The sequence below is a fragment of the Camellia sinensis genome, chromosome 10 (assembly GCF_055761805.1).
Source record: "Camellia sinensis isolate YWXY chromosome 10, ASM5576180v1, whole genome shotgun sequence".
Classification (NCBI taxonomy): domain Eukaryota; kingdom Viridiplantae; phylum Streptophyta; class Magnoliopsida; order Ericales; family Theaceae; genus Camellia; species Camellia sinensis.
Window position 1 is genome coordinate 165,413,513 of NC_138970.1, and position 144,179 is coordinate 165,557,691.

The 144,179-nt window shown below is 36.8% G+C and overlaps 6 protein-coding genes and 3 pseudogenes across 16 annotated transcripts; 4 read left to right on the forward strand and 5 right to left on the reverse strand.

Moving 5' to 3' along the window:
- Window positions 1-11,300: 11,300 nt before the first annotated feature.
- Window positions 11,301-14,358, reverse strand: LOC114295697 (disease resistance protein RPM1-like). 2 transcript variants are annotated; one of them, XM_028240005.2, is made up of 2 exons: window positions 13,426-14,357; window positions 11,301-13,338 (listed from the first exon to the last, which is right to left on the reverse strand). In XM_028240005.2, the coding sequence occupies exons 1-2, from the start codon at window positions 14,247-14,249 to the stop codon at window positions 11,508-11,510; spliced, it is 2,655 nt and encodes an 884-aa protein (XP_028095806.2). In that variant the 5' UTR covers window positions 14,250-14,357; the 3' UTR covers window positions 11,301-11,507. The 2 variants fall into 2 exon arrangements, with proteins under 2 accessions (XP_028095806.2, XP_028095805.2); XM_028240004.2 differs by having other exon boundaries at window positions 11,301-14,358.
- Window positions 14,359-16,677: 2,319 nt separating this feature from the next.
- Window positions 16,678-30,113, forward strand: LOC114295711 (disease resistance protein RPM1-like; annotated as a pseudogene). The gene is made up of 4 exons (XR_014342858.1): window positions 16,678-17,278; window positions 19,771-19,896; window positions 22,018-23,653; window positions 29,517-30,113. The product of XR_014342858.1 is annotated as a disease resistance protein RPM1-like (transcript).
- Window positions 30,114-30,492: 379 nt separating this feature from the next.
- LOC145788731 (WAT1-related protein At3g28050-like) lies at window positions 30,493-34,226 on the reverse strand. Its single transcript, XM_082892760.1, has 7 exons — window positions 33,898-34,226; window positions 33,762-33,824; window positions 32,534-32,647; window positions 31,672-31,870; window positions 31,414-31,572; window positions 31,094-31,245; window positions 30,493-30,881 (listed from the first exon to the last, which is right to left on the reverse strand). The coding sequence occupies exons 1-7, from the start codon at window positions 34,074-34,076 to the stop codon at window positions 30,725-30,727; spliced, it is 1,023 nt and encodes a 340-aa protein (XP_082748886.1). The 5' UTR covers window positions 34,077-34,226; the 3' UTR covers window positions 30,493-30,724.
- Window positions 34,227-41,772: 7,546 nt separating this feature from the next.
- LOC114260928 (disease resistance protein RPM1-like) lies at window positions 41,773-49,203 on the forward strand. 6 transcript variants are annotated; one of them, XM_082892765.1, is made up of 6 exons: window positions 41,779-44,749; window positions 46,834-46,889; window positions 47,138-47,187; window positions 47,301-47,406; window positions 48,758-48,865; window positions 48,971-49,203. In XM_082892765.1, exon 1 carries the CDS (start codon window positions 41,978-41,980, stop codon window positions 44,723-44,725), a length of 2,748 nt encoding a protein of 915 aa, XP_082748891.1. In that variant the 5' UTR covers window positions 41,779-41,977; the 3' UTR covers window positions 44,726-44,749; window positions 46,834-46,889; window positions 47,138-47,187; window positions 47,301-47,406; window positions 48,758-48,865; window positions 48,971-49,203. The 6 variants fall into 6 exon arrangements, with proteins under 6 accessions (XP_082748887.1, XP_082748891.1, XP_082748892.1 ...); XM_082892766.1 differs by having other exon boundaries at window positions 48,758-48,830; XM_082892764.1 differs by lacking the exon at window positions 47,138-47,187 and adding an exon at window positions 47,737-47,781.
- A 1,198-nt stretch (window positions 49,204-50,401) lies between these two features.
- Window positions 50,402-54,936, reverse strand: LOC114295714 (WAT1-related protein At3g28050). 3 transcript variants are annotated; one of them, XM_028240021.2, is made up of 7 exons: window positions 54,525-54,936; window positions 54,400-54,462; window positions 52,371-52,484; window positions 51,563-51,761; window positions 51,305-51,463; window positions 50,992-51,143; window positions 50,402-50,784 (listed from the first exon to the last, which is right to left on the reverse strand). In XM_028240021.2, the coding sequence occupies exons 1-7, from the start codon at window positions 54,701-54,703 to the stop codon at window positions 50,628-50,630; spliced, it is 1,023 nt and encodes a 340-aa protein (XP_028095822.2). In that variant the 5' UTR covers window positions 54,704-54,936; the 3' UTR covers window positions 50,402-50,627. The 3 variants fall into 3 exon arrangements, with proteins under 3 accessions (XP_028095822.2, XP_082748894.1, XP_028095828.2); XM_082892768.1 differs by having other exon boundaries at window positions 52,371-52,471; window positions 54,668-54,809; XM_028240027.2 differs by lacking the exon at window positions 54,400-54,462 and having other exon boundaries at window positions 54,525-54,860.
- A 4,813-nt stretch (window positions 54,937-59,749) lies between these two features.
- LOC114282195 (ras-like GTP-binding protein YPT1) lies at window positions 59,750-70,875 on the forward strand. The gene is made up of 8 exons (XM_082890582.1): window positions 59,750-59,848; window positions 60,684-60,893; window positions 61,004-61,065; window positions 66,496-66,568; window positions 69,716-69,763; window positions 70,243-70,322; window positions 70,452-70,551; window positions 70,655-70,875. Exons 1-8 carry the CDS (start codon window positions 59,750-59,752, stop codon window positions 70,739-70,741), a joined length of 759 nt encoding a protein of 252 aa, XP_082746708.1. The 3' UTR covers window positions 70,742-70,875.
- A 3,700-nt stretch (window positions 70,876-74,575) lies between these two features.
- On the forward strand, window positions 74,576-105,657 carry LOC145801419 (disease resistance protein RPM1-like; annotated as a pseudogene).
- A 328-nt stretch (window positions 105,658-105,985) lies between these two features.
- LOC114282196 (WAT1-related protein At3g28050) lies at window positions 105,986-109,871 on the reverse strand. Of its 2 annotated transcripts, XM_028224848.2 has the most exons (7): window positions 109,460-109,871; window positions 109,320-109,382; window positions 107,964-108,077; window positions 107,134-107,332; window positions 106,881-107,039; window positions 106,561-106,712; window positions 105,986-106,353 (listed from the first exon to the last, which is right to left on the reverse strand). In XM_028224848.2, the coding sequence occupies exons 1-7, from the start codon at window positions 109,636-109,638 to the stop codon at window positions 106,197-106,199; spliced, it is 1,023 nt and encodes a 340-aa protein (XP_028080649.2). In that variant the 5' UTR covers window positions 109,639-109,871; the 3' UTR covers window positions 105,986-106,196. The 2 variants fall into 2 exon arrangements, with proteins under 2 accessions (XP_028080649.2, XP_028080650.2); XM_028224849.2 differs by lacking the exon at window positions 109,320-109,382.
- Window positions 109,872-115,559: 5,688 nt separating this feature from the next.
- LOC114282174 (WAT1-related protein At1g70260-like) lies at window positions 115,560-122,137 on the reverse strand (annotated as a pseudogene).
- Between the last annotated feature and the right edge of the window lie 22,042 nt (window positions 122,138-144,179).

A 144,179-nucleotide genomic window follows, 5' to 3' on the forward strand; every position in this document is an offset into this window, starting at 1 on the left:
TATTACATGTTTTGATTAACTAGGTTTGGCTACCTCTAATTTTTTTTTCCTTTGGTTTCTGCTCTCCCTTTTTTATTTTTTTTTTATTTTTCCGACGAGAATTAGTTATTAGTTGTTAAATTAGCATTTATGGAAGTTGACCTCCCTATCGTTGTAAAGCACCAAGTGCTCGTCTCCTAATTCAATTTCTTTAAAGAGAATTAAACCATGATCTTCCTCTTGGTACTAAACTCTTAAAAGAGTCATGATAACCAACCAAGCTAGGTTTAGTTAGTTTGGTTTCGACTCCCCTTGCGGTTGGTCCCACAACTTATTGGTGTCGTACTAACAGATGATTGAGTTTGTTTATTGGTACTAGCCTAATTATGATTGATTAAATTTTAGCATGATAATTTTTTACACTTCCCCTCTTCTTATGTTGTTTATTATTGTTCTCTTTGTACTATGATATTTTCATTAATAATGATTCCTTTTCTATAACATACATAAAAAGAAGAAATCAGCATGAATCTAACACAAGATGACAAACGTGTCTGAAGCCTATTTGCCTTCCATATTGTGGTTTATTACCCTTCCTGTCATTTTGTTAGTTGCTCATTATTTATTATTTACTTATAGATAAATTATTTTAAAGGTATCTATAGTTTGATTCTTATATCACTTTGATTCTTAAATTTTTAATTGTGACACATTTGATCTTAAATTTTGAATTTTATTTTAAATAAGGACAATTGAAGATACCATTGCTCAATTTCAAAGGCAAAGTCGTCAATATAATAAAATATAAACTAATTTGATAAAAATAAATATCAAAAAATATTTTTGAATTTTTTAAAATTATTTCTACCCACTAAAGATAAAATTATGTAAAATTGATAATTTTTTTGTACATTTATTTATTTATTTATTTTACCAAATTAATGTTTATTATGTGTTTGGATGATAATCATATAATGGGTAGTTGTTTTTATTTTCATTAAATTAGTTTCTATTTTTCCCAAAGTCAAATATGATGATAACTTTGATATCATTATTAAACTAATCCATTAAATTAAAAAATTCAAAACTAAAAACATTTTTCAAATAAGGACAATTGAAGATATCATTGCTCAAAGTCATCAATGTAATAAAATATAAACTAATTTGATAAAAATAAATGCTAAAAAATATTTTTAAATTTTTAAAAATTATTTCTACCCACTAAAGATAAAATTATATAAAATTGATAATTTTTTTAGACATTTATTTATTTATTTTACCAAATTAATGTTTATTATGTGTTTGGATGATGATCATGCAATAGGTAGTTGTTTTTATTTTCATTAAATTAGTTTCTATTTTTTCCAAAGTCAAATATAGCGACAACTTTAATATCATTATTGAACCAATTCATTAAATTAAAAAATTCAAAGCTAAAAATATTTCATATATTAAATATATCGATTACACATTAAAAGCCTAACAATCACTCATTACATGATTATCATCTAAACACATAATAAAGACTAATTTGGTAAAAATAAAATAAAATAACAATCTAAAAGATTTATCAATTTTACGTAATTTTATCTTCTGTGGGTAAAAATTATTTTTAAAAATTCAAAAATATCTTTTTGATTTGTCAATTTAGTTTACATTTTATCAAATTGACGACTTTACCTTTGAAATTGAGCGATGGCATCTTCAGTTATCCTTATTTGGAACAAGATTCAAAATTTAGGATCAAATGTGTCACAATCGCAAAGTCAGGGATTAAAGTGACACAAGTCTCAAATTATAGGAACTGTTGGTGTAATTCGTCATTTATTTATTTTTAACTGGTTGATAGCTTATCATGACTTTTGAATAATTTTTCTTTGTTGGTGGAGGAAGGCTAACAAAGCTCACAACGAGGGGTCAATATGGTCTAGTTGGGATCGATTTAGGATGAAATCAAGATTAAGTTATTGGCTACAATTCTCAAAAAATTAAAATATAATTAACTCATTAAAATTATGAAATTGATTTGAACCAAACTATTTAAATACAATCTGGTTTAATTTGAAACCACAGTTTCACATAATCTATTCGTAAAAAAAAATCATTTAACATTTTCAAAAAAATTTAACTTATTATAAATTTTAAAAATAAAAATAACATACCCATTAAACAAGCTACTCTCAATATATCAATTTTATTGAGTATTTTATTTATGCAAGAGGTATATGTCATTTTTTTGAAAAAAATTAAAAATTAAATGTTATATATATTTTGAAAAAAAAAATACTTACTAGATTAATTTATTTTTCTTGTAAAATAATTTTTTCACAATGTTTATAGATGAAATTATGTTTAATTATTAATGTACTCAAATTAACTCAATATTTTTATACACATACTTTCATTCCACCAATAAAATTTTAAATTCTGGCTTTGGTGACAAGACCCCCCACGCGTTTCCAACTAATATGTATAAAAAGTGACAAAACATTAAGTTGAGTCTCAAGCTCCAATTAGAAAAAATGTAATTTCTACAAATAATATTACAGCTTACCATTGTTGATGGGTCATTTGGTATAAAAATGATGACGTATAGCTTTACTACATCTCAAGCCACGTCGCCTCGGTATAGAGGTGGTCACTTCAATTTTTCTACAAAAATATTTCATATAACTAGATACTTATAAATCAAGAATTTATCGATAAAAAAAATTTGATGAATAAATTATGGATTCATAAGTTTGGATTTATAGTATTTTTGTTCCTATAATATATAATAAATTTTTCAAAAATGTTAGAAATCTACAGTTTGGTATAATGATATAATCAGTGCTCGTTTGCAATGACTTTTTTAGTTGACTTTTTGACTTTTTTGATTTTTTTAGCCCAGGACTTTTTTAGTCGTTTGGTATTCTTGTTTGGCTTTTTTTGCTTTTTGGCTTTGGAATGGTGTATTTTTTTTTTTTTTTTTTTTTTTGTCTTTTTGCTTATTTTGTCCTTCTGTGATTTTTTGACTTTTTTTTGTCCTTTTATGCTTTTTTAGTCCAAAATGTTTACCAAACATCACATAAGAGTTGAACTTTTTATCATTGGATGTGTAATAAATTAAAAGTTGGCACCTATTATATCACATCATTGTCGGTCAGAGTTTGGACGACAATGTTGGTTTTTAATTTCCTCTTTCAAACAGTGTTCACCATCAAAATGGTCTTCTTCAAGTGAGTAAAAAATTCTATTTTGTGATTAGCTCCATTTCTAATGCCTATGAAGTTGAAGAAGAACCTTAGACAATGTTAGTGAATTTTTTATGGAAAGAAGAACCTTATGAAGTTAAAGAAGAACCTTAGACTATGTCCAGTGGATAGTGGATAGGTTGGGGGATACCTATGTATAATATTACAGGTATCCCCCACCCGCCTGTCACGTGTGACAGGTGGTGTGTTCTCATTGGTTGATGGAAAGTAAAGTTAAAGCAGTTGACTGCTTTTGACTTTTTGTTTTTGGATGTTTTTAATTATATTGCAATTATTGTGACGAAGGGACATAAAATAGAAATTAATAAATAAAACACACTTTAATGAAATAAAAAAACTTACAATACCATAAAACTGAAAAACCGTTTACATTATCTGAATTTTTGTCTTTTTCCGTACATATGATTATGTAATTAATAATGGAGGAAATAAAAAATGGGTTAATTAAATTTAATGCCTTTTGTGGAGTTAAGGGGTATTTAGGGTAAGTAAGGAATTAATGCTTACAACCTATCCTTAACTTGTTGTTGTTGGATTAGGAAGGCATTAGGAAATGTTAATGTAACTGAAAAGGCTTTGTGGGGAAAATATTGGTGGCAGGATAATCTCTCTATATGTCCAGTGGATAGTGGATAGGTTGGGGGATACCTATGTATAATATTACACGTATCCCCCACCCGCCTGTCACGTGTGACAGGTGGTGTGTTCTCATTGGTTGATGGAAAGTAAAGTTAAAGCAGTTGACTGCTTTTGACTTTTTGTTTTTGGATGTTTTTAATTATATTGCAATTATTGTGACGAAGGGACATAAAATAGAAATTAATAAATAAAACACACTTTAATGAAATAAAAAAACTTACAATACCATAAAACTGAAAAACCGTTTACATTATCTGAATTTTTGTCTTTTTCCGTACATATTATTATGTAATTAATAATGGAGGAAATAAAAAATGGGTTAATTAAATTTAATGCCTTTTGTGGAGTTAAGGGGTATTTAGGGTAAGTAAGGAATTAATGCTTACAACCTATCCTTAACTTCTTGTTGTTGGATTAGGAAGGCATTAGGAAATGTTAATGTAACTGAAAAGGCTTTGTGGGGAAAATATTGGTGGCAGGATAATCTCTCTATATGTCCAGTGGATAGTGGATAGGTTGGGGGATACCTATGTATAATATTACAGGTATCCCCCACCCGTCTGTCACGTGTGACAGGTGGTGTGTTCTCATTGGTTGATGGAAAGTAAAGTTAAAGCAGTTGACTGCTTTTGACTTTTTGTTTTTGGATGTTTTTAATTATATTGCAATTATTGTGACGAAGGGACATAAAATAGAAATTAATAAATAAAACACACTTTAATGAAATAAAAAAACTTACAATACCATAAAACTGAAAAACCGTTTAAATTATCTGAATTTTTGTTTTTTTCCGTACATATTATTATGTAATTAATAATGGAGGAAATAAAAAATGGGTTAATTAAATTTAATGCCTTTTGTGGAGTTAAGGGGTATTTAGGGTAAGTAAGGAATTAATGCTTACAACCTATCCTTAACTTGTTGTTGTTGGATTAGGAAGGCATTAGGAAATGTTAATGTAACTGAAAAGGCTTTGTGGGGAAAATATTGGTGGCAGGATAATCTCTCTATATGTCCAGTGGATAGTGGATAGGTTGGGGGATACCTATGTATAATATTACAGGTATCCCCCACCCGCCTGTCACGTGTGACAGGTGGTGTGTTCTCATTGGTTGATGGAAAGTAAAGTTAAAGCAGTTGACTGCTTTTGACTTTTTGTTTTTGGATGTTTTTAATTATATTGCAATTATTGTGACGAAGGGACATAAAATAGAAATTAATAAATAAAACACACTTTAATGAAATAAAAAAACTTACAATACCATAAAACTGAAAAACCGTTTACATTATCTGAATTTTTGTCTTTTTCCGTACATATGATTATGTAATTAATAATGGAGGAAATAAAAAATGGGTTAATTAAATTTAATGCCTTTTGTGGAGTTAAGGGGTATTTAGGGTAAGTAAGGAATTAATGCTTACAACCTATCACGTGTGACAGGTGGTGTGTTCTCATTGGTTGATGGAAAGTAAAGTTAAAGCAGTTGACTGCTTTTGACTTTTTGTTTTTGGATGTTTTTAATTATATTGCAATTATTGTGATGAAGGGACATAAAATAGAAATTAATAAATAAAACACACTTTAATGAAATAAAAAAACTTACAATACCATAAAACTGAAAAACCGTTTACATTATCTGAATTTTTGTCTTTTTCCGTACATATTATTATGTAATTAATAATGGAGGAAATAAAAAATGGGTTAATTAAATTTAATGCCTTTTGTGGAGTTAAGGGGTATTTAGGGTAAGTAAGGAATTAATGCTTACAACCTATCCTTAACTTGTTGTTGTTGGATTAGGAAGGCATTAGGAAATGTTAATGTAACTGAAAAGGCTTTGTGGGGAAAATATTGGTGGCAGGATAATCTCTCTATATGTCCAGTGGATAGTGGATAGGTTGGGGGATACCTATGTATAATATTACAGGTATCCCCCACCTGCCTGTCACGTGTGACAGGTGGTGTGTTCTCATTGGTTGATGGAAAGTAAAGTTAAAGCAGTTGACTGCTTTTGACTTTTTGTTTTTGGATGTTTTTAATTATATTGCAATTATTGTGACGAAGGGACATAAAATAGAAATTAATAAATAAAACACACTTTAATGAAATAAAAAAACTTACAATACCATAAAACTGAAAAACCGTTTACATTATCTGAATTTTTGTCTTTTTCCGTACATATTATTATGTAATTAATAATGGAGGAAATAAAAAATGGGTTAATTAAATTTAATACCTTTTGTGGAGTTAAGGGGTATTTAGGGTAAGTAAGGAATTAATGCTTACAACCTATCCTTAACTTGTTGTTGTTGGATTAGGAAGGCATTAGGAAATGTTAATGTAACTGAAAAGGCTTTGTGGGGAAAATATTGGTGGCAGGATAATCTCTCTATATGTCCAGTGGATAGTGGATAGGTTGGGGGATACCTATGTATAATATTACAGGTATCCCCCACCTGCCTGTCACGTGTGACAGGTGGTGTGTTCTCATTGGTTGATGGAAAGTAAAGTTAAAGCAGTTGACTGCTTTTGACTTTTTGTTTTTGGATGTTTTTAATTATATTGCAATTATTGTGACGAAGGGACATAAAATAGAAATTAATAAATAAAACACACTTTAATGAAATAAAAAAACTTACAATACCATAAAACTGAAAAACCGTTTACATTATCTGAATTTTTGTCTTTTTCCGTACATATTATTATGTAATTAATAATGGAGGAAATAAAAAATGGGTTAATTAAATTTAATGCCTTTTGTGGAGTTAAGGGGTATTTAGGGTAAGTAAGGAATTAATGCTTACAACCTATCCTTAACTTGTTGTTGTTGGATTAGGAAGGCATTAGGAAATGTTAATGTAACTGAAAAGGCTTTGTGGGGAAAATATTGGTGGCAGGATAATCTCTCTATATGTCCAGTGGATGGTGGATAGGTTGGGGGATACCTATGTATAATATTACAGGTATCCCCCACCCGCCTGTCACGTGTGACAGGTGGTGTGTTCTCATTGGTTGATGGAAAGTAAAGTTAAAGCAGTTGACTGCTTTTGACTTTTTGTTTTTGGATGTTGTGAATTATATTTCAATTATTGTGACGAAGGGACATAAAATAGAAATTAATAAATAAAACACACTTTAATGAAATAAAAAAACTTACAATACCATAAAACTGAAAAACCGTTTACATTATCTGAATTTTTGTCTTTTTCCGTACATATGATTATGTAATTAATAATGGAGGAAATAAAAAATGGGTTAAGTAAATTTAATGCCTTTTGTGGAGTTAAGGGGTATTTAGGGTAAGTAAGGAATAAATCCTTACAACCTATCCTTAACAGGTATCCCCCACCCGCCTGTCACGTGTGACAGGTGGTGTGTTCTCATTGGTTGATGGAAAGTAAAGTTAAAGCAGTTGACTGCTTTTGACTTTTTGTTTTTGGATGTTGTGAATTATATTTCAATTATTGTGACGAAGGGACATAAAATAGAAATTAATAAATAAAACACACTTTAATGAAATAAAAAAACTTACAATACCATAAAACTGAAAAACCGTTTACATTATCTGAATTTTTGTCTTTTTCCGTAGATATGATTATGTAATTAATAATGGAGGAAATAAAAAATGGGTTAATTAAATTTAATGCCTTTTGTGGAGTTAAGGGGTATTTAGGGTAAGTAAGGAATAAATCCTTACAACCTATCCTTAACTTGTTGTTGTTGGATTAGGAAGGCATTAGGAAATGTTAATGTAACTGAAAAGGCTTTGTGGGGAAAATATTGGTGGCAGGATAATCTCTCTATATGTCCAGTGGATAGTGGATAGGTTGGGGGATACCTATGTATAATATTACAGGTATCCCCCACCCACAGAGATTGGGGAAGATTCAGGCGCAATAGATATAGGGGTGTAAATTTGGCCCAGCCTCCGGCTCAGGCCGGTCCATGTCGAGCCTTGCAGGCTCCGATCAAAATTTGGGTCGGCCTGGCCCGACCCAACTCAGTCCACGGGCCAAAAAATTAAGCTCAGGCCCAGTAGTATTCAAGCCTTGACCAAGTCGATGGGCCTAGGCTCAGGCTTGGGTGGGCCTAAACAAAATATTTATTTATTTTTTTTATTTTTTCTACCAAAATTTTATTATTTTCTATTAAAAAAGATACTGGGCCTCACGCAGGGCGAAGCGGGCCTCAAGTTAGGCTTCAAAATGATGGCCCAGGGTCTTGGGCTAGGTTTGGGCCCGGACCAAGGCCCAAACCAGTCTAAACGAGCCGGGCCCACCCCGGGCAGCTGGCGAGCTTCAGGTCACCTACAGGCCACAGACTAGTTTTACACTCCTAAATAAAGCCGATTCACGGTGGTCGTAATCTTTCAATCACGAAAGAGAGAGAGATAGAGAGAGAGAGAGAGAGAGGAGTCCTTGCCGAAGGAGAAAGAAGACTTCTTACGGTTTGTTTTGATAATTTAAATAATTTATTTTGTCAGGTCCATATATTTTATTTTTTTAAAAAAAAGTAAATCGATTCGATAATTGTAATTTCTTTAATTTTTTACAAAAAAATAAATAACAATTATGTTTTTAAAAATAAATTATATATTTTTTTAGTGACAAACACAATAAATTAAACAAGTTATAATTATTAAATCGATTTAATTTATTCTTTTTTTATAAACAAAATATATAAATATTTAATAAAATAAACGATTTAGATTATTAAAATAAAATTCATGATAAATTTCATGAATTCAAAGAGTGCCTTCCAATTCAAAATATGGACTAGAAGAAATTCTCTATAAAAGTAAGCCTCTATTGGCAATGAGTCAATGATGGAGGCTTGATGGAAACTACCAAGTATTTTCCTTGAATCCCGATTTGGGCGGTGGCTTAGTCAAAAAGTCAATATATTTAATTATACTATTCTTTTTATTTTTTATACGTTTTTTTATAAAAAATTAAAATAATTAATTAAAATAATTATTTTTCAAATGAGTTCTCAATTGAGTCGATGATTGAGGAGAGTCCATAACATAGGCTTGATCAGGTCTAGGGATGGCTATTTTAATACCAGGAATTCAAAGAGTGCCTTCCAATTCAAAATACAGGAATGATTTTTTTTTTGTTTTTTTGATCGGAAAAAAAGGGTTCTGTGTGTCATCACAGTCCCGTTGGGCCCTAGTCACGGGATAACCGGTTGCCAGCTAGGAATTAACTCCCACTAAGTGAGGGACCCACCACCAGGGTATCAATGAAGGGCAACCCCACGCCGCAGCAGAGGCCAGGGACCGAGGAGAGTAAAGGCATTGCTCACAGGGAGTGATCTCAAATGCCTCTCCCAGGAATCGACCCTGGTTCCTCGACTGGGGAATGAGCAGCTTCCTCCACCAGGCCACCAACCCTGGTGGTAAATACAGGAATGATTTAGGCTATTAATTTTGGTGCTTGGAGTACTAATGACATGATAATGAATAAAAAAAATAAAATAAAAAAAAATCAAGATCAAAATATCACATAATTATAAATAGAGTTCACTATCAACTCATTAAAGTTACCTTTATAATTCAAAAATTAAGGCCAAGTTTGGGAAGACTAAATAAGTGCACTTTTTGACTTTTTATGAAATATGGGTTGGATTTGGGTTGGGTTTGAAGTGATGTGTTAGAGAGGTGATGTGACTTAAATGAGATGATGTGACTTAAATAAGATAGTGACTTTTTGACTTTTTGAATTTTTTGAAAGATGCCAAACTTGGAAAATTTCAAAACATTTTTCTTTCAAAATATGGACTAAAAGAAATTCTCCGTAAAAGTAAGCCTCCATTGGTATTGAGTCAATGATGAGGCTTGATAGTTTCCTTGAAGCCCAGTTTGGGTGGTGTTAAAAAGTCAAAATATTTAATTATATTATTATTTTTATTTTTTATACGCTTTTTTATAAAAAAAAATTTAAAAAATTAATTAAAATAATTATTTTTAAATGAGCTCTCAGTTGAGTCAATGATTGAGAGGAGTCCATGACATAGGCTTGATCAGGTCTAGGGATGGCTATTTTAATTCAATATGTAAGGGTCTGTTTATATCCACTTGCATATTATCCGTCTCGATATTTATGTGGGAATGAATTATGTTTTGATCAATGGGAGTGAGACGGGCGAATATCGCATTTCTCCATCTAAATTCTACTTGATATAATTAATAATATATATATATATATATAATATAATTACATATAAAAAAAGAATATTAAAAATCTATGATTTTATTTAAATATAAATAAATAATAATCTTAAAAGTTTCGTTGTTTATATATATGAAAATAAAGAAAATTATTTAGTATGTTAAGAATTTAAATGATTTTTAATCTTTTAGCTATTTAAAATGTGATCAGGTATCCGCAGGGACATGGATGGGATTGAAAAATTCCATCCGTAATGGAGAAGGGGGTGGAGGTGGAGTTTGTCCGCGGGGACAGGGGTGGGGAATGGCAAACCGGCCCCATCACCTTCTATCTGTTGTCAAAATTTTTAATGACTTTATTAATTAGATTAAATTAATAAAAAAATCCTAAAATTTAAGATCAAAATTGAATTAGTTAAAAGTATATAGATTAAAATAATACGAGAGATAAAATGTAGATATTATTTGTGTAATTTGCCCTTGTTAGTATATGTTACAATTTATTTGTTTATTGACAATCTCAACCTAAGTCAGTTTTGGGCAATGTTGCTTACTAGCATTATTATTATTATTTTTATGTTACAATTTATTTGTTTATTTACAATCTCAACCTAAGTCAGTTTTGGGCAATGTTGCTTACTAGCATTATTATTATTATTTTTTCGATAACTCAATATTAGGTCCCATGATTATATAATTTGGAGGATCAATCTCACTGTTCACGAGAAAGAGTCTAATTCAAGTCGGTCCAAAGCCTCATATGAAGTGACGCTAAGAAATTGATAAGATAGAGTTCGCACTCACTGGCACAAAAAAACACTACATATTTTGTTTCTATTATAAACTTTTGGGTAATGTTATGATACACACTCTTATCATATGCAAGTTATGACATTTATGATATTATTTATTAAAAATGTCATAATTAGATCATGTTCAGGCATAACTAAAAAAAAAAAAATTGAATCATAACTAAATACCATATAAAGTATAAGTAAAAACTTTTTGAATCAAAATCAAAATAATACCATAACTAACATTATAATGAATCGCCACTAACATTTATATAATGAAATCATAAATAACGTCATAACATGTTATAATAAAAAACTATAAAAGTTGTGACTAGAGCATATAATACACAACTCAAAAAGGTGTAGAATTTCCCTACACTTCTACATAAATGTGAATATTGCCGATCTTAGGAGAGAAAAAATTAGACGAATTAAGGTCTGACGACAGACAATTGAAGTAATTGGCAAAAATGTGATAGACTTTATTGCAACTGTTCCTGATAAATCAAAAGAAGGTAAAAGCAATTCATTTACAAAGTTCATCGATTGAACTGCATTACCCAAGAGCAACACAACTCGTGCATTAATAAGCATTTGACCTATTGGTTCAGGCTCACCCGCATGGGGGCAACTATATAACCCAAGGGACATGGTATAAACCAACGATGTCAATGAAAAGCTTCAATTGTTGTAATATGTTGAACCTTCCAAAAATCTTCACCATGTGGTCGCTCTATTTTTTGACAGAATCCACGAGGCATGAGCCATACTAATAGATGTTGTAGATTTTTTAGGTGCTCAACGCCTAATGGCACCATTTCTAGTTTCTTACATGAGGCGATATGTAGTGCCCTTAGCCCAGGCATTGCTCCTTGCTCCACTCTTATGCTCTTTAATTGCCTTAGTTGTTTAAGGCCAAGTTTTTTAAGCCTTGGGTACCCTCCAACATTGCAACACAGTTCCTCCCCTGCATAAGCTTCTCGGAGTTCAAGCACTACCAAATTGGGCAATCCTTGGAGTGATTTTAGTGGGTCATCATCCAGATTAGAGTACTGAAGGACTAACTTTGCAAGGTATTTGAGGGAAATGATCCACTTAGGCAAAGTTAATAAACTGGATTTGAGATATAGACATTGTAAGAACTGTGGACAGGAGGACAAAGAATCAAGTTGAAGAGGTTCAATGGTGCTTATGGAAACCAAATATAATGAAGTAAGGTGCTTCAACTTCTCTAGAGAAGAACATAGATTCACTCCGTCTTCTTGTGTTAATTTTAAGATGCCCAGCCTCCTCAGTTGGGTTAGCTTTCCAAACTCTCTCACCATATCACCATTACCATTTACTTCAACGCTTCCCAATTTCTGTAGATTTGTTAACCCTCCTATCTTTGTTGGAACGCTCATCCCATATGTGCTGGCAAACATCGTTGATGATTCCGAACGGTAGCCATAACCACGCAACTGGCAAAGATGTTCTAACTTTAAAATCCCATTAGGCAAGGATGATATAGGACAATGTTTGAGATCTAGTATTTCTAATTTCTTGAGTTTTCCTATAGACTCTGGAAGTTCCCTTATCATTGTCATCCTTAGACTCAAGTATCTCAAGTGAATTGTCTTAGTCAGCTCTGAAGGGAATTCATAAAGGGGTGCACGTTCAAGCTCCAACACTCCCAACAATTTGAAATCCTTGAAGAATGTCTTTCCAAAAGATATTGAAGATCCCTTTGACACAAACACCCAAAGAGATCTAAGGCTAGTCAATCTCATGGTTGATGGGAGCTCCTCTTCACAACTGGCATGGATTGACATTCGACGAATCTTCTCATCCTGTGACATTCTTCTATCATTCAATAGTATCATAACAAATGATTCATCCCTGGATTTCAACTGGATAATTTCTCTCATAACATCATGTAGACGACAAGTCCTAACCCTATTGAAGTAATCCTTTTGCACTACTTGAATCATACTCCTACTAACAAGCTCATTAAGGTAGTCCTCTGCAACCTCTTCCGCAGTGAGACCTGGTTTTTCTTCTACAAATCTTTCAACCACCCATAGCCGAATTAGTTTCATTCTTTTGATCAAATAATCCTCCGGAAAAACACTCAAATACAAGAAACAACATTTGAGATGGTATGGTAAGTCGATGTAGCTAAGCATTAGTATTCTTTTAAGATTTTCAAGGCTGGAATTACTCTTCACCTCTGCAGAGAGGCTGTCATGGACTTTCTTCCATTCCAACAAATGTTTATGCTTCTTAGACAAAAGGGAACCTATTGCTACAATTGCTAGAGGTAGTCCCCCACACTTCTTCAAGATACTATAAGACATCTCCTCCAATTCTTTCGGGCAAACACCTCTGTTTTCCCCTCGGAAAGTTTTGTTACAAAAGAGCGTCCAAGCCTCTTCCTCCGGAAGAGGGTGGAGATGGTAAACATGACCAGCTGTTTCTATAGCTGCAGCTACATCACCAATTCGTGTTGTGAAAATGATCCTGCTTCCACAACAATAATCAGGTAGTGCAAATTTAACCGATTCCCAAGCATTTATGCTCCATACATCATCAAACACAACAACATACCTCTTTTGTTGTAGATAGTCCCTAAGCTTGTTGATCAATTGTATTTCGCCCATCGTATCAAGTCCTTCAGGAATTGGCTCTTGTGTCTCCTCCAAGAAGTCTTTCAGTGCAGCCCGCAGAAGCTCCGCCGTCGTGAATGACTGCGACACAGTTATCCAAGCATGGCAGTTGAAGTACTTCTTAACAACTTGACTATCATACACTTTCTTCACCAAGGTTGTCTTGCCTACACCACCCATCCCCACAACAGAGACGGCTGTCAGATTCTGCTTTCCGCTTACCAGCCAAGAAATTAACACACTCTTGGGATTCTCAATTCCCACAACATCAGCTTCGTCTAGAAAAAGAGAAGCCAATCGAGGATCATTCCTTGGCTGCAACTGCAAAGTAGTTGTTGAAGTTGTTGCTTCCTCTTCTCTTTTGAATGAAAATGTATTTCGTCTTTCTGAAACGGCCTTCACCTTCATCTTCAGATACTCTACCTGAACCGCTAAGCGGTGTCGTGCTCTCAATTGTCGCAGGTGGTGGTAGACTTTGCGGAGGGAGTGAAAGAAGCCACTGCCCTGTGGCGGAGACAAGCGGAGGAGGAACTCTTCAAGAATATCCTCGGTGTCATAGGACACGTCTCTGACTTGCTTCACCCAAGTTTGGACTCCTTTATCGGATTCACTTCTTGCTTCGGCGTCCTGTAGGAAAGATCTCATGCTCTCCAGATCATCACGTAATTCAGCGACTCCATTGCCAACTCCACCAAGGAATTGAGCTTCTTCTGCTAGAAGGGAACCCAATTTCTCAAGAACAACCTTCACTGCGATCATGGCCATGTTTGCTTTTGCAAATTTTTTAATGGCTGTTTGGGGGTCAATGAGAAGCACTCGATTGATGATGATGATGATGATGATGATGACGGACAACTCATTGAAGTCAGAAAGTCTCCCAAGTTCGGTGCATGTGCGACTTCCAAATTTAAATAAGAATATAAAATAATAAAAAAAAAAGAAAAGAAAATGCAAGTTGTGTAGAGCAATAGTGACCTTCTTGTTTCCACTTTTCAAAAATATTTTTTAAAAAATTAATTTTCTTATTTTTCGTTTTTTTATTTTTATTGAATTTTTTTAATATTTTAGACAATTTTTTTTTTATTTTTTAGACACACCTAATATAAATACATCTAAAAAGTAAAAAAATTATAAAAAAAATCTTTTAAAAATTCACTAAATATCAAAAATATAAAAAAATACAAGAATTCAGTATATTTTTTGTATTTTTATGTATTTATTAATTTTTTAAAATATTTTTTCACAAATTTTTTACTTTTTAGATACATCTAAGTAAGATGCATCTAAAAAAGTAAAAAAAATATTTAAAATTAAAAAAATATTCACTAAAAACAAAAAAATACGAAAATCAAAAAAATCAATTTTTAAAAAACTTGATTCAGAAAACTCAAACCAAACACACTGAGTAATTCTCATTAATGTTATATAAATAAAAAAAAATTATAATTTATTGCGAAACTTTTATTTTAAAATAAAATATTATTAAAAATTAATTTATTTACAATCATGACATTGTCATTATTCTTATCAAATTTTTTATGTGGATTTACAATTTTTCATACTCATCTATATATCACGTTCCTAAAGAAAACACCTCACCTATTTGGTAAATCGATTAATCTTCTACCACAAGCTATATTATGTGGGCTCTACAAAATAAATCACATACCTGTGTTGTGTTTGATACCCGACACTTATGCTGTGTTTGGTTAAGGGATTTGATGAGGGATTTGGAAAGGGAAATGGAAAAGGTAGGTGAAATGTGAAAAAAATATACCTACATTTCACATAGTTTCACACACCTTTTCTCTTTCCCTTTCCAAATCCCTCCCCAAATCCCCTAACCAAACACAACATTAGGGATTGTTTGATAAATGAGTTGAGCTAAATAATAAATAAAGAAAAAAAAAAGGTCAAAAAATTACAAAAGGACAAAAATCACAAAAAGACAAAAAAAAATCTACCATTCTAAAGCTAAAAAATCAAAAAAATCAATCAAGAATACCAAACAAACAAAAAAATCTAAAAAAGTCAAAAAAATCAAAAAGCCAACTAAAAAAATTATTGCCAAATGAAGGCTTATTCAAGAGTATAAGATATGTAGACACTTAAGCCCCGTTTGGAAATAAACTATTTTAATTAGTTATTTGATTTTTTATATAAAAAAAAAGTGAAAAAAATAGAGAGAATGATGTGATGAGTTGTTTTATTTTATTACCTATTTTAGCTTGGGATGGACTAAATAGCCTATCCCAAACACCAATTTATTGTATTTAATACTATTATTATACATATAGGAAGTAATTGAGACCCCCTTCAATCACCACCCTACTACCCCACACACACGTGGCGGGTGATGATTAGAGGAGAAGGAAAAAAAAAAAAAAAAAGAAAGACTAGCCAATCAGAGAGAGAGGGGGTCAAAGGGGTACCTCATTGAGGGGGTCCAACTCATTTTCCTATACGTATATATTTTTGTATAGTTGCTTATAAAATCAGTAAAATGTCTTTTAACACTACATGTTATATATAATATCATTTTATTTTATATAATATATTAAATATATAAAAGAAAATATTATCATTTTTTACGAAGTTCATATCCTCTTAAATTTGGAATTTGATGGATCTGATCCCCACACACATTCACATTCAACACCCGTAACTGAATCCATTTAGAATATGACACAAGTTAATTTACCACCATATATTTGTATTGAGTTTTGTGTGAGAATTTCACAAATAAATTGTGTTAGATCCATTTAATTGTGAAAAAATATTTTATACTTTATTAGTAAATAAAGACTTTTTTAAACCCTTACCCAGCAGCCCCAAACCAGCTGTCCCTCACCTTTTATGCCAGTTTAGGTGCCACTCTCATAGGCGTCAGTCAATGCATTAAGAGAGTTGACTAACAAATTTATATTAAAGAAAAAAAAAATTATGAATCAATCATGTGTTATCGATGTGATTAATTTAAATTTTTATATAAATAATATGTTAAGCATGTTTTATAAAAAGAAGTGTTCAAATTATCTTAGTGGATTCAAAATATATAAAATTATTCTTTTGTATGAATAATTTCCTTTATTATGAACAATTCAAATAATTAAAATAAATTAAAATTAATCTGATAATAAATCAGTTTTACTATAAAATTAGAATCATCAACTTTAACAAATTCAGACTCATTTATTAGTAGGTGTGACCAACTGGCCAAACTTTGACTTTTTAACTATTAATCCATCATCATCATCATCAATCGAATGGCTGGTAAGAAAATTTTAAAGATCCCCAATAACCAGAAAGAATATCAAACTGTGGGAATAGTACAATACTAGCGGTGACCAATTAGCAAAAGCAAACAAACATGGCCATGATGGCAGTGAAGGTGGTTCTTGAGAAATTGGGTTCCCTCATAACAGAAGAAGCTCAATTCCTTGGTGGAGTTGGCAATGGAGTCGCTGAATTACGTGATGATCTGGAGAGCATGAGATATTTCCTACAGGATACCGAAGCAAGAAGTGAATCCGATAAAGGAGTTCAAACTTGGGTGAAGCAAGTCAGAGATGTGGCCTACAACACCGAGGATATTCTTGAAGAGTTTCTCCTCCGCTTGTCGCCATCTCAAGGCGATGGTTTCTTTCACTTCCTCCGCAAAGGCTACCACCACCTGCGCTAATTGAGAGCACGACACGGCTTGGCGATTCAGGTAGAGGCTGTCAAGAGGAAGGTTAAGGACATTTCAGAAAGACGAAATGCATTTTCATTCAAAAGGATAGAGGAAGCAACAAGTTCAGTGTCACGACCCAAATCTGTTCCTATAGGTTTAGCGTCGTAATCGGCCAGTAATCCTTGGATTACCAAAGGCCTCTTAGCAGATTAGCAAGTAATAAGGGGCTGCGGAAGCAACTAGACAAAATAAACAAAATCTAATGAGCTGTGATGACGTACATGGGACAAAGTAAGTCAAATATATTTATATTCATAAGCATGCTAGTCAAGGGACACCAATATTCACAAATATTTACAGACTGTAGCCTCCAGATCCTGACTTTACAAACAGACAGAGACTAGCATAACTACAAAAACAGCCATGGCAATTGACTTCAACTGGAACCTCCTCAGGAGGCGCAATGGTTGGCTGACAAAACTGGGGTGTAGGCCATCAACCCCGGGCCTGGTCTCGTACTTGCTCACCTACATACATAATATAAGAAGTGAGCTAAAGCCCAGTGAATAATAACAGAGTAAAGGGGTTTAATGAATGATGACCATATTGAATACAGAAATCAGAAATCAGTCCCTTATCAGATCGGAAACATAATCATATTCGTATTAGAAAAGAATCACAATCATATCCATATTCAAATCATGTGTGGTACATTCCCCTTAGCACAACATATCATGTTAGTCAAGCATAGCAAGTCCCATAATGGAACCTCCGGTACCGGGTAACATATTCGTGCCACGGTATTGTTTTTCCCCGGCGACGGCCTGTGCCACGGTATTAACCCCCGGGCTAGGGCCTCATGACCATGTGCCTCAGTATTGTGTCCCCTGGGCGAGGGCCTCGACTAAGGATACCACGTTTACATTTCAAGGAAGATTGGACAATCATTCACTCATTCAAAACATAGCATTTCAGAACTTATCATCTCATGTCATTGGAAAATAATTAAAGTTAAACATAACTTTACAGAGTTATTACTCACAAACAATTGGTCGGCCCAACTAGATGGTAAAAGGGCTCTTCACTTGTCTTGAGGTGCGTGACCTACACGAATACTCATACAATTATCCGCTTGAAACACACGCTCGAGTTAGACGTAACTTACTTTGTTATTCTTAGTGTGTGCTTAACCATTAGTCTCATTATGGAGTCTTAAACATGGCTTAGAAATGCCTAGGATGGGATGGGGATGCAAAGATGCACTTTAAAACACTTTTCAAAACTTTGCTGAAACAGGGGTCCCGCTCGAGCGTGTACTTATATGCTCGAGCGGACATGTAGACAAAAGGAATACGCTCGAGCGTGTATTACTCCGCTCGAGCGGACTTCAGGCTACAGTAAAAGTGCTAGATGCATGAAATTCACGCTCGATGGGCGCTCGATACCCGCTCGAGCGTGAATTACCTCGCTTGAGCGGATTGAAAACACAGGCAAAGTACTGGATACACGAAATTACCGCTTGAGCGTCGCTTTACCCGCTCGAGCGTATTGCATGAACCCAGTATGTACGCTCGAGCGTGGAGTTTCTCACTCGAGCGTGAGTCCAAAATCTGGAATTTCCAGATTCGAACCTCAAGTTCAAAACTCAACTACAATGCATCAAATTTGACCATTTTGGGCTAATTTTCTGGAAAACACTTGTAAACTCATAGTATAAGATGTTTCAAAGCTCAATTTGTAAAATCAAAGCCCAAGGGTGAGTCAATTGAACACAATTCCAAGTAAAACTTCAAGAATTAATAAAGAACAAAACATGCAAGTGTTCAATTGAATCTAATGCTCCAAGAATGCAGCCAAATGCAAGATTAAACTCAAAATCATGATGAACTCATGGACTATAACTAGAACATAGCCTTGCATGCAAGAAATTCCATGAAAACACTTCAAATTGTTATGATATGAACATGTATGCATGAATTAAGCTTAAATTCAACATGTTTGAGCTAATCTTAGGCTTAGGTAAGTAATTTCATATGAACCATGCAAGAACTAACTCAATTCACAATTAAGAAGGTAATTCTCCTACCTTAAGTCTTCAATTTCAAGCCTAGAAGCTCAAGTATGCACACAATTCTTCAATTCCTCAAAGTTCAAGCTCAAATCTCTTGTTGAAGACAAGTCTCTCACACTCTCACTCTTTCTCACATTTTTTGTCTCTAAAGGTTGGACAAGAGTGATGTATCAAAGGCTCCAAACAATGTTATAGATAGTGGCCCACAAAAGGGCAATTTTGTAAATAATTAGATTAATGTAATTTAACGTTATTTAATCTAGTTTAATCGCTCCGAACCGAAATTTAATTAAACCTACCATAAAATTCTATAAATCCTAACTAGCACATAAATCAAGTCAATTTTTGATTCGGACGCCGATAAGGCTTTCAATTCGCAATTTAAAGTCAGAGACATGAACAGATCATTTTATCGCAGACAGATAGAAACACGTAAATAATGTAATACACATGCATATAAACTCCAAATCCATCCTAGATTACTGTTAAGCATAATTAATCACGAATTAGTATTAATCGGAGGTCGGGGTCATTACATTCAGCTGCTACCACTACGTTGCAGACATAGAATGATCCTCGACTGGCTTCTATTTTCCTAGATGATACTGATGTTATAGGAATTGAGAATCCCAAGAGCTTGTTAATTTCTTGGCTGGTAAGCGGAGAGCATAATTTATAGCGATCCCGGTTTTCCCTCTATTGGTTATTGTATTCCGGACTCGGTTCCGTGGATGTCTGTTGTTGTATATGCTTCTTTTCCGTCCTTTAATTCCTTGTATTTGAGTTTTAGGATGTGTTGGGCAGGTTTGTAACACGTTGGTTGTGATTGGGAACAAATGGTTGCTTCCCAGATTTTTGTGTCTTCGCTCGAGCGAGAATTTTGTCGCTCGAGCGAAATCTGTGTTTTAGTTCCTTCGCTCGAGCCAGGGTTCCTTCGCTCGAGCGAGAGTTGAGTGTTGTGTCTGGTGGCTCGAGTGAGAAGTCTTGCGCTCGAGTTTGCGTCTGCGTCTGGTTTTGGACATGAGAGTTGCATTTCTTGGCTCGAGCGAGCTTTCCTTCGCTCGAGCGAGCGAGCTGCATGTTTTGGGCTTCTTCGCTTGAGCGAGCATTCTTGCGCTCGAACGTGCTTCTGGGTTGCAAACTTGAAGCTTCGAATTGTTGGCTTGAGCAAGGCTTTCTACGCTCGAGCAAGGTTTCTTCGTCTTTGGTCACTCGAGCGACCATTCCTTCGCTCGAGCGAGGCTCGAATATATCAGTTGCAGCAGCTTGTTTCTCCTTCACTTTTCCATCTCTTTTCTTTCTCTCAAACCCTAGAACGACTGCCTCTCTCTCTAAACCACCACTTCTCTTTACAAGAACTCTTGATCTAGAGTCCTCCTACACTATTTCCTTTGTATAAAAGTTAGAGCTCGGTGTGGGCTTCGTTTTGATCCGAGAATCTTTGAGTTTGGAGCATCTTGAGCTTTGTTCTTCTTCTCCTTTGAGCTCTGAAATTTGAGGTAGGGATACCCTGCTCCATCTTATGAGTTTTGTCATAAATTTTAGTTATTTTGATTAGATGGTGTCGTTTGGTAATTTTGAAAAAGTTAGGGTTTGATGTGAGGTTATAAAAAGGGGGTTTTCAAATGTTATGTTCCATGTGTATGTGAGACCTTGAAAAATGGTATTATTGTTGTTAAATTGATGAAATTGAACCTTAGGATTGGTATTTGAAAAATAGGCAAAATGCCCTAGTTATGTTGCATAATTAATTTGGGAAAATTGTGAAATTGAGTTGAAATTCATGAAATTGGGGAGTTGTAAGATTGAATGGTGTAGTTGGAAAAATTAATCACTCACTTATGAAAATGTCGATATTATATCTGGTTGATGCATTTATTATATGTTCAGAAATAACTGCTTTGGGCTATCGGTGGAGGATAGTCTTGATTGTTGTAGACACTGTATGTTGATTAGGGAAAACTGAAACTAATCATCCGGAATATGTCATTGAATATGATGGTTGGAATAATACATCGAATATGTGTATTGATTGATCATTTTATATGATAAGTGTTTAAATACATTGTATATGTATGTTGTATGGGAGGAGATAGATGATGTACTCTATGGTTTGGGAGGAGATAGGGGATGGACTCCATTGATAACTAAGTTGGCCTGAGTGTCTAGGGTGAAAGTCCCGAAATCTTGTTCACGTTTATATAACGTTGATAATTGAAGTATGGAAGTGTTTTAATATGAGTTATAGTCTCATTTAATTATTTGGCCAGGTTCTGAGCCATGTTTATGAACCAAAGTTGTATGAGTAAAGGAAAGTGAAATGAAACATAGACATATTTGTCATGAAACTGGATTGTATTGTAAATTGGTTTACAAGTGTCAACCATTTATCAAATGCTAATGTTTTAGTCATTTCTCATAATTGGTTTAGTATATCTCTGCTGGGCATTGACTCACCCTTTATGGGACATCATTTTCAGGTTCAAGTGATATGCTACCTCCAAGGACATAGCTTGGAAGCCTTAGAGGCTGAAAAATCTTTTGATGTTATTTTTTTGTGTTACATGTAAATCAAGCCAAGGGCTTATTTTGTAAAAAATGTTAGAACTCTTCTTTTGTTGAACCCAAGTGTTGACTTGAAAAGTTGTAAGTCCGTAGGGCATTTACTTTTATTGTCAACATGTAATACCTTTGTAATGAATACTCTGATGAATGAAAACATGCTTTATTCTCTTATGTTTATACATGTCAAGAATGTGAGTTTATTTGTATTATTTTGAGGGCGTTACAGAATTTGACCCCCATCTCTGTGGTGGGGATGGGTGGAGTACGCAAAACAACTCTGGTGAAGAAAGTTTATGATAGTCAAACTGTTAAGAAGTACTTTGATCGCCATGCCTGGATAACAGTGTCGCAGTCAATCACGGCGGCAAAGCTTCTGCGGGCTGCACCGAAGGATTTCTTGGAGGAGACAAAAGAGCCAATTCCTGAAGGAATAGATACCATGGATGAAAGACAATTGATCAACAAACTCAGGGCCTATCTACAACAAAAGAGGTATGTTGTTGTCTTTGATGATGTATGGAGCATAAATGTTTGGGAAGTAGTTAAACTTGCATTACCCGATTCTTGTTGTGGGAGTAGGTTCATTTTCACGACACGAATCGGTGATATAGCTGCATCTATAGAAGCAACTGGTCATGTTCACCATCTCCAACCCCTGCCAGAGAAAGAGGCTTGGTCACTCTTTTGTATGAAAGCTTTTCAAGGGGAAAACAAAGGTGTTTGCCCAAAAGAATTGGAGGGGATATCTTATAGTATCTTAAAAAAGTGTGGGGGACTGCCTCTAGCAATTGTAATAATAGGGTCCTTTTTGTCTAAGAAGAATAAACTTCTGTTGGAATGGAAAAAAGTCCATGACAGCCTTTCTATAGAAGTGAAGAATAATTCCAGCCTTGAAATGCTAGAAAGAATACTTCTGCTTAGTTACATTGACTTACCATATCACCTCAAATGTTCCTTCTTGTACTTGAGTGTTTTCCCGGAGGATTATTTGATCAAGAGAATGAAAATTATCCGGCTATGGGTGGTTGAAAGATTTATGGAAGAGAAACCAGGCCTCATTGCTGAAGAGGTTGCAGAGGACTACCTTAATGAACTTGTTAGTAGGAGTATGATTCAAGTAGTGCAAAAGGATAATTTTAACCGGGTTAGGACTTGTTGTGTACATGATATTATGAGAGAAATTATCCAGTTGAAATCTAGAGATGAATCATTTGCTATGATACTACTGAATGATAGAAGGATGTCAACGGATGAGAAGATTCGCTGAATGTCAATCCATGCCAACTGTACGGAAGAGCTCCCATCAGACATGAGATTCACTAGCCTCAGATCACTTTTGGTGTTTGTTTCAACGAGATCTTCAATGTCTTTGGGAAAGACATTCTCTAAGGGTTTCAAATTGTTAGGAGTGTTGGAGCTTGAACTTGCACCGCTTTATGAATTCCCTCCAGAGCTGACTGAAATGATTCACTTGAGATACTTAAGTCTAAGGAGTACTATGATAAGGAAGCTTCCAGAGTCCATAGGAAAGCTCAAGAAATTAGAAATATTGGACCTCAAACATTGTCTCATGACTTGCATATCATCCCTGCCAAATGGGATCTTGAAGTTGAAACATCTTTGCCAGTTGCGTGCCTATGGCTATTGTTTTGAATCATCAACGATGTTTGCCAGCACATACGGGATGAATCTTCCGGGCAAGATAGGTGAATTAACAAATCTACAGAAATTGGGAAATGTTGAAGTGAATGATAATGGTGATATGTTGAGAGAGTTAGGAAAGCTAACCCAACTAAGGAGGTTGGGTATCTTGAAACTGACGCAAGAAAATGGAATGGAGCTATGTTCTTCTTTAGAGAAGTTGATGTGGGATATCATCACCCCATGTGAGGGGTGATCCTCCATGTGTTGCAAGGTTGGCCATGTTAGGAAGCCAACACACATGAGCTGGCCATGTGAAGCCAGCACACAAGATAGCTGGCCATATGCAAGGCCAGCCTCTCCATCTCCATTCTGATTGAGTATAAATGAAGGCTAAGAGGAGGGTTTGAGAGAGAGAGCAGAGCAAGCCACAGAGAGTGAAATATGTGAGGCGGAGAGACCGTCTCCCTCGGTGTGAGCGAGGGAGACGGGAGAGTGGGTGAGTGAGGAGAGTGTGAGCTCCTCCTCTATTGTAATCTTTCTGTAATATTTCCATTGTTATAGTGATAACCGGTTACTCTCCCGTGGACGTAGGCATTGAGGCCGAACCACGTTAAATATTGTGTCTCCTTGAGTGTGGGTGTGTTTTTCTGCATGGAATAATTTCTATAAGGTCTTGGGCGGGATCCCAGATCCCAACAATTGGTATCAGAGCCTCATTGGTGGCGTTTCGGAACAAAAACAGCGTGTTGTTCGAAACTGCCCAGAAATCGTATTGCTCGAAATCAGTTTTTGAGCATACCAGGAGCAAGGGCTCAACGAAAGGAGTCCAGAAATATAAAGCAGACACCCAACGGAGGCCGCACGCGCCCCTGGAAGTTGGCGCGTGAATCCCAGTCGCGACACGCGCCTCCACGCGCCGTTTAGGCACCCGGCGCGTGATCCCAGTCTCAGGCACGCGCCACACGCGCGGCGAGAGGAAGAAGGTGACTGAGCAGACGCGCGTCCATGACATGCGCCAGGCCCACGCGCACTCCATGTGGACCCACGTCAGCAGCGACGTGTCATAATCGCCGCCACGTGTCATCCACGTGGCAGCCCCGTCAGCTGCCACGTCAGCATCCAGAGGAATGATCTAGTGTGCTTCGCGGCTACGGTGCAGCCGCAGATCTGAGGCGTACAAAATGTTTTGGCTAGATCTAAGCCATTTGGAGTCCGTTTTTGGCGATCCAATAGTGGTTTTCAACTATTTGGAGTATTCCGGACACATCCGTACGGTCAGATTTTGGAGACGGAGTTTCTGTAAAAAGAAGGTAGATTAAAGTGGCAGACGGCGTCAAGGGCAGTGTACGGAATATTCTGTTGGTACACGGAATATTCTCTGAACTTCTGAAAATTGCAATTTGGCCCAGAATTTTCAGAAAATTGTGGTGTGGCCCAGCTTTCGGGGATAGTTTTCAGTGAGGTCCCCGGAAATGCAGCGAAGGTTGGTTCTAGCTAAACGGACCGCTCCGGACGCAACCGCGAGGTTAGAATAGTGAAATTCTGAACGGTTTGGAAAGATTGTCAAAACATGGGTGTTTGCCATCTTCAATACTCGAAGGAAGGTTGCCGGATATTGTGGAACGCTGCGGATTCACTGAAGAGGTTAGAATGGGCAGATTCTGACCAGATTGGACAACCAGATACAGATTGAGATAGATCATTGAAGACCAGAGGAGATCAGGCTTGATCAAATGGCAAATCAAGGGAGATCAGGATTGGTCAGGGGTGATCAGAGGATTGCAGAAATGATTATCTCTGGAGTTCGTCGGAGGATCTGGTTCAATCAAAAAAAAAAAAGAAGACCATTCATCAACGAATAGATGATTTGGCAACCAGTTCAGGCTCAGGGAAATGTTGTGGCTGTTGGAGCTACTGTATACGAGTAAGTACTGGTGGTACGTGGACGTGTAGAACAATAGTTGCAGAGGAGCATACTAAGCGCAGAAGTACAATTGCAGACGTGCAACAGTGCAAGGGTACGCTAGAGTGTCGTACAGAGGCGCGAGAAGAGTGTGCAGCAGCGGGTTGTTGACAGTTCACAGGAACTTCCAGACAGAGAAATTGAGACAGGTAAAACGCAAGAGTGCGTGCCAAGGAGTGGCAAGTCTTATTTCTCTATGGTGTTTTCTTTAGTTCCATGGCAGCAGATGATAGAGTTGATGCAGATCTCTCAAGCAAGCTTGACGCAGGGAGACCAGAAGCCATGGGTGTGAGCACTATGCACGGAGTTGCATAGTGGTAACTTGTACAGACCGGTGGAAGTTGTCTTGGCAGAAGGGCTAACTGTCAAACATTAGTACGGACGTACAAGTAAGACAGAACCGAACATCAGGGATTGCAGCACAGACAACAAAGCGTATGTGGAAACGCCAGGAGGTTGTTCAGAAGTGCAAAGGCTGAAAGTTCAGAAATAAGCTCCGAGCAAGGAAAATTGAGAATGTTGATGTGTCAAACTCTGAAGTTTTCTAGTTGCTCCCGTGTTCATCATGCAAGGAGTTGCACGGTAATGCATGACAGTCAAGGGCATCCCAGCAGGGGGTGCAGGACATCCAATCAGGGGGTGTCGGATATCTTGGTTGCGCAAGTTCAAGCATAGCAGGTATAGACTATGTTGAAGACATCCAAGACAGGAAGCGTGGAAGAGATCTGTAGGAGATAGGAGCAGCGGTTCTCTCCAAATCAGAGAGTGGTGTGAGTTGAGTTGAGGATGTAGGATTCCCTCCTCCTCTTGTATCTCTGGTGTATTATCTCTAGCTTTCAAGGGATGCAGCGTCTCAGTGAGGAGATGCAAACTATGTTGAATTTGGACGTGACAAGATTAGCAGCAATGTGTGTTGTGGATCACCTCACATGGGTTGAGGGGGTGATTTGTGGGATATCATCACCCCATGTGAGGGGTGATCCTCCATGTGTTGCAAGGTTGGCCATGTTAGGAAGCCAACACACATGAGCTGGCCATGTGAAGCCAGCACACAAGATAGCTGGCCATATGCAAGGCCAGCCTCTCCATCTCCATTCTGATTGAGTATAAATGGAGGCTAAGGGGAGGGTTTGAGAGAGAGAGCAGAGCAAGTCACAAAGAGTGAAATATGTGAGGCGGAGAGACCGTCTCCCTCGGTGTGAGCGAGGGAGACGGGAGAGTGGGTGAGTGAGGAGAGTGTGAGCTCCTCCTCTATTGTAATCTTTCTGTAATATTTCCATTGTTATAGTGATAACCGGTTACTTTCCCGTGGACGTAGGCATTGAGGCCGAACCACGTTAAATATTGTGTCTCCTTGCGTGTGGGTGTGTTTTTCTGCATGGAATAATTTCTATAAGGTCTTGGGCGGGATCCCAGATCCCAACAATTGGTATCAGAGCCTCATTGGTGGCGTTTCGGAACAAAAACAGCGTGTTGTTCGAAACTGCCCAGAAATCGTATTGCTCGAAATCAGTTTTTGAGCATACCAGGAGCAAGGGCTCAACGAAAGGAGTCTAGAAATATAAAGCAGACACCCAACGGAGGCCGCACGCGCCTTCACGCGCCCCTGGAAGTTGGCGCGTGAATCCCAGTCGCGACACGCGCCTCCACGCGCCGTTTAGGCACCCGGCGCGTGATCCCAGTCTCAGGCACGCGCCACACGCGCGGCGAGAGGAAGAAGGTGACTGAGCAGACGCGCGTCCATGACATGCGCCAGGCCCACGCGCACTCCATGTGGACCCACGTCAGCAGCGACGTGTCATAATCGCCGCCACGTGTCATCCACGTGGCAGCCCCGTCAGCTGCCACGTCAGCATCCAGAGGAATGATCTAGTGTGCTTCGCGGCTACGGTGCAGCCGCAGATCTGAGGCGTACAAAATGTTTTGGCTAGATCTAAGCCATTTGGAGTCCGTTTTTGGCGATCCAATAGTGGTTTTCAACTATTTGGAGTATTCCGGACACATCCGTACGGTCAGATTTTGGAGACGGAGTTTCTGTAAAAAGAAGGTAGATTAAAGTGGCAGACGGCGTCAAGGGCAGTGTACGGAATATTCTGTTGGTACACGGAATATTCTCTGAACTTCTGAAAATTGCAATTTGGCCCAGAATTTTCAGAAAATTGTGGTGTGGCCCAGCTTTCGGGGATAGTTTTCAGTGAGGTCCCCGGAAATGCAGCGAAGGTTGGTTCTAGCTAAACGGACCGCTCCGGACGCAACCGCGAGGTTAGAATAGTGAAATTCTGAACGGTTTGGAAAGATTGTCAAAACATGGGTGTTTGCCATCTTCAATACTCGAAGGAAGGTTGCCGGATATTGTGGAACGCTGCGGATTCACTGAAGAGGTTAGAATGGGCAGATTCTGACCAGATTGGACAACCAGATACAGATTGAGATAGATCATTGAAGACCAGAGGAGATCAGGCTTGATCAAATGGCAAATCAAGGGAGATCAGGATTGGTCAGGGGTGATCAGAGGATTGCAGAAATGATTATCTCTGGAGTTCGTCGGAGGATCTGGTTCAATCAAAAAAAAAAAAGAAGACCATTCATCAACGAATAGATGATTTGGCAACCAGTTCAGGCTCAGGGAAATGTTGTGGCTGTTGGAGCTACTGTATACGAGTAAGTACTGGTGGTACGTGGACGTGTAGAACAATAGTTGCAGAGGAGCATACTAAGCGCAGAAGTACAATTGCAGACGTGCAACAGTGCAAGGGTACGCTAGAGTGTCGTACAGAGGCGCGAGAAGAGTGTGCAGCAGCGGGTTGTTGACAGTTCACAGGAACTTCCAGACAGAGAAATTGAGACAGGTAAAACGCAAGAGTGCGTGCCAAGGAGTGGCAAGTCTTATTTCTCTATGGTGTTTTCTTTAGTTCCATGGCAGCAGATGATAGAGTTGATGCAGATCTCTCAAGCAAGCTTGACGCAGGGAGACCAGAAGCCATGGGTGTGAGCACTATGCACGGAGTTGCATAGTGGTAACTTGTACAGACCGGTGGAAGTTGTCTTGGCAGAAGGGCTAACTGTCAAACATTAGTACGGACGTACAAGTAAGACAGAACCGAACATCAGGGATTGCAGCACAGACAACAAAGCGTATGTGGAAACGCCAGGAGGTTGTTCAGAAGTGCAAAGGCTGAAAGTTCAGAAATAAGCTCCGAGCAAGGAAAATTGAGAATGTTGATGTGTCAAACTCTGAAGTTTTCTAGTTGCTCCCGTGTTCATCATGCAAGGAGTTGCACGGTAATGCATGACAGTCAAGGGCATCCCAGCAGGGGGTGCAGGACATCCAATCAGGGGGTGTCGGATATCTTGGTTGCGCAAGTTCAAGCATAGCAGGTATAGACTATGTTGAAGACATCCAAGACAGGAAGCGTGGAAGAGATCTGTAGGAGATAGGAGCAGCGGTTCTCTCCAAATCAGAGAGTGGTGTGAGTTGAGTTGAGGATGTAGGATTCCCTCCTCCTCTTGTATCTCTGGTGTATTATCTCTAGCTTTCAAGGGATGCAGCGTCTCAGTGAGGAGATGCAAACTATGTTGAATTTGGACGTGACAAGATTAGCAGCAATGTGTGTTGTGGATCACCTCACATGGGTTGAGGGGGTGATTTGTGGGATATCATCACCCCATGTGAGGGGTGATCCTCCATGTGTTGCAAGGTTGGCCATGTTAGGAAGCCAACACACATGAGCTGGCCATGTGAAGCCAGCACACAAGATAGCTGGCCATATGCAAGGCCAGCCTCTCCATCTCCATTCTGATTGAGTATAAATGGAGGCTAAGGGGAGGGTTTGAGAGAGAGAGCAGAGCAAGTCACAAAGAGTGAAATATGTGAGGCGGAGAGACCGTCTCCCTCGGTGTGAGCGAGGGAGACGGGAGAGTGGGTGAGTGAGGAGAGTGTGAGCTCCTCCTCTATTGTAATCTTTCTGTAATATTTCCATTGTTATAGTGATAACCGGTTACTCTCCCGTGGACGTAGGCATTGAGGCCGAACCACGTTAAATATTGTGTCTCCTTGAGTGTGGGTGTGTTTTTCTGCATGGAATAATTTCTATAAGGTCTTGGGCGGGATCCCAGATCCCAACAGTTGAAGCACCTCACTGCATTATACATGGTTTCCATAAGCACCACCGAACCTCTTCATCTTAATTCTCTATCATCCGGTCCACGGTTTCTACAACGCCTATATCTGAAATCTAGTTTACCTACTTTGCCTAAATGGATCGCCTCCCTCCAATACCTCGCCAAACTGGTGCTTCAACACTCTAATCTAAATGATGACCCGCTAAAGTCACTCCAGGGATTGCCTAACTTGGTAGTGCTGGAACTCCGAGAAGCATTTGTAGGGGAGGAACTGTGTTGCAATATTGGAGGGTACCCAAGGCTTAAAAGCTTAGCCTTCAACAACTAAGCCAATTGAAGCGTGTACGAGTAGAGCAAGGAGCAATGCCCGGGCTAAGGGGACTAGATATTGCAGCATGTGAGAAACTAGAAATGGTGCCATTGGGTATCGAGCACCTTAGAAATCTACAGCGTCTATTGGTATGGTTCATGCCTTGGAGATTCTACCAAACTATAGAGCGACCACATGGTGAAGATTTTTGGAAGGTTCAACACATTCAAACAATCGAAGCCATTTATTGAAATCGTTTATACGATGTCCCTTGGGTGAGCTACCTGGAAATTTCATTATTCTTCGCTATATGCACAAACTTAGTCATACTGAGTATTGACACATATAGATAGATATGTATATATATGTGTGTTGATATTGCTATGTGAATTTTGTGAATTTTTTGGGTATGGAACCCCTTCTCTCTTTGCAGTACAGCAGTTCTCGTTGAGACTTTTCTGGAAACAATTGAAAGCATGCTAGTACAATACATTAGTCAATTGTTTCTTACTCATAGATAATTGTTTAGTATTTGCAAACCCATGTTTGTTTATTAACTTTTTAATTAATTTTTATTAGGAAAAATTTCCCTTGCGAGTGAAATTATTTTGATTCAAAGAAATTGAAAGAACATCAACAAATCTAATACTATGAGAACACTTTTGGTTTCTGGAAAATATCATTGAAAAGCTACAACCTTCTGTAGTGTTTATTTGTCGGAATGCCATTCAATACACAACAGAGCTAGCCTTGACATATATAGGCTGCTGAACAATGTTTGATGGACCAATTTAAGCAAAAAAAAAAACTTCAAATTTGACATCAATACAAGGCAGCTTTCAAAATACAGAGGAAAAGAAAATGGAACTTAATTTTTTTTTCATTTACCGTTCTAAACTTGGGTCTCTTTGATGTTCTGCAAGAGTGGCACTTTTTCTCTGGGTGATTCTGACCTGGTTTCCTCATCATCCTTGATCACTTTTTGTTCTTTGGATTTTCCCCACATAACAGAGTAAAATCCTATAACAATAATAACTGATCCCACCACACTGCACAAAAACAATGTTTTAAAAATTATGATTACTAATATGCAGTATTAGGATTCATCTCTTATCAAATTTGACATAATTGGATCCGGCTCAGATTCGGGTTATTTTATAATCAGATCGAATTAGGATTACGCTAGATCTGGTACAAATCTGATCTGTAATTAACAAAAATACAACAACATTTAAAAGAAGTAGAGAGAGAATTTCACTACCTTCCCAAATACAAAATATCACCAAAGACGATGATACCAACCACGGTCGAAATGACAATCCCCAAGGGGTGAAACACTGCAATAAAAAGAGGCCCCCTCTGGCGCAGACACCACACCAGAATGCTTACTTGTATTGCAGAACCAACAATTCCCTACATTTTGGCACATAATAAGTCACTATGCTGCATATTTATTCTGCAACGTAAATCATACTGATCAAGTGGTACATCACTCAAATTGATTTTCTCTCCTAATGAGTGTATGTGTTTGATTAAATCATCCTGAGTTCAACAATCAGAAAGACGAAACCATAGACTTACTGAGAAAAGAATGGAAAGCAACTTCACAGAAGGTAGTAAGCTCCAAGCGGCTGGGTCTCTTTCCATAACCAAAGATAAAATTCCAGTCATAATTGCGACGAAAAAGCAGTAGAAAAATACTATAATAAGCTCCGTGCCAAATTTCGTGAGGAGAAATGCCTGAAACAACAGCGGGATAAAATAAAAATAAAAAATGGTAGTGATAGTATGTTGGTAATTAATTTCTAGTATGTTTGAGAGCGTTTTCATGGAGTCTACCTGAGTAATAATGTATGCCGAAGAAGACAAACATTCGATTGTAAGGAGAAAAGCTCCAAGGACCAAGTTGTACTGCGTCGCAGTCATTAGAAGTGAGGGACCCTTGTAGAGTGTCACAATGAGAGCCCCTACAATCGAGACTATAGTTCCGATGGATTTAGCTAGGGTACTTGAACTTTTAAAATCAGCTTGTTCCAACCTAAACAAATCCGTTGAACAAATTTAAAACCATATGGCAGAACAAATAGTTACGTGTAAAACAGTAGTACGATTCGTTAATGATTAAGTGACATTGTGTATTTGTGGTGTGTTCACGAATAAAGTTTCAAACATGAATTTGGTAGAAACTCGTGATGATTAGTTAACTTTAAGGTAATGAAACTACTACCAAGATTAACAGCAATTTGACCTTATAAAAACATATGGATAGATTATTGAGTGTGATTCCTAGCTTCGTACATGGACGGAACAAGATTTGTTTTCCTAATTTCTCTAAAAAAATTGGTTTTGTACTGTTGATTTTCCATATCCAAACGGAAAATTAGCATTTCCTGAAAAATCTTTGAAAAGGGGATCCGGATAAATGACTAGGATTGTCACATAAATTTTCTACTCTAACTTCATCTTCAGAGCTGCAAAATATAACAAATACGTGCACGCGCACGCGCACACACATTAATGTACATATTTGATAAATTATGAAACCACACACACACATTAATGTACATATTTGATAAATTATGAAACCACCTAAAAAATCAGTGAAAAATGTGATTCAAGCTAATGACAAAAATTTCACATTATGCAAAATTTAAAGAATTTGTCAAGAAATTAGAGTTATAGAGGGAGAGCAGAATGGAACCTGAAAATGACAGCAAGTGTGAATGTAAAACCTGGGACCAGGTTCATAATTGCTGTGGAAAATGATGCTGGAGTTATCTGTACTGCTACATTTCCAACTACCTGTGATGTGCAACTGAACAAAATGAACATAGTCTAAGGTCAATCTATGTTGGACATATTGTATCGAATACCAAAAGTCAAACAAAATGATAAGTAAACTTTGGTTTTAGGGTAAATTACACTGACCATCCCTGAGGTTTAAAAAAAGTACAACATGAATTACACTAACCTCTCCTAAGATTTGAAAAAAAATACAAGTCTCACAGTTTTGACATAACTACATGAAGTTCTCTTAAGGTTTCACATAAAATTTCCTTTTCATCAATAATTTGTTGTTATTCCTTGTTTATCCTAGTGTTTTCATACGATCTATATTAGTTTTGGTCTATTTAACCTCACTAAAGGGGAGATCAGTGTAATTATATCAAAATTGTGAGGTTGTTTGTATTTTTTCCAAATCTTATGAGAGGTGAGTATAATTTACCCTTTGAAAAAATATCAAATCTCTGGAAAAAGGGTTAATCACACTTTTTACTCGTCCAGTAGTTTGATCTAAATTTTATGTTAATCCCTAGTTTCAAAATGAACAATTTCGTATCTACATTTTAAGTCCAATTTCAACTTAGTTATTCAGTCCAAATTTGAGGTTAAAATTAACAATTTCGGGATACATGTCAATTTTCTAAGGTGGCACGTAGAATAAATTAAAAGAAATCCGGACGGAATGATCAAATTGAAATTGCACTTAAAGTGTAAGGACCAAATTGTTCAATTTAAAATTGTAAGAACGGAAAATGAAATTTAAATCAAACTGTAGGGGTAAAAAGTGTAATTAACCCCTGGAAAAATATCAAAACTTTCATCTCCCTTGTTTCTATCAATGGAATTCTCCATGAATGATCTATCTCCAAGAAATGGAGATAAATACTCGTTAAATTGAATATATATTTTTAAAAATTCGATTTCCAAATCATTTAAAATCTTGAAAAAATAGTTCATACACTATATCTGCATTTTGAAGAAGGTAAAAACCCCAAAATTTATATTTGGCAGATACATTCGTTCTCTTGGATCTCTTCATTCAATTTCATGAATCTATCGAAAAATTCACAGATCCAATCAAAGATTTGCTATATATATGGATGTTCTTACTAGGATATATACAAGTCAAGCAGTTAGAGACATACCCAAGTAAGCTTATCACGAAAAATTTGCAGAGGAGAGAGAAAGTGATTGGAGGACGAGTTGATCTGCATGGAAATGGAAACATGGTTAAAGAACAGAGGAGAGAGAGAGAGAGAGAGAGAGAGAGAGAGAGAGTACCTGTGAAGAAGAAAGGAAGTGGGGAGAAGAATGAGGGCAGCAAGAGAATTGGAGTAGAAGACAAAGGTGAACTTGGTGAGGCCGTGTGAAGTGGCTTCTTTGACTGCTACTATCATACCCACCTGTATAAACTGTATACTCACCATACCCAGAAATGGCAGAGCTTCCTTCATCCCCATCTCTCTCCTCTCACTCTCTCTATCTCTCTCTCCCTCCCTCTCTCTCTTAACACAGAAGAGAGTGGACTTGCACACAAATCTGCACTCGATCAGCTTTGTAGGATGTTATGCTTTTGTCTTCTCATTGATCAAGAAAAAATAAAGAAGAGTACTGGTCAGTTTTGAATTATTATACTATTTTATTTTATTTTATTTATTTATTTATTTTTCATGTTAGACTCATGCAAAAAATACTCGTAATTCAAAATAGGTGGCTCGAATATCCAAAATGATGTCGTTTTGGTTTTTTTTTTTTTTTTTCTTCTCTTTCGAACACAGAGGGAAAGGAAGGGAAGAAGAGAGAGAGAAGAGAAGAGAAGAGGAAGAGAGAAGCAGCAATCAGGTCCTTCAATCCAGATCAGGTACTCATCAACATCAACAACTTCATCATCTTATTCTTCTTTAGAAAAAACACGGAAAAAATTAAAAAAAAAAAAAAAAACACGTGTCGAGCCAAATTTGAGCCTCCGAATTTCGAGATACGAATCGGCACTGAAACTCATGTTAGACTTTGTAAATTCATGTTTCTGATATATTTGTAAACCAATATGTGTTCTGTTCATAATATATTTGTAAACCAATAAATTTTATAAACCAATCACAATATGTGTTTTGTTTATAATATATTTGTGTGTGACCAAAATTATTTTTTGACTTTAATGATGCCTTTTTATTTTATTTTATTTTATTTTTAAATACGATTTCAATTAATTTGTTATAAAATTCAAGCCTAAAGTACTAACCAAAAAATTATTTACCTATATTTGAAAAATATATATTTTTTTTAACTAAAAAACTTTGGATTTAATTTTTTTTTAATTGTTTGATTTGCAAAAATAGTGAGGGAAGAGAGGAAAAGACAAAAATAAAATAAAATATCATATTAATGACTAGCATATGAATTATCATTTTAATTGTGATTCAAACTCAATACAATTCTTACATATTCTTATATATTTTAGTTCATTTTTTTATAAATACATCTAAGCTAAATGACTCCTAACACTCATTAATTAGCATTTCTCATAAAGAAAATTAATAATTAAAAAAAATATGAAGGTCCCGTTTGGTAGAACTGTAGAAAAATGATTATAGATTATAGCTTATAGTTATGAATATAAGCTATTAACCTGTTTGATGCAGCTGTGAGATTATAGAGTTAAGCAGCAGTGTTTGGTTGATAAGCTGTAAAATAATTTTTTGTTGTGTAATTGTCATTTTTGTCCTTATATGATATAAAAATGATTATTTTGTCATTTTTTTAGTTTTAATTTAAAAGAAGTTATTTCATTAATAAAAATTAATATAATTAGTATTACAAAAATTATTATTTTCATTAATAGTATCAATTAGTGTCAAATTATTTCATTATAAATTAATTAGTGTTAATTAATGACTTAATTAGCGTCGATACTTTTTTTTTTTCTTTTTCTCCTTATTTTCTTTTCTCTTCTTCTTCTTCTCTTCTTTCTTTTTGTAAATTTTGTTTAATTTATTAGTTCATTATAATTAACATCAATTAATATCTATGTATTTATATTAATGTTGTGATGTCATTACATATTATTTTTCTTTATATTAATTTCAATTAGTTATTTTATAGAAGTTATAATATTCATTTTTTAAATTTCGTTTAATATAAGTTATTTCATTTTGTACTTCATTTTTTTTCTTCAATTTTATTTTTTTTCATTACAATTAATAATATAACAATTGTATTTCTTTTCATTAGTGGAAGTAAATTGTATTTTTTTTAATTGAAATAAAATTGTGCAATTTATTTCTTTATTTAAATTTTGCAATTTATTTCTTTATTTAAATTGTGCAATTGTGCAATTTATATCAATAATTGTGAAATAAATTGTGTAATTTATTTAATGGATATAAATTGCACAATTTATTTCAATATTAATTGAAATATTTTTAAAAAAAAATTAAATGGAAGTTAATTGAAATAATTTTTTTTCTCTTTTTTTTATTACAATTTTGCAAAACCCTAGATCTGAGGAGCCGTCGCCATTGTTGTTGCCGCCGCCGGTGGTCTGCAAGAAGCCCTCTCTCATCTCATCCATCTCCTCCATCACCACCAAAAACCCTAGATCTGAGGAGCTTGTGTCGCGATCTAGTCTTGAGGGTTGCAATGATGGCGGATCGCGATGACGATAATGGCGATTGCGACGATTGTAGAAAGAGTGAGAGAGAAAGAGAGATATCGCAGTGGTGGTTGAGTGCGATAGTGGTGATGCGATGAGGAGAAGACGTGAAGCGGAGGGAGGCGCTATGGTGGTGTCGTCGAAGCCACGGAGGAGAAGATTGACAACTGTTGCAAAGGTGTTGACGATGACGGCGTAGGAGGCAGATGAGGCGACGGTGTAAGTATGCCGTGGGAGACGAAAAGAGACAAAAAAATGAGAAAGAGTGAGAGAGAGGAAAGACACAATGGCGAACACAGAAAGAGAGCTTCACCGGAAATTGCCTCTGACCGTCGAAAATCGCCTATCTCTCTCTCTTTCTCGGAGTGAACGGTGATATGTTTGTGGTTTATATAATGACAATTTGGTAATACTTCAAATTGGTGAAGGGCATTTAAGTCATTTCAGTCCCCCTTACCCAGCTGCGCATAAGCCATTTTTTATAAGCATCCCCCAAGCTGCTTTTCAAAATAAGTTGAAAATTGCTTAAATTAAGCTTTAATCTGATAAAGTAAGCTGCACTAAACACAATATTATAGCTTAAATTAAGTTAAAAGCTGAAATAAATAGCTTTTAACCTGCGCCAAACAAGCCTGAAGTCAACAAGTGGAGAAATTCTTTTTGTCTCATTCTCACGTTGCTATTCTTGGTTTTCATGTCATGATCAAAAATATTTTCAAAACCAGTTTTGGTGGTTTTCCCTTTCTTATCCTAGTCATATATTGGAAATCCAAGGACTTGGCTGCATAAATAAAAAAGTTAAAAAAAAGTTCAAAATTTGAATATTGTAACAAAATAAGTTATAAATTTTTAATTTTATCAATTTCAATTCTAATTTTTTAATTTATTTTTAATCTAGATTATTAGTCTATTTTTGTTAAATAATAGTGATGAAACATAATAATATTTTGGTTATTAAATTCAAAGAAAATAGAAATTTTAGACATTTTTCGTACACCTACACTAATTAAAATACTAATTTTAATAAATTTTACTTAAAGAAATAGACAAATAGTTTAGGTGAAAAATAAATTAAAATATTAGGTTTAAATTGACAAAATTAAAAATTTAGTATTTATTTTATTATGAAATTCAAAATTTAGAATTGTTTATAATTATTTCAAAAAAATAAAAAATAAAATTATTATTAAACCATATTGTAATGGTAAGTTGAATGTAACGTTAACCTAATGTGGTCCTCCGTGTGAGTTTTTATTCTATGCTTCGCCAAGCACTATAATATATAACTAACATCGTACGATCGACTCTGTTACAAACCAATCAGACAATGGTTTCATGGTTCGGATGTTGTCCTCTGACTCTTTTGTTTTATTTTATTCAAAATAGAGCTGCCCATAAATAATTGTTTATTTATATTGTACGAAAATTATTAAGTATTCTTATATGATATAATGTTGAATTGTTTATGTTGTATTTTTTTTTGAAAATGAGGAACTGTAAAATACATGTGGTAAGTGATCTTTATTAGATAGTTTTAAAATATCATGTGATATTTTTATATAATATTTCTTAATTAATGAAAAATTATAACACACCCTATATACACAATGTCAAATGACAATCATGTCTGTATTTATTTTTAAGTAAATGTTAAAGAGTAAATTACACTGATTTCCTTTGAGATTTGAAAAAAAATATAACAAATTTCACTGTTTCATATAACAATTAACTCTATTTTCATTAATAATTCGTTAGTAATAAGGTTGGACAAGTAATCCATTATTTATCTTGTATTTTCTCAATATTTACATTAATAATTTCGGTCCCTTTAATCTTATTAAAAGGGAGACTGGTGTAATAATACTAAACTATAGAGCTTGATATGTATATTTTTAAATCTTAGAAGAAATTGATATGATTTATTCAAAATAAAGATATGACTGTCTTTTTACTCTTAATATATATATATATATATATATATAGCAATACTACCCAAACCAAAATACATTAGGAGGAATATTATTCATAAAAATAATCTTGTCTGATTTGCACTAATTTGTGTAATTACTGTACATGTTTAATATCAATATGAGATTAAAATAAAGTTTAGTCTAATGTCTTTCGCAATCAATAATAGGAAACTATAAGTATGCAATTATTATGTGGACAGAAACTTACAAATTTGTTTATTATCCATCATTCAAAATATTTTAATGAAGTCTTATAATAATAATAATAATAATAATAATAATAAGACATACAACCTCTTCAAGAAATGTTCAACTGAATGGTGCTTCAGGCCAGAGGTATCCAAGGATCAAGAAGCTCAACATAGGGTTGTTTGGTATAATTTATTTGAAATGTTATAATTTTTAATTTTTTAAGATATTTCGAGAATTTGTGTCAAATTATTTGTTACAACTTCTGTTTATTAGGTAGTTAAATTAATTGAAAAAAGCTTATTATCTGAAGTTGTAGAAGAATGCTTTTAACTTATGTGTTTTAATTATTAATTTTTAACTTATAATAAATTACACCAACCATGCCCATCAGATTAATGGAGCAATTGTAGTAGGTGCATAGAAGTGTATGAGAAGGAACAATGCATGGGGTGATATTATGGCAAATATATTCCTTTCTAGATCTCTACTTATTATATATTAATATATTAAGATTTATGTGTTTGCTGTGGATACCCAGTTAGAATGAAGCCATGAGGGTTTTGAAACCAAAAAAGATGTCATTACAACTAACATGTTTCCTGTCTAAACTATTATCAATAATGTTGTGGAGTCAGAAGACTAGTTTGAAAAATAATTGTAGAAAATGAATTTTGTGAATACTATATTTATGGTAAGTGTGAATCACATTATATTAAATTTGAATCCATGTTATACTTTAATTTTTTAATATTTCTTTCTTACTCTATAACTTTTTGTAAATTACATATATTGAATCTTTTGAATGTTACAAATTACATTAGCTGAATATCTTTTATTTCTCATTCATCGACTATATAATTTCTTATTACTACAATATAAAATGGGTAGTGCTAATAGCACCCACATTTATTCATTGAACCCTTCATTTTTCCATAATTTTTTTTCTATTACAATTATATCCTCTCATAAAATTTCATTTTTATTCTTATCCCTAACCATCTACACTCTTACCAAAATTGCTACCCACTATCAATCACCACCATTTCCAGTTGCCACCCCTTGCCCCTCCCTACCCTTCCCTTCTCCTGTCACCCCCATTTCCTTCCCACCTTCTCAACCACTACCTACGAGAGAGAGAGAGAGAGAGAGAGAGAGAGAGAGAGAAGAAGAAGAAGAAGAAGAAGAAGAAGAAGAAGAAGAAGAAGGTCCCAGTGGTGGGGAAGGCTATGTGTTGCAATTTGCATTGGTATGGAGAGGATGGGGACAGTCAGAGCTGGTTGGGTTGTGGTAATGGAGGAAATGAGGAGCAGGGGTGGTGGGGAGGAGAGCAAGGGCTGAGGAAGGACAGGGAAGGGGTGAGAGGGATTGGAAGTGATGTAGGAGCTGGGAAGAAGCGCCTAAGAGTAGGGAGGGGCTGCTGGAGGTGGTGGTTGTTGAAAGGGGGAAGGTTTAGGATTTCAATCCGGTTGAGAAAAGAATATAACTAAGATTAAGGAGGGAATTGAAGAAAAGAAAAGAAACAAAAAAAAAAAAAAAATCAGAAACAAAAATGGGGACCAATTTAATGTGGGTGATATTAACATAACATGTTCAATGTTGTAAGTCTGACCTGTGGCTTACATGGAGAGTTTGTTATACAACAGAAATGCATTCAATACCATGAACAGTTCAACCATGTAACCAAATAGTCACATATATATATATATATATATATATATTTTTTTTTTTTCAACAATCACGATGTCATAACTAGCTTACGACCTAAAAAATTAATTTCTTACAGCACAGTCTCAAGAATTAAGAGTAATTATGTAAGAAGTACATCCACCAATCACTTAGAACAATCCTCAGAGGGTTGCATACATATGTAACAGAACTAACGAAGAGATATAAAATACACTCTTTGTATTTTAATATGTACAAAACAAACTCTTGTGAATGGCCAAACATTCTGTTATTATTAACACCTATTAACATCAGAGATATCAGAACACCTGTGTATTCTTCTACCATGAAGCATTTTTTTTTTTTTTTGAACTCTCTCTTGAGCTCTTTTGCTTTTGCGTTTGCTTTTTATTGTCCTAATAGTAAGGGTCTAAACTTGTGAGTCTCCTTCCAAAAGGGGAACCTTGTCCTCTGATGAATCCATGGTGCCATCATGATGGTGATGATCAATATGTGTTTCATCTGCTTTAATTTGTCCCCACATCACTGTATAAAACCCCATTCCAACTATAGCTGCACCCAGAATGCTGCATAATTTAAACAGGAGAAAAAGGAAACATTAATCTACATTTCAAAAAATTTCAGTGTAGTCCCATTTTTTACATTAGTGATCCTCTGTCTTTAAAATTTTATATTCGTGTCTCCAATATCTTTTCGTATGCATAATTGTGTTTTGGAATTCTTGTCTTTCAAGATTCTCAACATATTGCAGAGTGTAGGGAACATGAATTTTGAAACACAGATTTTGTGCCTATGTTTTCATATGTGACCATAATCAGTTAGGATTTGGGGTCTGATGTGCCATTCACTAGGGCCTCATCCCAAGGCCTTTTGTATAATTTGAATCGTTCACTTAGCATAAATCTAATGTTAAATCTAAATTTAATTTCACAAGTGAATCCTAATTTATTTTTATGTAAATCTTATAACATAAGACAAATTATAATTTTTAGACTTTACAAAACATGTAAAAATTACTATATTGACAAATGTAATTTACTACTATCATATGATAAATTAAATTTACGAAACTCATAAGACGAAATGCATTTATATTTTATCATAAATATAATTTTTGTGATTTATTTTTAAATTTTTAACACTTAAATTATGACATATTTGTTATTAAGAGCTTAGAGCACACAATTAATGACATAAGAATAATAAAAAAAATGCTCTTATATGTAACTGTAATAAAAATGAATAAAATTTAATTAATTCTAAATCATTTTTGTTAAATAATGTAGATAAATTTTTTAGATTATTATTTAATTTTAAAAATTAATTTTTTGATTATTTATTTATACCCGTGCGCTAGATCCCATATGATCATTGGAGAAAAACATGTATGCAAAAAATTAGATTTGATCAGATATAAATAATTACATAATCAAAGTACATATATATATTATGATATATCGACGGTTTATTCTTAAAAACATATAACCCGTATAGATAAGAATAGTTTAATGATATGAGAATCAAAGTTAAATCAACTTAATTTTTTTGTATAAATAATTTTCTTTGTTAATTGTATAAAATAAACAGTTTAGATAATAAAAAATAAATCAAAATTAGTCTGATAATAAAACAATTTGACTGTGAATTGAAATCTTCAACTTTAACCATTCATGCTCATTTACTAGTAGGTGTGACCAATTGGCCAGACACTTTTTAACTATTAATCCATCATCATCATCATCATCATCATCAATCTAGTGGGTGGCAAGAAAATTTTAAAGATCCCCAATAACCAGAAAGAATATCATACTGTGGGAATAGTACAACCCTAGCGGTGACCAATTTGCAAAAGCAAACAAACATGGCCATGATCGCAGTGAGGCTGGTGGTAGAGAAATTGGGTACTCTCCTAGCAGAAGAAGCTCAATTGCTTGGTGGAGTTGGAAGGGGAGTTGCTGAATTACAGGATGATCTAGAGAGCATGAGATCTTTCCTACAAGACGCCGAAGCAAGAAGTGAATCCGATAAAGGAGTCAAAACTTGGGTGAAGCAAGTCAGAGATGTGGCCTATAATACCGAGGATATTCTTGAGGAGTTCCTCCTCCGCTTGTCACCGCCACAGGGGAGCGGTTTCTTTCACATCCTCCACAAAGGCTACCACCACCTGCGCCAATTGAGAGCGCGACACCGCTTGGCGGTTCAGATAGAGGAAGTGAAGAGGAAGGTTAAGGCCATTTCAGAAAGACGAAATGCATTTTCATTTAAAAGGATAGAGGAAGCAACAACTTCACCTGCTACCACTACGTTGCAGACATGGAATGATCCTCGACTGGCTTCTCTTTTCCTAGATGATGCCGATGTTGTGGGAATTGAGAATCCCAAGAGCTTGTTAATTTCTTGGCTGGTAGGCGGAGAGCAGAATCTGACCGCCGTCTCTGTGGTGGGGATGGGTGGCGTAGGCAAAACAACTCTGGTGAAGAAAGTTTATGATAGTCAAGCTGTTAAGAAGTACTTCGACCACCATGCCTGGATAACCGTGTCGCAGTCATTCACGGCGGCAGAGCTTCTGCGGGCTGCGCTGAAGGATTTCTTGGAGGAGATAAAAGAGCCAATTCCTCAAGGAATAGATACGATGGATGAAAGACAATTGATCAACAAACTCAGGGTCTATCTACAACAAAAGAGGTATGTTGTTGTCTTTGATGATGTATGGAGCACAAATGCTTGGGAAGTAGTTAAACTTGCATTACCCGATTCTTGTTGTGGGAGTAGGATCATTTTCACAACACGAATCGGTGATGTAGCTGCATCTATAGAAACAACTAGTCATGTTTACCATCTCCAGCCTCTTCCGGAGGAGGAGGCTTGGACACTCTTTTGTATGAAAGCTTTCCGAGGGGAAAACAATGGCATTTGTTCGAAAGAACTGGGTGAGATGTCTTATAAAATCTTGAACAAGTGTGGGGGACTGCCTCTGGCAATTGTAACAATAGGTTCCCTTTTGTCTAAGAAGAATAAACATTTGTTGGAATGGAAGAAAGTCCATGATAGCCTTTCTGCAGAGGCGAAAAGTAATTCCAATTTTGAAACTCTAGAAAGAATACTTCTGCTTAGTTACATTGACTTGCCATATCACCTCAAATGTTGCTTCTTGTACTTGAGTGTTTTCCCAGAGGATTATTTGATCAAAAGAATGAAACTTATCCGGTTATGGGTGATTGAAAGATTTGTGGAAGAGAAACCAGGGCTCACTGCTGAAGAGGTTGCAGAGGACTACCTTAATGAACTTGTTAGTAGGAATATGATTCAAGTAGTGGAAACAGATTACTTCAATCGGGTTATGACTTGTCGTGTACACGATATTATGAGAGAAATTATCCAGTTGAAATCTAGGGATGAATCATTTGCTATGATACTACTGAATGATAGAAGGATGTCAATGGAGGAGAAGGTTCGTCGAATGTCAATCCATGGTAGTTGTGAGGAAGAGCTCCCATCAGGCATGAGATTCACTAGCCTCAGATCTCTTTTGGTGTTTGTTTCAACAAGTTCATCAATGTCTTTGGGGAAGACATTTTTTAAGGGTTTCAAATTGTTAGGAGTTTTGGAGCTTGAAGGTGCACCGCTTTATGAATTCCCTCCAGAGCTGACTGAAATGATTCACTTGAGATACTTAAGTCTAAGGAGGACAATGATAAATAAGCTTCCAGAGTCCATAGGAAAGCTCAAGAAATTAGAAATATTGGACCTCAAACATTGTCTCAGGACTTGCATATCATCCCTGCCAAATGGGATCTCGAAGTTGAAAAATCTTTGCCAATTGCGTGGCTATGGCTATTATTTGGAATCATCAACGATGTTGGCCACATACGGGATGAACCTTCCAGGAAAGATAGGAGAATTAACAAATCTACAGAAATTGGGAAATGTTGAAGTGAACGGTAATGGTGATATGTTGAGAGAGTTAGGAAAGCTAACCCAATTAAGGAGGTTGGGTATCTTGGAACTGACACAAGAAAATGGAATGAAGCTATGTTCTTCTTTAGAGAAGTTGAAGCACCTCACTGCATTATACATGGTTTCCATAAGCACCAGTGAACCTCTTCATCTTAATTCTCTATCATCTTGTCCGCAGTTTCTACAACGCCTATATCTCAAATCTAGCTTACTGACTTTGCCTAAATGGATCGCCTCCCTCCAATACCTGGCCAAACTAGTGCTTCAGTACTCTAATCTACATGATGACCCGCTAAAATCACTCCAGGGATTGCCCAACTTGGTAGTGCTGGAACTCCGAGAAGCATTTGCAGGGGAGGAACTGTGTTGCAATATTGGAGGGTACCCAAGGCTTCAAAAGCTTAGCCTTCATCAACTAAGCCAATTGAAGTGTGTCCGAGTAGAGCAAGGAGCAATGCCTGGGCTATTGCAACTAAATATTGTAGCATGTGAGAAACTAGAAGCTGTGCCAATGGGTATTGAGCACCTTAGAAATCTATGTTATCTAGTGGTATGGCGCATGCCTAGGGGATTCTACCAAACTATAGAGAGATCAGATGGTGAAGATTTTTGGAAGGTTCAACATATTGAAGCAATCGAAGCCATTTATTGACATCGGTTATTCCATGTCCCTTGGGTGAGCTACCTGCAACTTTAATTTTTCTTCACTATCCATAGACATAGATTTACCGAGTATTGATTGACACATATAGGTAGGTGAATATACATATGTGTGTGTGGATATTGCAATGTGAAGTTTATGAATATTTTTGGGTATGGAAACCCTTTACTCTTTGTAGCATGCCAGTTCTCGTTGAGACTTTTCTAGAAACAGTTGACTAATGTATTAAACAATTGACGGCATGTGTACAATACATTAGTCAACTGTTTCTTACATATAATTGAGTATTTACAAACCCCTTTTTTCTTTTTAACTTTTTAATTAATCTTTATTCGGAAAAATTTCCCTTGCAAGTGAAATTATTTTGATTCAAAGAAATTGAAAGAACATCAACACACTACTAGAAACATGACTTTTTGTGTTTATTTTTTTGCGACTGATGGTTTAGTGGTTGCAAAAAATTACTTTTTACATAAAAAAATAAATAAAAAATGACCCAATCGTGTTGTTAACTAAAGCTTGACCTATCTCCCCTTTTCACTCTTATTTCCCAAATTTGTCTCCAACGGTGGTGTATGAACTCTCTCTCTCTCTCTCAAAATCTCTCTCGCTCGACTCTCTCTTTTGACTCTCCACTCTCTCTCGCTTGAATCTTACTGTCCACAGTCGAAGCTCTTCGTATGGAGCTTCCAAAGCAAATTACTCAACCACAACACATTGCTCTGTTTCTCTTCTTCATAAATATCGTTTCTTTGTCTTTGTAGCGATCTTCTTCTTCTTCATCTCTCTCTCTCTCTCTCTCTCTCGCTTCAATCGCCGGAGCTTTCATGGCTGCTTATTCCGCTGCCGGATTGGCCTGTCGCCTTCAAATCCGCCGAAATTTCTGCTCATTCTGGCAATTTGAAACTCTCTAATTTCCGACATTGCTCTCCGATTTCAAGCCGAGTCGGATCTATTCAACTCCGACATAGCCTTAACTCGCATTGCGGATCCCGAAGCTCCTTTGCTTCGTCTGGTAATCGTCACTCTATGTTCTGTTTAATGATATCACTGAATGAATTGAATCGAATCAGTTAATTGCATAGTCACTCGTAATTTCTTAGGTTTAATATAATCTATCACCTCTGCTTCTCTCTTTATTTGACTTAGGAAATCTAGGTTTTTAATTATTTGCAATTCTTTCTTTTCTCATATGAAAAGTTTCTATCTATTTTCAATTCTTCTCACATATACGTGGATATTTATATACATACATCTGAATTTGATTAATTTTTTGTTCTGCGATTATTTTGTGATCAATCTACTTTGATTTGTTTCTTCTCTGGTTAGAAATGGAAAGCAAGTTTGCATGGCAAACAATTTTGTTCCTTATTACTAGATTTTTCTGTTCTATAGAGTCACTCATTCAGCCAAGAAGGTTCAAAAATGTAATAAATAGGAGTAGAGAATTCACACACAAAAAATAAATAAATAAATAAGTAAATAAAATTGAAGAAGAAGAAAAAAGAGATGCTCATTTGTCTGTCTCTAAATAATATACAGGTAAAAAATGAGCAAGAAAATTCAATGGAATAGTTCATAGGCTTGCTGTAGAGACATCTCAATCTCGAAACGAATAGCAAGGGACCAAATTATTTGTCAAGTTTGTGTTTGTGTGTAAGAAATTGCTAGGTATAGCAGAGGTAAAAAGAGGAGGTTGAGAATGAACAAGAGACTTTGAGCTATAGTATTGTATCCAAGCAAAACTCAAAGGTTAAAATCTAGATTTATAAAGAAAAAACAGAACAACAAATATGCATGTATATGTGTTTGCCTAAAAGCAAGTCAGATTATTTTTTTAGGTGTCTGCCCTAAATGCTGCCTTGGATTTTTTCAATTTGTCTTGATATTATTAATTCCCTATTTTGAATAAAAGTTGGATTTTTTATAAATTGATTTTCCCTTATGTTATTTTATTTTATTTTATTTTTTGAATTATTAGAATGGCAATGGAGAATTTGTGTATTTATTATTTGTCATAGTATATGTATATTCATTCAAAGATAACAACATAACACTAATTCTCACTTGCTGTTTTCTTTCTCCTATTTTGGCTACAGATGCCACCTCATCCCGCCTTCAGTATCCAACCCACCGGATATCCATCTATTATTTTGTAAGTCATGTATAATCTACTTGAAGATTCGATGAAGTTTTTTATTAATTTTCAGGATTACAGTGTTGTCATCTTGTGCATGTTGTTGAACTCATGATTGATCTTAGTGTAGTGTTAACTACATGATTGATCTCTCTCTCTCTCTCTCTCTCTCTCTGCCTTCTTCTATTCGCATGAAGCATCACAGGTTAGGCAATATGATAGAGTAACTACTTACTAATTGATGGGTTTTGAATCTTATTTTCTAGCCCCTTATCACTGTTATACCCGACATGGATTTTTGAATTTTTCTTTTTGGGTAATGGATTTTTCTTTTTGAATCTTATTTTCTAGCCCCTTCTTTTTTGAATTTTTCCTTTTGAATCTTATTTTCGAACTTTACTCTCTCTCTCTCTCTCTCTCTCTGTGTAGGTATTTGTTTTCTTTGTTTTGGCGAATCCTCTGATCACTGGTCGAAGCTCTCCTTTGGATCACATGCTTCGAAGTTTGCAAAAAATGTGAGGGATTCACGCTTCAGGTGCGTCTCTTTTGTTCTTTTTCTTTACATTATTTAGCTTTCTTGTGATTTTATTGTGTTTGGTTGCCGAGAAAATGTCGTAAAATGATCTCTTCTTCACATCCACTGAACTGAGCTTGAAGCCAAGTATTTTTCGTGAGGTTCAGATTTTAATTTTCTCACATTTTATAAAACACAGGACAGCCAGTATGTGATAATAATGTGAGAAGGTTTAGAATATATTGGCTTTCTCAGTCTAATTGTTAAAGTAGATGTTTTGGAAGAGTTTTAGATGATGTGGTTTGCTGCACTGAGGTTTGCAAATGTGAATTTGACCAAGTTTGTTGACAGATTTTGACAAATGGCTGCTAATAAATGAAGTACTGCATAGTGAAGGTGAAATTTCATGGTTATTTTCACTTTCCATGATTCAATAGTTTGATAGAGCTCATATCAATGAGATGTCTGCTTAATTAAATTCAACTTAGTGAACAAAAAGGAGCAAAATCATATCCAAAGAGGAGCAAAATTAAAATACGTTCTTCGCCTACGACCGAATCTTTCACAGACCCTGCATGTTATTTAGATAATAATTATTATCAGTTGCATAAAGAAGCAATAGATCATATAGACAAATATAACTAAAGTTTCAGATGCTAAAATTGATCACAAGACATCTTGATGTTGCGTCACCTTCATGAGGATTTATTCAAACATGTGGTAGGCAAATAAAGGATGCTAATTTTGGCTTTAGCACAATGGTAAGGCTGCTCCGTTGTGACCTGGGTGTCTCAGGTTCAAAACACGGAAATTACCTATCCATATGTGGTGGTAAAGTTGGGTACATCTGATCCTTCCCAGGCCCTGCTATAGTAGGAGTTCATGCATTGGGTTGACCATTTTTGTGGTGGTATCATATTAATGCTCATCGTTTTCTTTTTCTTTTTTAATAATCTTTATGATGCTACTGGATGTTACTATATGAATTTTCAAATTCTCCTGGAAGCAGTTTCATGTAAACAATAACATCGATATTCTTATTTTAATTGTCAGAAATTAGAATTCTCTTACTCTGAAAAAGAGAGGTAATTGCTTATAACCAGCTTTGCCTTGCAGTCCCTGGATGTTTCATATGGTATTCGGAATTTGCAATTAATATAGTAACATCCAGTAGCATCATAGTGATAACAGAGTAACTTTATATAGTGATAAAAATGCTACCATATTGTTAACATGGTGAATTAAAAATGCTCCCCTGTTACCACTGGATCAATTTGTTTTTTTCCCATCCCTTTCCCCTTTTCCTATAGAAACTCACTAGATAAATTTTCTATTAAGTTTGTGACGGTGTTTGCTGTCACTTCATCTACAGGGATGTTTTAGAGCTGAAGGAGGCTGTTAAAATTAAAGACGGTGAATCGGAGGCTTATATTTTTGAAATTGAGGTCTGATGATTATGTTTAAGTCCTCAGATAACCATGTAATTTTTCTTGTTCACTGTGGTGATGTTTTTTGTGCCTTGATCCTGCCTTTATTTCTTCTCACCATTCTGTTTTTCTTTCTTACACATTTATTTTATTTACAGACTAATGGTCAAGCATATGAAGATATGCAGACGCAGAACCAACATTTGTTGCAGCAGGTGGCTGAAAGGGATGATTATAATATCAAGCTCTGTATTGTAGTTACTTGCCTCTCCTTTCTTGTTTACCATCTTATTGTTTGTTGTTATGTTATGTAATATTTTAGTATCATACGCTTCATTATACGTATGTAATGATTCATTATGTTTAAATGCAAATCAATACGTTTAGCCAATACATATAGCCAATACACATTTTATGTTAAAGGGGGGTGGCCTTGGAGTGTGGTGGGTGTGGCGAATGGGGAGTGGTGGTGATGGGTGGCCGATTTTGGGATGGTAGGGGAGATGTGTTAGGTTGCACATCGGAAAAATTATCGGTTTCCTTGTCCTTCATTACCCGTGAGTTGTTATTGTTGAATTTATCACTTCTCTCATAAATTCACATTATGTCAATTTTCATGCTCACTTTTATTCATTATGTGAATTTCAACCTTTTTTAGAAGGCCAAGCAATTCAGCAGGAGGCTAATTTGTTCGGTTGCAACAGAATACTTACCAAAGCAAGCAAGTTGAAGAATCCAAAATGGACATGCCCAAAGAAATTTTTCTGAAAGATTACAAGGTGCCTGATTACTACTTTTGTATGGAATTATTATTTTAGATTGGAATATACAAGTTTGTATGGAATTTGACATTAAAAATTATTCTTTTTTGAATGATTGGAAGTGAAATGGATGTAAATTACAAAATGATTGATAATATATGTATTGTTTTGTTTATATACATGATATAGGTTACACAGAATACATACAGGTTATGGACAAATTAAAAACAAAAAAAAAATAATATCATGTTTTTGGCCATTAAATAATTGGTAGCCAAAAAGGAAGTAAATATTTTTAGCAACTAAATAGTTAGTAGCTAAAAAAAAATAAAATGAAAATTTTTTTTGAGAATTAAAATTTTAGTAGCCAAATAGAAAAATAGACGTTAGGCGATTAAATTTTTAGTAGTTAAAAAAAATTATACTCTAGGCTTAGGTGATTAAAACATTTAGTAGTTAAAAAATATAAGATGAACAAAAAAAAAATTTGGTTACTAAATAAATTAGTCGTGAACAGTAATTTTAATTTTGGCGACTAAATGTTTTAGTCACTGAAAATGTGATATTAATTGTTTTTGAAAGCTTTTTGCGACGGCAAAATAGCTGTCGCAAAAAATAGTTTAGGCAGTTGCAAATAATTTGCGACCGTTGTTTTGCCGTCGTAAAAAGTATTTGCCACCCTCACATTTGCGTCCCCCATCTGCGGTTGCATAGGCCGTCGCAAAAAGTCTTCTGCGACTGTATTTTTATTATTTGCGATGGTTTATGGCGGTTGCAAAAAATGTTGTTTTTAGTAGTGACAAATATAATACTATGAGAACACTTTGGTTTCTGGAAAATATCATTGAAAAGCTACAACCTTCTGTAGTGTTTATTTGCCGGAATGCCATTCAATACACAACAGAGCTAGCCTTGACATATATAGGCTGCTGAACAATGTTTGATGGGCCACTTTAAGCAAAAAAACAAACTTCAAATTTGACATTAATACAAGGCAGTTCTCAAAATACAGAGGAAAAGAAAATGGAACTTAATTTTTTTTTCATTTACCGTTCTAAACTTGTGTCTCTCTGATGTTCTGCAAGAGCGGCGCTTTTTCTCTGGGTGATTCTGAGCTGGTTTCCTCATCATCTGTTATCACCTTTTGTTCTTTGGATTTTCCCCACATAACAGAGTAAAATCCTATAACAATAATAATTGATCCCACCACACTGCACAAAAACGATGTTTTAAAAAATGATGATTACTACTATACAGTATTAGGATTCAGATGATCTCTTATCAAATTTGACATAATCGGATCTGGCTCAGATTCGGGTTATTTTATAATCAGATTGAATTAGGATTATGCTAGATCTGGTTTGTAATTAACAAAAATACACCACCATTTAAAAGAAGTAGAGAAAGAATTTCGCTACCTTCCCAAATACAAAATATCACCAAAGATGATGATACCGACCACGGTCGAAATGACAATCCCCAAGGGGGGAAACACTGCAGTAAAAAGAGGCCCCCTCTGGCGCAGGCACCACAGCAGAATGCTTGCTTGTATTGAAGAACCAACAATTCCCTACATTTTGGCACATAATAAGTCACTATGCTGCATATTTATTCTGCAACTTAAATCATACTGATCAAGCAGTACATCACTCAAATTGATTTTCTCTTCTAATGAGTGTGTGTTTGATTAAATCATCCTGAGTTCAACAATCAAAAAGACAAAACCATTACTGAGAAAAGAATGGAAAGCAACTTCACAGAAGGTAGTAAGCTCCAAGCGGCCGGGTCTCTTTCCATAACCAAAGATAAAATTCCAGTCATAATTGCGACGAAAAAGCTGAAGAAAAATACTATAATAAGCTCTGCGCCAAATTCCGTGAGGAGAAATGCCTGAAACAATAGCGGGATAAAATAAAAATAAAAAACGGTAGTGATAGTATGTTGGTAATTAATTTCTAGTATGTTTGAGAGCGTTTTCATGGAGTTTACCTGAGTAATAATGTATGCCGAAGAAGACAAACATTCGATTGTAAGGAGAAAAGCTCCTAGGACCAAGTTGTATTGTGTCGCGGTCATCAGAAGTGAGGGACCCTTGTAGAGAGTCACAATGAGAGCCCCTACAATCGAGACTATAGTTCCGATGGATTTAGCCAGGGTACTTGAACTTTTAAAATCCGCTTGTTCCAACCTAAACAAATCCGTCGCACAAATTTAAAACCATATTGCAGAATAAACAGTTACGTGTAAAATAGTAGTACAATTCATTAATGATAAAGTGACATTGTGTATCTGTGGCGTGTTCACGAATAAAGTTTCAAACATGAATTTGGTAGAAACTCGTGATGATTAGTTAACTTTAAGGTAATGAAACTACTACCAAGATTAACAGCAATTTGACCTTATAAAAACATATGGATAGGCTATTAATGGACGAAACAAAATGTGTTTCCCCAATTTCTCTAAAAAAAATTTGTTCTGTACTGTTGATTTTCCATATCCAAATGCAAAATTAGCATTTCCAAAAAAAAAAAAATTTGAAGAGAGGATCCAGATAAATGACTAGGATTATCACATAAATTTTCTACTCTAAAATTCATCTTCAGAACTGCAAAATATAGCAAACACACGAACGCGCACACACACACGAACGCATTAATGTACATATTTGAAAAATTATGAAACCACCTAAAAAATCAGTGAAAAATGTGATTCAAGCTAATGACAAAAATTTCACATTATGCAAAATTTAAAGAATTTGTCAAGAAATTAGAGTTATAGAGGGAGAGCAGAATGGAACCTGAAAATGACAGCAAGTGTGAATGTAAAACCTGGGACCAGGTTCATAATTGCTGTGGAAAATGATGCTGGAGTTATCTGTACTGCTACATTCCCAACTACCTGTGATGTGCAACTGAACAAAATGAACAGAGTCTAAGGTCAATCTATGTTGTATATATTGTATTGAATACAAAAAAGTTATACAAAATGATAAGTAAACTTTCGTTTTAGGGTTACACTGACCATCCCTGAGGTTTTAAAAAAGTACAACATGGATAAATCACACTAACCTCTCCTAAGATTTGAAAAAAATACAACAAACCTCACAATTTTGATATAACTACATGAAGTTCTCTTATGCTATGTTTGGTTGGGAATAGGGCTAAGCAAAGAATCCATGAAATTCGTAATCTGATTCAGTCCAGTCCAATCCAGTGGGTTTGGATTGGTTTTTTGAATCCGTGATTCGGTTCCGGATTGAACAATTAAAATCCCGTAGTCCACGGATTGATTCCGGATTGAACCCCACGGTTCCGGATTGAACCCCACGGTTCCGGATTGGAACCAATCCGGACCGTATACAAATAGTCTATATTTTTATTATACACACTCCCGCATAGTATCTTCTCTTATTCCATATAAAACTTAATCCAAACCTAAGCCCACATAGTATCTTCTTTTATTACTTTTATTTGTTAGTTTTTAGTTTTAATTTGTAATAGTCTAAATACTGATGGTGGAACTAGTTTTCTTATGGTTGCTTAAATTTTAGAACAGTATGTCGTTATTATAGAAAGATATGTTGTTATTGTAGAACTAATATAGTCCTATGTATATATTTTTATGAAATTAAAGTGTTATATATATATGTATATTGCTATTTAATTATGTGAATCTATGATCCTAAATCGATCCAATCCAATTCATGTTTAAATGGATTGGTTTGGATTGGTTCCCTGATTTAAACGGATTGGATCGTAGATCACGGATTGGTCCTGATTTTATCCCAATCCGGTCCAATTTGGATCATGCTCTTGACTAGTTGGGGGATTTCGGAAATGATTTGAAAAGGAAAAAGGAAAATGTGTGTGAAAATAGATGAAATGTAAGTATATTTTATTTATATTTCACTGACATTTTTCCTTTCTTTTTTTTTTTTTTTCCAAATCTCTCAATCAAACAAAGCATTAAGGTTTTAATTCACATAACACGTAATTCCCTTTTTATCAATAATTTGTTATTATTTCTTGTTTATCCTAGTGTTTTCATACGATATGTATTAGTTTCAGTCTATTTAATTATGCGACTGCTTGTATTTTCTCCAAATCTCATGGGAGGTGAGTATAATTTACCTTTTGAAAAAATATCAAACCTCTAGAAAAGGGTTAATTACACTTTTTACTCCTGTAGTTTGATCTAAATTTTACGTTAATCCCTATAGTTTCAAATTGACCAATTTGGTCTCTACATTTTAAGTCCAATTTCAAGTTAGTTCTTCTGTCCAAATTTGAAGTTAAAATTAACAATTTTGGTATACTTGTCAATTTTCTAAGGTGACATGTAGAAAAAATTAAAAGAACTCGGAACGGAAGGATCAAATATAAGTCGCACTTAAAGTGTAAGGATCAAATTGTTCAATTTAAAATTGCACGGACTAAAATGAAATTTAGATCAAACTGTAGGGGTAAAAAGTGTAATTAACCCCTGAAAAAATATCAAACCTTTCATCTCCCCTGTTTCTATCAATGGAATTCCCCATGAATGATCTATCTCCAAGACATGGAGATAAAGACCCATTAAATTGACTAATATTTTTAAAAATTCGATTTCCAAATCATTTAAAATCTTGAAAATATATTTCATACACTATATCTGTATTTTGAAGGAGGTAAAACCCCAAAATTTATATTTGGCAGATACATTCATTCTCTTAGATCTCTTCATTCAATTTCATGAATCTATCAATAAATAAACAAATCCAATCAAAGATTTGCTATATATGGGTGTTCTTACTATGATATATACAAGTCAAGCATTTAGAGACATACCCAAGTAAGCTTATCACGAAAAACTTGCAGAGGAGAGAGAAAGTGATGGGAGGACGAGTCGATCTGCATGGAAATGGAAACATGGTAAAAGAACAGAGAGAGAGAGAGAAAGAGAGAGAGGGTACCTGTGAAGAAGAAAGGAAGTGGGGAGAAGAATGAGGGCAGCAAGAGAATTGGAGTAGAAGACAAAGGTGAACTTGGTGAGGCCATGTGAAGTGGCTTCTTTGACTGCCACTATCATACCCACCTGTATAAACTGTATACTCACCATACCCAGAAATGGCAGAGCTTCCTTCATCCCCATCTCTCTCCTCCCACTCTCTCTCTCTCTCTCTCTCTCCCCCCCTCTCTCTTAACACAGAAAGAAGAGAGTGGACTTGCACACAATCTGCACTTGATCAACTTTGTAGGATGTTATGCTTTTGTCTTCTCATTAATCAAGAAAAATTACTCACAATTAAATAAAGAAGAGTACTAGTCAAGTTTTGAATTATTATACTATTTTATTTTTTCGAGTTTTTTATTTTATTTTATTTCTTTATTTTTCATGTTAAACTCAGGTTAGACTTTGTAAATTCATGTTTCTAATATATTTGTAAACCAATATGTTAACTTTAATGAAGTCATTTTTTTTAAATACGATTTCAATTAATTTGTTATAAAATTCAAGCCTAGAGTAGTAACCAAAAAATTATTTGGGTGTCGTTTGAGAAGAGCTCATTTGGATTGTTTTAGCTCTTTGAGCCACAAAAGACATAATAGGCTATTTGAGCCACAACAGACAAAACATCACATCCAACCCATAATCATTACATTTTTCTCTCACAAAAAAAGTTAAAAAAGCCAAAAAGTCAAAAAATCCTTCCCAAATCAAGCTTTTGAGCCCAGGCTCAAATAGCCAAAAAAACCAAAAAGCCAAAAGCCAACCCACTTCCCAAACGGAGGCTTACCTATATTTTAAAGATAAGTTTTTCAAAAAAAAAAAACTTTGGATTTAAATTTTTTAATTGTTTTATTTGCAAAAATAGTGAGGGAAGAAAGGAAAAGACAAAAATAAAATAAATTATCATATTAATAACTAGCATATGAATTATCATTTTGACCGTGACTCAAACTCAATACAATTTTCATGTATTCTTACATATTTTTATATATTTTAATTAATTTTTTTTCATAAATAAATCTAAGCTAATGACTCCTAACATTCATTAGCATTTCTCATAAATATTTCCATGTCATGATCAAAAATATTTTCGATACCAGTTTTGGTGGTTTTCCCTCTCTTATCCTAGTCATATATCGGAAATCCAAGGACTTGGCTGCATTAAAAATAAATAAATTGAAAAAGTTAAAAAAAAAATTTCAAAATTTGAATATTGTACGAGCATCTCCAAAGGTGATCCTTTTTTTTCATCAAATCTGATGAAAAAAATGGTGATTTTCTCAATTTGGTATTACCACTTCCAACGGTTGTATCAAAATAATACTGGCTAGGGACAACCGGTGGGACGACCAGCCGGTTGACCGGTAAGGTGAAGAAATTTTTTTTTTTAATCTGTTTGAACCTTTTGGACCCTGTTTGAACCTACTTATTTGAAAGGAGCCGGTCGACTGGCCGGTTGACTGGTGGCCTCACCTCCAACGTTCCTGCACAGTAAAATGGTGAAACCTTACACGTATTATTAGTTTCATGAAATTTTTGCTTCATTCTCAGTTTGATATGAGTTTGGTGAAACCATTGGAGAGGAAAAAGGTGGTTTTTTTCATCAAATTCAAATTTGATGCTGAGTCTGATGCAACGTTAGAGATGGTCTAACAAAATAAATTATAAATTTTTAATTTTATCAATTTCAATTCTAATTTTTTAATTTATTTTTAATCTAGATTATTAGTCTATTTTGGTTAAGTAATAGTGATGAAAAAAAAAATATTTTGGTTATTAAATTCAATGAAAATAGACATTTTAGACATTTTTCGTACACCTACACTAAGGCCTCGTTTGGGAGCTCTCTATTTTAGTCAAAAAGTCAAAAAGTTACTAAGGCCAAGTTTGGCATGATTGAAAAAAGTCAAAAAGTCACTATCCTATTTAAGTCACATCATCTTATTTAAGTCACATCACCTCTCTAGCACATCACTTCAAACCCAACCCAAATCCAACCCATATTTTATAAAAAGTCAAAAAGTGCACCTATTTAGTCTTTCCAAACTAGGCCTAAATTAGTCAAAAAGCTAACAACCCATACCAAAAAATCAAAGATTCTCTTTTCTTTTTACTTTTTGCACATCTTTTCGTAAAAAGTTAAAAAGTCATCCCAAACATACTAATTTTTTTAGCTCATATTTTAGTCAAATAGCCAAAAAATTATTAAATTAACCTGTTTCCAAACGAGACCTAAGTATAATAATTAAAATACTATTTTTCAATAAATTTTACTTAAAGAAATAGACAAATAGTTTAGATGAAAAATAAATTAAAATATTAGGTTTAAATTGACAAAATTAAAAATTTAGTATTTATGTTATTATGAAATTCAAAATTTAGAATTTTTTTATAATTATTTCAAAAAAATAAAAATAAAATTATTATTAAACCATATTATAATGGTAAAGTTGAATGTAATGTTAACGTAATGTGGTCCTCCGTGTGAGTTTTTATTATATGCTTCGCCAAGCACCTTAATATAAGTAACATCTCTGTTACAAACCAATCATATACAATGGTTTCATGGTTTGGATGTTGTCCTCGGACTCTTTTGTTTTATTTTACAGTAATGATTCAGACCCTCACAAAATATCACCTCCACAACCCCCACTCACTTGTGATTGGTCCATGTAAGAAAGAAGGAAAAAAAAAAAAAAAATACAAACATACCATTAACCCACATCATTGTGGGATCTCCCCAAAATGAGGTCCCAAACATTTTCTTTTATTTTATTCAAAATAGAGCTGCCCACAAATAATTTGTTATTTATATTGTACGAAAATTATTAAGTATTCTTATATGATATAATGCTATGTTGAATTGTTTATGTTGTATTTTTTTTTTGAAAATGAGGCCCTGTAAAATACATGTGGGAAGTGATCTTTATTAATAGTTTTAAAATATCAAGTGATATTTTTATATAATATTTTTTAATTAATGAAAAATTATAACACACCCTATATACACAATGTCACATGACAATCATGTCCGTATTTATTTTTAAGTAAGTATTAAAGAGTAAATTACACTGATTTCCTTTGAGATTTGAAAAAAAAAATATAACAAGTTTCACTTTTTCATATAACAATTAACTCTATTTTCATTAATAATTCGTTAGTAATATGGTTGGAAAAATAATCCATTATTTATCTTGTATTTTCTCAATATTTACATTAATAATTTCGGTCCCTTTAATCTTATTAAAAAGGAGACTGGTGTAATAATACTAAACTATAGAGCTTGATATATATATATATATTTTTAAATCTTAGAAGAAATGGATATAATTTATTCAAATAAAGATATGACTGTCTTTTTACTCTTAATATATATATAGCAATACTACCCAAACCAAAATACATTAGGAGGAATATTATTCATAAAAATAATATTGTCTGATTTGCATTAATTTGTCTAATTACTGTACATGTTTAATATCAATATGAGATTAAAATAAAGTTTAGTCTAATGTCTTTCGCAATCAATAATAGGAAACTATAAGTATGCAATTATTATGTGGACAGAAACTTACAAATTTGTTTATTACCCATCATTCAAAATATTTTAATGAAGTCTTATAATAATAATAATAATAATAATAATAATAAGAAGAAGAAGAAGAAGAAGAAGAAGACATACAACCTTTTAATAATAATAATAATAAGAAGAAGACATACAACCTCTTCAAGAAATGTTCAACTGAATGGTGCTTCAGGCCAGAGGTATCCAAGGCTCAAGAAGTTCAACATAGGGTTGTTTGGTATGATTTATTTGAAATGCTATACTTTTTAATTTTTTAAAATACTTTGAGAATTTGTGTCAAATTATTTGTTACAACTTCTGTTTATTAGGTAGAAATATATTAAATTAGTTGAAAAAAACTTATTATCTGGAGTTGTTGAAGAATGCTTTTAAATTATGTGTTTTAATTATTAATTTTAACTTATAATAAATTACACCAACCATGCACATCAGATTAATGGAGCAATTGTAGTAGGTGCATAGAAGTGTATGAGAAGGAACGATGCATGGGCTGATATTATGGCAAATATATTCCTTTCTAGATCTCTGCTTATTATATATTAATATATTAAGATTTATGTGTTTGTTGTGCATACCCAGTTAGAATGAAGCCACGAGGCACTACAAGAAAATACATTTTTGGCGATCATTTTTACCGACTAAAAAAATTTTGGTCACCAAAAGTTGCGGAATTGGCAACCAAAAATTATGTTAGTCGGCAAAAGTATAATATTTAGCTACTAAAATTTTTTAGTCGGGGTATATTGATTATTGGCTACTAAAAAAAAAATTTAGTCGCTAAAAATGTCATAATTGGCGACTAAAAATGTCATAATTGGCGACTAAAAACAAATAGTTTAGTCGCTGGATAGTTAGTTTTGGCTACTAAAATTATTTAGTCGCTGAATGAAAATAAAAATTAACTCTTTTTTTTTGGCGACGAAACATTGGTTGCTAAATTTTTATTTTAAGCGACTACAAAATATTTTAGTTGTTGTATATTTAGTTTTGGCTACTAAAATTATTTAGTCGCCGAATGAAAAACCAAAATTTTATTTTTATAAGTTTGGTCGCCAAATATTTATTTTCAGCGACAAAAAAATATTGTAGTTGTTGTATAGATAGTTTTGGCTACTAAAATAATTTAGTCACTGAATGAAATAAAAAATTTACTTTCTATTTTTGGTGACCAAAAGTTTGGTCGCCAAATATTCATTTTCAGCGACTAAAACAATTTTAAGTCACAAAATAACTAAAATATTCAGAGGGAGACATTTCAAATTTTGGAGGGATTTATAAATTTTTTTTAGTGACTAAAAAACTATTTTAGTTACCAATAACCATATATATGTATGTTCTTCTTTCCCCATTTGTTGCCATCAATTGAATTTTTTTCTTTGAAGCAGCTCTCTTCCCCATCTGTGGGTCATTGATCTCAAGCCGCTCTGTATGTCTTTGCCACCATCGCCGACACCACCGGTGGTCTTTGTCAGCACATCTGACTATAAGCCTTGTGGTGGTGATACCACAGAGCAACTCATCGGTAGCGGCTAGGCTAGGGCTCCACACCGATCGAGCCGCCACTGGTTTGACTAATTTGACGGTCGGTCCACCGTCATTCTATGGGAACAAGCCGACCACGCTTGATCTTTTTTGGCTGGGGATTGGAGCTGGTGGATCCTCCACTGCTGGCTTCTCGGCTTTGTTCACTTCCATTCAAGGTGAGCTTGATGTTGCACCGACCGAGAAATTAAATTAGAAGAGACACTTATTAATTACAATTTTTTATTTAAAAAAAAAATATGATCAACATTAAAATAATAATAATTTTATAGACTAAATTTAAGCATGACAAATTAAAAATCATTATTAATATGAGGCTAACAAAATTCTATAATAGTGTATAATAGCTCTGTGCGAGATGGTGATGTAAGTTTGTAATTTTAGCACAACAAATTATGATCAAATTCCTGATTATATAAAATAAAAACACATCATTTATAGCACAAATTATTACAAAAGCTATTTAATTTGTATTTGACAAAAAATATTAAAGAGATGATATTGCTTATAAATGATGTGTTTTGAATGAAAATGTTAGGCAAAGAAAATGTTAAGCAAAAAATGAACAAAATATGGAGTATATGACCACAAAACAAAAACAAAAAAAAAATTCAAAATTGAGGGAGGAGAGGGGGCACAATGGTGGCTTCATAAATTTGGAGGAGTGAATTCCTCGCCTGAAGAATGTTGGAAAGGTTCATTTGAAATTACATTTTTCCCGACTAGTTTTGCGGACTACCTTTTATTTTGTCAAATTTTTTTTCATTTGGCGACTAAATTAAAATTTGGTAGGCAAATGTTTGGAGTTTTGTCGACTAATATTTTGTAGTTGCCAAAATAGAACTTTTTGCGACCAAAATTGAAATTTGGCTGGCAAAGGTCGAGTCTGGAAGACCAAAAAAACAGGGAAAATAAAAAAAATTAGCGACCAAAATAATTTGGTCACAGATAATAGAATGACACCGTTTTGAATGTAGTTTAAGTAAATTGTAGGGAAAAATTGCCCTACATCAGCGGAGTGAAAATTTTCAAACTCTTCATAAGATATGCCGCGCACCACTCCTCCTACGTACCTCATCGTCGATTCTGCTGCTCGATTGCAGTCACCAAAGTCGCTCCTCCTCCATCATCGCAGTCGCCTGTGTCGCTTCTTTGACGAAACATAAGCGGCGCTTCGAGAAGTACTTTGGCCTCTACCGTTGGGTATGTATTTTATCTCTGTTTCTCTGTGTGTGTGTGTGTCTCAATCTTTGTATTTGTGTTCCATTACTCCTCTTACTCACGTGGTTGCTCTCTCTTTTCACACCTAACAACACCACCATCACCATTTTTCTGCTACTACCAGTTCGCCTATCTTTAAACAACCCGAGATCAGGTATGGGTCCTCTCTCTCTCTCTCTCTCTCTCTCTGTCGCTCAATTTTTCTATTATCCTTTGTTTTCCCTAATTTTGAAAATCAATTTTTTTTTGTTTTCCCTAATTTTCAAAACCCTAATGACTGAATGTTTGAAGGGATGGCCTCAAATCATACTCTACAGATAATGAACAAAAATGAAAACTTCTATATATATATATATATATTGTTGTTTGTTCTGGTTGAATATTTAGACCACATGGAAGTATACCAGATTTGCTTTCTATTATTTGCTTATTAGTTGGGAAAATTGTGTATGACTGTTTGTATGATGTGGGTTATCCTTGGATAGCATGATCGATAATTTTAATCTCATCGATTGCCTTTTAAATAACAAATATATATATATATATATATATACATAAAGAGGTTTGATCTTTTTCTCTATGAACATGAATCTTGTTCATTAATTTTTTTTTTCTCCTCCCAAAAGGCATATTCTTTGGTGTTTTGTAATACTTCATCTTTTAACGTTGCTTATTAACGGAACGTGTATGTGACTAGAGAGTTGTCGGAGCTTGTGACTGCTTGTTTTTGTTTGTAGATCCCACATATATATCCCACAAAACTCTATCATACCAGTTTGACACACACAGATACAACTCTATTGACTATTGTTTGTTTCTCTAATTTTATTTTTTAGGAAATGGAGGAGTAGCAGCAAAAAATGGAACTTGAAAATAATAATAATAATAATAATAATAATAATAATAATAATAAACAAAGCTGTGCTAATTTGAGTTGAGTTAGAGTTCTTTAATGTAATGGTTGGTGATTTCACCAAGTGAATTCTGAGCATATCCGATGAAACGTAGTATGTTTATATTGTTGATTTGTTTGGTGATTTCATTAGGACCTACTTCTTTAGGGATCCGATTGGTTATACACTATCGAGGTTAATTATTATTTGTTGGCTATGAATCAGATGACTTGTGATTTAGGATGATGGTTACCTTGAAAAGCCATTTCATGTGTGGTGGCAATTTAGCTAATAGTGTCTAATGGTTCAATTATAAATCTGTCGGATGTAATGGGCAATTGGCCAAGCCCCAACAAAAGACTGGGTTGGTGTTGGTATACAATGGTGGCCAAAGCCAAGGGGGAAAAGAAAAGAAAAGAAAAACTAGCAGAAATATCGATGAGTACCTCCTTGTAGTGCCTCATGTGCAAACTAATTTGCCCATTCTTTTGCTTCTCTAGGAAAATATGCTGGATTTTACAGTCCCATTCCTTCACAAATTCCCTCATCTGTAGCACCAAATTCAAATTAGGATGTAAAGAATTTGGACCTTGCAACAAACTCATTGCATCTTGGCAATCCATCTCCAAGATGATCTCCCTGCATCCTCTTTGCCAAGCCAAAAGTAGACCTTGCCATACTGCACATAACCCGCCGTTAAAGCATGAGCCCACACAATTTTCGGAATAAATCCCACCACCTAGAAACCGGCAATATTTCTAATCAAAGCCCCTACACCCACTAGTCTTGGATTACCAATTGAAGCGTCATCCGTGTTTACTTTTAAATCCAACTTTTGACCATGGGAAATGTCTAACCTTAATTGGCCATGCCTCTAAATTCTGTGTTGCATCTTTTGGTGCTGTTAAATAGTTGAGTTCTGAATGTCGTTTGTGATGTCATTAGGTTCTAATTTCTATCTGTTGAATGGTGCTCTGTTGTGAAGTAAGTTGGAATAGTTAGCATAAGAACTTTTTTATTTTGTTTTTAAGGATTTTTTTGTATCTTTCAAGTTTGATTCCTCTCTACTTGTCACTACTCTGTCTCAGGCCTTGCAGCCTCCTGGCTTCAAAATTTTATCGAGCTTTCATGCCTACTATTCATATCATTTAAGATATTGCCAAGTTACTTTCATATTACTTGGAATATTTCTGCTATATGTGGCTAGCAAGAGGTAAAGTTACCCTATTTAGTATTAGATTCCAAAGAGAATATATCATATTATAAGGTGAGTTTTCATGTGCATATATCATATTCTACTCTGGTTACCTTACCTTAGCTTTTGTTTGCTTCTGTGCACTGGGGTTTGTTATTGAAATTGAAGGCTCTTGCTCCTTTCCATATATTAGATATCAGTATTATATATTTGAATTCAACTTGCATTACAAGTCCACATCTCCAACAATAAATCTGTCGGATGTGTGGCGTAATTGGCGAAGCCCCAACAATAAACTTGTCAAATGTGTTGTTGCCTTTTAAATGTAGAAAAGTGTCTACATAAGAAACAGTAGCATCATAATTTAACAAGATAAGAAATATTGTGTGGGCTTGTCATTCTGTTTGTGATTTAACAGCATAAGAAAAAGTAGCATCATAATTTTTTCTTCCTTTACCAAATTGACATGAACAAAAATAGAATAATGCTATGTACACAGAACACACACATACATTAGTTTCGTATGGAATTGTAAACTTCTTAACTACATAAGTTTTGAATAATGTGCACTTGAGTGTGTGACTAATGAAAAAACCTTTTACTGAGGGAATTGATTTTCAGATTCTATATCTGCATATTAAAGGATAATATTTATTATATGCCCTTTTTCCAAGCTACAAAGGCTTGTTTGCACCCCTTCATGCAGTAGCCCAAAGTGAAGAGAGTAATTGTAGAGATGGCTAGAGACAAAAACAAAAACAATGTTAAAGCTAACAGCAGCATCATTACTACTAATAATGCAATTATTTGATGACTGCTGCCAGTGGCGGAGTCAAAAAATTAATTTAGAGGGGGCACTTACTAATTATAATAATTTTTACAAAAATATTTCACGTAAATTTTTAACGATTGATTTCAGGAAACATCAAAAAAAAAAATTATTTGTAACTAGTGTATCATGGATAATAAAAAAAAAATATGGATATAAGCCTTAAAATAAATTATATAATGATAAATTATTTTTGATACAAAATTTGATTAAAAATTCTATATAATGGTAATACCACGTCATTATTGGTATGTAACATCACCCACTAATGGTAAGAAACGCATAAAGAGTGAACCTCACATGTCAAATGTAACTAACAATCTAATAAATTTCATATTTTTATAGTGAGATTACTTATACTCGCATATCACTAATAATGACATTGTCGTTACATTCAAAAATTTTCATAGCTAATATGGTTTAATTATAATAGTCTCTTCATTTTCAATCAAAACAACCGTTATTGTTTTCATAATTTTTAAAATGTCATTGACATTTCACTCTAATAATATTTTTTTAATTTTTAATTTTTAATTTTTTTTTATGTTTGCAAAAAAAAAAAACCAAAAATCCAAGGGGGGCACGTGACCCCCCTGGGCACATGCTCCCTCCGCCACTGACTGCTGCAGTTGATGACATCAACAACTGTATAATAGATAGCAAATTAAGGTATTGTTTCCTTTTAAATGTAGAAAAATTTTAAGTGGTTTGAAATCCTACCCCTTTTCCCAAATTTTCAATTGTTTTTATATTTCTCATAGCCTTTAGTCATTTCTTCCGGAAATCTCAAACTTCCATATGCTTATTAGTGTTATTGAATATTCAAATGTGTTTAAATATATGATAACCATGGATTTGAAATGCATAATGCATCATGCTTCTATAGTTGATTGTCCTTCATGAATTTTGGAGGGAGTAGAAGTAACTTGTAGAAAGTTATAGAATAATCACAGTACTCATCATTGTAAAGTTAAGCTCCAACTTGCATTTATTGAATGCTTGAGCTTAGAAATAACCACTTAGAGCGAAAAATCATAAAATAGCAAGCTGTACGTACTTGAAAATCAGCATGATTAGCTTAGTATGCATAAAAGTAACTTGATGAAACTCACGGAACCATCATGGAGCAGAGATATTAGTCATAAAGAAATTAACCCATCACCAATCCTTAACTCAATATCAAAAAATGGTTTTAAGTGGGAATTGAAAGAAGCAACAGATACACCTAATCAATCCAAATCATTGAAAATGAGTTGATAACATCTATAAAAAAATAGTTGCCATTGTGTTTAGGGTTCAAGTAATTTGTGGATTATGTTGTTATTGTGTTTTTTGGCTCCATTTGAAATCGACTTGAAACTGAAGATTTAAGAACCTCTTTCGAAGCAAATAGATAGTGACTTATTGGAGTTTCTTTCATTTTGGATTGGGGTTAGTCTTTACTACTTCAGTCGTCTTACTTTCACCAAGGAATTTTTCTGGTTTTGCAAGCACATGGGGCTTCTTTTCTTCTTTTCCACTTTAATCTGTGTACTTAAAATATATTTTGTGGACTAGTTTCTAGTGTTGTGATTTTCTTTTTGTGTTCATTTCCCCCAAATTCTTTACATAGTTCTCAATTCTAAGTTGCATTTTAGAAAGTAGTCTTAAAGATTTAATTATTTGGTTTTATGTGGTTAATTGATTGTTATTTGTCAATTGATTAGGTGGTCAGCTTGCTTATGTTATTACTTTTGTTATTAGATCTTTGAATGGGTTGGATTGGGTGGCTTAGTTCTTTCTACAACTATCCAAACTAAACAAAACCACAGCCCAATGGGCTTCCCAGAATAATTCCCTCTTATTGTGGGTTAAACTGGACCTACCTTCTTAATTTGATTAATGATTACTCTCAAGAATGATAATACATACAAATTAGAAAAAGGAGTTGGTTCAGCTCAAATCTAATAAATCTGCTTGCCTAGGCCAAATCAACGCATATCAACTTTAACCCTTATAAAGAATTTTGATCTTGTTTGCTGAATTATGTCGAGTTTAATTGTTATGTCCTTTATGCATTTAACTTAAAATGAAAAAAAAGAAAGAATCTGAATGGTCATACATTCAGAGTATGGTTTATAATGCATTTATATGACCAAAAAAAATATGATATAGTTGAATTTTATGCACTGTTTGATTTGTGTTTTGGGTGCTTAAGAGTTGTTTGTGATTTGATATATAATTTCTATATATACAATGACATTGCATTCATAGAGGTTACTAGTAAATTTGATATCTGATGTCTCACTATGCATGCAAGCAAGTGTGGCGGATTATTCTTTTATCAATTTCCTTTCTAAATTGTTAACTGATTAATTATTCACCCTTTCTACACGAGCATAGATAATACTGTAGAGTTGTAATGATTGGAAACCCTCTTGTACTTTTAGAGGTAGTAATATTTATGACCAGAAACACAAAATGCTTGTGTGTGTATTATCATTTATGAATAATGTTATAAGTCTCTTAAGCTTTCAATTTACTTTATTCATTTGTGGGAACAGGGTGGTCTTGTACATTGATTTTAATTTTTTGTGGAGAAATTTTAAGAAACTATTTTCACTTCATGTGTACTTTCTAACATTTTGATACAAACATTATTTCCACTTCCCCCCCTCCTATTTGCAGCAACTACCTGTTCAAGCTTTTGCTCATCGGAGATTCGGGTGTTGGCAAATCATGTCTCCTTTTGAGGTTTGCTGTAAGTTCTCCCTCTTTTACACAGCTTCTTCTTCTTTTCCCCCTCCATTTCTGTTCTTTCTTTTTTTTTTCAAGATTGCTTTTGTTAAAATTTACCATCACCTACCACCAATTTACCATCACCTACCACCACCTACTCCTCACCTACTCCTCACCTACTACACTCACCCTCTCCTATATAATGAGCCACCCACCATTTGTAATAAACACAACAACATATATCAATACATTAATCAATAATACATCAATTTTAACATGGTATCAGAGCTATAAGATTTAGGCCTATACTCCTTTCTTTCCGGCAGGCAGCTGGCCGGCAACCTTGCCTTCGCTGCCTGCTGGAGTTTTTCAACACATACCAGAAACTCTTCTTCCTTTTTTTGATTCGGCTCCTGCGGATTTCAATAGATCTGCGACTCATCTTCTTTGCAGCAACCAATCCATCATCTCCACCACCACCGCATCTTCTACGACTTCTAGCGCCGCCGCTTCGCCCTCGCAGTCCTCGGCACGAACGGTTGCTTCGTCGAAGGCATACTCTACCTCCTCGTCGGCAACGATCTCCTCTCTATTACCGACGGTCCCTCAATCATTTTGTCTTTCTCTCTCTCTCCCCACCACTTCTCCAGAGCCACAACATGATCTCACACTCTCTCTTCATGGACCCAAATCATCGTAGCCGGCCCAGAGTGCAATAACGGATCTTGAAGCTGGAAGGTCTGTTTCGGTTCCTGTATCAGCTTCAGAAGCATGAGGCAGACTCTCCTGGCAGACTATAATATGTTTCTTATAATAATCCAGAGCACTTTTTTTTTTATTTTAATATGTTTATTATAATATTTCTTTATTCTCTTTATCTCAGAACCCATGTGCATCCCTTTTATTCCCACTTCCGTTTATTCTTATTATTATTATGAACCACCTCAGAACCCATGTGCATCCCTTTTATGACACTTTCTTTATTTTATTATTTTATTTTATTTTATCTTAAAACAAAAAAAAAAAATAAAAAAAAAACAAAAAAAAAAAACAAAGCCACCCACGTGGGCTTCTCCTCACTCTTTCTTCCGTTTAATTTCTAAATCTATTATTTTTATTTATTTTCTCTAAATTCCTTTTTTAATCTCTTTCAAATACCCATTTTTTATTATATACTCAACATTCCCATCATTCTTTTCCCCACTCCAATATATTATACTAGCCTTCATTGATTCCCCTACCTTCCACCACTTCCTTTTATTTATTATTATTATTCTTATTTTCACCACCACCCAAAAAAAAAAAAAAAAAAAAAAACAAACAAACAACCATCTCGGTTTTCATTCCCCAAACTTGTCCTTTTTTTATTCATGTCGGGGCTCACCCCGATCACCATGTTCCCCCATACAAAAAAATAAAAATAAAAATAAAAAATAAAAATAAATAAATAAATAAATAAATACAAACAACCACCCACATCCACAGGTGGGATTTTTCTTCTCTACTCTGCCGCCGGTCTCTTCTTCTTGCCTCCATCCTGAGCGGCCCTTGACGGTGTTGCCTCCGTGCTTCCTAGACCACCAAGCAAGTTGCCTCCTCCCTGCTCCTCCACTACAGCATATGGTGGACCTCCAAATCGGAACATCACGGTGGCCTTCCGCTTCAGCTCCTTGTTTTCTGTCTTTAGCACACTTATCTCTGCTCGCGCATCCTTATACATACGTTGGAGCAGAGCCAGCTGGGAGTTTAACTGTTGCACCTCATTTGTCCTGCTCTGCAGCCGGTGCGACAGGTTTGTGACCGCAGTCATGGTTTCCACACATGACTTCAGAGTATACTGATTGGCCTCAATATCAGTTTGCACCGCCATTTTTTGCTCCACCGACCGCATCGGAAAGTTCAACGGAGCAAAACCAGAGGTGTTTGGTTGAGGTTCACTGGCCACCGCACCAGTTATTTCTTTTGTGGACTCGTTCAATTCTGGAAAGAGTGTGAGCAGACCACGGGAAGAGGAGGCCATGTTCTGGGTAGCTGGACGGGAAGAAGAGGCCATGTTGCTGAGTGTTTCAGAGACGGGTTGGTTACAGAGTATTACAGAGTTTCTCTCTCAGCCAAGGAAGAGTGTTTTCAGAGGATTTTCAGAAGTTTTTTGTCTGCCTCAGCTTCAGCATCAACCTTGGTTAAATAGCCGAGGCAGCCACGCGTATCGCGCGCCACTTGACGCCAGACGACAAACGGGCGCGCCAGCCAAGGCACTCACGTGCGTCGCCATCATGTCCGGCACACCTTTTTATGACTTGGGCTCGCCTTTTGATGGCACGCCTTTTTATGGATTGGGCACACCTTTTGATGGCACGTTTTTTGATAGATTGGGCACACCTTTTGAGGGTGCGACTTTTTAGGAGTCCGACAAGACTCTGTAAACTGTCTCGACATTGATTCCGGTTAGCTCCTTCATGGGTCCGACAAGACTCTGTAAACTGTCCCGACATTGATTCCGGTTAGCTCCTTCATGGGTCCGACAAGACTCTATAAACTGTCCCGACATTACTTCCGGTTAGCTCCTTTATGAGTCCGACAAGACTCTGTAAACTGTCACAACAACTGTCACAACATTGTCTGCTACAACGGTCCGACATGACCCCATAAACTGTCTTCTACATCGGTCTGACACCGCCATCCAGTGTCCTCTACAACGTTATGACACCCCCATACAATGTCCTCTACAACGTTATGACACCACCATCCAGTGTCTTCACCAATGGTCTGACACGACCATACAGTGTCACCTATCCTCTTTTATTTTTATGTATTTTCTTGTTTTGTTACTCTCTCCAAACTCAAGTTGGTTAGTTTCTATCCTCCTTGAGTTTGCGGGGGGCTGTTAAAATTTACCATCACCTACCACCAATTTACCATCACCTACCACCACCTACTCCTCACCTACTACACTCACCCTCTCCTATATAATGAGCCACCCACCATTTGTAATAAACACAACAACATATATCAATACATCAATCAATAATACATCAATTTTAACAGCTTTAATTAGCCATGTTGTTTTGATGTGATTGTGTTCTTTTTCAATGTTTTCTGGTCTCCAGACAAATGTGGCCTCCAGACAGATGCCAAGTTCATTAACCATTTTTATTATTTCTGTAATCAAGATGATTCATATCTGGAAAGTTACATTAGCACTATTGGAGTTGACTTCGTAAGCAATCTTTTTTATTTCCCTTGGTTTGGGTTGCTGATTACCTTAACATAGATTGTAAAGTAGTAAATTATTCTTATGTTCTCTTCTGCAGAAAATCTGCACAGTTGAGCAGGATGGGAAAACTCTAGATTGTAAGTTTTAAGTGCGTTATTAGTTTGTTCTGTCTATGAAACTGTAAATTTCAGTTTCAACTTTGATTTAGTGTTTGATTGGGAATCTGTGTAAATAAGGAATGCCATATAAACTTTTCTTTGCCGTAGGATGGAAATTTTGCATAAAAGTATGCTTAAATTCTGTAAAAATTTGAAGGATAGCTTTATTCGAAATGAAATCTAGAGAATTCACACTCTTGAGATTATATGTTAATTATATGACAATTTTGTTTTTAGTCAAAATTTGTTGTGATGTTTTCTTTAACATGGTGTCCACTGTTTTTTTATAAACTGTTTTCTTGCTGTCTTTCTTCTTTTCTCTAGACATGCAGTGGGATATTGCTGGACAAGAACGTTTTAGGACAATCATTAGCAGTTACTATCGCGGTGCACATGGCATTATTGTAAGCATTGAATTGTCTTGTTATTGAGTTTGCTTTTTAATGTATGGATTTAGTCATATTCTGGTGGTTTTGTTGTCTTTACGATGTGACCGATCAAGAGAGTTTTAACAATGTCACGCAATGGTTAAGTGAAATTGATCGGTATGCAAGTGGGAATGCAAACAAGCTTCTAGTTGGAAACAAGTGTGACCTTACTGCACCGAAGGTGGTGTCTTATGAGACTGGAAAGGTAATATAGTTCGTATCTTGTTTTTTTGTTCATTGATAGCAGATCTCTATTACTCATACAAGGACTCTGGATTTTAATGAGACTTTGTTTTTATTTTGTGCAGGCATTTGCAGATAAAATTGGGATTCCTTTCTTGGAAACAAGTGCGAAAAATGCCACCAATGTGGAACAGGCTTTCAAAATTGTATAATAAAATTAATGATTTACATATTTTGTTGAATGTTCATAATTCAGGTGAATTGTTGGTTTGATTGATTATTGTAAATTACAGATTGTATTGAATGGATTGGATAGATTATTATGAATTAGAGGTTTATTTTGTTGTGTGTTGGGGCAAACATTCCTTTTGGCAACCAAACTAAGAGGTCGTAGAATGTCACAATTGGCAACCAAAATTTTTGATCGTGGAATGTGACAATTGACGACCAAACTTTTTAGTCGTGGAATGTGACAATTGACGACCAAACTTTTTAGTCATGGAATGATAATTGGCGACCAAACCTTTTGGTCATGGAATGTGACAATTTGCGACCAAACTTTTTGGTCGTGGAATGTGATAATTGGCAACCAAACTTTTTGGTCGTGGAATGTGATAATTGGTGACTAAAATGTTTAGTCGAGAATGTCACTTGTCGCAACTAAAGTGTTTTAGTGACTAAATGGATTAGTCGCAGTAATGATATATTTAGCGACCAAAAATTTAGTCAGCAAATCTAACTTTTTCACGACTAACAAAAGTTTTGGTCGCTAATTACTTTTGCCGACCCTCAATTGGCGATCAAGGTGGCGACCAAAAAAGTTGGTCGCGAATAGCTTTTGCCGACTAAAAATGGATTTTTGCCAACCAAATTTTTAGTCGCCAAAAATGTAATTTCTTGTGGTGAGGGTTTTGAAACCAAAAAAGATGTCATTACAATTTACAACTAACATGTTTCCTGTCTAAACTATATCAATAATGTTGTGGAGTTAGAAAACTAGTTTGAAAAATAATTACAGAAAATGAATTTTGTGAAGATTATATTTATTGTAAGTGTGAAACACATTATATAAAAGAAAAATGCTTGGGAGCACTAATTAGTGCTCCCACTAATTAGGTGGCAGTGGGTCCCGCCATTAATGATGTGATGTTTTGGTCTTGGAGTTGTGTTTTTTTTTTTTTTTTTTACTTTTTTAATGCATTAGTGCTATTAGTGGTGATATTTTTAGTGGGATGAATCATTGTTGTATATTAAATTTGAATCCATGTTATACTTTAATTTTTTAATATTTTCTTTCTTACTCTATAACTTTTTCTAAACTATATATATTGAATATTTTGAATGTTGCAAATTGCATTAGGTGGATATCTTTTATCTCTCACTCATTGACTATATAATTTCTCACTACTACAATATAAAATGGGTAGTGCTAATAGCACCCACATTTATTCATTGAACCCTTCACCTTTCCATAATTTTTTTTTATTACAATTATATCCTATCATAAAATTTCATTTCTATTCTTATCCCTAACCATCTACACTCTTACCCCAATTGCTACCCACCATCGATCACCACCATTTCTAGTTGCCACCCCTTGCCCCCCTCCCCACCCTTTCTTTCTGCTGCCACTCCCATTTCCTTTCCACCTTCTCAACCACTACCTATGAGAGAGAGAGAGAGAGAGAGAGAGAGAGAGAAAGAGGGAGAAGAAGAAGAAGAAGAAGAAGAAGAAGAAGAAGAAGAAGAGGGTCCCAGTGGTGGGGAAAGCTATGTGTTGCAATTGGCATTGGTATGGAGATGATGGAGACAATCAGAGCTGGTTGGGTTGTGGTAATGGAGGAAATGAGGAGCAGGGGATGGTGGGGAGGAGAGGGGGGGCTGAAGAAGGACAGAGAAGGGGTGAGAGGGATCGGGAGTGATGTAGGAGTTGGGAAAAAGTGCCTAAGAGTAGGGAGGGGCTGCTAGAGGTGGTGGTTGTTGAAAGTGGGAAGGTTTAGGATTTCAATCCGGTTGAGTTGAGAAAAGAGTATAACTAAGATTAAGGATGGAATTGAAGAAAATAAAAAAAAAAAATCAGAAACAAAAATGGGGACCAATTTAACATAACATGTTCAATGTTGTAAGTCTGACCCGTGGCTTACATGGAGAGTTTGTTGTACATCAGAAATGCATTCAATACCATAAACAGTTCAACCATTGTAACCAAACAGTTACATATATATATATATATATATATTTTTTTTTTTCAACAATCAAGGATGTCCTAACTAGCTTACAACCTAAAAAATTAATTACTTACAACATAGTCCCAAAAATTAAATTTTGAGCAATTATGTAGAAGTGCATCCACCAACCACTTAGAACAATCCTCAAAGGGTTCTATACATATGTAACAAAACTAACGAAGAGATATGAAACACACTCTTTGTATTTTAATTTGTACAAAACAAACTCTTGTGAATGGTCAAACATTCTGTTATTATTAACACCTATTAACATCAAAGATACCAGAATACTTGTGTATTCTTCTACCATGAAGCATTTTTGTTTTGAACTCTCTCTTGAGCTCTCTTGCTTTTGCGTTTGCTTTTGATTGTCCTAATAGTAAGGGTCTAAAATAGGAACCTTGCCCTCTGATGAATCCATGGTGCCATCATGATAATGATGATCAATGTGTGTTTCATCTGCTCTAATTTGTCCCCACATCACTGTATAATACCCCATTCCAACTATAGCTGCACCCAGAATGCTGCATAATTTAAACAGGAGAAAAAGGAAACATTAATCTACATTTCAAAAAAATTCAATGTAGTCTCATTTTTCACATTAGTGATCCTCTGTCTCTAAAATTTTATATTCATGTCTCCAATATCTTTTCATATGCATAATTGTGTTTTGGAATTTTTTAAGATTCTCAACATATTGCAGAGTGTAGGGAACTTGAATTTTGAAACACAAATTTTGTGCCTATATTTTCATATGTGACTATAATCAGTTAGGATTTGGGGTCTGATGTGCCATTCACTAGGGCCTCATCCCAAGGCCTTTGTATAATCTAAGTCGTTCACTTAGTGTAAATCTAATGTTAAACCCAAATTTAATTTCACAAGTGAATCCTAATTCATTTTTATGTAAATCTTGTAACATAAGACAAATTTTAATTTTTAGACTTCACAAAACATGAAAAAATTACTGTATTGACAAATGTAATTCACTACTATCATATGATAAATTAAAATTACGAAACTCATAAGACGAAATGTATTTATATTTTATCATAAATATAATTTTGTGATTTATTTTTAAATTTTTAACACTTAAATTATGACATATTTGTTATTAAGAACTTAGAGCACACAATTAATGACATAAGAATAAAAAAAATGCTCTTATATGTAACTGTGATAAAAATGAATAAAATTTAATTAATTCTAAATCGTTTTTGTTAAATATTGTAGATATTTTTTTTAGATTATTATTTAATTTTAAAAATTAATTTTTGATTATTTATTTATACCTATGCATAGCACGGGTAATTATGCTAGTTTATACTTATGCCAATGATATAAACCATTCACCCCATATGATCATTGGAGAAAAACACGTATACAAAAAATTAGATTTGATCAAATATAAGTAATCACATAATCAAAACACATATATATCATGATATATCAACGGTTTATTCTTAAAAACATATAACCCGTATAGGTAAGAATAGTCTAATGACATGAGAATCGAAGTTAAATCAACTTAATTTTTTTGTATGAATAATTTTCTTTGTTAATTGTATAAAATAAATAGCTAGATAATCAAAAATAAATCAAAATTAGTCTGATAATAAAACAATTTCACTGTAAATTGAAATCTTCAACTTTAACCATTCATACTCATTTACTAGTAGGTGTGACCAACTGGCCAGACACTTTTAAACTATTAATCCATCATCATCATCATCATCATCATCATCATCAATCTAGTGGCTGGCAAGAAAATTTTAAAGATGGCCCTAGGGGTTGACCAATTTGCAAAAGCAAACAAACATGGCCATGATCGCGGTGAGGATGGTAGTAGAGAAATTGGGTACTCTCCTAGAAGAAAAAGGTCAATTGCTTGGTGGAGTTAGAAGGGGAGTTGCTGAATTACATGATGATCTAGAGAGCATGAGATCTTTCCGACAAGAGGCCGAAGCAAGAAGTGAATCCGATAAAGGAGTCAAAACTTGGGTGAAGCAAGTCAAAGATGTGGCCTACAATACCGAGGATATTCTTGAAGAGTTCCTCCTCCGCTTGTCACCGCCACAGGGGAGTGGTTTCTTTCACTTCCTCCACAAAGGCTACCACCACCTGTGCCAATTGAGAGTGTGACACCGCTTGGCGGTTCAGATAGAGGAAGTGAAGAGGAAGGTTAAGGCCATTTTAGAAAGACAAATGCATTTTCATTCAAAAGGATAGAGGAAGCAACAACTTCAACTGCTACCATTACGTTGCAGACATGGAATGATCCTCGACTGGCTTCTCTTTTCCTAGATGATGCCGATGTTATGGGAATTGAGAATCCCAAGAGCTTGTTAATTTCTTGGCTGGTAAACGAAGAGCAGAATCTGACCGCTGTCTCTGTGGTGGGGATGGGTGGTGTTAGGTTTTTATTCTTGGCAATGTTGGTTGACAAAACTCCTTTCAGTTGTACTTATTTTCGCGCTTTTTATTTCAGCGAGGCTATGAGTTTTTAGATGCGAATCCAACCCGAATTGTGCCTTGCAAAGAAGTTTGTGATGTTAATACTTTCAAGATTGCCACTTCGCTGATTATGACGGGGATCGAGCTGCGGGGGTCCGGGGGGCAGCACCCCTTGGTGGGTCCGGGGCAGCGCCCCGGCGGGGTCGAGGGGCAGCGCCCTCGAAGCAAAATGCAAAATTGCATTTGAAGTTGCATGTCCGCCCTTGCTTGCACGAGCGAAGGAGTTCTCGCTCGAGCGAAGGCTGCGTCTGGAAAAAAAACTGAGAATGATGAATGTACGCTCGAGCAAAGGTTGTGTGGCTCGAGTGAAGCCACTTATGGAAAAACATGCGAGATTAGTTGCTCGCTCGAGCAAGAAAGTCTTCGCTCGATCGAGCTTCGCAGTCCCAAATTTCTATAAGTGCGTGTTTCTGTCAGATTTTAGGATTACTGCTCCAGATCTTCTTCTTGTGTTCTAGGGTTTATATCTGGGGCTATTTTGCTAGTTTTCTTTGATATTTAATTGAGTATTCTACTCATGGTTTAAGAAGAATACATCAAAGGTTTGTTTGTTCATTCTATACAAAAGAGAGAGTTGTTCTTCGGTGGATTCTGAAGAATTCGAGCCTGAAGCTTTGGTGGATTCTGGAGTGGCTCATTGTCAAGACAATTCCGAGGTGAAGACGGGGCTGGAAGAGATACATGGAGGTTGGTTCAATTCGGGTGTGGATTCGCTAGGTAATCGAGAGTATACTTGTGTAATTCCTTTATATCTTCTTAGTGGATTGTTTTGTGGCTGTTGCCCGTGATTTTTTATCATAATTGGAGGTGCTCCAATTGTGGTTTTTCCACGTTAAAATCGTTGTGTTGATTTGTCTTGATTATTTGATTGGGACTGCTTTATTGCTTTAAATTGATACATAATCACAAATCAATATCTAGCGGATTTCTAGATTTTTCAATTGGTATCAGAGCGGGTTGCTCTTTTGTTTTTTAAAACTTTTGAGCGAGATCTTGTTTGATTTGTGATAATGGATACAATTCATAAGGGAAATTCTATGGTTCGACCACCCCTACTTGATGGATCAAATTATTCTTTTTGGAAAGCTCGGATGAGATCATTTTTAAAATTTATTGATGAAAAAGTTTGGCAATGTGTCATGTTTGGGTGGACTGAACCAACGATTACCGTTGATGGGGTAACTTTCGCCAAACCAATTGATAAATGGGACACAATTGATTATCAAAATAGTAGCTGGAATAGTAAAGTTATCAATTCTCTTTTTTGCACTGTCACACCTGAAGAGTTTAGTCGTATTTGCAATTGTGAAGTCGCAAAAGAGGCTTGGGATATCTTACAAACTATTCACGAGGGCACTTCTTCTATTAAACGCTCAAAACTTCAAAGGCTCACGTCTAGTTTCGAAAACCTTGCAATGAAAGATAGTGAGACCTTTGATGAATTTTATGCAAAGTTGAGTGACATTGTAAATTCCAACTTCAATTTAGGTGAAAAAAATACCAGAATCCAAAGTTGTGGGAAAAATTTTGAGATGTTGATAACCAAAAGTTACAACCAAAAGTTAGATCATTTGGTTGGAAATCAAAAGTTACGGCTATTGAAGAGGCTCAAGATGTTGATAACCTCAAGCTAGATCATTTGGTTAGAAATCTCCAAACTTATGAGGCACATAGAAATTTTAAAAAGAAACAAAAAGATACTATTGCTTATAGTAGTACTCATAGAGTTGGAGAAGATTCTGATGAGGACTATGAGATAGATTCCAAGGTTACAGATGCTTTTGTAAAATAATTTAAAAAATCTTTTTTGAAAAAGAATCCTAATCTTTTGGACTCTACTCATACTCATAAATCCAAAGATAAAGATAAACTCAAAATTAATTCTATAACCAAGAAGGAGAAAGGAAAGATACAAGGGAACTCTGAAAGAGTCCAATGCTATGAATGCCAAGGATTTGGCCACTTTGCTCAAGAATGCCCTGTACACACCCCATTTTTGACCGCCCTTAAGACTTGGGCGTTATTGATGGTTTACTTGGTGGTAAAAGGTGTGCAGGGCAAAGGTTCAAATTCTTCAGCAATGTCAAATCCCAACTTCATACCCCTTTTGGACCAAAACAATCTTGATCAAAAGATTTTAGATCTTAAAATCCTCTCTTTCAAAATGTTTTGAAAATAAAGTTCCTACGATGTTCCGACGCTCGCATTTCGGTAAATGTTGCGCTTTTCGGTAAACTGAGCAAGGACAAAGTGGAGATGAATGAAAGAGAGATGAGATCTTTGAAAAATCTTTCAAAACACTTTGTTTAGGGGTTTGGAGTTGAAGAAAAGAGGAAAGGAGAGGAGAAAACTAGTTTGGGAGAAGTTCGGCATGAATCCGGGTAGGAGAGAGTCGAATAGCCCTCGCTGAATCGGGCTTATTCATTTGCATACTTAAATTTTAGCTATGAGGCCACCACTGTTGGAAATCTTACTTCTGGGGCTTCATTTTGCACTCAAGAATCTCCTAAAGCCAAGTCCGGGTGGGGGAGATATGGTTGATTGAAGTAGGGCATCACTCCGGTTGGACCGAATCTGCGCGGCTTCACCAAAAAGGACATAACGTTTTGTACAGGAGGAATTTTAATGCAAGGTTTGCGCCATTGGAAAGCTAACTTCTGAGGCTTCAATCTAGACACCCACCGGCCACTTTTTGGCCTCAGAAGCCACCTACCGGCCATCAATTTAGCCGATCGGCCAGTCAAAATAGCCGACCGACCAAATAAGTAGCCGACCGACCATTTATTTGGCCGATGGCCTCCTTTTCTGGCCGGTACCACCTTTTTGACTCTTGCAGGCATGGTGCATGCCAGCTGTGCCAGCTGGGGTGCACAGACCCTGCCCCCATACGCGTATGTGGCTGTTTTGGCCCCTTTGCACCCTTTTTGATCCAAACTTCATCTAGAAGATTGCACCCTTTGCTCAAGCTTCTTGAGGAAGCTTGATCCTTTGTCTTAGTTTCCTCAAGAAGCTTGAACCTTTGGGTTAGCTTCTCTTGGAAGCTTGGCCCCTTTGACCCTTCTTTTATTAGCTTCTTTAAGAAGCTTGGAGCCATTCCCTTGTCTATATAAGGAGACCCTCCCCCTCCTTTGTTTTGGTTCACCAAAAAACCAGACCTTACATCTGATATATGTTATATATCACCCTCTCTCTCTATATCTCCCTCTCTCTATACATTTGGGTGTGTTAGAGGGTTCAAAAGGGTCTTGTTCTTGGCCCATTACACTACACCTCATAGCTTACCACCTCCACCATCCATTCAAGTGCCTTGAAGCTGATTTTCAGAGGTTGAGAGCTCACCATCTTGGTCCAGAAGCTGCTGTATTGCTGTGCTACCATGGTAAGTCACTATCTCCCTCTTTGTAGCTTTATCTTGCTTCGTTCTTTAGCCTTATTTGCAAGCATTTTTGGGCTTCGACATAAACTGTAAAGTGTCTTATTTTGAGCTCCTCTTGAAGTTTGATTAAGGACACTTTCTGTTGGAGGTCATCTACCTCCTTGTATCTTCCATCTCTCTTTTAGGGCTAATTTTTCATCATAGCTTACCCTTACTTGCAAGCTTTTTCGAGATTTTTCATGAACTAAAAAAAGTCTTATTTTGAGCCCCTCTTAAAATTTGATTAAGGGCATTTTTCTATTTGGGGTCATCTTCCCCTTTGCATGCTTCATTTCCTCATGATTAGGGCTATGCATTGGAGCATTTGCATTGGTCTTAGTTTGGCCTCTTAGCCACTGAAATCCAATGGATTTTCAGTGGCTTAGGTGTATTCTTGAGCCTTAAAATCAGAGGGGGGTGACCCCCTCTCTCCTTGTCTTGTTTGGTGGCCTTTTGGGCCTTCCAAAAGACCCCCTATTTGCAAGCTTCCAAGCTTTGTTTCTATCATTTTTCAGTAGGTTTTAGGACCCCTATAACTCATTTTTAGAGTTGGTTTTGCTATGCTAAGTATCCTTGATGCATGTGTAGAGTACCTCCTTTTGTAGCTTATCAAAGGAGCTCATCGTTCTTGCATGTGTAGACCTCATTTCAGTGGGTATTTGGGTATATTTTGACATGTTTTGTTCACTGTTTTTGGCTGGTTTGGTGAGATTTCATATGCTTCATATAGGTGTGGTATAAACCATGCTTACTAGCCAATCTTGCATATTCTTTTAGCCCTACATGTTAGCACTTTTTGGCCATGCTTTAAACTAGTATTGTGCATATTTTGGGACTGACTCGGCTCTATCTTCATGCTTCATGGTCAAATAATGCTTGCTTTGCATAGTTATAGTTCAATACATGTGCCTAGTTTTGAGTTTCGGGGGCTATTTCATGCATTGGGTGGCATATTTGCATGTTTCGGGACCATTGAGCATCATACTTCAGTGCTGGAACATATGCCATTGTATGCCATAATTCATCCTTTCAATGCCTTTGTGGAGTTATGTTTTGTGCCTTAGACTCGGGGCCATTGCATTATGCATGTTTGCATGCATCTTGGTTGCCTCATTTTCATCACATAGCCACTGATTTTGGCATGCTTGCGAGCTATCCATGTTAGTTTAAGTCCATCATCGCATGTTGTTGTATGCCATGTTTGTTTACATGTTTAGGTTGCGTGCCTAGCATACATTGCTTATTTGCATGTTCATGTTGCACACTTAGCCTCCATGCCTAGGTTACATTTCATTGAGCATGCATCCCTTGCCTCTTGATCAATCTTGATAGGGGTTGGGACCCTTTGATGTGTTTTGTGCTTGCATTTCATTTGATATCGAAGTTGAACACTTGGCTTTTGGGCAATCATGCATTGAAATACGTGATTGATGGCCCGAGGGTCGAGGGCTATGCTCCCTTGAGTCCATTGCATGATAGGGAGTGTGGCCATGCTTACATTTGCTTGAAAATTTCATGCCATACACTGCTTGCCCTCTGCTGCTATCAACTGCAGGATTCTGCAGGAAGAAATGGCCTGCTGGCCACCTACAATGCCGACCGACCATCGGTGGCTGGCCGGTGGTATAACAGTTAGCCGATAAGCCCATCCCCATGGCCGATGGTGCTTTGAATTGGCCGGTGATATTCCAGAGTGATCAGGAATCAGTTCAGAGGTGCCCCAAGAATTTTCACAGTCCTCAGAGGAGCATGGCAGTGTTAACAGAGGCAACAATGCTATGGCAGCGAGTTTTCGGGCGAGACGAGTCAAGCATGCATCATTCACGCATCCCGAGACAGGGGTGTGACCACCTTCTTTCTGCATTTAATTTGTTAATTAATTAGAAATTCTGTAATAATTAATTTAGTATTATTTATTCGGACTGTAATATTTATTCGGACCCTCCGAGTGAGGGCAATTGTGTAATAAGTGTGCGTGAGTGTGTGTATGTCTCCTAACCCCACGTCTTTCTTCCCTTTTATTTACTAGATTTCGATGGTTAGTCTAGGGCATGTTTCAATTAGCATACAGTATGATAGTACGTTTGCATCCATTCATTCATTTTGCATGCACCGGGCTAGGCGCATCATTCTAACTGCATTTGTATTCTAATTCCAAATTGAATGTGTTAGTTGTAGAATTTCACATGTCATTGTAGATTAGCCGAGCCCATCTTAGTTGCATTTTGCATGTGTTGCATTAGCCATCTTAACATGAACTAGGATCATGCATATGATTACTAACTAGTTTCTGTTTTGGCTCGGAGTACTCAGTAAGTTCTCATGCTTTAGCATCCTTGCATGTGTGTGAGTGTTGCCATGACAGCATACTTACCATGAGGCTAGCTGCTTATGTGATATAACTGCTTGAGTGCCTGTGGATGGAGGTTGAATTACCTAAATTGGAATAATGCACTAAAACTGTGAGTTTTAAGCCCACTAGATAGTGGCAAAATCATCTTTTCTAAAGCCCACTTGAGGGTGGCAAAATCTGCATTCTAGCCTACTTGTGAGTAGCAAACCATTTTCAGAACAAACATGAAATGTTTTGTTCCAATTTAGGCGATTTGGTCTATACTTGTTTACTGTGCGCATAACATAGTAATTCTAGGCTAATAACCGGAATAAGAGCATATAATGTTTTCAAAACAAGATATCATGGTTAGTAGAGGCCGATCTTTGATCGGGTGAGCGGGGTGCTCATAGCTGACCTTCCCCAATCGTATCCAAGTTCCCGAGCCGAGGCAACTTTGGTGATAACGGACACGTGGCCTTTGGCACCGAGTCAGGGTTTCCTAAATTCCCCCAAAATAAAATATTTAGGTGGCGACTTTGTATCTGGCAAAGCAGTCCATGTTTGACACTTCTTTTCTAAAAATCTGTTTTCTCAAAACGATTTGCCGGATTTGGACTCTTTGGTTCAGATTAAGAATCGTGACAATTCGAGTCCGAACTGTAGCATAGGGCCCACAGGCGCGTCTACAGTTTCTGGCGACTCTGCTGGGGACTTTAGAGAACTTGACTCGAACTCATGATATCCTGTTTTGACTACATTTATGTGTTTCTTTGCATTGCATGTGCATTGGTGCGCCTAGGACACGGTGTTTGCCATCTGCTATTCCTGAACGGTTTGCCGGAGGCTTGCTTTGTCAACGCATGCCATAAGGCTGACCGGTTATGGGCTCTGCCAGTATGGGAGCACAAACCCCGGTTTTACCGGGGCACCCTTTTCGACCATTCGACCTAGTGCATATTCGGAATCCATAGTGACCATTCCAAGCTAGGACAGGTTGCTTACCCAATTGTAGGTTGTTTGAAACCACTGCGTGCGTAATGAAACCCTAGCTCTTGACAAAATAAGACAGGGAAACCCTACCCCAACATAGGGGTGTTTTGGCTCTCACTTGTTTACTATGTGCTCTAGAGTGTATCTCTACAGGGAGTGCATGTATTAGTTTGCAAGTTTGAGTATCAGGCCTGTGGGCATCAAGATCAGTATTTGGGGAATCAGTTTTACCTGAGGGTATCAGTTTACAGGCAGAATTTTGGGACAGAATTCAGTAAGAGGCACAGTCATCCTAGTATGCTCATATCTGTTTTGGTCAAATCAGGCTGAGGTGCTGTTTGTTTTCTCTTTTGCTAGGTAGTCTTGGAACCATAGCTTCAGAAGGCTCCGATATCCCCCAGGTACATTGGACTAGTGCTGATAGACTTTGTTAGGTCAGAAATTCAATTCAAGGGCAACCAATGTTCTTTCGCTGAGGCAAGGCAAAGAAAGGCCAGTCAGGGCTCACCGGTTCATCTGATCCGTCAGTCGCCAGTCACATCACCTTTGTTCAGACTCAACAGACCATGATGGCACAGGGTTCGGAAGAATTTGTGGCCGTGATAGCAGCATTAAATCAGGGAACTGCCATGCAGGCTGAGACCAGTATTGAAATGCAGCGTCCATCTAGGGTATCTGCCTCACATCCAGCTTTGGGACCCCAGCCAAACTTTGACCCACTTCTGCCAGTTGAAGATTTGTAGTGTCCGAATCCTCGAGAAAGGTTGACTCAAGCTCAGGTGCTCAGACCCCTGGTCCAGCCTAAAGAGAGGCTTTATTCCCTTGATGTTAATGAGCTCAATCCGACTGCAGTGAAGATTGCGAACCTTGAGAAGCAATTCAAGAAGGCACAGGGCCTTAACTCCATTCCCGACATTGAGGATGGGCACACCGAGGCTGCCGTTCGGCTCCCAGACAGATTCAAAATGCCATGTATTAACCGTTTCGACGGGTCTGGAGATCCAATGGTACATATCCGACTTTTCTTGGATGTCCTGAAGCCGATGGGTCCGACTAAGCCACAGAAACTCTCTCTGTATGGAAGAACCCTCTCGGGTGTAGCAACCACTTGGTACGCTAAGTTGGAAAATAAGTAAAGCAAGATTGGGAAGAATTGGCTGAGGCCTTTGTCGATCAGTATTCCTACAATACCCAAGCTGAAATGACCATGCAAGAGCTTGAAACAACCTGCCAGAACCCAACAGAGCCTTTTGTGGAATTTGTTGCAAGATGGAGAGCAAAGGCAGCACAGATGGCAGATCGACCTTCCGAGAGGGATCAAGTGCAAATGATGGTGCGAAACCTCGAGCATGATATGTTGCAAAAGTTGATAGTCGCTCCGCTATTCACTTTCAAAAGTTTGCATGGACTGGGGGTTCAGATCGAGAATGCGTTCAACAGTGGGATCATTCCCAGAACAAGTGAACCGACAAGGAGGGTGATTTCATGGAGTACCAACGCTGGTAGTAGTGTTATTCCCAAACCCACCGAAATCAATACAGTTGCCACAGCTGACCCTTTTGCCAATCCAAGCCTACAAACCGCCGACCCAGCCCGAGCTCAGGGCAGAACTTTCACCCCCCTCTATATGAGCCTGACTAGCGCACTAAAAGTCTTGATGGAAAGAGGGCATCTCAAACCCCTCGATCCTCAACCTCTTCCTGACCCACTCCCAACCAGACATAACCCCTCCAAGTACTGTGTGTACCAGCAGCAGCGCGGTCATGGCACCGACCGTTGCTACCATCTTCGTCATGAGGTCCAAAATCTCATTGACAACCGGACGATAGCTCCACCTTCAGCCCCCAATGACCAAGTACCTCATCCACATCTCAACCTAATCCACACACTGGCCGTCCCTTACGACCCCAGCGTATACATCACCCCAGTCCATCTACCCAAGCCTGAGGTGTTTATCCCGAAAAGCATGGACTTATGTATGATGGGTGCATCTGAACCCCAATCATTCCAAACCCATGAACCCACTACTTCTGAGCTGATGAGGATGATCGAAGATCTTTAGAGAACTGTGGCAAATATGGCCTTTGGAGTTTTGGCTCCGTCATCAACTGCATCACATACCAGGGAGTTCATGTTAAAAGGCTCCTCAGGACAGGCTGCATTGGGAGAAGGCCAATCTTTTAGCGAAGTGGAGGCCAGTGATAAGAAAAAGGCAGGGGCAAGCGTTAGTCCCCATGAACATCTTCAGTGGGATATTGAGGCTTTGAAAGCCGAAAGGCTGAACAAACAGCAAGTACTCGCAGTTGTTGCAAAAACTGTGGATGACACTTTCGCCACTCAGAATGAGAGCAGTCTGAATCAAGAGGCAAGCCGGGAGAAGGGCCGCTGTACCAGGAATGTTTCTTTCAGCCCTAATCCCATGCTCAGAAGAGATCAGCAAGCCCAGTCAGCGCTTGTCAATCCCTTTGCTAGTGCATCTAGCAAAACTCCACAAACCTCAAAACACCCACCTCGGAGCCAGAGGGTGTTCGCACCACTGTACATGTCTCTATCAGCGGCCTTGAGGGTCCTGATTAGAGAGGGGGATCTGAAACCCCTGGAGCTGCGACCATTGCCAGATAAACTTCCTCCCTCCCATGATTCGGCCAAGTACTGTGCCTTTCATCAGCAAGTTGGCCATGTCACTGATAATTGTTTTCGTCTTCGCCACGAAATACAAGATTTGATTGACAATAAGGTCATTGTCGCACCAACTCAGCAAAGTCTATCGGCACCGGGTCAGTGAACTTGGGGGATAATGTGAATATGTGATCGGGGGATAAACCAGCTGCGGGTGGTGCTCGATTTACTCCAGATGTGGCGTATGGCACGCACTGTTTTGAGCATTTGCGAATGCTAGTTTCTGACTCGGGTATTTAGGTCAGTTTTGTTGTGTTGTTTTGAGTCTGTCTCTTTGTTTTGAGTCAGTCTTTTTGTTTCAGGTCAGTCTTGTTGTATCGAGTCAGCCCTGTTTTGTTAAAGTCAGGTGATTTTGGAGGTGTTACCTCGGGCATCACTATTTTGTTTTGTGTCTGTCTTTTCACTTTCTTTTGAGTCTGTTTCTGCCATGGAGCCAGTTACACCAACAGTTATGAATGAAACAGCAGTGGTTTTTCATGCTTTTGTGCTTGCTTCTGCCTTGTACCAGTTGTGCCAGAAAGTTTGAATGAAACGACAGTATTTTTCGCCTACTCTTTTGCACCCTAAAATCATTGCATTGACCTAAGTTTTTCAAAACGTTTTGAACGCTGCGGTGAAAACGAAGAGGAAGGAATTCCTCGGGTTTTGCAAAAATTTGATCATTTGAGAGAAAAAGAGGCATGCTAAGCCTTTAATGATCGAGATCATGCTTGTTAATGTGAGTATTGAAAAGGATCCTGGCTTGATCCAGATTGGTCCCACACTGTCTTCAGCGCGAGCGACTAGTCGTTTTCTTAAAAGATTTCAAAAAAATGTCTTGCGCGATCCTGCGAAGACCTGTGTGGAATCGCTCTTGAGATTGTGCAGCCTAGGATCGCTCTTAGCCTCGAGACTCGACCCCTCATTTTCAAACCTTGGACTTAAATTCAGAATGGTTAATGGTCAACCATCAAAGAAGGCCTGTGTGGCCATATTTGAAGCAGCCCTCAAACTAGGGGCAAGAAAAGTCAAATCAAGGAGATCAGATGTCGCCAAAAGAAGCTTGCAAAGCTAGATCAGAAGTATCCCTGGAACTAGGGGCAAAAATGCCAGATATGCTCGAAGAGCCGAAGATGGATCATCCTACAAACCAATGAAGACTGGCAAGAATGCCAAATCCCAGAAGGGAGGAAAGAAGAAGGTATTGCTGAAGAACAACTGAGTTCCTATCCACAACACTAAGGGGCAAATCCAGCCCCCATGGGATGGACTCCTGCATTGTCAGCGAACAGCAGTCACTCTCTTGGATTCAGACGGATTCGAGATCTCAGAACCATTTGACATGGACTAAGCTACACTTTTACCCTTGAGAGGCTTGCTGGGCCGAAAACCCGAAAGGGCGACCCAGGCAAAAGTTAGAGCGAAAAAAAAAAAAGAAAAGGAAAGAACAAAAGAGAAAAATGCAAAGAGAAAAAATGAAGAAAATGCAAAAAAATGAAAAAAAAGAAGAAAAAGAAAAAAATAATTGAAAAGAATTGAAAAGAAAAGAAGAACAAAGCTCGCAAGGTTGAAAACCCAGAAAGGGCGGCCTTGGCAAAAGTTAGAGCGCAAAAGGAGAGGTTAATATCTGAGTGTACCTTACCCCGAACTACGTAAGGCTTGATTCCCATGTTTGGGATACGTAGGCAACTTTATTCTGAAGTCCAGCCACAAACACTTCCAAATCAACTGTGTCCATGTAATGGTTTTGATCATCTTTGCCTTCTCTGTATCTGAGAGTTCGGTTGTCATCGTCACTCTGAGGACTGATTACAATACGCTGCGATGCTATCCAAACAAGGGGCAACTTTCTGTTGCCATACAGTGTGCCGTGGTGCCATTCAAACAAGGGGCAACTTTTCGTTGCCGTGCAGCTCTCTTCAAGCAAGGGGTAATTTTCCTTCGGATCTGAGGTTGTGTATCTCAAGAGTAGGTTTCGTGCTTGTTGAGCATTGGCCGTTTGCAAAAATAGTTTTTGAGAATTTTTACAGAGGTTGACTGATTTTCTCGAAAAGTATTCCATTTTTCAAAACTAGACCATTTATTGGATCCAAAAAAGGAAAATTTTCAGTGCTCATAGCCGGACTTGCATGATTTTAAATCAGAAAATTGAACAAGCATGTTAATCTAACTCTCATATTGGTCAAAATTGTTTTAATAGAAAGCCAAAACAAAAAATGGTCAAAATGATGAACTAGGGGCACAGTTGAGTCAGGTGTTCTGTCTTTTCTCCATTGTTAACATGCTTGCCAAGGAAGGCACCATACTTGCCGGAAAAAAGGCACCACTAAAGCTAACCGCAAAAGGGCAGAAAGCTCTCACATTCTCCAAGCAACGAGGTATCAAGCTAAGTACGAAGCACGAACCGGAATGGGAAGATATCCCATTCCCTCATCTGGGCAGATCTGATCATGTCCAAACTCCCCAACAGAGCATCGTCAACCGATGTCAGTTGCAGATTTGCTACATACCCAATTATAGCGTAGCCCCTCTGTGGAAGAAACTCACTGTTGTGAACAAGAAGAAGAATCTAGCGGAATACTAGGGGCAAGAGCCCACAACTTTCTGTTTATCCATCAACCACCCAAGGGAGGGATTTAAAATGAGAGATTGAAGAATAGAGAGACGTGCGCTGAGAGAAAAAGTGAGAAAAGGGATTTTTCAGAAAAAACAGAGCCTGAGGGCCAAGTGATGTGAGAATCACAAATGAGAAAGGGTGGGAAACAATACCCGAGGAAACAGGCTCCCTGTGCACGTCTGACTGTCGTGTCTTTTGTTTTGTCTTGATTATTATTTTGAGTCGTTTCGAGTGTTTCTCGATGTGTTTAGGTTGTTTACCTCTTGTTTTTCTTTGTCGAGTCGTTGTGTGCTGTGTTCAGTCGTAGGCTCAATACCCAGTCAAAAACTTTTTCTCATTTCTCAAATTTAAAAAAATGAATCGTTTTATGCTCAGAGTGCTATGCCATTCTCAACATTTGTGCAAAACAGGATTGTTTCTTTCATAAACTGCAGGGTCCACCCCCGATGAGTGTGAACAGTAAAACAAGGACCTATCTGAAGCTATGTGAGTTTCAGACTGCAAAGCAAAAAAAAAAAAAAAAAAAAAGGGAAAATTTGGAGCATCTTAGTGTGTTTCAACTTTGGCAAATCACGAGACTGCATTCCAGGTGCACCTTCTCAGACCTCGCCATTTCTCTGGAGTATGAGTGTATCTCGACCCCAAGTGTAAGCCTGCTTCAAGTTAGAATGACAATTAAATCAGCAGCAGATGTTATCTCTCGCCAATATGAACAGGGTGTCCCCTTTGAGCTGAGCGTATTGCCAAGCCCTCCGAGAGATAAATCAGAGGCACCAGAGTACATGTTTTATGTCCCTCTATTGTATAGAATGTGCACTTTCATATACATTTCTGTTACATGCGTGCCGCGCATCGTTATGATTCATGCATAGAATATGCTTGTTTTCAATTTTTGCATAGAATATGCTTTGTTTGTCTCATACATAGAATGTGCTTTCAATATTGCATGGAACGTGCTTTCAAAAGTTGCATAGAATATGCTTTCAATATTGCATAGAATATGCTCCTGTTTCTTGCATAGAAAATGCTCGTATCTTTTGCATAGAAAATGCACTCTTCCATACTTGCATAGAAAATGCACCTCATTTGCATAGAACATGCATTCACTCGCACTTTCTTGTGCACTTACACTTTGTATCTCACTAGCACTGTCTTGTGCATCTTGTGGTTGCATCTCACTCGCACTATTTTGTGCATTGCATATCAATCGCGCTATTTAGCATATCGCACTGTCTTGTGCATTTCAAATCACTCGGGCTGTTTAGCGTATCGCACTGTCTTGTGCATTTCAAAATCAATCACGTTGTTTAGCGTATCGCACTTTTTTGTGTATTTCAAAATCAATCGTGTTGTTTAGCGTATCGCACTTTCTTGTGCATTTCAAATCAATCGTGCTGTTTAGCGTATTGCACTGTCTTGTGCATTTCAAAATCAATCACGCTGTTTAGCGTATCGCACTTTCTTGTGCATTTCAAATCAATCGCGCTGTTTAGCGTATCGCACTGTCTTGTGCAATTCAAAATCAATTGCGCAGTTTAGTGTATTGCACTTTCTTGTGCATTTCAAATCACTCGTGCTTTCTTGCGCATCGCACTGTTTTGTGCAGTTTACACTCGTGCTGTTTAGCATATCGCACTATTTCGTGCAATTTACTTTCGCGCTTTCTTGCGCATCGCACTGCTTTGTGCATCACATTGTTTCATTCGCGCTATTTTGTGCATCACATTGTTTTGTGCAGTTTACACTCGCGTTCTCTTGCGCATCGCACTATCTTGTGCGTTTCATTACATGTTCTCTCTCATCTTGCATAGAAAATGCTTGTAGCATTTGTTAGCGCATTGCGTCGCACTGTTTTGTGCACCTTACTTGTATTTTGCATGCATTCTATCGTACTTTCTTGCGCACCTAACCTGTACTTGTTAGTACATTGCATCGCACTGTTTCGTGCATCTTCTTAGCACTATTTTGTGCATTCACTCTTCACTCGCACTTTCTTGTGCACTCTCTGGTCTAGGAGACCTTAAATCCTCTAAAGGTGCAATTCCTTTGGTGTTTTTCGTGCCCGAACGACTTCCGGTGGTCTGGTATAGCCACCTGCCTGTGTTTGCAGTGAGTTCCTAGGAGACCAACTGAGACGGTGGAAATAGAGTTCGAATGGCTCATGCCTAGAACACAAAGGTTCGGGATTTTCGAGACTAAAGTCTGGTTTAAATACCCAAGGGTATATCCTCGGCTTGAAATCTGTATGGCAGCACCATAGATTGAGATAGCATCTGTATGCACCTCAATTTTGGATACTGAACCAACCTAGTCTGTCACCCTGTTGGAGAATAGGGAAAGCTACGGCCATAGCCAGGAAGAAAAGTAGTACCTGCAGTTTAACCAAGAAGAAACGGAAGGTCCCCAGCAGCATGAGGTAGGCCATTGCCAATTGCCCCTGTAAGGTACCTTCGCTTTCTAGCTATTACATTGCATTTTTTTTACATTGCATTGCATGGCATAAATCCCCAATTATCAAACCGGCTTCGCGTAGCGTATAAGTCCAATTTTTAAACCGACTTCGCGTAGCGTATAAGTCTAATTTTCAGATCGGCTTCACGTAGCGTATAAGTCCAATTACCAAAGTCTTCCTGCATATCATTTGCATCTTGCCGCTGAACTACGCTGGTTTGATTCCTTGCAAAGGGATACATAGGTAGCTTGCGGGCACAACCATTTATTTATCGGTATTTTGTTTGTTTGTCCAAGTCTTCGGCCTTGTCAAAAACGGGTCGTCTCTGGGCTTTGACATTCACTCACGTCACTTCTTGACTTCCGAGTTCTGTCGAAGAGGAGCAACTGTAGACACTCCATTTTTGACCGCCCTTAAGACTTGGACGTTACTGATGGTTTACTTGGTGGTAAAAGGTGTGCAGGGCAAAGGTTCAAATTCTTCAACAATGAGAGAGTCAAATCCCAACTTCATATCCCTTTTGGACCAAAACAATCTTGATCAAAAGATTTTAGATCTTAAAATCCTCTCTTTCAAAATGTTTTGAAAATAAAGTTCCTACGATGTTCCGACGCTAGCATTTCGGTAAATGTTACGCTTTTCGGTGAACCGAGCAAAGACAAAGTGGAGATAAATGAAAGAGAGATGAGATCTTTGAAAAATCTTTCAAAACACTTTGTTTAGGGGTTTGGAGTTGAAGAAAAGAGGAAAGGAGAGGAGAAAACTAGTTTGGGAGAAGTTCGGCATGAATCCGGGTAGGAGAGAGTCGAGCATCCCTCGTTGAATCGGGCTTATTCATTTGCATACTTGGATTTTAGCTATGAGGCCACCACCATTGGAAAGCTTACTTCCGGGGCTTCATTTTTCACTCAAGAATCTCCTAAAGCCAAGTTCGGGTGGGGGAGATATGGTTGATTGAAGTAGGGCATCACTCCGGTTGGACCGAATCTGCGCGGCTTCACCAAAAAGGGCATAACTTTTTGCACAGGAGGAATTTTAATGCAAGGTTTTTGCCATTGGAAAGATAACTTCTGGGGCTTCAATCGAGACACCCACCGGCCACTTTTTGGCCTCGGCAGCCACCTACCGGCCATCAATTTAACCGACCGACCAGTCAAAATAGCCGACCAACCAAATAAGTAGCCGACTAACCATTTATTTGGCCGATTGCCTCCTTTTCTGGCCGGTACCACCTTTTTGACTCTTGCAGGCATGGTGCATTCCAGCTGTGCCAGCTGGGGTGCATAGACCCTGCCCCCATACGCATATGTGGCTGTTTTGGCCTCTTTGCACCCTTTTTGATCCAAACTTCCTCTAGAAGATTGCACCTTTTGCTCAAGCTTCTTGAGGAAGCTTGACCCTTTGTCTTAGCTTCCTCAAGAAGCTTGAACCTTTGGGTTAGCTTCTCTTGGAAGCTTGGCCCCTTTGACCCTTCTTTTATTAGCTTCTTTAAGAAGCTTGGAGCCATTCCCTTGTCCATATAAGGAGACCCTCCCCCTCCTTTGTTTTGGTTCAGCAAAAAACTAGACCTTACATCTGATATATGATATATATATATATATATATCACCCTCTCTCTCTGTATCTCCCTCTCTCTCTACATTTGGGTGTGTTAGAGGGTTCAAAAGGGTCTTGTTCTTGGCCCATTGCACTACACCTCGTAGCCTACCACCTCCACCATCCATTCAAGTGCCTTGAAGCTGATTTTCAGAGGTTGAGAGCTCACCATCTTGGTCCAGAAGCTGCTGCATTGCTGTGCTACCAGGGTAAGTCACTATCTCCCTCTTTGTAGCCTTATCTTGCTTCGTTCTTTAGCCTTATTTCCAAGCATTTCTGGGCTTCTACATAAACTGTAAAGTGTCTTATTTTGAGCTCCTCTTGAAGTTTGATTAAGGACACTTTTCTGTTTGAGGTAATCTACCTCCTTGTATCTTCTATCTCTCTTTTAGGGCTAATTTTGCATCCTAGCTTAGCCTTACTTGAAAGCTTTTTCGAGATTTTCCATGAACTAAAAAAAGTCTTATTTTGAGCCTCTCTTGAAGTTTGCTTAAGGGCATTTTTCTGTTTGGGGTCATCTTCCCCTTTGCATGCTTCATTTCCTCATGATTAGGGCTATGCATTAGAGCATTTGCATTGGCCTTAGTTTGGCCTCTTAGCCACTGAAATCCAGTGGATTTTCAGTGGCTTAGGTGTATTCTTGAGCCTTAAAATCAGAGGGGGGTGACCCCCTCTCTCCTTGTCTTGTTTGGTGGCCTTTTGGGCCTTCCAAAGGACCCCCTATTTACAAGCTTCCAAGCTTTGTTTCTATCATTTTTCAGTAGGTTTTAGGACCCCCATAACTCATTTTTAGAGTTGGTTTTGCTATGCTAAGTATCCTTGATGCATGTGTAGAGTACCCCCTCTTGTAGCTTATCAAAGGAGCTCATCGTTCTTGCATGTGTAGACCTCATTTCAGTGGATATTTGGGCATATTTTAACATGTTTTGTTCACTGTTTTTGGCTGGTTTGGTGAGATTTCATATGCTTCATATAGGTGTGGTATAAACCATGCTTACTAGCCAATCTTGCATATTGTTTTAGCCCTACATGTTAGCACTTTTTGGCCATGCTTTAAACTAGTATTGTGCATATTTTGGGACTGCCTTGGCTTTGTCTTCATGCTTCATGGTCAAATAATGCTTGCTTTGCATAGTTATAGTTCAATACATGTGCCTAGTTTTGAGTTTCGGGGGCTATTTTATGCATTGGGTGGCATATTTGCATGTTTCGGGACCATTGAGCATCATACTTTAGTGCTGGAACATATGCCATTGTATGCCATAATTTATCCTTTCAATGCCTTTGTAGAGTTGTGTTTTGTGCCTTAGACTCGGGGCCATTGCATTGTGCATGTTTGCATGCATCTTGGTTGCCTCATTGTCATCACATGGCCACTGATTTTGGCATGCTTGCGAGTTATCCATGTTAGTTTAAGTCCATCATCGCATGTTGTTGTATGCCATGTTTGTTTACATGTTTAGGTTGCGTGCCTAGCATACATTGCTCATTTACATGTTCATGTTGCACACTTAGCCTCCATGCCTAGGTTGCATTTCATTGAGCATGCATCCCTTGCCTCTTGATCAATCTTGATAGGGGTTGGGACCCTTTGATGTGTTTTGTGCTTGCATTTCATTTGATATCGAAGTTGCACACTTGGCTTTTGGGCCATCATGCATTGAAATACGTGATTGATGGCCCGAAGGTCGAGGGCCATGCTCCCTTGAGTCCATTGCATGATAGGCCATGCTCACATTTGCTTGAAAATTCCATGCCATACACTGCTTGCCCTCTGCTGTTGTCAACTGCAGGATTCTGCAGGAAGAAATGGCCGGCCGGCCACCTACAGTGCCGACTGACCATCGGTGGCTGGCCGGTGGTACAATAGTTAGCCGATAAGCCCATCCCCATGGCCGGTGGTGCTTTGAATTGGCCGGTGATATTCCAGAGTGATCAAGAATCAGTTCAGAGGTACCCCAAGAATTTTCACAGTCCTCAGAGGAGCAGGGCAGTGTTAACAGAGGCAACAATGCTATGGCAGCGAGTTTCCGGGCGAGACGAGTCAAGTATGCATCATTCACGCATCCCGAGGTGGGGCTGTGGCCACCTTCTTTCTGCATTTAATTTGTTAATTAATTAGAAATTCTGTGATAATTAATTTAGTATTATTTATTCGGACTGTAATATTTATTCGGACCCTCCGAGTGAGGGCAATTGTGTAATAAGTGTGCGTGAGTGTGTGTATGTCTCCCAACCCCACGTCTTTCTTCCTTTTTATTTACTAGCTTTCGATGGTTAGTCTAGGGCATGTTTCAATTAGCATACAGTATGATAGCACGTTTGAATCCATTCATTCGTTTTGCATGCACCGGGCTCGGCGCATCATTCTAACTGCATTTGTATTCCAATTCCAAATTGAATATGTATTAGTTGTAGCATTTCACATGTCATTGTAGATTAACCGAGCCCATCTTAATTGTATTTTGCATGTGTTGCATTAGCCATCTTAACATGAACTAGGATCATGCATATGATTACTAACTAGTTTCTGTTTTGGCTCGGAATACTCGGTAAGTTCTCATGCTTTAGCATCCTTGTATGTGTGTGAGTGTTGCCATGACAGCATACTTACCATGAGGCTAGCTGCTTATGTGATATAACTGCTTGAGTGCCTGTGGATGGAGGTTGAATTACCTAAATTGGAATAATGCACTAAAACTGTGAGTTTTAAGCCCACTAGATAGTGGCAAAATCATCTTTTCTAAAGCCCACTTGAGGGTGGCAAAATCTGTATTTTAGCATACTTGCGAGTAGCAAACCATTTTCAGAACAAGCATGAAATGTTTTGTTCCAATTTAGGCGATTTGGTCTATACTTGTTTACTGTGCGCATAACATAGTAATTCTAGGCTAATAACTGGAATAAGAGCATATAATGTTTTCAAAACAAGATATCATGGTTAGTAGAGGCTGATCTTTGATCAGGCGAGCGGGGGTGCTCATAGCTGACCTTTCCTAATCGTACCCAAGTTCCCGAGCTGAGGCAACTTTGGTGATGACGGACACGTGGCCTTTGGCCCCGAGTCAGGGTTTCCTAAATTCTCTCAAAATAAAATATTTAGGTGGCGACTCTATATCTGGCAAAGCAGTCCATGTTTGACACTTCTTTTCTAAAAATCTATTTTCTCAAAACGATTTGCCGGATTTGGACTCTTTGGTTCAGATTAAGAACCGTGACAATTCGAGTCCGAACTGTAGCATGGGGCCCACAGGCGCGTCTACATGCCCCCACTCGTTTGAGGAAGAAGAAAGCCCTCGCTATCACTTGGGATGATGAATCAGAATCTGATAAAGATGAAAGTGACAATGAAGATCAAGGCGAAGAGGGACATAAACAATTCCTTGCCTTTATGGCAGCTTTTGAAACTGATGGACGAATAGAGTATCCAAAGAGCCCGATTGAGAATGCCACTAATGATGAATCCTCAGGGAGTGATAATGAAGAGCTTAAGCAAGCTTATGGAAAATTGTATAAGGAATCTCTTAACTTATCCAAATTGAATGACAAACTCACTATGAAACTCAAAGCATGTGAAAGTAAGAATGTCAAACTAAATAAGGAGATTTCCGAGGCTATGATTGATGCCATCAAGATATCTAATGATCGACAAGCTCTTTGTGCAACACTCTTGACTTGTAAGACATAGAAGAATGAACTACAGCAAATCTATGCAATGTATGAAGAAAAGATTGAATCTCTCGAGATGTCTCAAGTTGCTTTGGAAGAACTAATAATCAAGAAAGAGGAAGAGCTCAAGTGTGCCATGGCTACCATTGGTCTTTGGAACAAAGGATCAAAGACTTTGGAGGATATCATTGGGTCTCAATAAATGTGTTGTGACAAGAGTGGCATTGGCTTTAGTGATAACAAAGAGCAAAAACAGAGTGCATCTACATCTCATGATACAAGAACTCAAGGAAAGGAAGAACAAAAAATTCAATATAAGGATGGACTTCTCAAATTTCCTAGAGTTGGTAAGGTAAAAGAAAAGAAGGTACACCCTGTACACCTTGTTTTTATTTGTCATCATTGTGGTATGCATGGTCATATTTGCCCTTATTGTTATGAGTTGCATGGGAGAGTGTCACATAGAGATAGAAGAAATTTCAACATCTCGTGGGATAGGAGACACTTCATTGGTCGTAATGAGGTTAAGGGTCATAATATACCTTGATATTTTGATGTGCTTGAGACCAAACATAGAGCGAGTTTGCATTTGCCTAGACTTAGGAATAGGAAGTGGAAAACCACGTCGAGATGGGTTCCTATTGAAAAGGAAGGGAACCACAACATCAAGACACCACTTAAGAACTGCAATTCTCACAACTTTGTTCATACTAAAACGGTTTGGGTGAGAAAACTTGACTTGTGTTAATTTTTTTATTAGTTTTAGTTTTTGGGTTTCTGTATGTTTTTTTTCTTTTTGAGTCTTTTAATGTGTGCATGTTTGTTTTCTGTCTTGCTTTGTTTAGAGAAAAAAAAATGTGTGCTTGTTCATTTGTTGTCTTGCTTTATTGTTGAAAGAAAAAAAAAATCAAAAAGGATTTTCTTAGTATGGTTTTGCAAGCTTGAATTTTTTGAGATGTCCTTGGTGCATATTGGAATTGATGAGAATAACCATTATATGTTAATATGTGTGTGCTTTCTGTGGTCATTACTCATTTTGGAGTGTGTGTTCTTTGATTAGTATGTCTCATTCTGTACACACTCTTGGATTAGCAAATATCGGAGTCTTCTGCCTTAGTGATTTTTTTTTCTTTATGGACTTCTGGCATTGTATCTTTTGCTTTTCTAAAGGAATTGACCTATACTAGCATATCATGGGTGATGTTGAGTCTCTTAACCACTTTTCATCTTTTTGCATCACCATGGCTTTCCCCTTTGTTCTTTGTAGTCCAGCCATGAGGAAAAGGCTACCTCAGAGTCACCAACCAAGCTATCTTTATTATATCAATGCTTCTCTGGTTCGGTTTCCATACTCTTGAGCGTGTCAGCTGCCAATGAGTATGCAAAAGAAAGAAAAAAAATGTGCAAAAGAAAAGAAAGAAAAAAATGTGCAAAAGAAAGTAAAGAAAAAGATGTGCAAAAGAAAAAAAATAGGATTCATTGATTGAGGGGGAGCCTCCGCTTTTACTCACCAAATACCCTTTGATTCCTAGTGGTTTGACTTTCCTTAGTTGTGCTTAGATTCTCTTGCCGGAGGTCTAGCTTTCATATCACTACTAGGATTTGAATCTAGTGTTTGTCGAACTCCAAGAGTCACACACACACTTTTATTATGGGATCTATGCTTGTCACATATTGCATCACTTTCTTTTATGAGGAATCTTCTACAGGCTATGCACATTGTGTTTTCAAGTAATTGTGCTTCTTGGATAATTTGTGTGTTTTAAGGTACAACTCTGAAATTCCTTGCTTGCTCCATCATATTATTTTTGTCGTTTTCTTCTTGTTCACTGTTTTTAGTGTTTGTGGTTGCTTTTAGTGAGGGGGAGTTCGGTTAATCGTTATCATGTCATTGCTTGTGTGGTTTATGATCTTGCTTTTGTTGTTTGAGCTTCCTTTGTCAATTCGTGACAAAAGGGGGGCGAAATTCGTTTTTCATGTGTCTTAGGATTTCATGTATTCATGTCATGTGTCGGGTGCATATGTCTTAGTTTTCAGGTTTTCATGCTACATGTTCTTAAAATCTCCAAGTCGCATCTATTCATGTTTTCCATCTCATGCTTCAAATGCTTCAAGATAATCTAGCCATATGTTTATTGCTTTTTCATATACTCTTGTGGGACTAATAGTTGTTTTGGAGATTGTGACACTAATAGCTGTTTTGCAGATCATGACCTTGAGAAAGAAGTTTGTTTTTATTGGTTGTAATGGGTTGGGGTGATTAGGATTTTATTTGTTAGGTATGTTTTGTCACGGCATTGCCAAAGGGGGAGATTGTTAGGTTTTTATTCTTGGTAATCCCGGTTGACAAAACTTCTTTTAGTTGTACTTATTTTCGCACTTTTTATTTCAGTGAGGCTATGAGTTTTTAGATGCGAATCCAACCCGAATTATGCCTTGCAAAGAAGTTTGTGATGTTAATATTTTGGTGGATTCTGGAGTGGCTCATCGTCAAGAGAATTCCGAGGTAAAGACGAGGTTGGAAGAGACACATGGAGATCGGTTCAATTCGGGCGTGGATTCGCTAGGTAATTGAGAGTATACTTGTGTAATTCCTTTATATCTTCTTAGTGGATTGTTTTGTGGCTGTTGCCCGTGGTTTTTTTTATTACAATTGGAGGTGCTTCAATTATGATTTTTTCACGTTAAAATCGTTGTGTCGATTTGTCTTGATTGTTGGATTGGGATTGTTTTATTGCTTTAAATTGATGCATAATCACAAATCAATATCTAGCGGATTTCTAGATTTTTTAGGTGGCATAGGCAAAACAACTCTGGTGAAGAAAGTTTATAATAGTCAAGCTGTTAAGTACTACTTCGACCACCATGCCTGCATAACTGTGTCGCAGTCATTCACAGCAGCAGAGCTTTTGTGGGCTACGCTGAAGGATTTCTTGGAGGAGACAAAGAGCCAATTCCTCAAGGAATAGATACGATGGATGAAAGACAATTGATTAACAAACTCAGGGGCTATCTACAACAAAAGAGGTATGTTGCTGTCTTTGATGATGTATGGAGCATAAATGCTTGGGAAGTAGTTAAACTTGCATTAATCGATTCTTGTAGTGGAAGTAGGATCATTTTCACGACACGAATCAGTGATGTAGCTGTGTCTATAGAAACAACTAGTCATGTTTACCATCTCCAGTCTCTTCCGAAGGAGGAGGCTTGGACACTCTTTTGTATGAAAGCTTTCCGAGGGGAAAACAATGGCATTTGTTCGAAAGAACTGGGTGACATGTCTTATAAAATCTTGAACAAGTGTGGGGGAATGCCTCTGGCAATTGTAACAGTAGGTTCCTTTTTGTCTAAGAAGAATAAACATTTGTTGGAATGGAAGAAAGTCCATGATAGCCTTTCTGCAGAGGCAAAAAGCAATTCCAATTTTGAAACTCTAGAAAGAATACTTTTGCTTAGTTACATTGACTTGCCATATCACCTTAAATGTTGCTTCTTGTACTTTATTGTTTTCCCAGAGGATTATTTGATCGAAAGAATGAAACTTATCCGGTTATGGGTGGTTGAAAGATTTGTGGAAGAGAAACCAGGGCTCACTGCTGAAGAGGTTGTAGCGGACTACCTTAATGAACTAGTTAGTAGGAATATGATTCAAGTAGTGCAAACAGATTACTTCAATCGGGTTAGGACTTGTCATGTACATGATATTATGAGAGAAATTATCCATTTGAAATCTAGGGATGAATCATTTGCTATTATACTACTGAATGATAGGAGGATGTCAATGGAGAATGTCAATCCATGGTAGTTGTGAGGTAGAGCTACCATCAGGCAGGGGATTCACTAGCCTCAGATCTCTTTTGGTGTTTGTTTCAACAAGTTCATCAATGTCTTTTGGGAAGACATTCTTTAAGGGTTTCAAATTGTTAGGAGTTTTGGAGCTTGAAGGTGCACCGCTTTACGAATTCCTTCCAGAGCTGACTGAAATGATTCACTTGAGATACTTAAGTCTAAGGAGGACAATGATAGATAAGCTTCTAGAGTCCATAGGAAAGCTCAAGAAATTAGAAATATTTGACCTCAAACATTGTCTCAGGACTTGCATATCATCCCTGCCAAATGGGATCTTGAAGTTGAAACATATTTGCCAATTGTGTGGCTATGGCTATTATTTGGAATCATCAACGATGTTTGCCACATACGGGATGAACCTTCCAGGAAAAATAGGAGAATTAACAAATCTATAGAAATTGGGAAATGTTGAAGTGAACGGTAATGGTGACATGTTGAGAGTGTTAGGAAAGCTAACCCAATTAAGGAGGTTGGGCATCTTGGAACTGACACAAGAAAATGGAATGGAGTTATGTTCTTCTTTAGAGAAACTGAAGCACCTCACTGCATTATACATGGTTTCCATAAGCACTAGTGAACCTCTTCATCTTAATTCTCTATCATCTTGTGTTAGTGATAATTACAAATAAAACACTAGAAAATACAAATAATAAAAATTACAATAATTATTGAAAGGGGTGAGGCGCGGGAAATTCGCTCTCTTTAAGGAGATTCAAGCCTTCTGCGTTTGGGCAAAGCCTCACACCGGTGCAGCAGAAAAAACCTTGACTTGTCCCCACCTAAGATACAACAGCCCGACTAAGTCGTATGGTTAACCAATACTGCACAATTAGTTGAACCCAAACCTTTATCACATACACCCTTTTTATTTTCCTGATAATCTCACACAAAACATAATAAAAGCAACCAAAACTTCTTCTCGTATCACCCAACATAGGAGATTAGCCCAATATATAAAATTAAAAACTTGTTAGGCAAGGTTCTTGGTGGATAAGTTAACTAGAGACTTGACCCAGACTTGGTGTGGATAAGAATTAGTTGGAGACTTGACCAAGACTTAGTGGACTTGAATGGTAAGCAAACTTGGTAGAAAAGAAAAGAAAAACAACCTATAACATATTATAATATTAAAATACCTGCTAACATTCCCCCACCTATTTTAATATTATAGGTAACAAAAACTGAGATCATTAGGCAAATAAGGATATTATGCATCATGGTAGGTGCGCTCTGCATTGAACCTCCATTAGTGAAACAATAATATCTACTCCAGAGCCAATAGTATGCTCAGCATTGAACTATGACTGCTTAAGGGAAATAAATAATTATTGCACACACATAATATTCTAGGTATTCACATAAGCTTTAAAAGCCAGCATGTTACGGCCTTGTGGGATCCTAGGATTCATGAGTGTGTTTGAGAATTAGCCCAAATCTCATAGGTAGCGGCCCCACTACCACACTCACATAGGTGAATTCTATCAAGGGTGCTCCTATAACTATGACACCCCACTCAATAAGAACTACAGAAATTCATTAAGAGTTTTTTAATAACTCAACCTCTATAACGTTACAAGATAAATGCACTTACATTATAGGGATGGTAAAAAGTAATTTAGTGCATTTCTCACGGCCATCATATGATCATTTTTCTCATTGAACCCAGTTACAGGATCTCTGGTCCCTGGGTTGAGTATCCTCATACATGGCTCCTGCTATATTCAATGGGCTTCAACCCCATCCCCCTCGATGTATTCCAGACTCTATCTCTTGCTAAGACCTTAGTTAATGGATCTGAAAGATTATCACCAGATTTAATATAATCCACATTTATGATGCCATTATTCATATAAGATCTCACAGTACTGTGTTTTCTTCTGATAGGTCTGGATTTACCGTTATAATAACGGTTATTAACTCGACCAATTGCTGCGGTGCTATCACAATGAATCAATATTGGTGGAATCGATTTTTCCCAACAAGAGATTTCATTTAACAAATCTCTTAACCAATTTGCTTCTTCATTGGCTGCCGCTAAAGTAATAGGCTCAGGCTCCATTGTTAAATTAGCAATAATGGCTTGTTTTTCGATTTCCAACTTATAGCACCACCTCCCAAGGTAAATAAGAAACCAGTAGTTGATAATGAATCACCTGACAAGGTATTCCAATCGACATCACTGTAACCTTCAAGTACTGCAGGATACTTATTATAAAACAAGCCATATTTTATGGTACCAGATAAATATTTCATAATATGCTCAATGGCTAGCCAGTGATCACTGCCAGGCTTGCTAGTAAACCTGCTAAGTACTCCAACTGCATAGGCAATGTTAGGTCTAGTGCAGTCAGTCGCATAACGCAAGCTACCAATCATACTAGCATATTTCTTTTGATTAATTACATCCTCATCATTTTCAATAGGAAATAAATGCACATGAGGATCAAAAGGAGTAAGAACATGCTTGCACTTATAAAAATTATATTTTCTCAAAATTTTCTCAACATAATGCGACTGATCAAGAAATATACCATCACAGGTTTTGGTAATTTTCATTCCCAAAATATAATTAGCCTCACCAAGATCTTTCATATCAAAATGGCTACTAAGCATATTTTTAGTTTCCACGATGATATGCAAATTAGAACCAAATATAAGTAAATCATCCACATAGAGGCTAATAATGACATGTGAATTCTCTTCAGATTTATAGTAAATACATTTATCACATTCATTCGTTTTATAGCCATTCTCAATCATGCAGGAATTAAATTTCTCATGCCACTGTTTAGGGGCATGTTTTAAGCCATATAGGGATTTAACTAGCTTGCACACTTTACTTTCTTTACCGGGTTCCACAAAACCCTCAGGTTGATCCATATAGATTTCTTCATCCAGGTCTCCATTTTAAAAGGCTGTTTTAACATCCATTTGATGAATTTTTAGATCATGAATTGCAGCCACTGCAATTAATAATACAATGGATGTAACTCTAGTAACCGGAGAAAATGTATCAAAAAAGTCAAGATCTGTTTGTTGTTTAAAACCTTTTGCAACAAGCCTTGCTTTATATTTATCAATAGTTCCATCCGGTTTAAGTTTTTTTCTCAAAATTCATTTACAGCCAATAGTTTTACAACCTGGTGGTAAATCTACTAATACCCAAGTTTTATTGGATAATAATGATTTCATCTCATCATTTATAGCCTCGTTCCAAAAAACAGAGTCAGAAGATGCCAAAACTTCTTGTAAAGTTAATGGAGTTTCCTCCACATTAAAAACATGATAATTAGGGCCAAAATCTTTTTCTAATCTGGCTCTCTTACTCCTTCTAGGTTCAAAAATTACTGTATCTTGGTTTTGTAAAAGAGGAGTAGAGGAACCGATTTCAGATAAAATATTTTCTTGATAATTTTGACCCCCACTATTTTTAGATTTAAAAAGAAATTTTTCTTCATGAAAAATTGCATCACCTGATTCAAAAATTATTTTGTTTTCAATATCAAAAAATCTATAGGCTGTACCATTTGTTGCATATCCAAGAAAAGCACAAGTGGCAGCTTTCACACTTAATTTAGGTCTTTTAGGGTCCACAAGTCTAACAAAAGCTAGACAACCCAAACCCTCAAATATCTCAAATTTGGCTTATGCCCTTTCTACAACTCAAAAGGTGTAACTTTTGTTTTTTTATGTGGCACTCTATTCATAACATAACATGCAGTTAAAATTGTTTCTCCCCACAAATTTGAAGGAGCACCTGCTTCAATTAGCATAGCATTTGTTAAATCAGTTAAAGTTCTATTTTTCCTTTCTGCTACACCATTCGATACAGGTGAATATGGTGGAGTAGTTTCATAGATTATTCCCAAAGACTGAGCAAACGAGTTGAATCCAAAAGATTATACTCCCGGCCTTTATCACTTCAATATCTTTTAATCTTTTTACCGAATTGATTTTCAACTTCAAGAAAGAATTCTTTAAAATTTTCAAATGCATCACTTTTATTTTTCAACAAATATACATAAGTGTATTTTGAAAAATCATCAATAAAAGTGATAAAATATCTATTTCTACCACGTGTTAAAATTCCTTCAAATTCACATAAATCAGTGTGAATTAATTCTAACAATTCAGTATTTCTCACCACACTTTTATGAGGCCTTTTAGTTATTTTTACTTGACTGCAAACTTCACATTTCTCAAACTTATTTGTTAGTCTGGAAATTAATCCTAAACTACTCATGACTTCCACATAACGGCTATTAATATGACACAGATGAGCATGCCAAAAATTCATAGAAGACAACATGTAAATAAAAACATGTGCTTTCTTATTCTCAACATTTAATTTAAACATTCCATCACAGGCATACCCTTTCCCCACAAATATGCCTTTTTTAGTGATTACATATTGGCCAGATTCAATAGTCTGCTTGAAACCAGCTTTGTTGAGCAAATAACTTGACATCAAATTTTTCCTCATGGACGGTGTGTACAACACATCTTTTAAAACAAGTACACGTCCAGAGGTAAAATTCAGCTCAACATCCCCACACCCGAGCACCTTGGTTAAACTTGAGTCACCAAGCATAACAGTCATCTCCTCATTAAAAGGAGTGAAATCTTTAAACCAATCTTTATCATAGCAAACATGCCTATTGGCACCAGAGTCTGCCCACCACCCTTCGACAGATTGAACCATAAAAATATTTGTAATCATAGCCACAAATGGTTCCTCGGTAACATTAGCCTGTGGTCGAGACTGTTGTTTCCGAAATTTGTAAGTTCGAGCAATATGTCCACTTTTGCCACACACAAAACATGTCACATTTGTCAGATCTTGTGAAGGGGGTTCTTGGTTCCATTTCTTTTGCCTCGGGTAATTTTTATTTTGTAGCCTTCCAGTATTTTTCCAATTTTTCTTAACTGGCTTCAAGTGACTATTTTTATGAAATTGACCTTTAGGTGAAGTATTTCCAGAAGTTAAATTTACCTTTGCAGTGGAATGCTCTTATGTCATAAGCGCATCTTGTCATCGTGCTTCCTCTTCCACCCGAATCCGTGTGATTAGAGTCTCCAAAGACGTCTCCTTTTACTTGTGATGCATTGACTTCTGGAACTCCCTCCAAGATGATGAAAGTTTGTCAACAATCCCCGTTACAACAAGATTGTCTCTAATTTTGATGTCTTCGGATCTAACTTCAGCCACTAGCATATGAAAATCTTGAACTTGCTCTACCACTAATTTTCCATCTATCATTTGATAGCGGAAAAAACAACTTGCAGCATATTTTTTAGCGCCTGCCTCTTCAGTGTCATATTTATTCTGCAAGGCTTTCCAAATTTTCTTGGCAGTGGTGTAAATAATATCATAATAATCATAAAATTGATTTGAAAGACAATTCAAAAGATAACATCGACATTTATACTCATCTGCGTTATATTTCTCGATTTTTTTAAGATGAGCGGCATACTCCTCGTCGGTTATCTCTTCAGTGGGGACTTTGTTCAGATTTTTCTCGGTCAGGATATAGGCCACCTTGAGGAAACTGAGGTAGAAAATCACCTTGCCTTTCCATCTCTTGAAATGGGCTCCCTTGAGCCAGAAGGGCTTGTTGAGATCACCGGTATTCTCGTTGGGCTTCTCCAGTACTGGCTCCATGAATTTTTACTATTTGAATCTCCTTAAAATTATTAGTGATAATTACAAATAAAACACTAGAAAATACAAATAATAAAAATTACAATAATTATTGAAAGGGCTGAAGCACGGAAAATTCGCTCTCTTTAAGGAGATTCAAGCCCTCTACGGTTGGGCAAAGTCTCACACCGGTGCAGCAGAAAAAGCCTTGACTTGTCCCCCTCCAGGATACAACAGCCCGACTAAGTCGTATGGTTAACCAATACCGCACAATTGATTGAACCCAAACTTTTATCACATACACCCTTTTTATTTGCCAGATAATCTCACACAAAACATAATAAAAGCAACCAAAACTTCTTCTCGTATCACCCAACATAGGAGATTAGCCCAATATATAAAATTGAAAACTTGTTAGGCAAAGTTCTTGGTGGATAAGTTAACTAGAGACTTGACTAAGACTTGGTGTGGATAAGAATTAGTTGGAGACTTGACCAAGACTTGGTGGACTTGAATGGTAAGCAAACTTGGTAGAAAAGAAAAGAAAAACAACCTATAACACATTATAATATTAAAATACCTGCTAACATCTTGTCCACAGTTTCTACAATGCCTATATCTCAAATCTAGCTTACTAACTTTGCCTAAATGGATCGCCTCCCTCCAATACCTCATCGAACTAGTGCTTCAGTACTCTAATCTACATGATGACCCGCTAAAATCACTCCAGGGATTGCCCAACTTGGTAGTATTGGAACTCCAAGAAGCATTTGTAGGGGAGGAACTGTGTTGCAATATTGGAGGGTACCCAAGGCTTCAAAAGCTTAGCCTTCATCAACTAAGCCAATTAAAGTGTGTCCGAATAGAGCAAGGAGCATTGCCTGGGCTATTGCAACTAAATATTGTAGCATGTGAGAAACTAGAAGCTGTGCCGATGGGCATTGAGCACCTTAGAAATCTATGTTATCTAGTGGTATGACGCATGCCTAGGGAATTCTACCAAACAATAGAGAGATCAGATGGTGAAGATTTTTGGAAGGTTCAACATATTGAAACAATCGAAGCCATTTATTGACATCGGTTATACCATATCCCTTGGGTGAGCTACCTGCAACTTTAATTTTTCTTCACTATCCACAAACATAGATTTACTGAGTATTGATTGACACATATAGCTAGGTGAATATACACGTGTGTGTGGATATTGCAATGTGAAGTTTATGAATATTTTTGGGTGTGGAAACCCTTCACTCTTTGTAGCACAACAGTTCTCGTTGAGATTTTTCTAGAAACAGTTGACTAATGTATTAAACAATTGACATACATTAGTCAACTGTTTCTTACATATAATTGAATATTTACAAACGCCTTTTTTCTTATTACCTTTTTAATTAATCTTTATTTGGAAAAATTTCCCTTGCAAGTGAAATTATTTTGATTCAAAGAAATTGAAAGAACATCAACAAATCTAATACTATGAGTAACACTTTTGGTTTCTGGAAAATATAACCTTCTGTAGTGTTTATTTGTCGGAATGCCATTCAATACACAACAGAGCTAGCCTTGACATATATAGGCTGCTGAACAATGTTTGATGGGTCAATTTAAGCAAAAAAACAAACTTTAAATTTGACATTAATACAAGGCAGCTCTCCAAATACAGAGGAAAAGAAAATGGAACTTAATTTTTTTTCATTTACCGTTCTAAACTTGTGTCTCTCTGATGTTCTGCAAGAGCGGCGCTTTTTCTCTGGGTGATTCCGAGCTGGTTTCCTCGTCATCTGTGATCATCTTTTGTTCTTTGGATTTTCCCCACATAACAGAGTAAAATCCTATAACAATAATAATTGATCCCACCACACTGCACAAAAACAATGTTTTAAAAAATGATGATTACTACTATACAGTATTAGGATTCATATGATCTCTTATCAAATTTGACATAATCGGATCTGGCTCAGATTCGGGTTATTTTATAATCAGATCGAATTAGGATTACGTTAGATCTGGTTTGTAATTAACAAAAATACACCACCATTTAAAAGAAGTAGAGAAAGGATTTCACTACCTTCCCAAATACAAAATATCACCAAAGATGATGATACCGACCACGGTTGAAATGACAATCCCCAAGGGGTGAAACACTGCAATAAAAAGAGGTCCCCTCCGGCGCAGGCACCACACCATAATGCTTACTTGTATTGCAGAACCAACAATTCCCTACATTTTGGCACATAATAAATCACTATGCTGCATATTTATTCCGCAACTTAAATCACACTGATCAAGCGGTGCATCACTCAAATTGATTTTCTCTTCTAATGAATGTATGTGTTTGATTAAATCATCCTGGGTTCAACAATCAAAAAGATGAAACCATAGACTTACTGAGAAAAGAATGGAAAGCAACTTCACAGAAGGTAGTAAGCTCCAAGCGGCCGGGTCTCTTTCCATAACCAAAGATAAAATTCCAGTCATAATTGCGACGAAAAAGCTGACGAAAAATACTATAATAAGCTCTGCGCCAAATTGCATGAGGAGAAATGCCTGAAACAATAGCGGGATGAAAAAAAAAAACAGTAGTGATAGTATGTTGGCAATTAATTTCTAGTATATTTGAGAGTGTTTTCATGGAGTGTACTTGAGTAATAATGTATGCCGAAGCAGACAAACAGACGATTGTAAGGAGAAAAGCTCCGAGGACCAAGTTGTACTGTGTGGCGGTCATCAGAAGTGAGGGACCCTTGTAAAGAGTCACAATGAGAGCCCCTACAATCGAGACTATAGTTCCGATGGATTTAGCCAGGGTACTTGAACTTTTAAAATCCGCCTGTTCCAACCTAAACAAATCCGTTGAACAAATTTAAAACCATATTGCAGAATAAATAGTTATGTGTAAAACAGTAGTACGATTCATTAATGATAAAGTGACATTGTGTATCTGTGGTATGTTCACGAATAATGTTTCAAACATGAATTTGGTAGAAACTCGTGATGATTAGTTAACTTTAAGGTAATGAAACTACTACCAAGATTAACAGCAATTTGACCTTATAAAAACATATGATAGGTTATTGAGTGTGATTCGTAGCTTTTTATGTGGACGAAACAAAATGTGTTTTCCTAATTTCTCAAAAAAAATTGGTTCTGTACTGTTGATTTTCCATATCCAAACGCAAAATTAGCATTTCCAAAAAAATCTTTGAAAAGAGGATCCGGATAAATGACTAGGATTGTCACATAAATTTTATACTCTAAAATTCATCTTCAGAATTGCAAAATATAACAAACACATGAATGTGTGCGTGCGTGCACAAACACACGCATTAATGTACATATTTGATAAATTATGAAACCACCTAAAAAATCAGTGAAAAATGTGATTCAAGCTAATGACAAAAATTTCACATTATGCAAAATTTAAAGAATTTGTCAAGAGATTAGAGTTATAGAGGGAGAGCAGAATGGAACCTGAAAATAACAGCAAGTGTGAATGTAAAACCTGGGACCAGGTTCATAATTGCTGTGGAAAATGATGCTGGAGTTATCTGTACTGCTACATTCCCAACTACCTGTGATGTGCAACTGAACAAAATGAACACAGTCTAAGGTCAATCTATGTTGTATTTATCGTATTGAACACAAAAAGTTATACAAAATGATAAGGAAACTTTGGTTTTAGGGTAAATTACACTGACCATCCCTTAGGTTTTAAAAAAGTACAACATGGATAAATTACACTAAGCTCTCCTAAGATTTGAAAAAAATACAACAAATCTCACAATTTTGATATAACTACATTAAGTTCTTTTACGCTATGTTTGATTGGGGAATTTCGGGAGGATTTTGAAAGGAAAAGAAAAAAGGTGTGTAAAACTAGATAAAATGTAAGAATATTTTATTCATATTTCACTTACATTTTCCCTTTCTCTTTCCAAATCTCCCCTCAAATCCCCCAACCAAACAAAGCGTTAAGGCTTTAATTCACATAACACTTAATTCTCTTTTTATCAATAATTTGTTATTATTCCTTGTTTATCCTTGTGTTTTCATACAATATGTATTAGTTTCAGTCTATTTAATTGTGAGACTACTTGTATTTTCTCTAAATCTCATGGGCGATGAGTATAATTTACCTTTTGAAAAAACATCAAACCTCTAGAAAAAGGGTTAATTACACTTTTTACTCCTGTAGTCCGATCTAAATTTTACGTTAATCCCTATAGTTTCAAATTGAACAATTTGGTCTCTACATTTTAAGTCCAATTTCAACTTAGTTCTTCTATCCAAATTTGAGGTTAAAATTAATAATTTTGGTATACTTGTCAATTTTCTAAGGTGACATGTAGAAAAAATTAAAAGAACTTTGGACGTAAGGATCAAATTGAAATCACACTTGTAAGGACCAAATTGTTTAATTTAAAATTATAGGGACTAAAATGAAATTTAGATCAAACTGTTGGGGTAAAAAGTGTAATTAACCCCTGAAAAAATATCAAACCTTCATGTACCCTGTTTCTATCAATGTAATTCCCCATGAATGATCTATCTCCAAGACATGGAGATAAAGACCCATTAAATTGACTAATATTTTTAAAAATTCGATTTCCAAATCATTTAAAATCTTGAAAAAATATTTCATACACTATATCTGCATTTTGAAGGAGGTAAAAACCCCAAAATTATATTTGGCAGAAACATTCATTCTTTTGGATCTCTTCATTCAATTTCATGAATCTATCAATAAATAAACAAATCCAATCAAAGATTTGCTATATATGGGTGTTCTTACTATGATATATACAAGTCAAGCATTTAGAGACATACATAAGTAAGCTTATCACGAAAATTTTGCAGAGGAGAGAGAAAGTGATTGGAGGACGAGTTGATCTGCATGGAAATGGAAACATGGTCAAAGAACAGAGGGGAGAGAGAGAGAGAGAGAGAGAGAGAGAGAGAGAGGGTACCTGTGAAGAAGAAAGGAAGTGGGGAGAAGAATGAGGGCAGCAAGAGAATTGGAGTAGAAGACAAAGGTGAACTTGGTGAGGCCATGTGAAGTGGCTTCTTTGACTGCTACTATCATACCCACCTGTATAAACTGTATACTCACCATACCCAGAAATGGCAGAGCTTCCTTCATCCCCATCTCTCTCCTCTCACTCTCTCTCTCTCTCTCTCTCTCTCTCCCTCTCTCTCTTAACACGGAAGAGAGTGGACTTGCACACAATCTGCACTTGAGCACCTTTTTAGGATGTTATGCTTTTGTCTTCTCATTAATCAAGAAAAATTACTCGCAAATTAACAAAGAAAAGTACTAGCCAGTCAGCTTTGAATTATTATATGTTCTAATTTTTTCGAGTTTTATTAATTTTTAATGTTATTTCGAAAATCAAGGCCTTTCGTACTTATTTATAAAATCGGTTTCGATTCGTAACTCGAAAATTGTGATTCGATTGTGGTTCGAGAGGTCAAAACAACCTCTTTTTTTTTTTCTTTTCTTTTTCTTATTTTCAACTCCATCTTCTTCATCTTCTCTATATCTTTTTTTTTTTTTTTTTTTTTTTTTTTTGCAGAAGAAGAATGAAAACCAGGAAGAAGAAGGAAGAAATGAGGAGGAGGAGGAGGACTGGAGGGGGCATAATATTCGGGATAGGAGGAGGCGGAGGCTGGGCGACGGCAGTCGGAGGCTGCGGCAGGGCTGGGCTGGGCGACGATCGGCGAATCGGCGATTGGGCGGGGCGACAATCGGCGACTGGGCGACGATCGTCTTCTCTCTCTCTCTCTTCCCCTCTGCTTCTCTCTTTCTCTCCCTCTCCCTCTCCCTCTCTTCCTCTTTTCTCATTCTCTCTCTCTTTTTTGTTTCGAGCCAAATTCGGGCTTCGAATTTCGAGCTACCGCTCATTTTCCTTATAAAACTCATGTTAGACTTTGTAAATTCATGTTTCTAATTTATTTGTAAACCAATATGTGTTCTGTTCATAATATATTGAAAAAAGTTAGAGAGATTCTAAAATTTTTACTAAATGTTTCGTATAGGTGTGTACTCTATACTTATGAGATACTCACCCTATGTAAAACATTTGATAAAATATTTGGTATGCCTAATATTATTTTAATATATTTTTGTAAACCAATACATTTTATAAACCAATCACAATATGTGTTTTGTTTAAGATAAATTATAAGTACATCTTCTGAGATTTGTTTAAAATATAAATTGTCCTTGTAGTTTGAAAAATTATAAATACCCCTCTGAGATTTGTTTAAAATACAAATTGTCCTTGTAGTTTGAAAAATTATAAATACCCCCTCTTTAAAAAATTTTATTTAACAGAATTACCTAAAAAACAGAAATTCATAATTGCTCTCCTATACAAAAATAAAATTACCTAAATTATTAATTGAAACATATTTACAAAATCATTAAAAGCTATTAATTGACTTAATAATTTATTAATAAAATGGACGATTTGTAATGAAATTAAAAACCTCAGGAGATGGAATGTAATTTTCAGAATCACACAGGGCGATTTATATTTTAATTAAATCTTAGGGGGTGTATGTATAATTTATCCTTTTGTTTATATTATATTTGGTGTAACCAAATGATTTTTTTAACTTTAATGAAGTCATTTTTTTTAAAAAAAATATGATTTCAATTAATTTGTTATAAAATTCGTGTCCAAAGTAGTAACCAAAAAGTTATTTACCTATATTTGAAAATTAAGTTTTTTTAAAAAAAAAAAAAAATTGGATTTAAAAATTTTAATTTTTTAATTTGCAAAAATAGTGAGGGAAGAGAGGAAAAGATAAAAGTGAAATAAAATATCATATTAATGACCAGCATATGAATTATCATTTTAACCGTGACTCAAACTCAATACAATTTTTACATATTCTTACATATTTTTATATATTTTAATTCATTTTTTTTTTATAAATAAATCTAAGCTAATGACTCCTAATATTCATTAGCATTTCTCATAAATTAATTTTAATTATTAAACAAACAAAAGTAATAAAAAAAATGAAGTCAACAAGTGGAGAAATTCTTATTTTTTGTGTCATTCTCACTTTGCTATTATTGGTTTCCATGTCACGATCAAAAATATTTTCAATATCAGTTTTGGTGGTTTTCCCTTTCTTAGTCATATATCTGAAATCCAAGGACCTGGCTGCATAAAAAAAAAATAGAAAAAAGTTTTAAAAAAATTTCCAAATTTTTTTATTGTAATAAAATAAATTATAAATTATAAATTTTATCAATTTAAATTCTAATTTTTTAAATTTATTATTAGTCTATTTTCATTAAGTAATAGTGATGAAAAAAAAATATTTTAGTTATTAAATTCAATGAAAATAGACATTTTAGACATTTTTCGTATACCTACACTAAGTATAATAATTAAAATATTATTTTTCAATAAATTTTACATAAAAAAATAGATAAATAGTTTAGATGAAAAACAAATCAAAATATTAGGTTTAAATTGATTAAGTTAAAAATTCAGTATTTATTTTATTACAAAACTCAAAATTTAGAATTTTTTTTTTATAATTATTTCAAAAAAATAAAAAATAAAATTATTATTAAACCATATTGTAATGGTAAGTTGATGTATTAAATAAATCAAAAATGTTAAAAATCTCAAAATTTTTATCAAATGTGGTGTGGGACCCCACTTAAGACCCACATATAAAATATTTAATAAAAATTTTGGTAGAATTTTTGGATATAACATTACTCTAAATAAATAATCTTGGATGTAACGTAATGTGGTCCTCCATGTGAGTTTTTATTATATGCTTCGCCATGCACTATAATATAATTACAGACCAATCATACAATCATTTCATGGTTTGGATGTTGTCCTCTTAAACTTTTGTTTTATTTTATTCAAAATATAGCTCCCACAAATAATTTTTTTATTTATATTGTACGAAAATTATTAAGTATTCTTATATGATATAATACTATATGTTGAATTGTTTATATTTTTTGAAAATGAGGAACTGTAAAATACACGTAATAAGTGATCTTTATTAATAGATAATTTTGAAATATCATGTGATATTTTTATATTATATTTTTTAATTAATGATAAATCATAACACACTCTCTATACACAATGTCAAGGAATATTGTAAGATTAGTGAATAATTATCTCGTCTTATCTCTCAACTATCTAATAATAGTGTGTTAGTATTGCCTTTACTATGTCATTCGTAACTGCAACATAAACAATATCACATGATATGTTCTAAAATTACTAAATAATCATCTCCTTCTGTACCCATATATACTCTTATTTTTTATGTTAATTAGTAAAAATAAAATCACGACAATCATGCCCATATTTATTTTTAAGTAAATATTAAAGAGTAAATTATACTGACTTTCTTTGAGATTTGAAAAAAAAAATATAACAAGTTTCGCTATTTTGTTATAATTATATTAGGTTTTTTCTTTTAAAGATTTTAATTCATATAACAATTAACTCTATTTTCATTAATAATTCATTAGTAATATGGTTGAAAAATAATCCATTATTTATCTTGTATTTTCTCATATTTACATTAAAAATTTCGGTATCTTTAATCTTATTAAAAGGGAGACTAGTGTAATAATACTAAAACTATAGAGCTTGACATATACATATTTTTAAATCTTAGGAGAAATTGATATAATTTATTCAAAATAAAGATATGACTGTCTTTTTACTCTCTTAATATATGTATAGCAATACTACCCAAACCAAAATACATTAGGAGGAATATTATTCATAAAAATAATCTTGTCTGATTTGCACTAACTTGTGTAATTACTGTACATGTTTAATATCAATATGAGATTAAAATAAAGTTTAGTCTAACGTCTTTCGCAATCAATAATAGGAAACTTAAGAATGCAACTCCCAAATGATCAATTATTATGTGGACAGAAACTTAGAAATTTGTTTATTACCCATCATTCAAAATATTTTAATGAAGTCTTATAATAATAATAATACATACGTACGTACGTACATACATACATACATGCATACATATATTCAACCTCTTCAAGAAATGTTCAACTGAATGGTGCTTCAGGCCAGAGGTATCCAAGACTCAAGAAGCTCAACATATTTTTTTATTTTATTTTATTTTTTTTGATCGGCTAATGTTAGTTGTTAGTTATTAGATTAGCACCTATGGGAGAAAATCTCTCTACCCTTGGCAAAGCACCTAAGTGCTTGCACTCCCTTAATTCAACTCCCCTAAGGGTAATTGAACCCATGACCTCCTTGGGACTAAGCCCTAAGGAATGCATTGTTTGGTACAATTTATTTGAAATGCTTACAATTTTTAATTTTTTAAAAATTTTTATTTTAAGAATTTGTGTCAAACTATTTGTCACAACTTCTATTTATTAGGTAGACACGTATTACATCAGTTGAAAAAAACTTATTATATGTGAAAGTTGTAAAAAAATGTTAATACTTATGTGTTTATATTATTATTTCTTAACTTATAATAAATTACATGCACATCAGATTAATGGAGCAATTGTAGGTGCATAGAAGTGTATGAGAAGGAACAATGCATGGGCTGATATTATGCCAAATATATTCCTTTCTAGATCTCTACTTATTATATATAATATATTAAAATTGATGTGTTTGTTGTGGATTCCCAGTTAGAATGAAGCCAAGAGGGTTTTGAAACCAAAAAAGATGTCATCACAACTAACATGTTTCCTGTCTAAACTATTATCAATAATGTTGTGGAGTTAGAAAATTAGTTTGAAAAATAATTATAGAAAATGAATTTTGTGAATATTGTATTTATTGTAAGTGTGAATCACATTATATTAAATTTGAATCCATGTTATACTTTAATTTTTTAATATTTACTTTATAACCTATAATCATTACAATCTTTTTTTTACAAAAGTTTAAAAAGTCAAAAAATCTATCCCAAACAAGACTTTTTAACTTCAAAATAAAATAGCAAAAAGCAAAAATGTCAAAAAACCAACCCGGTTTCCAAATAAACTCAAAATGAGTAATGCTAATAGCACCCACACTTATTCATTGAACCCTACACCTTTCCATCAAATTTTTTTATTACAATTATATCCTATCATAAAATTTCATTTCTATTCTTATCCCTAACCATCTCTCTTACCCCAATTGCTACCCACCATCAACCACCACCATTTCCAGTTGCCACCCCTTGCCCCTCCCTACCCTTCCCTTCTCTTGCCACCCCCATTTCCTTCCCACCAGTCCCAGTGGTGGGGAAGGCTATGCGTTGCAATTTGCATTGGTATGGAGAGAATGGGGACAATCAAAGCTCGTTGGGACTGGTTGGGTAGAGGTAATGGAGGAAATGAGGAGCAGGGGTGGTGGGGAGGAGAGGAGGGGCTGAGGAAGGGCAGGAAAGGGGTGAGAGGGATTGGAAGTGATGTAGGAGATGGGAAGAAGCGCCTAAGAATAGGGAGGGGCTGCTGGAGGTGGTGGTTGTTGAAAGTGGGAAGGTTTAGGATATCAATCCGGTTGAGAAAAGAGTATAGCTAAGATTAAGGAGGGTATTGAAGAAAAAAAAAAAAGACAGAAACAAAAATTGGGAACAATTTAATGTGGGTGGCATTAACATAACATGTTCAATGTTGTAATTCCAACCTATGGCTTACATGGAGAGTTTGTTGTACGACAGAAATGTATTCAATACAATGAACAGTTCAACTACTGTAACCAAATAGTTACATACATTTTTTTTTTGGAGCAATTATGTAGGAAGTACATTCACCAACCACTCAGAACAATCCTCAGAGGGTTCATACATATGTAATAGAACTAACGAAGAGATATGAAACATAATCTTTGTATTTTAATATGTACAAAACAAACTCTTGTGAATGGCCAAACATTCTGTTATAATTAACACCTGTTAACATCAGAGATGTCAGAATACTTGTGTATTCTTCTACCATGAAGCATTTTTTTTTTTTTTTTTGTTTTGAACTCTCTCTTGAGCTATTTTGCTTTTGCGTTTGCTTTTGATTTTCCTAATAATAAGGGTCTAAACTTGTGAGTCTCCTTCCAAAAGAGGAACCTTGTCCTCTGATGAATCCATGGTGCCATCATGATGATGATGATCAATGTGTGTTTCATCTGCTCTAATTTGTCCCCACGTCACTGTATAATACCCCATTCCAACTATGGCTAAACCCAGAATGCTGCATAATTTAAACAGGAGAAAAAGGAAACATTAATCTACATTTCAAAAAAAATCAATGTAGTCCCATTTTTCACATTAGTGATCCTTTGTCTCTAAAATTTTATATTCATGTCTCCAATATCTTTTCATATGCATAATTGTGTTTTGGAATTCTTGTATTTTAAGATTCTCAACATATTGCAGAGCAAAGAAGCACGGACACTTCTAAGAAGGTGACGTATCCGTGTCGTGTCCGTGTCGGACACCGATACTCTTCAGATACTTCCCCGACACGTGTTCGACACTTCTCAAAATGTGTCCTATTTTTTAATTTTTTTTAAAGATCCGGACACTCTTTGGACACTTGGAGGACACATATGTTTATCGCTTAAACACACGTGTTCATCAATTAGACACAGGTGAAACTAGTTAAGTTTGAACAAAATAATTTAAGATACAAAATAAAACAAAAACCATATAAATTTATAAGAATTAGTGTCATATTGCATTTTCATTATCTTTGAATGATATATCCATATATATAACATATAATAAATTTATATAGAATTATATATTTTATGCGTGTCCCCCACGTGTCGTGTCTTGCATTTTTTGAAAATTAGCGTGTCGGCGGGTCCGTGTCGTATCCGTGTTGTGTCGCGTGTCAGTGTCAGTGTCCGTGTCCATGCTTCTTAGTTGCAGAGTGTAGGGAACAAGAATTTTGAAGCACAAATTTTGTGCCTTTATTTTCATATGTGACCATAATCAGTTAGGATTTGGGGTGTGATGTGCCCTTCACTAGGGCCCCATCCCAAGGCCTTTTCTATAATCTGAATCGTTCACTTGTAATGTCCCAATAGCTTATGTAAAAACTTAGGTCAATTAGATATCGATAATATGATTGGATCATATTTGTCTTAATAACAAATGTGATCATATCAGAATAGATCAAGTGACTACAAATACCTAATTAAATTGATTCTCTACATGGATGGTCTTCTCAAGGAGCCCTACAATATAAATGGTTTAAGCCATATAATTGAGCCTGGAATGAACCCACCAAAGAGATAGTATGGACCCCTCATCCTATCAGTTGACTGATCGAAACTTATGCTCAATTTGGCTTATTGGAATGGAATAAAATGGTCATTTCTTAGCCTCCTTATAGAATGATCATTCTCTGGTTGTGATAATTCCATTTAAAATGTATTTTTTAAAAGGAGAATGCTGTGATGTGCAAGTGCATATTATATGGACTTAATGCAAAAAACATTACTTTTCTCACAAAATTTATAACTTTTGTCATAAAAAAAATATAACTTTTTACTTCTCATAAAATGTATAACTTCTCTTACAAAAAGTATAACTTTAGTTATACATGACTTTTAAGTGCTCATCATAATTTTAAAATTCATAACTTTCATCATAAAAAATCTTTACTTTCATTTCACAAAATATGTAATTTCTCTCACATTGTAACCTCTCCCTTTTGGAAATCCTTTTTTAATTAGCCAAATATCGAAATTGAATATTTTGATTGAATGATCATTCTATTCTATTTTCATTTCAATAAATTAAACACTGCTTATATAGGAAATATTTACCTGCCATAATGGAAGCTATCTGCGAAGAAGAAACAACCACAGAAGGTTGCAATGGGAATCCCTAGTGGCTTGAACAATGGCACATAAAAAGGGCCTTTCACCTCCATGCACCATTTCTGAACTCTGCCACGAATTACACTCACAAACACAGCCTAGTAATGCAGCATGAATATTGTTCATTAGTTCAAATCTTCTATCGTGTATTAAGGGTTGTTTGGTAATTTGACTTTTAGATTCAAAATTAAAAAATCACAGTACTTCTTCACGATTTTCTATACAATTTAAAAAATCATTCTTAATCATATTAACCCTTTTCATCTAAAAAAAAATTAAAGTCAAATCCCAAACAAATCCTAAGTTTAAACTTTGAAATGTGCTATGGGCTTACTGTTAAAACAATGACTAGGAGTTCCATATAAAGCTTCACTCTCCAAGCACTTGGATTTCTCTCCATTATCATTGATAATATCACAGTTTGGATTTTCCCAACTGCCGTATAAACCGAGGTTATTTTCGTCACTTCTGGGTATTGTTTGACAGCTCCAACCTGACTTACAAAATAAATAAATAAATAAACAAATAAAATTTAATGCTATATTTGTTCGGAATTACTTACTGCAAAGAAGGAAATTGTTCTCATGTTTCTTAAAAAGAAAAACTCTATTTAGTAGAATTTATGACGAGACTAATGTATTAGTGGTATTGTTTAAAGGGTTGGACTTCCTTCTACGCTACATCTAGATTGAAAAGTGTTGTTCTGGTCTATGAGATCCATACAATTGTGGATATTATCTATACAAAAAATTGGGTTGATCTAGTAATCATAGTCTGTTTAATTTATTGTGTTTATGACATTCTATTTTTAAAAACAAACTTCTGATCTATTTCTTTATAAACAAATATAATAAATTATAAGATCGGCCTATTTATTTATTTTTTCTTCTGTAGACAGTATATACGAAGAATCTTACAAAATAAACAGTTCAAATCATCGAAACGAAATGCTTGGTTACACCATGGGTTCAAACAACACCCTTCAATCCAGATCTTGATTTTGGATTGGAGGGAAGCCAAACCCTTTTGAAAACTTAACGCTATTAAAAAATGTTTAAGTTTAGTTTCCCAATTTATTTGTTAATAGACACAATTTAAAAATTAGAAGACTAAATTGAAATATATTTTATACACTAAGGACTACCTTGACATAATTTAAACATTGGGGATTAAATTGAAACACGTTTATACATTGGAGATTAAATTGATACAATTGAAATATTAAAAACTAAAATAATACAAGACTTACACTTTGGAGACTAAAAATATAATTAACATTTTAAAAATTATACCTGAATAATGTTCCATACTGAGAAAGCTAAGGAAGCAAGTGCAAGCAAAAATGGCACCAAGAACCCAATGTTCATGTGTTGAGGATAAAACAAAAAGGAATGAAGAATATGAATTTTTGCTAATCACTGGTCATTGACATTAAGGTGCCTATTATTGTGAGTCGATTTCTTGTGCCTCTCCAATCAAACTTTGTACCCCTACAATAATAATAATTCATATATTTCATGAAATCAATTGGTAAAAATAACAGGAGTCTAAAAGTACAAAAGATTATTTTAGTATAATAACTTGGATAAATAACACTTTCATCCTTAAAGTATGAACACTATTCTCTGGTCTTTACAGAAAAGATGCTCTCACCGTCCTCAAACTATCACTTTGATCCAAATTCTAACGACAATTACATCTTTGTGATAGAAGTAAAGTAAATTACATTTTTACTCCGAAAGTATGAGCGTTTGCCCACTTATGTCCCCAGGAAAATAGATTCCCACTTTCGGTCCTTAGAAATTTTTTTTTCCCACTTTGATGCCTGATACCAAAAAAATGATCTAACTCAAAAAATAAAAATAAAATAGTTTCTCGCCATCATAAGGAGTTTTACGTTAAGAAGTGCTATACTAGTACTGTTTTTGGTTGAGGGATTTGAGAAGAGATTTGAAAAGGAAACTGGAAAAGAAAGGTGGAATGTAAATCAAATATACCTATATTTTACTTAATTTTACATGCATTTTCTCTTTTTTTTTCTAAATTTCTTCCCAAATTCCCTAACCAAACACAGCGTGAGGAGTTTTTTTTAGAGGATAAAACAAAAAGGAATGAAGAATATGAATTTTTGCTAATCACTGGTCCCTCGTAGAGTCTGATTGACATTGCTCCAATTATTGATATTAAAGTGCCTATTATTTTGAGTTGATTTCTTGTGCCTCGCCAAACAAACTTTGTACCCCTACAATAATAATAATTCATATATTTCATGAAATCAATTGGTAAAAATAACAAGAGTCTAAAAGTACAAAAGATTATTTTAGTATAATAATTTGGATAAATTACACTTTCATTCTTAAAGTATGAACACTATTCTTTGGTCTTTACAGAAAAGATGCTCTCACCGTCCTTAAAACTATCACTTTGATCCAAATTCTAACGACGATTACATCTTTGTGACAGAAGTAAAGTAAATTACATTTTTACTCCTAAAGTACGAGCTTTTGCCCACTTATGTCCCCAGGAAAAAATATTCCCACTTCGGTCCTTAGAAAAAAAATTTCCCACTTTGATGCCTGCTACAAAAGAAATTATCTAACTCGAAAAATAAAAATAAAAATAAAAATAAAAATAAAATAGTTTCTCGCCGTCGCTGAGGAGTGTTACACTAAAGAGTGTTACACTAAGGAGGTTTTTTTAGTGTTACATTTAGAAAAAATATACTAAGGAATTTTTTTAGAGTGTTATATTAGAGTGTTACGTTTGAGTGTTACATTGGAATGTTATAGATTGAAATTATATATTTGTTCAAAACTTTCTAAGGAGTTTCTATACTCCTTTTGAAATATTTAGAGAATTTCACATCCTTTTGGAATGTTTGAATAATCCCATATTTCAAGTCATTGTTGTATTTCTTTTGAAATGTTTGAAAAATCTTAGGTAGTGTTTGGTAGAGTTTTGTAAATGTGATTTGAGAGTATGAGTTGTATTTTGAGTTTGTGTGTTGTGGAATTATGATTTGAGTGTAGAAAATTTGTTTGGTAAAGAGTTTTGAAAATAGTTTTGGAAAAGAGGTTTGATTTGAGTGGGAAATTATTGATGTGACATTTGATATGTGATACAAAAATTTACAACTCATAACTAAACATACAATTCAAAATTATTTTAAAGCACATAAAAAATTTAAAAATTTTCAGAAAATATTTGTCCCGATTATATAAATCAATTGAAAAAAAAAAAAAAAAAAAAAAAAAAATAATCTGGAACCAGCCGGACATCCGGGTGGTCTACCGGGTGGTCTACCAGGTGGTCATCCGGGTGGACAAAAAAGGCGCCTGTGCATCAGAGTTCTCTCTGCAGAGTGTAGAAAATTGATTTGAAAGCGAAACCAAACATCATACTCCAACACACGGGTAGAAAATTGATTTCAGAGCACAACCAAACAGAGCCTTACATTTTAAGTCATTCTAATAAAAAAAAGATTCTTGTATAAAAATTCATTTCAAATTTGATTACCATAAATTGTGTATTGTACCTTTCTAGCTTGCGCGCGCGTGCACACACAAAAAAAAGAAAGAAAAAAGAAAGCAGAAGAAGAAGAAGAAAAAGGAAATATAATAGAAATAAGGGTATAATTGTAAATCTAATTTTTAAATAATATATTAAATCTATTTTTCCAAAATCAATGAGACTAATTGGTCAATAAAAAAACTCTTAGGACTAATCGGATCATCATTTTTCAATATGAGATTTATAAGTAAATTCTCCTTATAGGGACTCTAAAGGTCTACTTTACTTCAATTTCATATGAAGTTTGAGATATTTCTCATCTTATCAAAATGCAAATAGTATAACAATAAAAAATACTAGAGATTTCAAAAAAAATTCACAATACTGAGATCCACACTTACATGAGTATTGTGTAAAATTTTTGATAATTAGTTTAAGTCTCTAGCATTTTAGATAACAAAATACAAAAATTATAACAATAGAAAGATAAAAGATAGGGAAAACCTGAGAATAATAGAAATCAAGCAGGAAAAGGTAGGGATCAAATTGCCCATTCCACGTGCAAGAATTGGGGAGCTATAGCTTAACCCAACAAACGCCAGGTTTTGTGCAATAGTTATCCTACAAAACAATTACATCAAATTAAAGCCAAACATCTAACATTTTTTTATTTTAAATCCCAAAATATTTATAATCGTTAGATCATTAAGAATCTTAAGATGTGGGAGTCTTGAGATATAATTCGATAATTGTGAACTTTTAAAACAATGAGATAGAGATTTGAAGACACAGTTTTTATACCAAGCTAAGAGAGAGATTCATTGAATTGCAAGAAAATTTGTAATTTGCTAAAAAATTCCAATGGTACATGTACGAGCACGAAATAATTCTTCTCGTATAATCCTGTTGATCAAGTCTGCGCTCCTCCAAACGTCGTTACCTTATTCCTTGAAAATACAAACGTGAGCTAGTCGGCGGGTGTGTGCCGGAGACCTCTCTGATGCCTAAGTCAGCAAAATAGACAAATAGACAAAAGCTCTGTGTATTCTAGAATCAAAGTTGTGTTACCTCTCCATAGGCGATGTTATGAGCTTTTATAGGTTCCGCGTGGCACAATCCTAGTAGGACTCTTACTCCTCCGTGTAAAGTCCTTTTAGGAATTACACTCCTGAAAGATAATGCTTATCCTTCACCACCCCCGCTCACTGCTTAAACCAAGTGAGATGGTTTTACCACGGTTGGATGTCAATATGACCGAGCTAACACGGCCATGCTGAAGCCGCAGACTAGACCGAACTCCAACTAGCTCGGTTCTTCCTTTCACTGCGTGTACCTCGGTTTGACATACTCCAACCAGGCTGTTTCCTTAATACCGAGCTAACCAAGTACGAAGTAGGAGTTAGCTCGGCACTCAAGCCCACAATACCAAGCTAGCTCGGCTTTCCTAAGCACAATGCCTAGCTAGCTCAGCTCATACGCTAAGTCTTTTAGACCGAAGTAAATCTGCTTTTACCTTGGTCCATCCTACAGCCCAATTAACAAAGAAGTCTCCTACTTAGCTCGGCCCAATATAGACATAAATTACCCTCTCAATTGCCCCTTAATTCCATCTGCGTAGCATGATTAGGATTACATGTTTCCAGTCGAGCTAAAATTTTAGCCTTTCAACCAAGCTAAATTTATATCGGGCTATTAATCTGTCCGGTCAAAAACGTCTCTTCAGACGTTGTCACCGAATTGCTTTCTATTCCATGTACACGTGGCAGACTCTCATTGGCCCAGCGTAGTTGTTATGCCATCCTCGTACCTCGCGAATTTTGAACAGTCCTGCTTTTTTTCCTTCCCTTTTCACAAAACAAACCCTTATGCTTCGAACCATTTCACTTGCACTATTCATCTTCTCTCTCTCTTGCTTGAGCATCCATTTCTGCAACCTTTGTACCTATGAAGCTTGCATTTTCAACACCATCTTTGTGGTTTCAAATCAGCATCCTTCCTTCTCCCATCTGTAAGTAACTCAATCCTCTTTTGCTTTCCATTTGACTGGCAACATGTACCATTTGTATATACGTGTTTTCTCACAACACTTTTCAAATAGTTTTCTCTGTAATGAGTAAGAACTTCTCGAATGGTACTCACACCTACTGGATTTGCGAACAAACTGAAATGGGACGTTTTTAGATCCAAAATCGCACTCCAAGCAAACTAGGAAGTTGTTTGTATTAGGTGCGAACCTAGCTGAACTAAACAACCGAACTAAAACTTCACGCCATACTTGTAGTTTCAATAGGTCTAAGCACCTTCTGCCTTACTTTAGCCGAGCTAGCGAACTGTATTAGGTTTGCGCAATGCCGTACTAGAAAGCCCCAACCATCAACCGAGCTATAACTTGGGGCTAAACTAGCTCCTTGACTTAGTCAAAACTGAACTAAGAATGCTACCCCATAAGTTACAACCGGGCCATGAACTTCTCATAACTTAACCGGGCTAAAGTCCCTTGCTCAAACCGGGCTAAGAATGGATAGTATTCCACATAGCCAAGCTAAGACATCATTTATTTTTCCTTTTTTGCTTTTAGCACGGTCCATCGATCTGTGCTTAACACTTTTTCCTTTGCACTTTGCAGACTCTGACTAGGTTGCCCAGGCACTCCTTTGAACGTCCAACCGAGATATCCATCGTCATCTCAGCACCGAGCTAGCATTCCAGTTTATTTATACATAATTTATGACCTCATGGGTAAATATAGGTTTTTAGTAAACTCACCAGGGGCTATGGCCGAGTTCCAAAGGGACTACCATATCCCTGATGATGTCCATCTTACTTTAGCCGAACTAGACACCATACCCTGGGGAAACCCAGGCTTTGTTCCCTTCACCCTTCTTTCCATTGTAGAAACCGGACTCCGATTCCCTGTTCAGCCTCCTCTTTGTGAGTTCCTTAGGCAAACAAACCTCTACCCTACCCAACTTTCAACAAACTCATACCGAATAATAAATGGCATTGCCGAGCTAAACCGCTGGCTTGGCCTCAACCTCGGTTCGGTCGAGCTATTTCACTAGTACTCTCTAGGCCAAAATGAGGACGGCTGGGTTTACTATTTAAGAATAAGGCGCCGCTGTGAAAAGATAATAAAGAATACCCCAGACAAAGATGTAAATGATGATGATTTTTTCTGGGTTTCTGGAAATTTTGAAGACCATGAGGCCCAGATCCCAGGCGACCAAATAAACTAGAACAAAGGAGTCGCTGGTATAATTACCTCGGCTTAATTTCATGTTTTTCTTTACTTTGTTGCGTATTTTAAACCGTACTAACCGTTATCATTTCCCTTTTGCAGATTTAAACTTTCTAAAGTCCCAGTACAGCTACCCCAACCTTGGTGTACTCCGCACCGCACTAAGACATCCTGACCGAAGTTGGGCCGAGCTACTCAACTTTGAGTCGACGTACCGATACAGTAGCAGGAGGAAAACCAGAGTGACAGACTTCCTCTTGGAGCCTTCTCCTGAACCTGATCCAACCTTGCCTCAAATCAACCTGATCCCACTAACTACTGAACAAGAGATGGCGAAGAAGAGAACAGTGAGGGCCCTAATCACCGAGACAAACCAGCTTGAGGTACCACAAACCAGTCAGACTTAGGAGACCGTGGTAGCCCTACCATCCCATCAGCCTTCATCATCCCACCCAAGCAAGCATGCTTGGACTTCCACAACTGACTCACGCCTTGTCGACGAAGATGAAACCACCCTTTCCCAATCTACACCACCAAGCCCACAACCAGAGCGCTCTGACCGAGCTAGCTCCTCCAAGTGGGTGCCTAAGGTCACATACAAGAACCGCGCTATCACTGACTCCGACTCAGTTGTCGCGGAAAAAGACCATTTGCTAGCCTTTAATCTGGCCAAGAGCGTCTGCCTTCCAGCTGATATAGATCACCATGATCATCTTACCGAGCTAAAGGCCATTCGCTCAGCTACAAAATCAATGGTGTTGGTAAGTTCTCCTTTTCCTTCTCCAAATTTCTACGTCTTTTCACTCGGTTCATCTTAAAATTGTTTCTCTCCTTTGGTAGGCCTTACAGAAGAACCACATCGCCCAAAAACGGGTACTGAAACTTCGAAAGACCACAAGGCAGGCCATGGCAGAGGCCAATGCTAAAACGGCCGAGCTAAAAGAATCCCAACAAAAGATGGCCGAGCTACAGACCGAAATAGCTCGGCTAATCGGCCTAGTCAATTCAGCCGAAGCAGATAAGCAGAAGGCTGCGGCTGTGCTAAAAGACAAATATCTGCGCGAGCTAGCCAAACTCGAGGGAAAGAAGAATGCCGAGATAAAGGAGTTGGAGAAGAAGATGGAAGACGCGGAAGACCGTGGTTATAAGGAGGGTGAGGCCACCTACATCTTGCAGTGCGAAGCTGCCAAGGATATTTTTTTCAAGTGTGGGTGGAAAGCGGCGGTGGCACCGCTCGGTCACAGTCCGGAGACCAAGGTTTTCCTGAACCCTCCACTGCACGTCATACCGAGCTACATGGCGGAGTATGCAACCGCCATTCAACAAAAATTTCTGCAAGCTAACGAAGAAGAAGGGTCCCCAGCACCCGATAATGCCCCGGTTGTCAAAACTGATCCCGTCATTCAGTCAGCTCGGGTGGAGCCACCGGTGGAAGACGTGACCGAGCTACCTGCTGAAACCAGGCTTCGAGTCGAACTGGACGCGAATCTTGCTGACCTTTTTGCTTGGTCTTGTATTTTCTTTTCTGTTTTTGTTTACTTCTGGAAAGAATGTGTAACCAGGCTGAGGCCCTACCTTTTGTACTTCTGATTTGGATTTTGAATGAAAATCTCGTTTCTTTCTGCTCGGTCTGTTTCACATCTGCACTTATTTGTATGAAGCTTTAGCTTTCTCTGGCCGAGGTACTTATCTCGGTCTTAACCTTGTAATTTGTTTAGCCATACCTGCCAACCACTCTTCAGCCTAGATCTTTATCTCGGCTGAAGAGTACTAAGAGTTGGTTATTCCAGCCCACCACTCGTCAGCCTAGATCTTTATCTCGGCTGAAGAGTACTAAGAGTTGGTTATTCCAGCCAACCACTCTTCATCCTAGATCCTTATCTCGGCTGAAGAGTACTAAGAGTTAGTTATTCCAGCCAACCACTCTTCGTCCTAGATCTTTATCTTGGCTGAAGAGTACTAAGAGTTGGTTATTGCAGCCAACCACTCGTCAGCCTAGATCTTTATCTCGGCTGAAGAGTACTAAGAGTTGGTTATTCCAGCCAACCACTCTTCAGCCTAGATCCTTATCTCGGCTGAAGAGTAATAAGTGTTGGTTTTTTCAGCAAACCTCTTCAGCCCAGATCCTAATCTTAGCTGAAGAGAGCTCAAAGTCGGTTATTCCTGCCAACTTAGAGTGAAGTGTTTGGTTTTTCCAGCCAAATGTCCTGCAGCCTGGATCCTTATCCTAGGCTTAGGAGAGGTGTTGGTTTTTCCAGCCAACCTCTTCAGTCCAGATCCTAATCTTAGTTGAAGAGAGCTCAAATTCGGTTATTCCTGCCAACTTAGAATGAAGTGTTTGGTTTTTCCAGCCAAACATCCTGCAGCCTGGATCCTTATCCTAGGCTTAGGAGAGGTGTTGGTTTTTCCAGCCAACCTCTTCAGCCCAGATCCTTATCTTGCTGAAGAGAGCTCAAGGTTGGTTAGTCCTGCCAACATAGAGCGAAGTGTTTGGTTTTTCTAGCCAAACGTCCTGCAGCCTAGATCCTTATCCTCGACTTAGCAGAAGTGTTGATTTTTTCAGCCAACCTCTTCAGCCCAGATCCTTATCCTCGACTTAGCAGAAGTGTTGATTTTTTCAGCCAACCTCTTCAGCCCAGATCCTTATTTTAGCTGAAGAGAGCTCAAGGTTGGTTATTCCTACCAACGTAGAGCGAAGTGTTTGGTTTTTCCAACCAAACGTCCTGCAACTTAGATCCTTATCCTCGGCTTAGGAGAAGTGTTGGTTTTTTCAGCCAACCTTTTCAGCCTAGATTCTAATCTTAGTTGAAGAGAGCGCAAAGTTGGTTATTCCGGCCAACTCTGCTTACAATGCCCATAGCTCACTAAAACAATGTTTACAGTAGAAAACAATTATGCTGAAAAGAAACAACTTGTTTTATTCAGAAAAATAAAAATTACAAGTACTTTAAAGAAAAGCTAAAAATAAAATAGTTTGAGATTGACAGTGTTCCATGGTCTGGGAATGGCTTTGCTGTCTTCATCTTCCAAGTGGTATGCCTCTTTTCTTGCTAATCCAACCACTTTGTAAGGTCCTTCCCAATTAAGCCCTAACTTGCCATCTCCAGGTACCAGGGTGTTTCCCATTACTTTGCGCAGCACCCAATCTCCAATCTTGAATTACCTCGGATGTACTGTCTTGTTGTATTTTCTGGATAACTCTTACTGGTATGAGGCGATGTGAACCAGTGCTCTTTCTCTTCTTTCTTTCACAAGGTTGAGTTCCAAGGCTATGGCTTCTCCATTTAACTCTGGGTCAAAATTTTCACTTTTGATGGTGGGGAGGCCAATTTCCAATGGGATTACTACTTCCATGTCGTAGGCTAAGGAGAATGGCGTTTCTCCAGTTGATCGTTGATGTGTGGTACGGTAGGCCCATAAAACATGAGGAAGCTCCTCAGCCCACTTTCCTTTTGCTTTCTCTAACCTCTTCTTCAATCCATCCAAGACGACTTTGTTTGATGCTTCCGCCTGGCCATTTGCTTGGGGGTATGCTAGTGTAGAGTTGTAGAATTCTATCTTCTACTCCTCACAAAAGCCTCTGAAGATTTTGCCAACGAACTGAGTGCCGTTGTCAGATATTAGAGCCTTGGGTATACCGAATCAAGTGATGATATTCTGCCAGGTAAACTTCTTCACATTTTTCTCCTTTATTGATGCGAGTGCTTCTACCTCCACCCACTTTGTGAAGTAGTCTATTGCTGCAAGAAAGAACTTTCTATTGCCGGGTGCCATTGGAAGTGGCCGTACTATGTCTAAGCCCCACATTGCGAAGGGCCATGGGCTAGTTAAAGGTAGAAGCACTCTGGCTGGCTGATGTATTTAGTGTGCGAACTTCTGACATTTCTCGTACTTCTTGACATATTTCTTTGAATATTCTTGCATGTAAGGCCACCAATATCCCTGCAAAATTGCTATGTAGGCCAATGATCTTCCTCCTTGGTGGCTTCCGCATACGCCTTCGTGTATCTCGAACAAGAATGCCTCGACCTTGCTAGGATGGACACATTTCAGGTAGGGTCCTGTGAAGGATTTCTTGTACAAGGCCATTGATGGAGAGAGCCAAAATTACTGTGACTTTGCTCTTATTTTGTTGGCCTCTTTCTTCTCTTCGGGTAAAATGCCGTCCTTTAAGAACACTATAATGGGATCCGTCTAAGAAGGGCCTAGTTCGGCACAACATACTTCGACTTCTTCGGGTTCTTCAATGCTTGGTCTTGGTAGGAAGTCGATTAGTAACGGATGTGGAATGGATGTGTCTGCCATCGTAGCAAAGCCTGCTAACTTGTCTGCTCTGCTGTTTTCTTCTCTGCCAATCTGCTCTATCCGCACTACTTCAAACTTTATGATCTCTTTTCTGACTAACTCTTGGTATTTAACCATCCTTTCATCCTTTGCCTTGCAGTCGCCTGAAATTTGTTTTACCACCAGTTATGAGTTACTGTAAACCATTAGCTCGGTGGCCTTCATGTAGAGTGCTGATTTCAGGCCCGCTAAAAGTGCTTCATACTCCGCCTCGTTGTTTGATACTGGGAAGCCAAGGTTGGCTGCCTGTTCCACTACTAGGCCATCTGGTGAGATGAGGACTATGCCAAGTCCTGTACCGTGCCTGTTAGATGCTCCATCCACAAAGAGCTTCCATATCTCTCCTATGAATAGCTTACAGCAAGTTGAGGGGTCGGATGATGTTTTTGGATCGTGAGTGTTGCTGATGTTTTCTTCTAAGTTCACACCTATGTTTGCCCCTCACTATCTAATTGTACCAAGTTTTTGCTTGCCAATGAGTCTTTGCCTGGTGTAGCATGGTTCGTCTCTTCCTGCTCGTTATTACTCCGATCTATGTTGGGGTGTGGCTGGGAATCCTGATTTAGGGGTTGCGCGCTTCCTGCGGCGCTTTCCATCCACATTTTGGTTGTACCAGTCAAGTCAATTGGCCGGATGTGGTGGCTTCCTGGCGTGAATTTTGCCACAAAGTCTACCAATGCTTAGGCTTTTATTGCGGTTCTGGGTTGAAACTTGATATCGTACTGCCCCAATTCCACCGCCCACTTCAAGATTCGTCCAGAAAAGTTCGCCCTCTCAAACAAAGCTTTTAATGGAAAAGCTGTGAGGACGATTATGGTGTGGGCATGAAAGTAATGCGACAACTTCCTTGATGCCATCATCAAGGCTAAGGCCAGTTTCTCCAATGGCAAGTACTTGGTTTCTGCGCCCAACAAGGTCTTGCTGACATAAAAGATGGGCAGGTGTTGGATTCCTTCCGCTCAGACCAACACTACACTAACTGCGTGCTGTGAAACTGCCAGGTACAAAAGAGTTTTTCTCCAGGTATTGGGGTTACTAGCAATGGTGGAGAAGACATGTATTCTTTCAAGCTCTCTAGGGCGCGGTCGCATTCTTCATCCCACTCAAACTTGGCCTTTAGTGCTTGGAAAAATGGTTGACATCTGTCTGACGACCGACTTATGAACCGATTGAGTGCAGCTGCAAGGCCAGTGAGATGCTGCACCTCTTTGATTGTGTTGGATCTCTCCAGATCCTAGATTGCTTTGATTTGAGAGGGGTCTGCCTCTATACCCCGGTTGGTCACCAGGAAACCAAGGAATTTTCCTGATCCTACGCCGAACGCACACTTGGATGCATTAAGGCGTAACTTGTTCTTCTTCAGGATCTAGAACATTTCATCTAGGTCCCTGAGATGGTCTTTCTCATCCTTGCTCTTGACCACCATGTCGTCGATGTAGGCCTCCATTGTTCTGCCTAACAATGGTTCAAACATCTTGGTGACCATCCGTTAGAATGTTGCCCCTGCGTTCTTTAGGCCAAAGGGCATGACCTTGTAACAGTACAATCCTTTGGGTGTTGTAAAAGATGTGACCTCCTGGTCAGGCTCATACATAGCAATCTAATGGCAACCTCTATACGCATCAAGGAAGCTAAGTCGATTATGGTCTGCCGTCAAGTCAACCAGTTGGTCTATCCTGGGTAAGGGAAAACTATCTTTTGGGCATGCCTTGTTGATTGTTTTGTAGTCCACACAAACGTGCCATTTTTCATTCTTCTTTGTCACCACCACTGTATTGGATATCCATTTAGGATAGTGCACTTATCTGATAGCTCCTACCTCTAGAAGGTTTCCCACTTCCTCCACCACTATCTCGGCATGGTGGAGTGCCGATCTGCGAGTGTGCTGTATAACTGGTCTGGCAGATGGATGGACATTTAATTGGTGACAGATGAAGTTTGGGTCAATGCCAGGCATGTCATATGGCGTCCAGGCGAACACTTCGATGTTAGAGGTTAAGAATTTTATGACCTCTATTCTCTCAGTGCTGGACAATGATGAGCCGAGCATAAAGAAATTTTTCGGGTCTTTTTCATCTATCCTTACCTGTACCAAGTCTTCCACCGGCTTCTGTTCAGCTGCTTTGCCAACATCTATGAACAGCTCATTGCTCTTAGGTTCTTCTACCATCTGTACATATCCTTTGGCAGCTCGACTGCCATTTACTGTGACGAAGCACTGTTTGGACATAATTTGGTCTCCAAATACCTCTTCAATTACTCCGGCTTCGTTGGGGAACCGTAGAACTTGACGATAGGTTGACGCTACCGATCGCATGGCATGCAGCCATGTCCTTCCCAAGATTATGTTATAAGTGGAAGGGACTTTCAATACCCAGAATTTCACCTGTTTCGTCATGCTTCCTGCTCTGACTGGGAGGATTATCTTGCCAACTGGCCACTCTGGCATTGAGTTGAATCCGATCAAGGGGGATACAGCGGGTGCCAAGTCTTTATCCTCTAGTTTCAGTTGTTTGAAGGTTTCGTAATACATTATCTCACATGAGCTCCCTTGGTCAATCAAACGTCGAAATCCTTGACGCAGAGAGTGACTACTAGTGCATCGTTGTGAGGGCAATATATCCTTACCAAGTCTCTGTCTGAAAAAGATATGACATTCGTGGCCTCTATTCTCCCATTTTTGATGGCAGGTTGTGCACTTAATACCTCCCTTAAGTGCTCAGCCTTTTTGATCATGCCCCTGAGCTCACATACCCGCTCAGGTTCGAATACCCCATGTATTACGTTAATTACACCTTGAGGTGGAGCGTCGACCGGCATCCCGTTTGGGATGTTGTGGTTCTGGGGGGCTGGTTGTGTTCCGCCTTCTATGTACTGGTCCAAGTGCCCAGCCGCCACTAACTCCTCCAAATGCTGTCTCAACGGTGTGCAATTTTTAGTGCGGTGCCCCTTTTCATCATGAAAGGTGCACCGGGACCTTTCGGCGTAGTCTTTTTGGGCCTCTCCCAATTTTGCTGGCCATGTGACGAAAGGTTCGTCGCGTATTTCGCTAAGAATTCGGTAGATCAGTTTTTTGAACACCGTGGTGATGGCAATGCGGACTCTTAACCACCTTTTGTCTGAGTCCTCTCTGTTGGCCCGTCTGCCTCGCCCATTCCTGCTAGGGCGTTCTACCGTATTGACTTTTCCCGTAGTCTTTTTATCTGGTATCGCTGCTGTGCCAGATTTTGTTTTAGCACAGGCGCCATCCTCTTCCACCCAAATATGCTAGTGCACTTGCTCCATCAAGGCCTCTATCGTGAGGGGTGGCGCCATAGTTATTGAATCCCTCAACTTGTTTATGACTGGTAGCTCCCTTTTGTATGGCAAGATTGGTGGGGCAATCTCCTATCTGGTTGAAGGTCTCCCAGTAACAACTGTTGTAGGATCTCAGCGTCTCCTTGTTGCCCATGTCAATAAAGAGTAGCTGATTGATCTCCACTGGTGTTTTGGTGTTCGTTCTGAGCTTAGTCACGAACGCCTCTGCCAATTACGCCCAGGAGGCGATGCTGCCTTTTGGTAGCCTTTCGAACCAGGTTAAACCTAGGTCGCCAAGACTGGATGGGAATAGGATGCACATCAAAGCCTCGTTCCGCCGGTATACTGCCATAACCTGGCGAAAGTGGCTTAGGTACATGTAGGGGTCCGTCTTCTCCTCGTAAGTCGTAAACTTGGGCTGGAGGAAGCCTGAAGGTAATGGCGCGTTCTCAATTGCCGGAACGAACGACGAGCTATGTAACCTTGCTAATGCTTTGTCCGTTGGTTCATAAGCAAGGCGCGGTATTGGCGTTCCTACCTCGACGCTCCCGTGTGTCCGAGAAGCCAACCGCTGAAGGGCTGAAACTCGACGCGGGTCGCATGCCCTGACATCCTCCTTCGATCGTGCCCTTTCTTCAAGAACAGTTCGCAAATCAGACGATCTGGGCAATTCCGTTTGCCTGGATGACGTTTGGTGCGTGCGCGAGGGCCGATAGGTGCTTCCTTCAGTATATGACCTCTCAGTTCTCGTTCTCTCAGACCTGGAGTAACGAGTCCTGGACGTCCTTGTTTGAGTGTCGCCTGTTCTAAGGCTCCTACTCTCTACTTGTGATGGCGTGGTGTGTCTACCACGACCTTCCGAGTGGCGAGAGGACGTACTGCCTTTGCGCCCCTCTCCTATCGCCACATCTTTTCCTTTTATCTGGCGTTTCATCAACTCCATGTCTGCCGCCATCCTTCGTATCAACTCATCCTGTTCTTTCACGCGATCCTCCAGAACCTGAGGGTCAATCCTCCGCCTCTGCCTTTCGGGGCTTTGAGAGTGACGGGGGCTGTTACCCCGCCTTCCCTTTGTATCCCTCCGGGGGTTTTATCGCTGGGGCTCTAAATCCGCCATAGAAGGCAAACCTTCGCGCCTCCCACCCCCCTCTGGGGTTGTCCGTCGATAGCGGACTGCGGCAAGTCTTCATTGTGCGCCATTACTTCTGACTAGGGAGGAAAAACTTGATTAAGAGGTTTTGTTTTTTCTGGAATTCCCACAGACGACGCCAATTGTACGAGCACGAAATAATTCTTCTCGTATAATCCTGTTGATCAAGTCTGTGCTCCTCCAAACGTCGTTACCTTATTTCCTGAAAACACAAATGTGAGCTAGCCGGCGGGTGTGTGCCGGATACCTCTCCGATGCCTAAGTCCGCAAAATAGACAAATAGACAAAAGCTTTGTGTAGTCTAGAATCAAAGTTGTGTTACCTCTCCATAGGTGATGTTATGAACTTTTATAGGTTCCGCGTGGCACAATCCTAGTAGGACTCTTACAACAAACAAAACATTACATCCAGCCCATAATTATAACACTTTTCTCTCACAAAAAAAGTCAAAAAAGCCAAAAAGTCATTCCCAAACCAATCTTTTTAGCCCAGGCTAAAATAGCCAAAAAAGCCAAAACGCCAACCCACTTCCCAAACAGAGGCAAAAAATTATATGAGTGTGAGATTTACACTTATGTGGGATTATACTTATGTAAGTGTTTAGTAAAAATTTGAGGTTTTTAACATTTTTTTAGTGTTATAATAGTATTTTTAAAAAGGTTCATAATATAAGAAAAATTATAATTTATTTATTTATTTATAGAAGTTGTGATTTTTTAATAAAAGTTAATGAGTATCGAAGTTATAGTGTATATCTCTCTAAAGTTATGAATCATAAATTTATGATTTTTGTGATAAAAAATATATTTTTCGTAATATCTAAACAAAAAAAGTTATGTACATATGATATATTTATTCTTGAGCTTTGCTACAAACACATAAATAGTGCACAAACAAGATATAAAGAGTGGGTTCCACATATGGGTCCTACACAGGTGGGACTCACCTTTTATGTCTTATCTGTGATTGATTCTATGCACCATTACATTTAGCTTTTTTCATAATCTTTTTAAGGGTACATTAACTCACCTTAACTAATCTTACTATCATAGAAAATTGAATATGTTATAAATGTTGTATTGTTAGAGACCAAATTAACCTTTTCTTCAATTGCATCTATTTTTATGTACTTTTCATAATGGAATAAAATTGAATTTTATTTTTGTAAATAACATTTCATGACTTTTTGTATAAATTTCAATCATACTTAAATTATATGGTGTAAGAAAATAAATCTAAAAATTATAACAAATATAAAAATTCCATAATATTAATCAACAAAGGAGTTTCAAATTTAAATAACATTTTGCCGATTTCTTTTTTATTTTAAATTTGTAAATGCCCTTTATTTTCAATTATAATTAAACTATATGGTGTAAGGAAAATATCATTACAAATTTTAAAATAAAGGGCATTTAATTTATTTATTTTTAAAAAAGCCACGAAATGTTTCATTTAAAATTAAATGGCACTCACTTATATATATAAAAATAAAAAAAAAATTCTATTATGAAAAGTATATAAAAATATTAAAATAGAAGTAATTAAAGAAAATGATAATTTGATCTCTAACAATACAATATGGGTCATGTTGCAGTGTGCAACTCCTTAAGAGGTGCACACCATATGCACCTTCATTATTGGCTATTGGATTACACAAATAGATCCTGACCATTGAATTCTTTAATTTTGAAAAATTAGACACCGGAGCAACCAGTTGACCCCATCTCTATTCTCTCTTCTTCCATGGTGTATTCTCTCTCTACTCTACTTTCACTTTCATTTCTCTCTCTCTCTCTCTCTCTCTCTCTCTCTCTCTGCTATCCCTTCCTTTCATCTTTTCCCCTACTCCTCTCGCTCTCTTCTCTCTTTACTGCGCTCATTCCTCTCTCTTTCTTTGGCTCGACTAAATGCAGGCCGAAGTGGTTGTTCTGTTTAAAACGCTAATCTAACCCAGTAAGCTTCTGTTTGGTTTCTAAGAAAACAAAGGATTTTTTTTTTTGAAAAGCAATCAACAAGGTATGCCTACCTCTAATTATTTCTGAAATCCTCCCTTTTCTAAAACTCTCTTCTTTCTCATTTTTTACTCTGTTTTCTCTCTCTAAATTTGTATTCCAGTCTCTCCTGGCTCACACTGATTTGAAATTTGTACGAATGAAGCAAGGCTTTGTAAGGATTTTATTCTATTTTGCTATTTATATATCTCGGTTGACATTTGTAATGAAATAATCCATTTTTACATTAATTGATAATAGAGTTGAACTAAGTTGGCGATGTTTCTAAGCGAAACATGACGAATAACTTAGATTTATTATATGACAGAGTTGGATTATACTTGCATATAATAGAGTTGAACTAAGTTGGCGATGTTTCTAAGCGAAACATGACGAATAACTTAGATTTATTATATGGCAGAGTTGAATTATACTTGCATAGAATAGAGTTGAACTAAGTTGGCGATATTTCTAAGCGAAACATGACGAATAACTTAGACTTATTATATGGCAGAGTTGATTACACTTGCATATAATAGAGTTGAACTAAGTTGGCGATGTTTCTAAACGAAACATTACGAATAATTTAGACTTATTATATGGTAGAGTTGAATTACACTTGCATATAATAGAGTTGAACTAAGTTGACGATGTTTCTAAGCGAAACATGACGAATAACGTAGACTCATTATATGGCAGAGTTGAATTATACTTGCATATAATAGAGTTGAACGAAGATGGCGATGTTTTTAAGCGAAACATAACGAATAACTTAGACTCATTATACGACAGAGTTGAATTACACTTGCATATAACAGAGTTTAACTAAGTTGGCGATGTTTCTAAACGAAACATGACGAATAACTTAGACTTATTATATGACAGAGTTGAATTATACTTACATATAATAGAGTTGAACTAAGTTGGATTAACATGGGCCTGCCATATTGGCAGAATCAGACACAGATTGGAACTATGTGCATACCAGTCAGATTAACAAAGAGACCAAGGTTGGTAACCTCGGCTAGTCTTTGTTTGAATTTGACCTCGGCGACAAGGTCAAAGCCACATGCTTAATGAGAACCCAAGTGGAACTTAAGTTCACATTAGGGGGTAGAAGGCTGGAGAATGATGCTTGGGAGTTAGAATTTACAAGCTAAGATTAGTTTAACACTTGTTGAAATTGTAAGAAAAATTTACAAGTTGAAGTTAAGCCGAGGTTATGTTAAAGGAAGTTGGTTTAACACTTGTTAAAATTTTAAGAAAAGTTTACAAGTTGAAGTTAACCCAAGGTTATGTTGAAATAATAGAAGACAGAGGTCCTGATAAGTAAAGAGTGAAGTGGCAAGTTGTAAATAACACTTGTGAAAATATTATGATAAATATTTTCAAGTGTTAGGTCAAAGCTGAGATAAAACTACTAGTGGGTATAGCCGAAGTATTCCACACCGAGAAGATTACACAGTTAAGGTGTACGTTGAAGACATGCAAAATATTCTAAGTATGAAAACATGCAAAGTATAGAAGAAAAGCGGTAAGCATACATGATGAAAGCAATATTCAACACTTAAAAGAAAATAGAAGGCTTGCATTGAAAAGGGATAACTTGTTCAAGTACATAAACAGGCACGTCGATTTGACAAAACAGATACTGTTCAAAACAGAGAAGAAAATTACAAAGAAAAAGGTACAATGGAAAGAAAAATTCCTAAGTACTAGGATCTTGTGCATTGATCTCAGACTATTCAACCTCGGCTGATGGCATTGTTTCGATCTCGGCAGACAGCTGGGCAAACTTCTCGGCCGTGATTGCAACATTGATTTCTAGAAGAATCTGGTCCAAGCTTTTTGCAGCGGCAGTGATCTCGGTTTTAGAAGTGTCGGCCTTCTCTGGTGAGGTGCTCTTGGAAACCTCATCCTTGTCCTTCTCAATCAAGTCCAGGACTTGATCATTTAGAGTAGAGGACTTGGCCCCAGCAACAGAGTAGGGGACTTGGCCCCAACAGCAGCTTCAGATTCTTTCTCGGCAACCTCAGCCTCGACCTCTTCCTTGTCTCCGGCGTCCTCATCGTTAGCCTCTTCTACTTCCTTGGCTTTATCCTCAGATTGATTGGGAGAGGAAGGGAAAGGGACATTGAGCTGACCCATATCACGGAGGGAGAGTTCTCGGGGACAAACATCTTTTTAAGGGCTATCATCCAGTCAAGATAATAGCCTTTGTTGTAGGCCATGTTGACTTGTTTTTTCAGCCTTAGCAATGGCCTCGGCTTTGGCAGCAGTAACTTGGTCCACTTGCTTCATGTGCTTCTCTTTCGAAATATTGAGTTGCTAGAGGCATGAGCATGTCGAATTGACTATAAGGAGATTAAGTGGATTGCACAGTTATGACATCAGGGATGTCAACAGGAAGGTCTTATACAACAAGACTTCGGCGAGACTTGTTGTCGCTCGTTACGATGATGGTTACTCATAGATAAGGCGATTGAAAAATTATCAAGGTCTAAGGTTGGAAGCTTAGGACCTCGGTGTTTCCTGTTCCTGGTCCTAGCTACAAGATTGTCACTATGTCGGTGTTTACATTGCCATTGAAATGGTGGGTTGATACATGGAGTAGTTGATGAAGTGCTTGGCTGCTAGTCTGGTTCAGCTAATAGAGTTTGAACTTTGGGTACGAATGGATTATTCATGGCAATGAATGCTTCAAGAACAACGATGATGGTTTACAGAGGCAAAAAGAGAGAGTCTGGGGACACAGATAGAGGCAAAATAAAAAAAAGATGGCAAAGAGTTATGATTTCAAGTCCTTAGGCGACGTACTCGTGCTGATGTTAGACGGCTGAAGGCAAAACTGATGCGACACGATGGAGACGTGATTAGTACGCTGCAATCTAATGATGATCTTGATTGAGAAGTGCGATCTCAGTTGAGATGATCTCGGTAGAGGTGATGATCTCGGTTGAGGTGACGATCTCGGTTAACATGATGATTTCAGTTGAGATGTTAAAATTGGATGGGAACAGAACTTGTTTATTATTGGTTTCTTATGAGATGATACTAGGATCTTGACGTTCTTGAACTAGCAAGTCATGATCTCTGCTAGTAGTGTGATCTTTGTTGGACCTGGATGAGATAGAACATGATGGTTCTTGGTTCTTGATTCTTGATTCTTGACGAGTGGACATATGAGTCCTTATTTCTTGGCGTCGACAAGTCACGATCTCGGTTGAAGGAGTACATGTATAGGTTCCATCACCTCAGTTTGCCGAGGTAATAGAACCTAGGGGGCAATTGTGGAGACATATTTTTGGGTAGTCCACGTGGCTGAGGTTGTTAGCTGAGGTGCCACGTGGGCGGACCATAATGCCAAGATATGGTGCTAAAATACCGGAATCTGAGATATTTGGATAGAAGACTAGAGTCCTAGATGACATCAAACTATCTATTTGGATAGAGGATTAGAGTCCTAAATTGGGAGAGGATTTCAGTTTGGATAAAGATAAGACTCTTAGAGAGTTAATCTCAATCCTACTGGGAGTCCAAGATTAGTAGTAATCCAAATTCCATTGAAGCTAGACTTCTATTAGGATTAGGTTTGTGTTGGCTATAAAAGAGAGGCACCCTCATGGGTCTAAGGTATGCTTTTTATGCTTTGTCTAGTGAGTTAAGCACTATTGGTTATCTTTGAGAGATATTTTACTGATTTGATCGTTAGAGTGCCCCCGGGTGGACGAACCACCGCGGGATTCTTATATTTCTGTGACAGGTTGTTCGGGCTTAATCTATTATGTCAGTGCTCTCCAGCTGAGTTCCCTCTTTTGGTTGTGTGGTCAGAAATCAACACCCACACTTTGTAACCATTTTGTTGCAAAATATTTCATCTTATATTGGCATTAAAATTATAGGGCTAATTATGTTATTTGAATTTTGATTGCATTTAAGATGTTTGTGAAAATGCCTAGTTTCTTAGCAGTTTAAACAAAAGTATTTTGGAACTATATTTTCATTGCATTTAGATGTTGTTGAAAACTTGTGATTGATTTAACAGGTTCTCTGAAGATTTATCCCAAAATATATTTAGTGATATTCATATGAAGCAGCTATAACTTATGGTTGGGACCTTCCAATTTGTAAGTTAAGGCAAATAGTTATTCCAAGTTTTTTTGGGTAATGTGTAGTACCTGTCGTTCTAGTTGAATTAAATAGCCATCTGAATTAAATCTTTTGTTTGATTGGTCTTTAAATATACATATATATATATATATATGTATCGAAAAGCGAACGTAGTTCACATACAATAGAAATACTTCCAAAAATGCTAATCAAATAATGCTTGAACTTCACTTGTATCCTTCTTTAAGAATGAGCAGTTGACAAGATAACGAGAAAGTGACTCTAACCAATAAAACAACTCTGAAAAGCTAAAAAGAATTGAATTATATGATTTTAAATTTTAGCTAAAAGGTAGTCGATGTGAAGCTTATGGTTAATAAAATGAATTTCCATATCCTTTTTCGAAGTATATTGATGCTAAGAGAATCCATGAATTATTATCTTCCCTTTAAGTGTGGAGGCTTTCGTAGCAACCATGAAAGATTAGTGCGCAACATTAGAATTGAAGTAATGGGTAGTGTGAGAAAGGGAAAATTTTGAATTTTTCTTCCCTTGTTTATTTGCATGATAAATTTATCATGATAACGTTAGAAAATGTAAGATTGTTAAATTTTGTGCACAATCCATAGCAACATGGTAAGTTGCTTTTCAATTTCTTGTAAAATATACATAAATGTTTCTTGTAAAAAACAAAGAATGTTTTTTTTTCACTATTTTGTTACTTTTGATTTCCTATCTAAACATGCATTTTTTTACACTTGGTTAATTTTGACCTAACGAATTGAACTTTGTTTTTCGAGTAACGTTCCTATGATAAGGGATGTACCTAGTAGCATTTCCTTTATATATGTATACTATATACTTGTAAAATTTATCTTATAAATGCTATATTTTTTGGGACAAGTATCTTAGATGATTGGTTTCAGTTGGATTATTTATATACATATGCCTAAGAGGAGGGACGAATATCATCAGGATAGTGTAATTTAGTAATTTTAATTTGGGGAACTACATCCCAAGGACATTAGGGTTGCAATTAATAAATCAATGAGAATTTTTTTTATAATTACAACTAAAATGAGAAGGTGAAAAATAAATATAAAGTGGTGGCAATTGCCTATTTGATTTACCAAAATATCCTTTTCTTCTTCCTTTTTTCTTCCCTATGCTTTGGAAATTTGGTCACTGAGTCCCATACAACCAATTTCCTCTCTCCTTGACCAACCCCAACACCTTGCTGGCCACCACCAACCCCTCACCACTTATCCCTTCCCTCCTCCACCAATTGAAACCCTTCTCACTCCATGCATATCATGTAAATATTAGACCAAAACATTGGGAGTAGATCATCACCACCTTGCATAGTTTGGACTTGTATCTTTTAACAATAGTGAAGAGAGAGATGGCGTAGAGTAGAGATGGGGAGGGACTAGAGGAGTTTGGGGGGTTCCAATGGCTTGGGTTTGGATTAATTAGGGTGTTAAGTTGGGTGGGGTTGGAAGGGGCTTGTGTAGAAGAGGTAGACGAGAGTAGCGTGAGGAACCCCTCACCCACTTGTCCCTTTCCTCCTCTATCAGTGAAAAGCTGCCGTCCATCACTGTATGAACTGCCGGCCACTGATGAACAACTTCATTCTACTATAATAGAGCACAACACAGAGCAGGAAAGAAGTAGTTTCACAGGTTGTATGTACTGTGTACCGGTCCCTATCATCAAAACATCTCCAAGGAGTGGTACCCTTGGCTCCAAAATCACCAACCAAGCATTTTCAATGCATGATGGCCAAAGAACCAAGGAATAAAATTTTATTGTATATAAAAACAAGACTCAAGACCATCACCTTATCATGTGTGATCAAGGGCAATGGAGACCAAGGAGATTGGCTCATTTCATCACTTTAAGTATGAAATGCTCCAATCTTCCTTGTGTTTAATATAACGTCCGATTGAACACATGCAATGCAACACAAAATGCTTATCTTGCTTAAGTTTTACTTATCACTTTTGTTTACTCATTTTAAATTACCAACTCATTCTTTAATTGGTTTAGTCCATTGGTGAGAGTCCTCTAAAGAGAAAAAAGTGTCCACCAAGGAATGATGTAAGGCAAGAGAGAGTTCATGTTGTTGATAATGAACCCCCAAAGAGGATTAAACCATTAAGCATAAACTCTATCTCAAGCTTAAAGAATCCTAAACTTGAAACAACTCTCAAAAGCAATTGAAAGAGTGAAACAAATGAGAATGTGACAAAGCCATTTATGCTGAAATTACATGCAAAATGACACTACAACATGCAAACAATTCAATCAACTCATGTTTAAAGGCCTAAAACAATAAGCTAGTGAAGGAATTAACCCTACAACTCTGCAATACAAGCCTCAACTGAATTAACCAGCCCAAAACAAGGCCAAAATAGAGGCAAAAACAAGCTGAACTTAAGCTACAAATTGCTAGAAAAGCATGCTAACATATGAAGCTATCCAGGCATGCAAACAAAACACAAGGAGATGAGGCTAACCCCTCCAATTTTGGACTTCAAAACATGGTTTTTACCACTGAAATACCTCTGAAAATCAATGATCAAAAGGCCCAAAAAAGCTAGTTTAAAATCCTTGAAAGATAGCACAAAAGCCTAAGAAAACCAAGTAACAAAATGGTGAACCACCCCTAACTCAAAAATGGCCTTTAAACTACCTTTTAAACCATAAAAAAACAGAGATTTTTGGAGATCAAAACCAGCTCAAAAACAATATGTAAAGATGGCAAAACAAGTATTTAAAACAAGAGTAAAATACAAGTGTTCTACCTCTTGAAGGCAAGGTACAATTTGAGCAACAAAACAAGCTAAATCAAGCCAAAATCCTTTTCTAGAGCTCGAACAAAACTCCAAGAGACCTCATCTCCAAGGTGGTCAAGTTTGTTCAAGGGTTCATGTGCAAAAGTGTAGAGAGACTAGACTTTAAGGCACAAAATAACAAGAAAGAGAGAAATCTAGAGAGAGAAGAGAATTTTTTTTGTCTTCAAATTTTCTAACCCCCCCACATGCAAGAGAGGGGTCATATATATTGAAGATGCAAATTCCCTTCACAAAGATCCAGCCACACATGTGTTAGAAGATGCATGAACCTGTGCATACAGTTGGCACAAAATATCACAAAATATCTGCTAGAAACATTGATGGCCGGTCGGCCATCAGTGATAGCCAACAAGGCTTCATTGATGGTCGGCAAGCACATCAATGGCCAGCATACCAAAAGCCATGGCCGACAGACCATCAACATCATCATGCTGAAAATACCTAAGCATGGTCGAAAGATGAAACAAGAAGGATGCAGGGTTTGGAAAACTCAAACCTGTGGTGTTCTGCCGCAGACTTCGAGCGTTCGGTGAGCAATCAGACTCGCTATCGGATATACCTGCAAGGACATCCAAGTCTTAAAGGGCCGTATAAAATGGGGTGTCTAAAGTTGCCTCTCTTTGACAAGACTTGGAGTCACGAAATGACGTGAGTGAATGTTAAAACCCAGAGACGACCCATTTTGACAAGGCTGTAAGACTCAGACAAACAATCAAGATAGCAATAAAAAGATTGCACCCGCAGGCTGCCTACGCATTCCCTTCCGAGGAATCAAACCAGTGCAGTTCTGGGGTAAGATGCAAATGATATGCATGATGCAAGAACATAACTTATGATCATGCAACGAAGTTATAATGAAACATCTAAATACAAACGCTAAGTAAGTAAGCAAACATGCTACGCATGGGAATTACAAGCCCAAACCACATTTCATGCAGAAAGGATGTAAGAAAATATGCAATCTTAACTACACAACGCGCAAGAAGGGCAAAGAACAACACAATCATCGGGCACACCCGAAGTGCCACACAAGATCACAACGCGTTACACATGCGAGGGGAAAGATGGTACGAACACAGGGACACACTCGAGCGTTTTATACCAAAGCGTCCTAACGCGTTGCACACGAGAGGAGAAACGGGTGGTGTAAACACCGGGCGTACCCGAATATTTCTAACCGAAAACATCCTAACGCGCCGCACGCAAGAAGAGAAGAGGGTGGTGTAAACACCGGGCGCACCCGAATGTTTCTAACCAAAAAACCTCTTAAAGCATCGCACACGAGAGGAGAAGAAGGTGGTGTAAACTAGGAATGGCAACGGGGCGGGGCGGGGCGGGGTGTGGCCGGGGATCACACTCCCCGTCCCCGATCCCTGATTGTGATAATCTCCCCATTCCCGGCCCCGATCCCCGACGGGGAACCTACCATCGTCCCCGTCCCCGATCCCTGATTGTGATAATCTCCCCGTCCCCGGCCCCGATCCCCGACGGGGAACCTACCATCGTCCCCGTCCCCGCCCCCTAACGAGGATCGGGTTTCCCCGACCTTGAAAATTCCCCGGTCAAAAAAAAAAAAAAAAACCAATAATACAGATTAATAAATCAACTCAGCAGATCACAAAATATCAACAGATCAACTTAACAAATCAATAACATCATACATCAATTACACATCGTCTATACTTACACAACAATCAACAAAATCATTAACATCATCATACACAATAGATCAAAAAAAGAAAAATCAGAGAGATGGTGTCGGTGGCAAGGTAGCGACGTTAACGGTAGCGAAAGGAAAAGCGTTGGAGTCCGGCAAGGGAAATGCGTCATTGTGATGTTCTTGAGGAGGGAGATCGGTGAGATCGGAAAGATCGGCGAAATGGGTGAGTTCTGTGAGATCGGAGACCAACGAGATGAGAGGAGGAAGAGGATAGTGGAGGAGTCGCCACCGCGGCCGACGCCGACACCTACACCGTGAGGAACAGCTGCAGCACAGAGAGAGAGAGAGAGGGAGAGAGGCTGAGAGGTGGGTGTGAGTGAGTGACTGGGAGAGAGATATGCAAACAACTCAACCCTAAACATAAACACATATATATTATATATATATGAGGAATATTCGAGGAATCTTAGGGGAATTATTCTGGGATTATCCGGGCCGGGGCCGGGGTAGGGGAAACCTATCCCGTCCTCGGCCTGAAAACCGTCGGGGATTTAATTTTCAATACCATCCCCGGCCCTATGGGGGTAATTTTCGGGGAAAACCTGTTCTAATCGAGGTCGAGGGATCGAGTCCCCGTTGGGCCGGGTTCAAATTACCATCCCT

Excerpts from the sequence above, each read along its gene's own strand:
- LOC114295714 (XM_028240021.2), bottom strand. The coding sequence starts at position 54,703 with ATGGGGATGAAGGAAGCTCTGCCATTTCTGGGTATGGTGAGTATACAG. Across the intron at positions 51,762-52,370 it reads ACACTTGCTGTCATTTTCAG|GTTGGAACAAGCGGATTTTA; the intron begins GTTCCATTCTGC and ends GGATTTGTTTAG. Across the intron at positions 51,464-51,562 it reads CGGCATACATTATTACTCAG|GCATTTCTCCTCACGGAATT; the intron begins GTAAACTCCATG and ends CTATTGTTTCAG.
- LOC114282196 (XM_028224848.2), bottom strand. The coding sequence starts at position 109,638 with ATGGGGATGAAGGAAGCTCTGCCATTTCTGGGTATGGTGAGTATACAG. Across the intron at positions 108,078-109,319 it reads TTCGTGATAAGCTTACTTAT|TTGCACATCACAGGTAGTTG; the intron begins GTATGTCTCTAA and ends CATTTTGTTCAG. Across the intron at positions 106,354-106,560 it reads GATATTTTGTATTTGGGAAG|TGTGGTGGGATCAATTATTA; the intron begins GTAGTGAAATCC and ends GTTTTTGTGCAG.
- LOC114282195 (XM_082890582.1), top strand. The coding sequence starts at position 59,750 with ATGGGAACAAGCCGACCACGCTTGATCTTTTTTGGCTGGGGATTGGAG. Across the intron at positions 60,894-61,003 it reads ACTTTGGCCTCTACCGTTGG|CACCACCATCACCATTTTTC; the intron begins GTATGTATTTTA and ends CACACCTAACAA. Across the intron at positions 61,066-66,495 it reads TTTAAACAACCCGAGATCAG|CAACTACCTGTTCAAGCTTT; the intron begins GTATGGGTCCTC and ends TCCTATTTGCAG.
- LOC114260928 (XM_082892761.1), top strand. The coding sequence starts at position 41,978 with ATGGCCATGATCGCAGTGAGGCTGGTGGTAGAGAAATTGGGTACTCTC.
- LOC114295697 (XM_028240004.2), bottom strand. The coding sequence starts at position 14,249 with ATGGCCATGATCGCAGTGAAGGTTGTTCTTGAGAAATTGGGTTCCCTT.
- LOC145788731 (XM_082892760.1), bottom strand. The coding sequence starts at position 34,076 with ATGGGGATGAAGGAAGCTCTGCCATTTCTGGGTATGGTGAGTATACAG. Across the intron at positions 31,871-32,533 it reads ACACTTGCTGTCATTTTCAG|GTTGGAACAAGCTGATTTTA; the intron begins GTTCCATTCTGC and ends GGATTTGTTTAG. Across the intron at positions 31,246-31,413 it reads TGCTTTCCATTCTTTTCTCA|GGAATTGTTGGTTCTGCAAT; the intron begins GTAAGTCTATGG and ends GCCAAAATGTAG.